Source organism: Thamnophis elegans, chromosome 8 (genome assembly GCF_009769535.1).
Source record: "Thamnophis elegans isolate rThaEle1 chromosome 8, rThaEle1.pri, whole genome shotgun sequence".
NCBI lineage: Eukaryota > Metazoa > Chordata > Lepidosauria > Squamata > Colubridae > Thamnophis > Thamnophis elegans.
Window position 1 is genome coordinate 27,448,255 of NC_045548.1, and position 144,179 is coordinate 27,592,433.

The 144,179-nt window shown below is 37.9% G+C and overlaps 3 protein-coding genes across 4 annotated transcripts in view; 2 read left to right on the forward strand and 1 right to left on the reverse strand.

Annotated features, from left to right (window-relative positions):
• The window catches only part of MYL12B (myosin light chain 12B), a 10,285-nt gene extending 6,384 nt beyond the window's left edge, over nucleotides 1-3,901 (reverse strand). The window contains exon 1 of one of the 2 annotated variants that reach the window (XM_032223082.1): nucleotides 3,794-3,901. The gene's annotated coding sequence lies outside the window, so the exon portion shown is untranslated. Of the gene's footprint in view, nucleotides 1-3,591; nucleotides 3,711-3,793 lie in introns of those variants that run through there. The other variant, XM_032223083.1, reaches the window with a different exon arrangement.
• Nucleotides 3,902-17,228: 13,327 nt separating this feature from the next.
• Nucleotides 17,229-100,850, forward strand: MYOM1 (myomesin 1). The gene is made up of 38 exons (XM_032222248.1): nucleotides 17,229-17,380; nucleotides 19,132-19,561; nucleotides 28,402-28,524; nucleotides 35,824-36,037; nucleotides 37,885-38,042; nucleotides 44,247-44,339; nucleotides 50,564-50,652; nucleotides 50,774-50,839; nucleotides 52,247-52,417; nucleotides 54,001-54,162; nucleotides 57,087-57,228; nucleotides 58,566-58,765; nucleotides 60,406-60,462; nucleotides 63,231-63,355; nucleotides 65,172-65,355; nucleotides 65,919-66,093; nucleotides 67,102-67,223; nucleotides 68,036-68,353; nucleotides 70,695-70,891; nucleotides 71,499-71,625; nucleotides 72,015-72,199; nucleotides 72,967-73,081; nucleotides 78,983-79,139; nucleotides 80,071-80,177; nucleotides 80,668-80,712; nucleotides 84,138-84,274; nucleotides 86,474-86,618; nucleotides 88,591-88,650; nucleotides 88,756-88,823; nucleotides 89,246-89,359; nucleotides 91,974-92,061; nucleotides 93,341-93,379; nucleotides 93,466-93,571; nucleotides 94,474-94,637; nucleotides 96,149-96,185; nucleotides 97,229-97,251; nucleotides 97,846-97,901; nucleotides 100,456-100,850. The coding sequence occupies exons 2-38, from the start codon at nucleotides 19,170-19,172 to the stop codon at nucleotides 100,750-100,752; spliced, it is 5,058 nt and encodes a 1,685-aa protein (XP_032078139.1). The 5' UTR covers nucleotides 17,229-17,380; nucleotides 19,132-19,169; the 3' UTR covers nucleotides 100,753-100,850.
• Nucleotides 100,851-108,996: 8,146 nt separating this feature from the next.
• Nucleotides 108,997-144,179, forward strand: part of LPIN2 (lipin 2) — a 44,493-nt gene continuing 9,310 nt past the window's right edge. The window contains exons 1-17 of the mRNA XM_032223299.1: nucleotides 108,997-109,111; nucleotides 119,576-119,773; nucleotides 121,572-121,667; nucleotides 123,344-123,645; nucleotides 124,516-124,623; nucleotides 125,810-125,936; nucleotides 127,734-128,070; nucleotides 134,733-134,832; nucleotides 136,001-136,188; nucleotides 137,500-137,593; nucleotides 137,857-137,926; nucleotides 138,949-139,038; nucleotides 140,030-140,109; nucleotides 140,743-140,890; nucleotides 141,970-142,118; nucleotides 142,374-142,460; nucleotides 143,134-143,286. Coding sequence (XP_032079190.1) covers nucleotides 119,585-119,773; nucleotides 121,572-121,667; nucleotides 123,344-123,645; nucleotides 124,516-124,623; nucleotides 125,810-125,936; nucleotides 127,734-128,070; nucleotides 134,733-134,832; nucleotides 136,001-136,188; nucleotides 137,500-137,593; nucleotides 137,857-137,926; nucleotides 138,949-139,038; nucleotides 140,030-140,109; nucleotides 140,743-140,890; nucleotides 141,970-142,118; nucleotides 142,374-142,460; nucleotides 143,134-143,286 — 2,318 coding nt within the window. The 5' untranslated portion in view covers nucleotides 108,997-109,111; nucleotides 119,576-119,584. The remainder of the gene's footprint in view (nucleotides 109,112-119,575; nucleotides 119,774-121,571; nucleotides 121,668-123,343; nucleotides 123,646-124,515; nucleotides 124,624-125,809; nucleotides 125,937-127,733; nucleotides 128,071-134,732; nucleotides 134,833-136,000; nucleotides 136,189-137,499; nucleotides 137,594-137,856; nucleotides 137,927-138,948; nucleotides 139,039-140,029; nucleotides 140,110-140,742; nucleotides 140,891-141,969; nucleotides 142,119-142,373; nucleotides 142,461-143,133; nucleotides 143,287-144,179) is intronic.

Consider the following 144,179-nt stretch of genomic DNA (forward strand, 5'->3'; position numbering starts at 1 on the left):
AATTATTTTTGTGTTTCTGAAAACCCCAAGATCCCAACGACAGTACTGATACCTCCGTCTTATGAGTGAATAACATCTTTTCAGCAGCTGAGTGTCAAAAGCACTGAAATATGATTTCTAAATATGAGGCTTTATAATCAAATGATACTATTTCTACCACATGGTTTTCTGATTTCTCCTCCTTGAAAACAACCAGCATTTTAAGCCTAGTGGGTGCATTTAAATCTTAAGTGAGTTCTTATATTAAAAAAAAAGCTTTGGATGCTGGGACTGTGCTAATACTGCCATATAGTGTATAGATTATGCATTTCAGTAACATTGGTTTTGCAATTAAACAGAAAGAATAGATTATTACTCTTATCAAAATGTAATGAAATGTGAACTGCATCTGACTGTCAAAGTATAAACCACTTTTAACCTCATTGCCTTTTATTCCAAATTATAACTGACTTGGATTACAATTTGTTCTGTTTGGAGTTCTATAAAAAGCATTTTGTAAGTGATCATCAGAAAAGCTTTCTTTTTCAAAGTGGTGGTACAGGAGAGAAGCATTAATGATTTTGGACAGATATTCACAACATTTTATTTCATACAAGTCCTGTTCTACTTTGCATACTTAAAACATAAGAACTTCTGAGTGTAGGTAAATCTACGGACATTAAGTGTCTTGCCATTAGATTTCAAATGTGCTGCACGATAGCACAAAACAATACCCAATCAATCTGTACAGATAATCCTTGATTTACGATCACACTTGAGCCCCAGATTTCTGTTGCTAAGTGAAACATTTGTTAAGTGAATTTTGCTCATTTTATGACCTTGCTTGCAACAGTTGTTAAGTGAATCATTGCAGTTATTAAGTTAATAATACGGTTGTTAAGTGAATCTGGTTTCCCCATTGAATTTGCCTGTAAGGACACAAAAGGGGATTACATGACCCTTGGACACTGCAACTGTCATAAATATGAGTCAGTTGCCAAGCATCTGAATTTTGATCATGTGACCATAGGGATGCTGCAATGGTTACAAGTGTGAAAAACAGTCGTAAGTAATTCTTTTCAGTGCTGTTGTAATTTTGAATGGTCATGAACTGTTGCTAAGTTGAGGACTGCCTGCATTTATTTAAAACTTTATTTTCCAGAATGCAAGAGGCATGAAACTACCTACTATCTCTCCAGATTGTGTTCACTATACAGAATTTGAGATTAGGGCTCGGAAGATAGAATAAGCCTATTTTGTTAGAAACTATTTTAAAAAAAATTGTTTTTAGAATTGGGCTTGCCATAGCAATCAATGCTGTAACTGGAAACCAGCAGAGTGCAAATTGTCTTTAACATGGCTTCCTTTGGAATGTGCTAAGAAGAATGAGCTAAAAGAGCTGGGAAAATATTTCAAATTCCTCACTACCATCAGCACATTTTTAGAGCCTTAAGGTTTTCCAGACTTATTTTTTTCCCAGTTATTTTCACACAGAAACAACAAACATCTTGTGTTAAATTCTATGAATTCTAATACAGATCAGTTTTATAATTATTCTGAGCTTGTTTTCATGAAAATACTATGCATGTACGTTCACAATGAGTGACAAAGATGTATCTATGCCCAATTTGAATACAAAAATTATATTTTAGGTCATTTTAGAACAAATCAGATTCTCAAGTGTTATTGATTATTCATTCCTTAAAAGAATAGAACAGAGAAACGTCTTCCATAAAATAGGTGTGCAGGTAGTCCTCAATTCATAAGTTTGTTTAGTGACCATTTGAAGTTACGACAACCTTGAAAAAAGTGGTTTATGACCATTCTTCACACTTATTACTGTTGTAGTTCATGTGATCAAAATTCAGACACTTGGCAACTGACTCACACTTATGACAGTTGCAGTGCCCCAAGGTCACTTTTTGCAACCTTCTGATAAGCAAAATCAATAGGGAAGTCAGATTCGCTTTACAACCATGTTGCTAGCTTAACAACTGCAATGATTAAGAAAGATAATAAAATGGGGAAAAACTCACTCAACAACTGTTTCACTTAGCAACAGAAATTTTGGGCTCAATTGTGGACGTTAGTCAAGGACTACCTATGCAGGGTGGTATGTTCTGCACACACAGACTAATTTATATAGCAATTTATAGAGTACTTTTTCTTCCACCTAATGCCTGCTAGATGTATTGGGATGGCAAATTCCACAGTTCCCAGCCAGCATAAATAGTAGCCAAACTGGAAGGAGAATCTGGGACTTGTAGTGTTATTCTCAACCCCAACCCCTGAGGTTGTAAGAGCACTATTAGGGTTTCTTTAAAATAAAAAAAAACCCACATCCAATTAACAAAATAAAGGCAATATGCAAACTTCTATTTTCTACTTTCATTTTTCTTTCAAGATCTGTGAAAGGATGCAACCAAAAACATCCAGAACACTTTTATTGCTCAAAGAATACAGATAGTTCTCATTTAACGACCACAATACACTGAATGCAGTAATTAAGTAAAACATTACAATACCTAGGCCCAACATGTCAGTCTTGCTGGGCTCATTAAGCACAAAGTTATATGGCCACAACTTGCAACTTCCTGTAGTTTCCCCACTCACTGCTTGTCAGAAGCCAGTTCCCCAGATTGCAAAGAGGATGCTATGAGCGCTAAATAAATTCAGACAGTTGGTTCTTAAGCATCCCAAACTGTGATAACATGGATGTTCTGACCATCTTAAATCATAAACTTACTGTTTAGTAAGTTTGAATGGTTAATAGGCAGAACAATCATTAACCAAAGATTAAGTATAACTGAAAGTGGATCTCCTCTGATATTGTAACTTCTGCACTGCATTGATGACTTTTTGAAGTTTTCTGAAATGCAGTGCTTTGGTTGGATCCACCTACTACTACACTACACTGTGGATTTCTGCAACTATACCTTGAGTAAATGAAACTAAAACATGCATCCGAAAGGCCTCCTTTCAGATGCATTTGACAGATTTACCCAAAGCAGAAATGTGGCTTTTCGCTAGGAAAAGAAAAACCTGCACCATCTCATAGCAAGAGGTCTGAGGAAACCACCAACTTTTACACAATACCGTTTGTTAGGAAATACGGTCAAGCAGAAAGAAGCAACAGCAGCACCGAGTCTGCTTTTGGGGGGGGGGGGGGGGGAGTCAAAACGCTCCGAAAAGTATTTGGTTCAGGAAATTATCCCATAAACTTCCTGGTCAACTCCAACCGTTTCCTTACAACACCAGATCTGCCTTCGTGGGTATTTTAAGGTGGTTAGCTTGTTTCCAGGCTTCTAGTTTTACCCGATCCAGATACCATCGCCCCCATCACACTCAACAAGCTCTGCTCTGCTGCGGATGATGGGGGCGGAGTCCCCATCCATCCAGCGAAGACCAAGCAGGCTCTTCAAAGCATTCAGAAACAGCTTCAACTTGCCTCCCCCCACTTCGGTCAAGGCCAGATAACCCCGCCAAGACCGGAGATCGGCCGAGGTTTGCAGGATCAGGAGATCGGCCGTCCAACCCCCCCTTTCCTGTTCGACTCAATGCCCTAATCCAGCCGCCACCCCGTCCCAGGACTCGCTGCCGAGAGAAACCAACCTCCGAACTCCCGGCTGCCGAGATCTGCCCAGCCGTTCAAAAGTAACCGAAGCCGAACTTTACAACCGCAGCGGAGAAACGGGAGGGGCGGGGAGAGACCCACAGGAGGAACCTGCCGCCTTCCCCTCTCCGCATCCGTCATTCCAGCTCCCTCTCGCAAACGAGTCTGCCCACCAAACCAACCGTCTCCGGTTTCTCTCACCTCGACTCTAACGGAAGAAATTCGGTGCCGATGGATCGCGGTAAAGGACGAGCGGCCGTTCGAACCAAGGAAACCAACAGCTTCGGCACTTCCGGAGAGCGCGACGGAGGGAGAAACCACTGCCGTAGCTAGAGGAGGAGAAAGGGGAGCCAAATAGAATTAGACGGTGCAGTCCGTGAAAAAAAGCATAGACTGCCTAGTGATAAGGCACACAGCAACTACAGATTTGTTTTCTTCTAAATTTAGATACGTGCTGGAGCTCAAAAATCCAATAGGAAAGGAGTGGCTGGTCCAAACACTTCCCTCCGGTTTTTTTTACTATTGATTTGGTACAGTCCTATCTGCTCGCCGCATTCCAGGAGACGGGGTGTGGCTAAAATGGGAAGGAGAACTTGGGGGCGCATGCGCGAGTGCGCCTGATGACCTTGTAAGGGAATTGAAACTCTTTTCCTGTTCAGCCGTAGTGGGTAGGGCGCTGGTGACGTCAAGAGTTTCGCGCGGGCCAAGCTGACGTGTTGAAGTCGCATTCCCTGAGAGGGGGAGGGGGAGAGGGGAGCGCAGCTTTATCTGAATGGAGCGGGAAGCTCCCCTTGCAGGATTTTAAGCTTTCCCGCTCTTTAGCGATCTTCCTTCGGTACTAAGAGGTTCCCTCTGCTCTTCCCAGTTATTTTTTGAGTACCGGAAGGTTGATCCAAGGGACGCCCCATAAAATGACTATAAACAAGATTTGGTTAGTGACTAGTCTAAAGAAAAGAAGAATTAGGGGCGACATGATATCAATAACACTTATATACCACTTCACAGTGCTTCACAGCCCTCTCTAAGCGGTTTACAGAGTCAGCATATTGCCTCCAACAATTTGGGTCCTCATTTTACCCACCTAGGAAGGCTGAGTCAACCTTGAGCCTGGTGAGATTTGGACTGTCAAATTGCAGGCAGCTGGCAGTCAGCAGAAGTAGCCTGCAGTACTGCACTCTAACCACTGTGCCACCGCTCCTTGTGATAGCAGTGTTCCAGTACTTGAGGGGCTGCCACGAAAAAGGGGGGATCAAATTATTCTCCAAAGCACTGGAGGGCAGGACAAAAAACAATGGTTGGAAACTAATCAAAGAGAGAGAAGCAACCTGGAATTAAGTAGAAACTTCCTAACAATGAAGACAATTAACCAATGGAACAGCTTGCCTCCCGAAATTGTGGGCGCTTCATCACTGGATGTTTTTAAGAAGAGTCTAGAGCAGTGATGGCTAACCTTGGTGCCGAGTGGCCAAAGTGTGTGTGTGTGTGTGCGCGCAGCCCCAAAAGGCCATGTGAGCACCCCCATGCATGCGCCCCTTTGCTAAATTGTGCATGGTCATGGCCCCTGTGTGATGCATTCGGCCTGCAGGCCATGAGTTTGACAGCCCTGCCCTACAGTTAATTTCTGACTTGGTGCCTTAGATTATCTTCATCCATATAATTTCATTTGTATCTTCATATTTTCTCCTTAGGATTTCCCCTTAGGATTTCATTCTTACACTAGGCTCTGAATTTCTTCCTTCCATTTCTTTTTTTTTATTATTTCTCATGTATACATTCACAATTATATAATCTCATAACTGTTATTAATAATATGTATTTGTAACAATTTTTCTCCCCTACAATTGACAATATAATTGAGATTGCTTTCTTACCATCCCATACACCCATCTTATTTTACAACAATCCTACTTCTTCTTCCTTCCCTCCCTCCTTCCTTCCCTCCTTTCTTCTCTCCTTCCTTCCCCCCTTCCTTCCCTCCCTCCTTCCCCCTTCCCTCCCTCCTTTCTTCTCTCCTTCTCTCCTTCCTTCCTTCCCTCCTTCCTTCCCTCCTTTCTTCTCTCCTCTCCTTCCTTTCCTCCTTCCTTCCCTCCTTCCTTCCCCCTTTCTTCTCTCCTTCCTTCCCTCCTTCCTTCCCTCCTTTCTTCTCTCCTTCTCTCCTTCCTTCCCTCCCTCCTTCCCTCATTTCTTCTCTCCTCTCCTTCCTTCCCTCCTTCCTTCCTTCCTTCAGTTCCTCCTTCCTTTCCCTCCTTTCTTCTCTCCTTCCCTCCTTCCTCCCCCTTCCTTCTCTCCTTCCTTCCTTCCTCCTCTCCTTTCCCTTCCCTCCTTCCCCTTCCTCTCCTCTGCTCTTCCCCTCTTCTTCCCTTTCTCCTACTCTTGCATTCCCTCCAATTCTTCCTCTGCTTTTCCCTGTCTCCTTTTCCTCTCCTCCCCTCCTTCCTATATTTCCTTCTACTCCTCCCTCCATCCCCTCTATCCCTTGTTGTGTTTACATATTTTCCTCTTCAGGGGGTGACCTGATTCTTCCCCCCCCCCAATTGAAGGTTATAAAAAAAGGCAAGATTTACAAAATACAAGATACAAAAAAGAGATAAAACTCTTTACATATTTACAGCACAAACGGCGCTGTTCATCTCGCATAGTTCATCTCACCTTGCCTAGTATAAGACTAGGTTACTAATCCCATGCAGGTATTTATAACGGATTTTCCCTGTCAGATCTTCAAGTTTTTCCAACACTGTGGTGTAATAATATTACTTGTAGGTGAATTCTCACCTCTGATACATTTCTACTCTCATTTGTCACTTAGTCTTTGTGTATTGTATATTTAAGTTGTTGCTTAAGTCATTTTAAGTTAGCCAACTATCTCCTTTTATATCTTAATTCTCATTGTCTTTGTTATCAAACCATTTGTATAATTTCTCCCAGACTTTGTAGAAGTCTGTGTCTTCTTTTTCGTTAATCCGCATTGTCAATCTATTCATTTCTGCTATTTCTAAGATTTTATTCATAACCATTGTACTAGTGGGGGCATTTTCTTTCTTCCAGCACTGCGCGTATGCGATCCTTGCTGCCGTCAAGATATGGACGAGTAGATATTGATTAGTTTTAATTATTTTTGGCTCTATTATCCCTAATAGAAACATTTCCGGATTGAGGTTTAATTTAGTTGACATAATTTCATTCAGCCACCTTAGCATTCGCTTCCAATATGTCTTAGCCACCGGACACGTCCACCACATGTGGTAGTAAGTGCCCAGTGTTATTTTGCATTTCCAGCATTTGGCCGATAATTTTGTGGAAATTTTTGCCAGTCTTGTCGGAGAGAGAACATTTTGTATACATTTTCTTTGTAGGCCGTCGACTTCGTTAATTTCAGGTTCCACTCCCATACCCTTTCCCAGTCATCTAACTCAATTGTGTGGCCGATATTCTGGGCCCAGGTTACCATAACTTCTTTCACTCTTTCTGTTTCCATTTTTCGAATCAGCAAACAGTTATACATTTTCGAGATTAATTTCTCGTCTGGTCCTATTAAAATTTTATCCAATTCCTGGTCCTTGTCCTGAAAGCCAAATTGTGCTAGATCTGATTTGTACTTATTTTGTATTTGAAAGTATGGCCACCAATCAATATTTATTCCATTTCCGCCAAATTTTCCCTGGAATTTAGTCTATTTTGATTATCTAACAGTTGTTTGTAAATAACATTTTTGTCGAAATTTATCAGATTTGGGTATATCAGGGCTTCCGTCGGGGATATCCATTTGGGTAGTTGGATATAGAATTTCCTTCTAATTTTGGTAAAGTTTATTTATAGGCCGCCCTTTTCCCTGAGGGGACTCAGGGCGGCTTACAACTTACAGGGAGGGGAATACACACAGTAATATATAAACACAGTACATAATTAAAATATAGAAACAACATTCATCATTCGGGTGGGGACGGATTACATTCTTTACCCCCAGGCCTGACGGGATAGCCAGTTCTTGAGGGCTGTGCGGAAGGTCTGGAGGGTGGTGAGGGTACGAATCTCCACGGGGAGATCGTTCCAAAGGGTCGGAGCTACTACTGAAAAGGCTCTCCTCCGCGTAGTTGCCAGTCGACATTGACTGGCAGATGGAATTCGGAGGAGGCCTAATCTATGCGATCTAATAGGTCGCGAGGAGGTAATTGGCAGGAGGCGGTCTCTCAAGTACCCAGATCCACTACCATGAAGGGCTTTATGGGTGGTAAGTAGCACCTTGAAGCGCACCCGGAGATCAACAGGTAGCCAGCACAGCTCGCGGAGGATAGGTGTTATGTGGGTGAACCGAGGTGCACCCACAATCGCTTGCGCGGCCGCATTCTGGACTAGCTGAAGTCGCCGGATGCTCTTCAAGGGCAGCCCCATGTAGAGCACATTGCAGTATTCCAGCCTAGAGGTCACAAGGGCCCGAGTGACTGTTGTGAGAGCCTCCCGGTTCAGGTAGGGTCGCAACTGGTGCACCAGGCGAACCTGGGCAAATGCCCCCCTGGTCACAGCCGACAGATGATGGTCAAAAGTCAGCTGTGGGTCCAGGAGGACTCCCAAGTTGCGAACCCTGTCTGAGGGGTATAATATTTGGCCCCCCAGCCTGAGTGATGGAACACTAGCCAAATTATTGGGAGGGAAACACAACAGCCACTCGGTCTTATCCGGGTTGAGTACAAGCTTGTTAGCCCTCATCCAGTCCCTAACGGCTTCAAGACCCCGGTTCATCACGTCTACCGCTTCATTGAGTTGGCACGGGGCGGACAGATACAACTGAGTATTGTCCGCGTATTGGTGGTATCTTATCCCGTGCCTCCGAATGATCTCGCCCAGCGGTTTCATGTAGATGTTGAATAGCAGGGGGGATAAGACCGAACCCTGTGGCACCCCATATGTTAGGGGCCTAGGGGTCGATCTCTGCCCCCCGACTAACACCGACTGCGACCTGTCCGAGAGGTAGGAGGAGAACCACTGCAAAACAGTGCCTCCCACCCCCACCTCCCGCAGTCGTCGCAGAAGGATACCATGGTCGATGGTATCGAAAGCCGCCGAGAGGTCAAGGAGAACCAGAATGGAGGCATGGCGTCCATCTCTGGCTCTCCAGAGATCATCGGTCAATGCGACCAAAGCGGTTTCTGTGCTATAACCAGGCCTGAAGCCGGACTGGAATGGGTCGAGGTAACTGGCTTCCTCCAAGGACCGCTGAAGCTGGGAGGCCACCACCTTCTCAACAACCTTCCCCACGAAGGGGAGGTTGGAGACTGGACAATAATTGTTAAGGACGGCTGGATCCAAAGATGGTTTCTTCAGGAGGGGTCTCACCACCGCCGCTTTAAGTGCGGAGGGGAAGAGTCCCTCTTGAAGGGAGGCGGTAACAACCGCCTGGATCCAGCCCCGTGTCACCTCTCTGCTGTTGGCAACCAGCCAGGAGGGACACGGGTCCAGTACACAGGTGGAGGCACTCACAGCTCTCATGGGCTTGTCCACGTCCCCAGGAGCAACATCCTGAAACTCAACCCAGCGATGGTCAACCAGATTATCCTCCTGTGCCTCGGCTGGATCTGCAAAGTTGGAGTCCAAATCCAACCGAAACCGAGCAACTTTGTCCGCTAAGAACTGGACATAATCCTCAGCCCTACCCTGCAGGGGGTCCCCCGTATCCCTCCTATTTAGGAGGGAGTGGGTTATCCTAAACAGGGCGGCTGGGCGGGACTCAGCGGACGCAACCAAGGTGGCAATATACGTTCTTTTTGCTGTCCTAAGTGCCCTGATGTACTCCTTGGTGCAAGTTGTTAAAAGTGCTCAGTTCGATTCGGATTTATTGGACCTCCATAGGTGCTCTAGGCGTCTCCTCCGGCGCTTCCTCTCCCGGAGCTCCTCGGTGAACCAAGGAGGCCTCTGGGATCCGCCGCCTCGGAGGGGCCGTAGTGGCGCAATCCGGTCAAGGGTCTCCGATGCTGCCGAATGCCAGGCAGCAACCAGAGTCTCCACCGGACTGTGGGCGAGAGTATCAGGAATAACCCCAAGCTCCGTCTGGAACCTCAAGGGGTCCATAAGTCGCCTGGGGCGGAACCACCTGGTCGGTTCCTCCTCCCTACAGTGGGGGTTTGGCCTCCGAAAGTCAAGCCTCAGTAGGCAGTGGTCTGACCACGACAGGGGTATGATCTCATTACCCCTCAGACCAAGATCACAAGTCCACTGCTCCGAGAGAAATATGAGGTCGAGCATGTGACCCGCTGAGTGGGTTGGGCCCCCAATTACCTGGGTCAAGCCCATGGCTGTCATGGAAGCCATGAACTCCTGCGCCCCATCAGAGTGTTCACCGAGCAAAGGCAGATTGAAATCCCCCAGGACCATAAGCCTGGGGAACTCAATTGCTAGCTCGGCTACCGACTCGAGGAGCAAGGGGAGGGCTGCTGCAACGCTGTTGGGAGGCAGGTACGTTAACAGCAACCCCACTTGACCCTTAAGGTCCAACTTCACCAGCAGGGACTCACACCCGACAAGCTCCGGAGCAGGGATCCTACGAGGTACTAAAGACTCCCGGATCACAATAGCCACACCCCCACCCCTTCTCTGGGCTCTCGGCTGATGAAGCACCTGAAATCCTTCTGGGCACATCTCTACGAGGGGGACTCCTCCCTCCGGGCCCAGCCAGGTCTCAGTAATACATGCCAGGTCTGCCCTCTCGTCTAAAATTAAGTCCCGGACGAGGGGAGCCTTGTGAACTACAGACCTGGCATTTAGCGACAACAGCCTGAGACCAGGGTCCTGATTACTCGCGCCATCTGGCCTCGGAGTGGGACTCATAGGGCCGGAAGGAGGGATCCCTATGACGTAGCGAGCTCTCCTTCCCCGGTAATGGCCAGCCCTAAAGTCCCCGCCATATCTGCCCCTCCCCGTTACGACCGTAATTCTCCGGCCCACTCCCGTGTCTGTGGTCCCCCCAACCACCCCAATGACCCCCACATTCCCCGGCAGGTCCTCCGAATCAAGCATACTCATTCACTCACCCAAGCAATCCCCACACGATAATTAAAAAACACAGATTACAGCGGTAATACAATAAAAAGTGGGACCATTCATTCAACTACATACATATCACATGCATATCCCATACTAAAGACAGAAGGAAAAGGAAGGGGAAAAAAAGAAAGGAAAGTAAGAAGAATAAAATTGCGCAGAATTGTTAAAGTGCGAGTTCAGGGAGAGCTAAATAGTTCTCAGCAGATGGCTCTGCAACAGACAGATTCTGGGAAAATCCAGAAAGTCCAGAGTAGTTGAAGGAAGCAGGGGGCTTTCTTACATACTGCGAGCACCCCCACTCATCTAGTGATGGCGCTCTCTGAGGCCGGAAGTCCAGGGTGGTATCAGGTAGCAGTGGCTGTGCCAGATGGGAATGCAGTCCAAAAGCCGCGCTCAAAAAAGAGTCAGATGTCGAGCAGCAGAAGGCCCTGCAGAAGGCCCTGCAGTGGCGGCAGCCAGGTGGTGGGGGGGGGGAGAATTCACCGAAAGGAGGGGCCAAGCCGAGGGGAGGGGGAGGAGGGGGTGCCCAGCCGAGCTGGAATGGCAGCAGATGAAAACAGCCTCCCATTCTCTCCCAGTACTGTTCCTGGCTGACCACCTTCTCCATGGGGCGATGGCTAGCCCGGCATGAATCTCAAATTCCTCACAAGGTGCAGCTGAGATGCCAAAAGCCGAAAAAACGTCGCCCAGCAGTAGAGGGGGGAGGGCGAGGCTCTCTTAGCCAGCAGTTAGAGAGGGCCAAAGCTCCATCAGGCCAAGATTGTAGGTTGGCCTCGTTAAGAAGGCGCCGTTACTGTCTGTTGTTCATATGGCGAGGGGGGGGTGCAGCGGGGGGGGGTGCCTAGCAGCCGCTCACCACCAGAAATTATCAGGCCACTGGAGCAGGCTCCTTCAGCCTCCCTCCGGATGAAAACGCCGCTCTCCCTGATAGAAAACGCTGCCTGTCGGCTGAGAAACCACCATCCGCGGGGGGGGGGGAACGCCGCCTGAAGGCCGTCCCACGCTGTCCAACTCCGCGGAGGCTCGTCCAAGAATGTCAAGCCAATCATTAATCAGTACCCCTCTTAGATGGTGTCTTTTAAAGTAGTTATGGACTTTGATTCCCTCACAACATAAGTAATTGTGCCACCCCCATTGCAAGTCGTGACCCTCTATCGTTAGGATTCTTTTGTTGGTTAACATTACCCACTCCTTTATCCACATTGTTGTTGCTGCTTGGTGGTATGTTTTCCATTCCGGTAGACCCATTCCACCTTGCGTTCTTTTATCTTGAAGATGTTTATATTTAATCCTAGGCTTTTTGCCTTTCCACACAAAGTTTCGTACCGTTTTATCCAAATCATTATAAAAATTTTCTCCTAATTTGACCGGTGCCGTTTGAAATAAATAAAGTATTTTTGGCAAGACATTCATCTTGATTACTGCGATTCTTCCCATCAACTATCCATTTCTTATTATACTGTTTTAAAACTTTAAAAACTTTTTAAACTGAGGCATTCACATGAAGGAAAAAAGTAATGAGAAAAGAGTGTTAATAAAATAATAGACATGGTCTTAAAAGAATCTCATAAAAGCTATGAGGCCGTAAACATGGGACAGATCCAAGCTTTGTCTATCCTCATCAAAACACAATATATTGAATTTCCACAGTGACGGTTAACTTTAGATACAATAGTTATTATAAACAAAGATTTTAACCAGCACACATTTTTGCTGGCCACATGACTAAGAAAGTGTTTTCAGACAGTGCTGACTCCTTGTCTAAGAAACAGAGATGAGTATCACCCCTTAGAGGCGAACATGACTGGGCAAGGGAAAACCTTTACCTTTATAACTGTTAAATGCTTTTCCCCTCAGCTATTTTACTAGCTTAAACACATTGTATTTCCCGGGAAGATCTGCCTTCCATTTCACATGATAAAGGGTGGGGTTGGAGGAATCTTTTCCTAAGCATTTCCACCATGCCTCAGTCAAGTTCCTCCACATTCATTTGAGGAATCACCCCTACCCAGTTAGATCTCCCATTAGATCTGGCAGGAGAGGCATGCTTCAGGTCCGTCTACAAGGGAATGGCATTTGTCATGGACTAGGAAGAGAGCCCTTTTTGTCTTGCCCTTTGGAACATCATCCTGGGGAGAACAGAGTGGCCTTGACCCTACTAGCCTTTTATAAGGCTTTAAATATGTGACTTTATTCAATTAGTCAATGTTGATGCAACAAAGCCCTCCTCTTACATAGTAGTTATTTTGTAAGAATAGTCATAGTCTGCTCTCAAAATTCCAGCACACCAAACTAATCATCAAATCATCAGTAACTTTAAATCCAGAGATAGTGTGAATATCTCAATTGTTTTTTTTTCACTATAAAATCATTACCTAATATTATATGAGCATTTTTCTGAAGTGTATAATGATTAATATAATTTTACTGTGTAGATAAATTACATGTTGGCAAGCGTATTGACTTCATGATTCTTTTGGATAGTCTGTCATCAAAACACTATGATTTTAAAAAACAACAAAGAGGCAGGCAACAAGAAGCAGTTGACATTTTAAATAATTTTGGGGAGCAAAAAACCATTTTAAAAAGTATATTTGAAATTGTTTTGTTTACTATTTGAAAGAAAATTAGGGGATTCTTAAAAATCTATTTTAAAAATCAGATCAGTTCCCAATTATTTTACATACATCAATCTAGAAGGTGTTCGTCATGTCTTTACATGGAATTATTTTCAAGTTAAATGTAGATAGGATTCTGCCCTGTGAAAATAAAAAATATATACTGAAACATGTAAAACTCTTGTAGTTAATGGCAGCATTAACAACTACCAGTAATATTCCCCAAATACAATTCTTAGTCAAGAGAGAAGGTTGATTGAAAACCACAAATGTAGATATTTAACTAATGATGCATCATATGAAACAGTAATTCCCTGAGGGGTATAGAAACGTTGGAATGAATTTCATGTGATGAGCTATACTTGTGTACAGGGAACTATGACCTTTTAAAAAGAAAATAGGTTCACAGAATATTCAAATAAAGCAATTGATGGAATCTTTATAAATCTCATCTGTAATTATAATCATATATGGAATATGCTAAGAGTGGGCCCTAAATGAAATGGATTTTTTTTGTTAATGAACTTGAACAGTCTCCTTCCTGGATCAAAATGTTTGTCTTTACTAAATATAAAAAATACGTTTCAATAGCTTGAAATGCTATATTTTAGAAATGTTCCTGCTGCATGTTAGTACAAATTTTAAGGCCTTCCCAAATATTTCATACTGAGATTATTAATATGTATTCTACCATTACAGAGGAAGTACCAAATATGTAGTTATTTAATTAAATTTCAAGGATGCTTGACTCCAGTTTTAAATATTCATTTGTAGATTACAATAGACATTACAGTATTTGTCGAAGAGAAACTTCATTAAACTGAAGTCAGCTATATAAATAGAAACACAAAGAGATGGAAAGTATACTGTATGGAAATAAAGATGACATGAGAGGTTAATACCCTTGTTTATGTCATGCCACTGTTGTTTTTAATTTAATAAGTTTTTTTTAAATGTAAACCGTTAGCTAGGTCAGGATTCCCAAGGTTTTATCAGTGTTTAGTTTTTTAAAAGTGCAATAATGACACTCAGCTACAAGTAATCCTTGGATTACAATGACATTTGGGACTGGAATTTCCATTGTTGCTAAATGATGTCATATAAATGTAATATCATGTGATTGCATCACTTAGTGATAGCAAACTCAGCATTCCTGGTTGCCATCATAATCCCAGGACAATGTGGGTCATTAAGTGAAAACCTCATGTGACTGCAATGTGGATGGAGGTGAAATCCTAGGCAACCAGACCTGTATGTCACACATGTGTACATGTGCACAGGTACTAAGGGGAGGTAAGCAGGAGCTTAGGGGAGGTGCTCTGGAGTATGGGTGCTGCAGCTGGGAGCTACTGAGTGCGGTTGGATGTTTTGGGCAGTGAGTGCTATGGGACATGTGTGCTGTGGACCATGGGTGGATGCGGTATGGGAAGAATCTTGTCCTTTCCATCTTTTCTATCCATGCAGGAAAGGCAAGCAATGATCTTCCAGTGGCTCCTTTTTAGGGATGTTTATTTCTTCATTGGTCCCTGTGTTTTCCTTTGCTTTCTCACCTCTTTCCCATATTAATATTAAAGCAAACTCTTTCTCTTTTTCCCTTAATGTAGCATTGTTGGTTTTATGCTGTAATAATCAAAGCAACAGCAGAGCAAACTTTTCTTTGTTTTCTCAAATTCCTCTGTAGATCCATGGAAACTTAGTACAAAGAAGAACTGATACTTCAGCTTCGCATAAATAAAATAGCAATGCTCCTATTTTACAGTATAAAGGAAGAGAAGCTGAGTCCCTGGTTTAATCCTAAAACAAAATAAAAAAGAAGAGAAGCTTTGCAATTATGGGGGCAGGAGGTAGTAAAGGAAGAAGATTATGCTTTGCCAAGTGAGCAGAAACTGAAAGAACGCCTACTTGAAGATGTAAGGGTTGAATGAAACACAATCTTCTAGGCTTAGGATAGTTCATTGATTTAATGAGACAGTGTTGGATCAACTGCAAAATCATGGGGGGAAAATCATGGAGAAAAAGCAGGATAAACTAGCTGGACCAGTCACTGGAATACAGGCAGTCCTCAACTTACAACAGTGTATTTGTGACCATCCAAAGTTGCAATGGCATTGAAAAAATCAACTTATGACATTTTTTCACACTTATGTCTGTTGCAGCATCCCCAGTCTTGATCAAAATTTATGCTTAATAACTGACTCATATTTATGACAGTCATAGTGACCCGGTGTCATGTGATCCCCTTTTACGACCTTCTGATGAGCAAATTTAATGGGAAAGCCAGATTCGTTTAACAACCATGTTTCTAACTTGACAACTGCAATGGTTCACTTAACAAATGACACTGAGAGAAAGGTCATAGAATGGGGGCAAAACTCACTTAATAAATTTCTCACTTAGCAACCTAAGTTTTGGACTCAGTTGTGGTCATAAGTTGAGGACTACCTGTAGTTATCACTGCAGCATAGTGCCCTGACATATTTAATCAGATAGTTAAAAAAAACAGGAAATAGCTGAAATTTGCTTAATTACAAATAAACAGGCCAACCTTTGATTTAAGGCTCCTAATTTGTTTTTATTCCTAAATAAATTGTTATACTTGACACTATGTTCTTAATTTGGAACCTTATCTTAATAGATACTGTGAACCTCAGCTTTCAAACTGAGGCAACAGTAAAAAATATTGGGTTTCTGTCTGGATGGTCTCTTGTGACGAGCCGAAGGACAGAGAATGGAAGTGTGACCTTCCTCCCATATTTGGGCATACCAGGAGTTGTGACTTTAAATATATACCTTTCACCCTGGCCTGGCTGATAAGGAGTCGAGCCCTGTAGCTCAATGGTTAACACATCTGCCTAAGAGGCAATAGAGCACAGGTTCGATTCCCAGCAAGAGTATGGCTAGCTGCTGAGAGCTAAATAGCTTGAAATAGATCTATACTAGTCTCCCTTTATTTATTTATCAGCATAAATATAACAAATGTAACAAAAAGGCAACAGTAAAAAATATTGGGTTTCTGTCTGGATGGTCTCTTGTGACGAGCCGAAGGACAGAGAATGGAAGTGTGACCTTCCTCCCATATTTGGGCATACCAGGGGTTGTGACTTTAAATATATAAATAAATGCTAGGAAGGGCTTTGCCCCATCACTGAAGTTATCATTTCTGCCATACTGCATAGTACCAAGCAATGGTCCTTTTGTTCTCCTTCTTGTGCTGACCAACTTTTCCTCCAACCAACTAATAGTAGAATGCCCAAACCAGGAGGCAGCTAACTCTCCACTTCCATCCCTGCTCTTTTCTGTGCAGGCTTAGCTGTATACAGTAAGGGATGGACAAAGAAAAAGTAATGGGAAAAGAAAAAGAATCCAAGGTCACTGTTAGAGCTGCTCATGTGTTTGGCTGGCAGGAATTGGGAAAACCAAATCATTAAGACATCTTGCTTTTGGCAAGAAAGGGAGGGGGAAATCTTAAAAAAGAAGCAGCATGAGGAGGGAATCCACTCTGTCAACTTGAGGAAGCACTGCAAAAAACAATGATCACAGCAGCTTCCCTCCTGCACATGTCAAATCGATTTAACTTCAGTGTTAATTGGTTCTGCTCTCTGAGACAACTAGGAACCCCGCAACTTTGTGAAAACACAATTTCCCAACATTGCACGGGGAAGGCGATGTAGATATTTGTCATCACAAATTGATTTAGCCTAAATCCAATCGTATTCTAGAGGGATGGTATTAGTACGACCACATTGCTAAATTAGATTTATTTTTTATTTTTAAAAAGTAACACAACCACATTTACATTGTTTTCAAGCTGTCAGAAAGGATTTAGTTTGATTTCGAGACAGAAAAGTTGTAGCTTAAAGCTGCTGTCATCATATATTTTCAGAAAGATTGTGAGCATTCTAGCTCCCTCTTTGCTATTGCTATTTTTAACAGCCTCTGCAGCCTTAAAAGGTTGCGAGTGTTGCTTTCACATTCCAGTGACTGCTGGCATTATTTTTGTTCTGGACTTGGGAGTCCATCCTCAACACAGGTCCTGTCTTCCACTTTGCTAGACTGATATTTAATTGGATTTCTCTCTTCCTCTCATTCATCCACACACAAGATTGAAATACTGTAATACTGAACCTGGCTTCTGGTAAGTTTATATAAATATTGCTCAAAGGTATTTTGCTTTGTATGTTAAATTGCGGATAAAATGCCACTTTTTCTTTCATTTCTCATTCTTGCACCGATCATTGTTACCTTTGCGCAATTATTATGCATTCAGCAGTAGCCTGGGAAATATCTGGTAATTGTGGGAATCTTAAAGCTAAATAATAGAAAATCTTAGTAGTTTACTAATTTAGGCATTAAAAATCTTTCAAATATTTTTCATATTTGATGTAATGGCTAAAATAAAAAGATTAGCTGAACAACAAGTATACTTTATGCTTGGATTTGTGTTATGAGAACTTATTTCATTTTTTTTTCAGATTATCAAAGTTCTAATATTCTCTTGCACAGAGATTTCAGTATACTTTTTAAATGCATTTTACTTTCAACCATTCAAATATAAGAAGTTTTATAATATCTGGTTAGCATGATATTTTCTATCTATGTTCTGGTGAATGTAACTATGTCAACCAGGAGTTGTTTATTGAAAAAAAACTCTTTTTAAAAATAAAAATAATAATTTTACTAAACTAAAATTAACAGCGTAGATAATAAATTCATCTAATACGTAAAAGTCTGGTGAAAGAGATATAGAATAGGCTAAAGAAATTCCCCAGAATGTGTGTTTCACAAACCAAGATTAATGTAAGAAAAGGACCCAGATTGCCACCCCAGAAAAGACAGCAGAGCATCTTCATAAGGCCTTCCTCCAACTTGATAGGTTTATAATCAGAGAAGCTATTCCTTGGATAGTTTCTATTGTTTAAAGAATTAGATTAATAGTATTTGGGATTTGGTTTTTTTTCATATATGCAAAATTAATGTCCATTAAATTGCACAAAGATGTTTTGAAATCCTTTCTCACAAGCCTGTTATATATCGTAAAGCTGATGGCAATGTGTAGAGTGAATAGTGTTTTTAAGCAATGGCCCACAAGCAGGAAAGACTGAGAAAATGAAGGTCAAGAGGTTTTAAAATGTGTGGGATAACATTTTATACATGGCTCTTGAACAAAATTATAATTATATAAATCTTCAGCTCCAGAGGCCAATGAATAAGAAGAGACTATTAGTTTCCATTCTGGATTAATACTCATAAAAGAGAACCAATAGGTACAAAAATAATAAATAAATCACACTTAGAATGGTGAATATTTTAAAATGTAAACTCTCCCTATATTAGGAATTAGAACAATGACAGATTCCCATCCTCTGCTTCTTTGTTTTTGCAAGAGCTAATAATTGAAAAACTTATTTTTATGGGAGCTGCTTTGATTTAATAGGATTTTACATTAGATTAAATGGATATTTCGTTTTATTTTTAACTAGTATCCATTAGCAGTGTTTTTCACAGAAACACATTCAGATTTCAGAATTTGCATTTTTTTTAATATGCCACTAGTCATAAACATGACATAAAAAGTATTTTTCTTGTAACTGGAATTCTTGACATTATTTGTGCACATTCTAAGTTTGATTTATATCCCTAAAATTTGATATTGTATAATATTGCTAGTGTTTTTCATGTTATATCTTGGTGGCAGATATATATATATATATATATATATATATATATATATATATATATATATATATATATATATATATATATATATATATATATATATATATATTTATTTCATTTGGTGGTTTTTCTATTTTCACAAAAACATAACACATATTGTATGAGTTGAGTATAATGACTAAATAGTTATCTTTTTTTTTCTTTTGACAGTTTATCCAAAGTGTGAATTGGGTTAGGAGAAATCCAAAATGTCTTTACCATTCTATCAGAGGCACCATCAGCATTTCGACCGAGCTTATCGTCAGAAAGAGCTAGAATCTACACTAAGTCAATATCAGAAAGAAGAGAAGCGCAAATCTGCCATTTATACACATGGCTCTACTGCCTACAGTCACAGAGGTGCATCAGCCTACCGTCAGGAATCAGCTTTTTCTGACCAAAAGTCCACAGAAGCCAGCCAAGAATTAATAGAAGCTCATGCCCACAAATCTGCAGCTCACAGTAAACGTTCTGCAGCTTACACTCTAGGATCTGAGTTGGTCAATAAGAAAGCTGAAGCATATCATCATGGATCTGAACTGATCAATAAGAAAGCTGAAGCATATCGTCTTGGTCTTGGATATGACGCATACAGTCTCGGGTAGAGTAAAATGCAATTTTATTTAGTATGGTAGCTTCCCATCCATTTTCATTTCCTGGGTATCAAATTTTGTGACCATAAATATTTTTTGGGGAGACAACTAGCTTTCTCAGATTACCTTTTTACAAAATGTTTCTTTCTGTTTTTGTATATTTGGCTTGTGAAGCCATTTATGTGCCATGTTGTACACTACAATGGATGATACATTATCAGAAACCAATATGTTGATAGCACCTTAACCAGTTATGTAGCTTGTGGGTTTGACTGAGGAAATGGAGAAACATTACTCAAACTCTTCTTAGCCATTTCCCTTCCTTCAGAGCATTCAGCACAGCTGTTTTTCTATCTATGGAAAGAAAGGTTATACATCCTCTTCTGGATGGAAAAGTAATTTAATCAAATATTTGATTACAAATAAAATACCTGGAGGGGAAATTTTCTACTTAGTTTTTCTGCTGTGTTCTAGATACTAATCCCAATGCTGTTTTTCTGGAGGAGAAAAGTATTACAGGAATGTTGCATATAGTTGTGTTATGCTTATTTTGGCTTTGAGTTCATAAGGTTTAACACGATGTTTATACTATAGTCAAAGAAATTAAAGATATTTCAACTATTGGTGTTACCAAATAAACATAAATAGAAAGAACCTATTTAACTTAGCTACTGTTTGAATTATATTGTTTGAATTATATTGTTTGAATTATATTAGCTGTCAGTGACTACATTCGTCTTATTCAAAGATAAAGAGATAGAAAAGATAAAGAGATAGAAAAGATAATTTCGTGCTGGCAGTTGAAATCCAATACAGTAAGTAAATACAGTGTAATTTATCAGCAAATTTAAAAGAAAAAGATTAGAGGTGGTATTGAACAGGTTCTGACCAGTTCTGGAGAATTTTGAGTAGTTCGGAGAATCAGTAAATACTACCTCTAACTGGCCCCTCCCCCATCTATTTTCTACCTCCCATCCCAGCTGATCAAGAGGAAATAGGGCTTTTGCAGTAACCTTCCCCTGGAGGGGGGTGGGCATGGAGATTTTACAGTATCCTTCCCTTGCCACGCCCACCATGCCATGCCCACCAAACCATGCCCACAGAAACGGTAGTAAAAACCTTTGAATCCCACCACTGAAAAGGTTGGGTTTTTCTGAAGTGATTAATTTATCAGGTGGATTTAGGCATGTGGCTGAAAAGGATAAGAAGATAAATTCCTTACTTGAAGTCCAATGATTACAATTTGGTCTTACTGTCTTTTTTTTTTTTAATACCATCTTGTCAAACTGTTTCTTTCCTTCTGTTAATTCATTTAAAAAGTGTTAGTTTTTGGTTGTTAGAATAATTTCTTGATCATATGGCCAAATATTACAATATTTCTGTACTTTGGCCAGAGGGGAAAGCCCAGTTTAGCAGGCTTAATGTAACCTGAAGAAGTTCCTTTTGGAACATCATGAATTATGTCTTTAGTCATCAGCTGAGATGTAGAGAAAGAGGTTTGGAGGGAATTTAGACATTTGATTCCTAATTAGCTTGTCCTGCAAGCTTAGAAGCAGTTTACATTTTTTAGCTGCCTCATGGTGAATGTTTTAAATGGCTTAACTTGATAGATTTTATAATGTGGTGAGTAGCTGATGAGTAAAGCAATTGTTTCTAACATTTAGGGGCCTTTGGCCCCATTTAAAGGCTTATCTTGCAGGTGTAAGTCATCTGCTGTCATTGCTTTCTGACTTGTCCAAAAGTAGCTGTCATGGAAAAGGGCCTAGTCCCAAAAGATCTCCAAGAAGTTCAGTGCAAGGCAGAGGTTGGTGTTGAGGCTGTTGTTTCCCCTCCAAAATGTTATATCCTATTGTTGGAAGAAATGTCCTTCTGGGTTTGGCTCCAAGTGGAGAAAAAGACACTGGAGACATGGAGGCTGCTTGGAAAGATGGAAGCTATTCTGTCTTTTAAAACATGTTTCTTCCTTTTCACATCCAGAGAAATATTCTGCCTTTTCAATATTTCCTAGGATATTTCATTTTTTCTGGGAGAGGGCTGGCTTCCTACACTACAATAACAAATTTTGCCAAATACTGTAGGTATTTAATACTAAGAGAGCTAAGCACAAATAGGAAAATAACCTTTAGGATAAGCTATGTAAGGAAGACTAAGTGTGCTTAGAATTCAAAAGCCTTATTTGCCTTGCTAAAGTGCAATCAAATAATAATACATTCATACTTAACAAAATGCCGAATGACAACATGCTCCAAGTGCCTTTCCAGACACCTGAGCTTAATTTTTAGGAGTAACAGGATCCCCTCTTTAAAAAAAAAAAATTTAAATATTTGGCTTGCCCAGGTATAGTATACTATTCCTTTCCTTAGTATGTTTACAGCCCCAGAGATTTCCCAACGCTAGAAAGATGATGGTTAGCTTAAGGTGACCAGATTTTCAGATTGGTAAAGAGGGACACCTTTGACCGCAGGGGGGGGGGCTTGATTAAAAAATTTATACGGAGCAAAAATAGTATTGTAGTATTTTTTTTATTTCAACATAACTACAATTTACAAATATAAATTGTAACTGTTGCCAAACATCAAAATTTTGATCACGTGACCATGAGGATGCTGCAACGGTCGCTACGTGTGAAAATGGTCGCTAAGTGTGAAAAATGGTCATCAGTTACTTTTTTCAATGCCATTGTAACTTTGGTCACTGTATCACCTTTCTTGCCACAGTTCTTAAGTGAATAACTGCAGCTGATAAGTTAGTAACATAAGTGAATCTGGTTTCCCCATTTGACTTTGTCAAAAGGTCACAAAAGGCAATTACGTGACCCCAGGACACTGAAACCATCATAAATACGAATCTGTTGCCAAACATCAAAATTTTGATCGCGTGACCATGAGGATGCTGCAACGGTCGCTAAGTGTGAAAATGGTCACTAAGTGTGAAAAATGGTCATCAGTCACTTTTTTCAATGCTATTGTAACTTTGGTCACTATACCACCTTTCTTGTCACAGTTCTTAAGTGAATAACTGCAACTGGTATTTTGTATTTTGGATAGAATCTTTTTTAAAATAGTCTAAGACAATTTAAAAAAAGAATCCACACAGAATAAATTGAAGTAAAACATTTCAAACTATTCCACACAGAATAAATTGAAGTAAAACTATTTTTAAAAATTCTATGCACAATATATTTCAAAGTATTGTGCATAGAATTTTTAAAAATGGTTTCACTTCAATTTATTTTGGATAGAATCTTTTTTTAAATAGTCTAAGACAATTTAAAAAAAGAATCCACACAGAATAAAACTATTATAAAAAATCCTATGCACAATAAATAAAATATTATTTTAAAATACATTAAAAAAATAAAAGAAAAAAATCCAGCTCACTTACCAGCAGGCAGGCACTCCAAGTCAATTCAGAATAATGTAGATGTTAATACAAAGAACTGAGCAAATTAAAATGGTGAAATTAGTCAGGGAAATATTTTTCAAAGAAACTTTGCCACCATTTTTTCCACATGAGCCGACCTCCAACTTCTGTGCCCCTCCCCTCCGGGAAATCCAGGAAGGAACACTCGCTACTTCTCTAGCCAAGTATTTCCTGGAGCTCTATGGTACTGGGTCATCTTTTCTTATAAAAGTAAGTAAAATGGACGGGGGGGTCCATTTTCTTGCTTTAACGTTTTATCTTCAATGAAAGTACTGAGACATAGAGAGGGTTTAGACAGAGTGTCTTTTGTCTTGCCCCGGTTAGGATTTCTTAAGCAAATCCACTGGCCTTTCAACATGAAGCCAGAAAATCGGGACTTTTTAAAAACGCCTCAGGACACGGGACAAATTGTTATAAATTGTGACCGTCCTGCCAAAATCGGGACGTCTGGTCACCTTAGGTTAGCTGGAAGACAATTCTTTGCTCACTATTAAAATAAATGGGACTTTCTATTTCTTAGTAAGATTAACTATAAGTTAGGAATCTAAATTAAAAAAAATAACACACAACATAATTTAAAAATTCCAAAAATTTCAAAGAAAATCACCGGGGATCCATAATTTACTTATTTTTTAAAATTATGTTATAAACTAATGAAAAACATAAGCATTTGTTATAGCGTGATAAATGGAAAGGGCCTACAAATTTGTCTCTTGTTTTACTGCAGAAGATTGATAGGGCTACTCACCAGGAAATTTATGAAAATATTAATAATACCTTATATCTTGATTATTACAGGTGAAAAAAATGATTGTTTCTTAATTTTCAAAAACAGATTTCAAACTCTTACTCATCAACTAAGGATGTGCAACTAAGGTTCTTTAAAATAGTATTTTCCCAGGGAAATACATGTTTCAATGTTACCTCATTTCAAAGAGAGCTGTTTTATAATCTTTGGATAGCTTTCATTTATGCATTTTTCCAGCCCAAACCTAGTTCTTTCAAGTAGATACCTGATTTTCAAGGATTGACAGGAGTGGTACCATTTTATCTTTGTCTGGAAAAACATGTTTTTTTTTTAAACCAGCTTTAAAATAGTTGCACTTTTATGCTTCTCCTCTGGAGAAATGATGGCTAGACTGTGTACAATGAAAAAGATGTAAAATTACATTTAACTAGGGCATCCTTGGAAAAAGTAGGACTTCTTGGTAAACATATTTCAGTAATTTTCCCAGTTTATCTGTTAAAAGTATCAATTCTTTTAATATTAGAACTATAACAATTATTACAATGATTGTAATTACCAAACAGAAGCTAGGGTAACAATAGATTGGAAACTAAAATATAAATATGAACAATGGCATGGTTTTCATTACAAGCAAATGCAAGTTTGTGTCAGTGGTATACTTTAATATATATATTTTTTGGCTTCAGAAATACTGGAAATTAAAAAAGATTATAAATAACTTGTTTACATCCAATTTGTCAATATACTTCTGTAGTGCAAAAGAATTAATTCATTAAAAACTTGGCTTTGTATTTTTAAGACTCTATACTTGTTTTAGCACTAGCAGTTGCACTTAGACATATACCATTTCATGGTGCTTTACAGCCCTCTCTAAGCAGTTAAAGAGTCTGCATATTGCCCCCAACAATCTACGTCCTCATTTTACCGATCTCAGAAGGATGGATCGCTGAGTCAATCTTGAGCGTTTCCAAATCGAACTCCTGGAGTGAGTAGTGAGTTAGCCTGCAGTACTGCATTCTAACCACTGTGCCACCACAGCTCTGTTTTGAGTATTTCCACATCAGTATTGCAAATTAAACTATGTAATTTATGTGTAGAGTGGGCATTCCATCTGTGATGCTTAACTGAAGGCCTAGAAAAGGAAGTATTGCAATATAAGCATCTTAATATAAAGATTTGGAATTATGTCCCTAGATACTTTAATATGAATATATAATAAGCATTGCTTATTACAGTGTATACCAAATATCTATCAAACCATTAATAAACTTTTTAAAAGAGGGCAGGAGATCTATGCTTAGCCATCGTTTCTCAACCTGTAAATTTTACTCTCTGCCCAAACTCTGCTTTGTGGTACAGAAATGGTGCCTACTCATGTAAGTTATTCGTGTTTTATATATTTTTACATATTTTTTCTTGTACCTTTATTTTGAGTGTCTCTTAATAAATGATTCAAAGCACATCTAAGCTCAGAGCTGGCTTTATGCTGAAAAAACACTGGTGCAGGCCATCAAAACTAGGAGGTACAATGCTATGCCTCCTTCTGAATCATTATAAAAATAAACACCTTTGTATTGGCAGACTATGTCCTGGGGCCCATATACCTTTAAGCTGATACTGTAAGGTGACCAGATGTCCCGCATTTGGCAGGACAGGCATGCTTCTTCATAATTTTTCCCGCGTCCCGGGCCGTTCTCAAAAGATCTCGCTTTAATTTTGGTGCCTTCTTTGATCGCTCGCTCCCCCACCCATCCGCTGCTGCTCGCATGGGCAGGGTAGTGTAGCGAGTGAGGAAGCAGATGGGCGGGGGATCGGCTCGCCTTTCCAGCCCCACTTCCACCTGGACAAGCCATGGGAAAGCCTCCGCCTCTCCGAAAAAAGCCTCCTGTGTGTGTGGCCCTCGGCGGGGTCTGGAAGCGGAGCCTTTCCCCAAAGCATCCCTCGCGCACTTCGGGGGCCGGCGGGCGAGGCAAGCGCAGCACTGTTCCCTCTAAGCAAGAAAACACCGCGCAGCACTTTTCAACTCCCGCGCAGCCACAGTGATTTCTTTTGATGAGCACGGGGCGACTGGACTGATGGTAGTTGTGAAGCCCCAAAGCCCCCGCCACCACCGGACTAACTGCTGCTGCCTCCTCCTCCTCTAACAGCACTGCCGGATTTGCTGCCCGGCGCTGCGGCTGAGGTGAAGCCGGCAAAGCTCCCGCCGTGCTTTTGAGGAGCCTTGAGGCCACGGGAGCTAGTAGGAAGGCGGAGGAGGAGGGGGCAGGGAAGGGGTAATGCGGTGCCCAGCTCAGGTGCTCTGAGCAGAGGGGGAACCGCCCCCTCTGCCAGCGCTGGGCAGCAAAGCTTAACATCTCAGCGTTTTTCGCATGGGGCGGACTGCAAGAGGGAGGGAGTGAGTCTGGATTGCTGCAAAGCAAGTCTTGGGAAGTCCTTTGCATCGGCTAGAAAAGGTCTTCACTCACTCCCTCTTCTTGCAGCATGCCCCGATGCGAAAAACGCCGAGATCGGCGCACTTGGGGCTGCTGCTGCTGCGACATCCAGGGAGACTCATGTTACTCGTCTTCCCAGATGGGCTCTTTTGTTCAGTCTGTAATTAAGGTTCTTTGTTATGTCTTAGAAGATCACCTGGTTAAAAAGAAGGAAGAGGCTCCGCTAGTCCGGAGCCCATCTGCATGTTGGGAAGGAGGGAGAGACACACAGAAAGACAGACAGAGACACAGAGAGAGACACACACACAGAGTGAGTGAGTGAGTGAGTGAGTGAGTGACAGAAGACAGACAGACACACACACACACATATACACACAGAGTGACAGAGAGAGAGAGAGGAAGGGAGGGGAGAGAGATTGAGAGATAGAGAGGGAGGGAGGGAGAGAAACAGAGAGAGACACACACAGAGTGAGTGATTAAGTGAGTGAGTGAATGAGAGACAGACAGACAGACACACACACACACATACACACAGAGTGACAGAGAGAGAGGAAGGGAGGGGAGAGAGATTGAGAGATAGATAGAGAGATAGAGAGGGGGAGGGAGAGAGACAGAGAGAGACACACACACAAAGTGAGTGATTAAGTGAGTGAGTGAGTGAGTGAGTGAGTGAGTGAGAGACAGACACACACATATACACACAGAGTGACAGAGAGAGAGGAAGGGAGGGGAGAGAGAAAGAGAGAGGAAGGGAGGGGAGAGAGATAGAAAGAGAGGGAGGGAGAGAGCTTTCAATTTGTAGGGATGTAACCTGGCTGTTTTTGCCTGCTCTCAAAAAGATGAGCAGGGTTGAACCTGGCTAATAATTGGAGGGGAATCCACCTGGGAATCTCAGTACTGTATATTTAATAGGAAAATATTAAAAATTGTCCAAAAGCAACAATGACAATTTCCATATTACTGCTAAGAAAATTACGACACATCAATAAAATTATAGGAGCTGAGTTTAACTCAAGAGAAACTTTTCTAAAGGTAGACAGTTATATAACAATTCCACAATTCTGAAAGAACAAGCTTGTTCTATATGAAATTTAATGCTACAGCAGAATGAAGTAACACTGAAGATAAGTGCAGGTAGTTCTCAATGCACGACCACAATTGAGCCCAAAATTTATGTTGTTAAGTGAGAAATTTATTGAGTTTTGCCCCATTTTACAATTTTTCTTGCCACATTTGTTAAGTGAAAAAAAATTTTTTAACCCCCCCTCCCCCTGCCCTCAAAGGTGTCCCTCTTTACCAATCTGAAAATCTGGTCACCTTATGATACTGTGACTGTTTTTATTCCAAAAACCTTAAAGAACAGTGTAATCTATGATAGTCTTCATTTCTATTAATCTTAAAATGCTGAAGATGTACTGGGGCCCATATACCTTGAAGCTGATATCACTATTTTTATTCCAAAAACCTTCAAGAACAGTATAATCTATGATAGTCTTCACTTCTATTAATCTTAAAATGCTGAGCATAGGTTGCAAGAAGTATAATTTAACCATTACCTTCCTCCAAGTCTTCACCTAAGTCCTGCACTAGGAACAACACCTCCCTGCCCAACTCCATGTAAAACAGAAATAGAATAAACTGCTTGCACACTCCCTTTTCTCTTTCACAATATGCCTCCCAAATTAGGCTTTTATATAGTTTGCTTCTCATTTATTAGTATCAGCATTTATTGTTACAAGAATGTCTTAAGTAGCAGCATGCTTTTGAACAAATCAATAAATTATGTGTCAGAGAAAGGCACAAGAAATAGGTGGCAGATAGAAATGTGGGTAAAAAATGAGTAACAGTGAATTTAGTAAGTAAGAAGGACAGTAATTAAGGCTGAAAATTCCATACAGTGTTAACATAGTAATTGCATAAAATCTGAGCTACGAAAGTCCAGACTTGTAAGTGACAGCAAAAGAAATACTGTAGTTATCAGAAATTTTGAAGCTCATATACTATAAAAATTATTTTTAAATAAAGACCACTGAATTCCATGAGATATTTCTGAGTTCAAGATTATTTTCATGTTTTATAGCTACCTGGAAAAAGCAACCTGGGCATAGGACTGAAATATAAATTGCTAAATTGAAGACTATCAATGCCTTCTGATAGCCTACTTCCATTATGTTCAACTTGCATTATAGTAGATAATATTAAGGAAGATGTCTTTAAAAATCTAATAATATGACATTTCTTTCAGAAGCCTGGCAGAAGATCATACTCTAAAGTTGAGTCCTAAAGCAAAGAGAGCCAAACAAAGTGTATTGTCAGATGAAAAAGAAAACACCATTATTGAGTATGTTGTCCCTGTGTTCAGTGGAAGGTAGGTGTCTTTACTGTTGTTTTGTGAATGGGACAAACAAAAATGATTGAGATAAAGAGTAAACATTTTTTTACAGTTTTATAATGGCTTCAGTGCTAAATTTAACCACATCAATACATTCCTAATGAGTCTTTCTATTGCACATAAAAGTGCACAAATGGTGAGGTTGATTAAAATATATATTCTGCTTGATATTAGCCATCAATAGTGCACTCCTATCTATGTTTCCTCTGAAGTTTTGAATTTTTATCCTTAAAAATCTGCTTACTCATTTGTGGTATTTCAATTAAGAATGAGTAATTGAAAAGCAAGAGAATCAATAACGGAGAGAAAACAGAAAGATAAATTGAACTAAATACTTAATGCTGTCTTTTAAGTATCTTACTGTTTTGCATTTTCTGTGACATTTTTAATAGAAAAATTGAGTCTTTTGTTAATATAAACATATTAGAATAGTGGTGTCAAATTCAACTTCACTGAGGGCTGCATCAGGGTTGTGTTTGACCTTGGGGGGGGGCATGGCAGGGATGGGCATGACCAGAAGTGAGCATGGCCATGGTAGGCATGATACAGGACTCATGTCGGGGGCACCTGTGGTGGCCAAGTGCTAAGGCAGAACTTTTCTGAGACCCTCCCTCTCATTATAACCTCCCTCCGTCCCTTCTTCCTTCCCTCCCTTCCTTCTCTTTTTTTCCTTTTTCTCCTTTTTCCTTCTCTCTTCCTTCCTGCTTTCTTCTTCCCTTCTTTCCTTAATTTTCCTTTCTTGCTCTCTTCTCATCTTTCCTTCTTTTTCTTTGTCTTTCCTCTTTCCCTTTCTCCTTTCCTGTTCCTTCTTTCATGCTCAAATGCAAAAGGGGAAACATTTCTCCTTTTGTTTTGTTTTTAGTTTGTTTTGATAGGCCTCCTGCAGCCCTCTACCAGTGAAAATGGAGCTTGATGGGGTTACATGTGGCCCACTGCACCCCGTTTCTTACCGCAATGGTCTCCTGCAGCCCTCTGCCAGTGAAAATGGAGCTCAGGAAACCGTCATGGCCAAAAACGGGATGCAGGGGGGGGCGACCTCCATTTTCATTGGCAGAAGCCAGTCCTTTGCTGTTTCCAGGCCAGCCCCACGGGCAATATCTAAACATCCCATGGGCCAAATCTGGCCTCTAGGTCTTGAGTTTCACACTTCTGTATTAGAAGATATATTTGAGTTGTAGTGTATTTGAATTTGAATTTAAGACTTTTTACACAGAATATTGATGGGTCTGAAATTGCTATGGAAATCTTGAATTCTTTGATAAGCAATATGATCAGATTTCCATTGTTTTATAATGACATTTTCAAGAAAAATGTTATTCTTAAAATAACTTAAAAGTTATCTTAGTCAAGGTGACCAGACATCCCGCTTTTGGCAGGACAGTCTCGATTTTTAACAATTTGTCCCGCGTCCCGCAGCGTTTTAAAAAAGTCCCAATTTTTGGAAATAATGCACAACAAGCTAGGGAACGGTGGGAAAACGGGAAGGCAGAGGCTTCATTGCTCAGGGGAACTGAACCAGCAATTCATAGACAATCAAACCAGCGGGCTTATCTGTTTCCCAGGTGTGCTGCTTCGGGAGGAGGGGGTTACTGGTTGGAAGTCTGCGAGGTGGGATCACCGCGCAAGCGGCCGGAGGAGGAAAGAACGGAACCTTGCGCCAGTAGGGGAGGGGCTTCTGCTGCTCCTCTCGCCTAAGGCGGCCCAGCACCCAAGATCAGAGAGAGGGGGGGGAATGTAGGAGCTGGAACGGAGGCAAGGAGGGGGGAAAGAGAGGCTCCCTGCTGACCCAATCGTGCAATCTGCTCTCCACCCCGAGAAGGCACAAGCCTCTTGCCTGCTTTTGCCATTCCGTGTCCTTTGCAGGCAACTCAGTGTCGGGAAAAGCTCCAGCCCTTTTTTTGCGCTCATCTCTTGCGCATGTGCAAGCAAAATACCCTCCTGGGCCAGGATCAAGGTGGAGGAGGCAATGACTCTCCTCCCACTGTCGCCACTATGCAATGAGGGGAGTAATTGGGGATGCAGCACAGGGGAGCCACACTGCGCAGGAGACTCCTCAGTGCCAGACTCAAGTCAGCGCGAGCCGCGGTCCCCTTTGGGTTGGCTCAGGAAGAAGGGGAATGGGGAGCAGGAGAAGCAGCAGCTGGTTGGGTGCAGGTAGGGAAGAGCTCCGGTTCTTCTGCACTGCACAGGGCTCTCCTTGCGCAGGGCTCTGGAGCTCTTCCTTCTCTGCATCCAGAGATGGCTGCTCCGGCTCTTTCCTGAGCCAACACAAAGGGGACCGACCAGAGTCTGGAGCTGATGAGTCTCCTGCACAGCGCAGCCAGCTACTCCCTTATACCTCCCTAAGACCAATAAGATCGCACAGGATGGGCCTTCTCCGGGTGCCTTCAGCAGGACAATGCCTGCTGGCGACACCTCGGAGTAGGGCCTTCTCTGTTGCCACTCCGGCCCTATGGAATGAGCTACCCCCAGAGATCCGGGCCAGACCCACTCTCATGGCCTTCCGTAAAGCTATTAAAACCTGGCTTTTCCGGCAGGCCTGGGGCTGTTGACCTCTTGATTGAGGTCCAGCCCCCCTTTGATTGGGTGCATGTTGTGCTTCTTCTTAATTTTGTTGTGTCTTATCTTATTGTTTTAACTCTTTTTTAATATTTTTCATTTCTGTAAGCCACCCGGAGTCCTTCGTGATTTGATGGCCTAGAAATTCAATAAATGAAATGAAATGAAATGAAATACTCACTTCTCAGTGGAGGCAGCGGAAGGAGTCGCTGTCCCCGCCGCCGTGATCCCGGCCCAGAAGGGTATTTTGCTTGCAGGCGCAAGAAAGAGATGAAAGAAAAAAGGGGAGAATAAGGGAGAGATAGAGAGAGAAATGAAAGAGAGCTGGAAGCAGAGAATGGGAGAGAGGAAAAATAGAGGGAAACAAATTAGAGGGAGAAGGGGGGGAGAGGAGAAGAAAGAAATGAAAGAGAGCTGAAGGGAGAGAATGAGAGAGAGGGAAAAGAGAGGGAAACAAATCAGGGGGAAAGAAAGGAAGAGGAAAGAAAGAAAGAAAGAAAGAAAGAAAGAAAGAAAGAAAGAAAGAAAGAAAGAAAGAAACTTTCTCAGACCTATGATGAAAGCAATGGCAAGCTAGATCTCTTGCCAAGAAAACTGCAGTTTGCCAGAAGGCACAAATTGGAAGCACGTCTGATTTTTTAAAAGAAAATAACAGATGGCCAAAAAATGCATCTGAAAGTAAGATTATTTATAATTTTGGATAACGTATTATATTGTCAAACTCAAAAGAAATCAAAATATATATCCTATTGCTGTTAGTACAATCTTGCCAGCTTCTATCAAGTTAGAGTTCACTATGAAAAGATTACAGAGAAGCAATTTCCTACAATTAATAACTTTATTTTGGATTTGCTATCATCTTCCATGATAAAGAAAGAAAAAGAAAGAGGGAAATGGAAGGAAAGAAAGATAGAAAGGAAGAAGAGAAAGGCAGAGGAAAAATAGAGAAAAACAGAAATGAGAGGGAGGGGGAGAGAAGAGAGAGACCCTATTCCCACAGAAAACACTGAGCCATGAAATCTCAGTGAACTGAACCAGCAATTCGTAGATAATCAAACCAGGGGGCTTAGCTGTTTCTCAGGTGTGGGGAACATATCAAAGACATGACTGAGGGGCTTAAAGAAATAACGAAGCCCACAGATTATCATTCTTTTTTCCTCTTTCATGCGGGGAGGAAAGAAAAAGACCCTTAAAACAATCTCGCTGTGTTGCCTCACCTCTAAAGTCACAGAATCAATTATAAACCAGCCCTTCACCCTCCACTTAGAAACAAACAACCTGCTTTCTAACAAGCAGTTTGGATTCAGGAAAAAATTGTCCTGTAATCTGCAACTCCTACAATTCCCCCCCCCCAGGAGGACAGAGAGGGACCCCACCGCTTTCCCTGATGGTAGCCGAGGTGGGGAGCCGCAGCCAGACCCCCCCTCTCTCCTCCTGCCCCCAGTGTCTGGGTGGGAGTGGGCTGCCTGGAAAGAGGAAGGGAAGGAAAAGCGAAAGCGAAAGAGGGAAAGTGAGGCATTTTCAGCTCTGAATCCCCAGAAGGAAAAAGGCATTTGAGCAAAAGGATTTTTGCTTCTTCAGAAACTTCACCTTTTCTTCTGAATCTCAAATTCGAGGCTTTGAAGATCAGGCAAGAGCGGAGCTTCTGTTCCTTCTGGGGCAGCTTCTGAATTTGGGGAGGAGACCCCCCCATAATCCCCCATTGCTCAATCGGGGCCTGGAGGGGGAGGGGAACTGAGGGAGGATATTAGGAGCTCTGAGTTGCTTCTCCAGAACTGGCTCCCCTTTGTGAAAGGGGCTGGAAACCCTCCCTTTGAAGGGATCCATGGACCATATAGACCAAATTTTTAATCAAGAACCCCTCCCCCCGGTCAATAGTGTCCCGCTTTACCAATGTTAAAATCTGGTCACCTTAATCTTAGTAGATAGCTAAGAATTCTAATTTAGGTCAGAAAAGAGTAGTCTTCTGTCTATTCAATTATATTAAAAATCGGTATATTTATTATAATACAAGAAAAGCTATCTTTCACTTTTTCATACATGCCACACATATATACTGTTTTCCTGTCTCATTTGTTCTAATTTTTTATTGTATAATTGAGTAAGAATCTATTGCAATAGTATCCATGACTATTGGAACATAAAACAATTATTTTAACAGTTAGAGCTACCAGAACAACTAACATGTTTTTCAAAATTATTTAAATTTGTTCAGTACATATTGTTAGAAATAGGGAAATAGTTTTTAAAACTTTTAATCTTTGATTTCTGTACAATGTCAGTATAATGTTTTTCAACAATTATCTGACAATGTGATTTCAGTCTGGATATACCTATTTGTAATTTGTTGCTGTTTCCAAAGTATTTTCAAATTTAGAAAATTTATTTTAAACCTTTGCTTATAAAACAAATATGATAACTTTGTTGTTTGTCAATTTAGCCTCTGCCAGTCTTTCTTAAAGGAATAAAAAGTTAATTTGATTCATAATAAGTCTAACCATTCTTTGTGCCAGAAAGTACTGGACTATGTGATACCACTGCCACCTATTTATTATCTGAAAGCTACAACTCAGATTCATGTTATAGTTGTAAACCATATCTAAATTATTAATTAGGTCAATTTGCCCCTTGTCATGGTGAGATAATTGTTTGAGACAGCCAATGTAATTTTAAAAAATCAAATTACTTTTAGGAAGCTGATAGCTTGTATTGATTGCTGGCCAACTGATAAAGATAGATTTGAACCTAAAATAATTGGATTCCAAAGCTAATTTAGGAATATTCTAATAAGAATGATCTGATGCAAGACAACCACTTTTAGATTGCTGACTTGTACAGACTTTGTTTGCATTGGTGCCACAAAACACATTTTTAAAAGTTTTTCATTTTGGACATGATATAAAAATAGTCCTTGGCATCAGTTAGTCAAATTTATGAATTCTGATTTCTACTTATTTCCACTGCAATTTCCCCCCACTCTTATGGGTAGATTATTAACATTCCAAATTTAATAATATTTGACGTGTACTTTGATTTGATGGTATTATGAAGGAAACCTTTTCCAAACTAATGACCTTCAGAAATATTTTGGATTTAAGAGTACATAATCCCTAGCTAAGCCAACAGTTACTTGAATGTCATCATCTAAAATATAACTATTACTATGCTAATATTCCAAATGTATCATTCAGTCATCTGATTTTATATGTAAATCTGCCATTCTACACTCTGGCTAAAGTTTAAAATGTTTAAGAATTTCATTCAGAATCAGTCTAAACATTTGGCACTTCATCTCAAGAATGCTTTCGGTACCTCTTCTAACTGCTCAATGTTTGAATTAATGTTCAGAATGGTATGGATAGCCTTTTAATATCTTTTATATTCAAATTTATATTCAGAGTGAGTATATGTGTCAACTATATAGTGATAAATTACATATATGGATTTGACCATAATACTCGCATGCACATTTCAATGAACTGGCATTTATGTTAAAAATATTGGTAAAGTATGAAAAGAATACAACATTGGATATACATGTGAAGATTTGCTTAAAGTCAATAACTGCAGCTGCTAACTGAAAAGCTAAATAAATAGCCCATTACTGTTGCCTTTTCCAATCCCAGGTGCTAGCTTTCTAAATAACTGTTTGCTGCATTCAAAATTTCGTCTTCATTATGATTTACCGGTATATTGTGGAAGTATACTACTTTGATACTGAAATATATGTATACCAGATGTAAAGACGAATAGCTATAATGTTTTTTAAAAGAATTAAGCTAGTTTGATATATAGTAGATTTCCATAACATCGACATCTTGTACAAGTACTGGTATATTTTCATATTTACCTTTATTTCCTGAAGATAAAGAGACAATAAGATGATAACTAATATTTTTCAAGAAAATCAGGAAAAACAGCTTGTCCACCACACAGCATATTATGCAGAAAATTGGGCTAAAATTTGTGTAATCCACAACTTTCATTCCTAAATCTTTATCTACAGCACAAATTAGGAGAAACTGATATAGAAAGTCCATTGTTAGAATATAGAATTAAAGAGTTGGAAGGGACCTTGGAGGTCTTCTAGTCCACCCCCTGCTTAGGCTGGAAGTCCTACACCACTTCAGACAAATGGTTATCCAACATCTTAAAAACTTCCAGTGTTGGAACATTCACAACTTTTGGACAACTTCATCGTCTTGATATAGTCAGTGGACTATGTTTAACTTATTATAAATCAATCTATCTATCTATCTATCTATCTATCTATCTATCTATCTATCTATCTATCTATCTATCTATCTATCTATCAGAGAGTGTGTGTGTGTGTGTGTGTGTGTGTGTGTGTGTGTGTGTTCCAGCATAACTCTGGAACGCCTCGAGCAATTTCATCCAAACTTGGTACACAAATGGGGGGGGGTAAGACACACCTAACACCCCTCTCTGTGTGTGTTCTGTTAAGATACAGCCTGTTGTGCCATACTGGCTTCTACTGTACAGCAGAGTTGAGTTGCCAAGGTAACGGCTTCACAATACTCCACAAGGAGGGACTCCCTTTGGTAAGGGGGAAAATCCAACATTAGAAATTATGTTTAGTCTGGACATTTTCCCCCCCTATAAATAAGTATCCGGGCAATGCCAGGTTATCAGCTAGTGCTAAGATAAAATGTCTTGTTTTCCAATATGCAATGGATTTTTTTTTAATTACTGCAGAGAAAACTATATTAGTGGAATTACAGATAAAGAAGAAGAAAGAATTAAGGAAAGTGCTGCTTATATTGCCAGAAGGAATCTTTTTGCTACTGGGGAAGGGATCACTACAACCAAAAAGAAAATTTCCTCTTCTGTAGAAGAAGAACACCATGAGAAAAAATCAAGAAAAGTAGCAATACGGGAGACAGCTGAAAGATTGGCTTTAAAGAAAACGGTATTAAATTACTCATTCATTAATGATGTGAGGCTTTGTTGTTGTTTACTGTTGTTAAAAATATCAAAATAGAGGACATGGTTACAAAAATAAGTAAGCCATTATTAGTTATTATGTTTCTGTTTGATTTCAAGTGGGGAAAAAACATAATTTCTGAACCATTAGGACTTAAATATTTGGTAGGATTCAGTATCTAAATATGAAATGCTGTAGAATAGATTTTTCAGGTGATGTTCCTGTATCTCTACAGATAAAAATGATAGAATTATGGGTCTATACGGATTGGGCAGAGTATGAATCTGTTCCCTCTGAGAAAAACTCCAACATCTTTCTTGGCGCCTGTTGAAGGGCAAGAATGTAGAAGGATCAGTTTCCCATCCCCAGTACTCTCTTTGTTTGGATAAAGGAATTCCCTCCTGTTGAAGCCAATAAATAAATCAATGCCAGCTCCAGAACTGCTGTAGACTGTTTTTTTTGGCTTGGACTATGAGTGAGCATACCAAAGGATTTTGCAACCAGCAGATCTATTGTCCCAACTGGCACGTGCTGTGGCCAATTTCTGACCCTTCTACATTTCTCTTCATGTAAGGAAAGATTATGTTGGGAGAAACAAAATTCCAAATTAGATACTAATATTTCCATAATTTCACATGGGAAAAGTCACATTCCCCTTTTACTTGGCCTCACTGCTTCCTTTAACAGCAGGTTTTCCATGCTGTTCTCTTTCTTAAGCCAACTTCAAAAATACCTGACCCAAATGCAGAGAGTTGGCAATGGAGTCATGTGTTCAGTCCAGATCATGACTGAATGGTCATTTCTCTGCTTCTTTCCCCTCCAACCTATGCAAAGAAAGGACCTCGTTGACTGATTTGGTGCCACTTCTTCCTTTCAGAGATTGTTCCTTTTTAACTAGTTGCAATTCCATGTGCCTTTTCTTACGTCTCCCTGTTGTTTGTGGACCTGGATACCTTCTCTTCTCACGTTATCTCCTTTTGCCCTAATCCCCTTATCCTAACTTTGTCACCACAAAATGAAAGCAGCAGGTAACAGGTTTCTTTTTCATTCCTACGTCTTCCTGAAGATGCAGGGAAGCTTTGTAATGAGGAAGAAATGCTAGCTTAGCTTCAAAAAGCAAAGCAGCAACTACAGAAGCGGCTTTAATATTCTTTGAAAAATGGAAAGGGAAGCTTTGCTTTCCCTAGACTGTGGAAAGGAAAGGGTGCTCACTGGAAAATGGATCATGAGCTTCCAGAGTTAAGAATGGCTAATTGTAAACTGTAAACATTGCTTTTTAAACAGTAAGAATTTTTTTTAAGGGAGATACCAATCAGGAGAGAACATAGTAACCCAATGGCTGCACAGGATAATAATTAGCCACTGGAGGTTGCCAGGTAGCACAGCCATTGGGAGAAAAGTCTTCATCTAGATGCCAAAGACCATCAACTCCGAAGGTCTTAAAACAATAGAAAATATCCATTCGAATCAAAGCTGGAAAACATGCATATGGGAAACATTTGCAATTTCGTGAGACTGGGAGTGGGATGGGGAAGTGGGAGGAAGAGGACAGGGAGGAGGGTCTCATCTGTTTCTGCACCGAGGAAGTGATGGACAGTCGATTCTAAGTCTGTCTAGAATTTAGAGAAAATAATAATGTTTTCATTTTATCCTGTGGTCATCTTCTTTAAGAAAATAATTAGGTACTTAAATGGCATGTTGAAAATTATGATAATATTTTATTATATTTATGAGCTGTACAGCAAATATATTTTATGTAGTAGTCTACCACAAAGCTAAGGCTAGTGCATGTCTACAGGATGATTTTTAAGGTGAAATGTTTGTCCTTACAGATAACAGAGACACAGGAGTTCCACAGAAAGTTAAATGAAGATAGCCTGCTACATGCTCCTGAATTTGTTATCAAACCTCGTTCACACACTGTCTGGGAAAAACAGAATGCCAGGTTGCACTGCACTGTGAGAGGCTGGCCAGAACCTCGTGTTACATGGTATGCTTGTCTCTTTATCAGCATTGTAAGTTGAAGTAATGCACTTAGAATAGGTTAACATAAACATAACATTTACTATAAATGCTGTATTGAGAAGATATCAAATCCAACTTTTAACATTGTCTAGCGAATTTTTGCATGCTTAAAGTAATTCACACATTATTATATAAATTAAAATATGTTTCATGTTTTTACTTTAATTCAGTACTTTATTTCATTGTGGGCTATCTTACGCCTGCTATATCCTAGAGAGCTTATACCGTATATCTTATTCCTGCAGAGGGCTTGAGAATAATGGCTATCATTAAGTGTGCTACAACACAACAAGTAACTTTTGCTTCAACACAACAATTAATTCTAAGTGAGAATTTTCCAAATCACACTAGGAATAATATTAATAATATAATATAATATACACTTCTTGAATCAATATGCATACTGAACACATTAACAGTTTGATGTTGGCACTATTGAATTTTGTGGCACAATTTGTCAATTGAAAAGCATTTATTTTGGAAAAAGATGTGTTCCAAATACGTTTATATGAAGAAAAGTTTGCAAATCTCACAGAAAAAGGCATTACATTTATATATTTAAAAAGGAACATGTACAAAAAGATTATATATTTTTAAACTGAATGCAAACTGATTAAGAAATAAGAAAAAAAAAACCTTTCAAAGTCAGAAATATGATAACATGATTACTTTGGCATAACGATGTTATATTGGTCCCATTACTCTTCTGAGTTGTTTTCAACTTGATAGCTTGCCTGAAATATAATTTGACAATGTGAGTAATTTAAAACTGCATCACTCCAATATTGTTATAGAAGCTACATCCAAGAATTGAATTTACTTTAAATTAAATTAGCTGTTGTATGGAATGTGATGCAATACTTCCCTTTAAATTGTGCTAACACTGAACATTTAAGTTTTGGTCCTATATATCTAGGAATTCAGTGTGATTTGCTATTGACTGAAACATGCAGAGAATTGCATTTTAAGTACTTAGCTATCAGTGGAAAGAATGAGCATCCGACAGGTGTTTGCTTTGGGATATGAAATGAAATCTAATAACTCTTGCTTATCATTTGTTAAGTAGATGTCATTCACATGCTTGAAACAAGCAGCACTTATACAACATGGAAATGTGATAAAAGTTGTGAACCCTTAGTGTTTTCAGCTGAATAAATGCTTATACATAGTGAATTATGTTACATTCAGTCATGTTCTCTTATTAGCTTTACTAGGAAAAATATGGAAAACTCATATCTTTGGGGAATTCAACTGTATGTTTGAACTGCTAACCCATAAAAAGAGTAAATGTGCTGCGTTTCCAAATTAGGAAATGACTTCCCTCTTCTGGAATGTTGCTCACCAGATGCTAAAATTGTGTGACTTTTATTTCATGCCATAAATAAAATTGTATTCCTTAAAATAAGCTAAAGATGAAGAAGAAATGTGTTACATCCAGAATTGTTCATGATGTAAAATGATGCAGGAAGAAAGAAATCCAAAATTTAAGTCAGCTATTGTGTTGTGTTGACTTTAATTTAATATGTAAGTTCTTAATTGCAGGTTGCTTCTAGAATTGATACTTTGCAGACCATTTCCGTTCCCCACTCTTGAAATAATTTTAATGAAATAGAATAATTTACATTAGAAAAAGAGACGGGAGGAAAAACTTAAATGCCATCTTCCTAATAATTTCCCAGTTTCCAGAGATTATCCTGCTGTTGCTGATTTTCAAAACAAGAAAAGATGTGAACTAGTAATCACTGATTTCTGAACCATATTCTGCTTGACTAATATTGTGGGAATGTGGTAAAACAGCCTTATTTAAAGAGATAAACTGGACAGAATTGAGGGAAATTAGGAGAATATGTATACTATTCTCAATTTATAGAATAATGCCAAAGATCTCAAATTACTACAATGAGATTTCATGACACAGATGATTTGAAACTTCTACAATCTTAAAAGAATTAACTTGCATACAGTATGAATTGATATCTTTGCCAGTGTCTCTGAAGTGATCATCTGCCTCCTCATGTTTCTAGATAGCTGATTCCCAATATAGGTGCCCGCTTGCTTTAATTGGGCAGCTGGAATGACCTTCATACTTTGGGCGACCCTGCTGGAATGTATAATCTTGGCCTACACTCCTGACATTCTTCACCCATGCCGCCCAGGAACACCCTCCCACTTCATGATAAGGCCACACAGCAAAACTTGGGGAGATTTTAATTTAGTAGTTTTGAATAAAAATATTGATTCTTCTGAAAATTAGTACTCTGTCTTTAAGAACAGCTCAAGTAAAACATTCTCAAAGTTTCTTATATATGTGAAAGTTGCCAGATCTTGTCTACCTAAACAAACAATACCAGGTCATTTTGTTTATGATGTATCCCAACTATTCTGGGACATTTCCTTGCTTGTAGAGCTCTCAAACTCCCACCCCCTTTGGAGAAGAAGATATATTATATTCACATATTTAAAGATGAAAAAACAAGACAAATAGCTACATTATATTTATAGTTCAGCAAAGTATCGGGGGAGTTTTTAATTAGGACTTAAGTATGTACAGTAGTGGGATTCAAATAATTTAACAACCGGTTTTCTGCCCTAGTGACCAGCTGGATAGGTGTGGCTCAGTGGTCATGTGACTGGGTGGATGTGGCCAACTCAATGTCACTCACATCAATGGGCACTTGGCCTTAGCTATTACAATGGAATAAGGGTTAACCGGAGAGACAGTTTCTATAAACTAGGCTAGAAACAACACCAGAATGTTTCCTTCCTGCCTTCCTTACAGGATTATCCCTGTAAAGTGGAATAAAATGAAATTAGAGTTTTTTCCAAGAACCGGTTCTCCGAACTGCTTAGAAAGTTAACAACCAGTTCTCCCGAATAGGTGCAAACTGGCTGAATCCCATCACTGAGTAGGTATTGTATAATCATGCTTTCATAAAAGCATTCTGAAAAGATATAGGTAGCTAAATATTATACAAATCAGCTTATTAAAAAGATTGTTTTTGCATTTCAAACATTTAAAATATACACATATTAATACACACACCAGGGGTGGGTTCCTGCCAGGTGTAACCTCTTCTATAGCAGAGGTTCCACAAATCTACAGTGCTGTTTAGAACCAGTTCCAGCTCCCTTCCCCTGCCCATCCGCACATCATCAAGATAAAGAGCAAGAGGAGGAATTCTGGGAGTTGAAGTCCACAAATCTTAAAGCTGTCAAGTTTGAACACCCCTAGGGTTTTTTTTTCTAAAGGGTTATGGGTGCAAGGGTCTTGTAACTTGACAGCTTTAAGACTTGCATGCTTCAAATGCCAGAGTTTCTGAGGCAACATTTTGTTGCTAAGCAAGAGCGTTGTTAAGTGAGTTTCACCACATTTTATAAGTTGGCCACCCAGTCTCATGGCCGGCAAGCCATTCCCACCCGGTCACATGACCAGCAAGCCACTCCTACCTGGTCACATGGCCGGCAAGCCACTCCCACAAAGTAGGCCACAGCTACTGAAGAGGTTCTAAAAATTTTTGAAACCCACCACACACACACACACACACACACACACACACACACACAAATGCATATGTAGAGATAGAAAGAGAGGGAGGGAGGGACAAAGGGAAGTCATTTTAAAGTCTCTTGTTTGTTGAGCGTATTATCTGATCTCACAGCTTCTGAATCTAGTCCAGCCAGTTACTCTGTTCTCTGTCAGTCACATATGTTTGTTTAAATTATTAAGGTAATTGTAATTAAGAATGTAACTAAGAACAGAATAAGAACATCTGTTCTGGTATTTGTGTGCACCAGGTAAATTTCTGTTAATGTAAAAAAATAACAACAAGGTTCATTCAGTTTAGTATTTTGCTATTTAGAATTTTCAGAATATTAGACTATTTAGAGTATTCAGAATAGATGTTTATATTTAATAACCTCATACCTTTAGTCCAAGTAATGTAGTTCGAAGTCATCTTCAGCGTAATTTCCTTTCTATGATATAATATAAGCAATAATATAGATATACAAGATTAACAAAGTATTATTATACAGCAAATTAACATGCAGTTGAAAAGTGAGGAAACAAAGTTTTTTGCTGGAAAGTGATGAAAAATATAGCAGTTTTTAAAATAAAAAATCTATTAAGAATGGTCATTCTTGATTCCTGTACATGTGCACTAATTGTTAATATGCTAAGCAAAATAATCCTTAAGTTAACCCACTGCTTTAGTTCGGCTGTTAATTGTGGTAAAATTTGGTTCCATTTAAATTTAATATAACAAGTTGTGCATTTTCCATGACACAAGCTATTGAAAGGCAACACCTTTGAATGTGAAGAGGGATAAAAGAAATATTTTTGTTGTTGTGCCTTTCATTAGAAGAGCTAAATATAATAATTTGGAGTCTGATCCAACTAGATGTCACAGCTGTTTATCAAAAGGAACCATGCTGATCATAGACCAGTACTACAAATTACATTTTTTTGTCATAAACTAAAATCATGGATTAGGCTAGTATAATCACATAATAATACTGTACAAGTAAATTGTAAGTTAACGTTTAAGAATTTGGGGCATAAAAATTAATATAATCAGGTATACAATCTATACAAGGTAATTGTTTAGAATAATAAAATAGTAAAATTATTGATCTAAAATATATTGGTCCATTTTAATGGTAAACTCCATGGAAAAAAATGTTGTTGTAATTGCTGTTGTTATACCTATACTAGAAAAAATGTAGTGCTGTAATGAATAAGGGAGAATAATACATAAAGAGGGATTTTGGTTTCAAAATTAAGAGTCCATTCCAGCCTTGATCCCTCCTAACTCCGAGCCTCAGTTCTTCTAAGGTGTAAGGGATTGCCTCCCCTTCAACTCTCTCCAACTGCCTATTCATCTCGTCTGTTTTGGCCACCTTGCATTCTCCCTTGGCTCGAGAGCCGTGTAGTCTTGGGGCTGCTTGCCATGCTGAGGCTTAGGGACTTCTTGGTGCAATATAGCTCTGCAGCTCCAAGAAACCCCTGATTTGCAACATAGCCAAAAATTACTGCCACCTCTGAAAGTCTCAGCTGCCACAACTTGGTCTAGCAACACAGTGCAAACTCTAGTCTGTCCAGCAGTGTAACACAAAGCTACAATTGCTCAAGGAAGCTCCGGCTACCCCAGCAGTATGGCCCAAGCCACAATCATCCTAGTCAGTCTCAGTGGCCCCAGCTGAGTAGCAGCCACAGTAGTCTTCTCCACCCTATATCTTGAGACCCCTGCCACCCTGGGCTCCACCATCTCAGCTGACTTCTTGCTCCTAGTGCTGATGAGGTGTGTATGCCCTGGCTGTTCATTAGGCAGCTTCTAGCTAGCTGTAATCATATTTCCCTGGTCTCACAAAGAAACTGCTGGGCACGACCTTGGCAATAACATGTCATGTAGCCCACAGCCGCCTTACCAAGAGCCAGACTGGGCATGCTTGGTCAGCAGCAGGAGCAATAAGAAAGCAAAGATCAGCTAGGCAGCAGGGGCCATGGAGTGCAAGATAGGGGTGGAGATAGGCAGGTGGAGGAGCTGAAGCACCCCTTGTGTCATAAGGATGAGTTACCAAGCACTCAAATAGTGATCACATGACTGCAAGAACACAGCAATGGTCATAACTTGAAGGAGCAGTAATAAGTAACTTCAAATGGTCCCTAAACAAATAATACTGAAACACAAACCAAAATCAGATTTTTAAAAACAGTTTTACAAAAGAGAATGCAGTAGGGTACATAATTGAATACTTGTTAATTAAGACTTCAAGTTCAATAATACTATTGACAAATGCTTCGTATTCCATGCTGATGGAAATATTTGCTGCCATCTTCTGGATATTTTTTTTTCCTTAAATGCTTTTCAAAGCTAAATAAAAACTCAGCAGTCTTACTGAAGTTTGCCATGTTTATTTTATTATTACTACATATACCCTTCCATAAATGTATACAAATGATGTAATATGAAATCAGATGCGTAAAAGTGTTGCACTTTATGAGTCATATTTTTCTACACTGCAATATTCCAGTTAGATATTTTCAATCAGTTTATATGTGAACAAGTAGTTCAATTTAGTCTCATTCTTTATTTTTTGCTAAATCTATTTTTTATGAAATTTCTTCTTCGTTTGATGTGTTTATCATAAAACCATTTTTATTTCATAGGTATAAAAACAATGTTCCCATCAATATCCATACTCATCCTGGTAAATATGAAATCCAAAGTCGATATGGGATGCACTCTTTGGAGATTAACAAGTAAGGGAATAGTATATAGTTTTTGTAATCTTTTTCCTTTTTCTTTAGAATTACAGTATGTGATAATTCCCTATAGTATATGAGTATGTCTTTTGAAGATGGTGCTAGTAATATACTGCAAGAATGTTGAAATAGGAACTACTGGTTTTTAATTTATTGGGGACAGAACCATTTTATGAAAAGTTATACATATTCTCAAACTCCTTGTAACAATATAAGACATCCTGAAGCTGATTTGATGTTTTGTACGTCCTTCTTGATAAATTTCCACTAGTACTGTATTAAGATTACTTATCTAGCATAATTAATTAATTAATTAATACATTAATGTTTATATTTGATATATACTTAGATAATTTACTGAATTCTAGGCATATAAGAAATTCTAGGTAATTTCTAATGTTTGAAAGTAATGCCAGATAATGCTCTTAATCTTTAAGGGAATTTGCCCTTTAAAGAGAGTCATAATATGTCTGTGATATTGGGCTTTTTTTTTATTCAAATCTTACTCTTACAAGGATCCTTTAAATCTCTCAATATAATCTGGGTCTTGAACAACACCAAAATATTTTTATATCTTTTCTACATAAGACCCTCTGTTATAAATGGCTCCAACTTGATTTAAGTAGAATTTTGCAATTTCTTATTGAACCAAGTACAAAAACTCATGATTAACGAGCAAGAGATCCTGTTGAGCTTTCACAAATTTTAATTTCCCATGACTGCAGGGCACACAAGGAAATCTGCTGGCCCTGCTCAAGCTTCATATTTTGGGATGCTGTTGCTAGAAGAACAAAACGTGTATATGTTTATGGGATGTGTAACCCTGGAAAATATGGGAGGAAGAACTGGATGATTGGAAGCTGTCTTGGCCTACGGGGACAATAACAATTTATGAAAGCTACCAATATATCTGTGCTTTGAATTCCCTAAAAAAGAATTTGTGATTATTTTATTATATTGCATGTAATTGGTTTTTTTTTAAAAAAAGAAAACATGTTAGCATAAGGAAAATGGTGTAGTAATGAGAAGCTTGACACCTGGATATGTTATAGGAAACCATGACAGACAATCTTAAAACAAATTCAATGTACCTTTATTTAGAAATTAAATCTCGATTAAATTATTATAGGAAAGAATGTATAATAATCATTTTCTGATTTGACCCTATATAGAATAAAAAGTACTAATTAAATTAGAAATTATTTAATCTTTTTTATTGACTAAGTATGCCAACAAAGCAGAAAGTTCATAAAATTAACTTTCAAATCTAATAGTTTGTGGAAAATGCAAACTGTATCCAAACAGGGTTTGTTGTACTAGTTACGTTCCTTATAACATTTTATGCCTAGTATATGTTTTCGTAGTAATAAATTATATAATATAGCATCATTATTATACTATATTCTTAAATACTCTTTAGGGTAGGAAATGCCTATTGATATTAATACAGATTTTACATTTTTGTCCAGCTCAAATGCTGGTATAAACTTATATTATTGTAAAAATAAGTAGTGAAAGCATTTTATGAAATATTGGGTTGTTTTGGGGGATGAGATTTTCAGAGATGTTGTTGTCTTTTCCCTATATTTATCTTTCCCGGTGCTCCCAAAAATTAAGAATATACGGAACATCAATTATTTTAATATAGAAAAGATTTAAACTAAAAATTCTGCATTTAAGTAATACAATAAATGAAAATGTGTACAATGTAGAAAGATAAGTTATATAGCCTATGAATCTAAATATATTTCCTAAAAGGGGATACAATACATGACATCTCATTTTAAGAAATAAATTATGCTTATAAGGCATTTTAAACAACCCTTTTCATAATTTTGGGCAGTATGAATTAAATGCAAAGGAAACCAGGTTAATATAATGCCTTCTTTTCCTTACTCCCTTTTATTCTACACCTTGTATATTAAGCATAATTAGCTATTTTCAGCAAACAGTTAACATATTGGGCTTTGATTTGATGCCCCTAGGCTGTTGCTTACTCAGGCTTTAGCCTAGATCTGGCTCTGCTTGTCAATGCAGATATTATCTCCCAGAGAACAGAGGATGATAGGATTTAGCATGGGAATCAACTAACATGTCTTCATTCTCTGTTAGTTTCAAGGGTAGATCGAATGCCTGAACAAGTTATTGTCTGTCAATAGAAAAAAATGGGAATATGAAAGCATTTCTTGAGGGATGTGAAATGTCAGAATTAAAGATTGAAAAATGGCTATCAGTGGAAGAAACTAGAGAGAAAACGATAGTGTTGTTGTAATAGAAATTTATCTAGATTCTAGATATGTATTGGTTGCTTGCCCATCCAGCAAGCAGAATTTGTGTAATTTAAATCACTATCCAAAGCTTGAAAGATTTGTTACTAAATGCCAGGTAGTCAATAAGAGAAACACGTAATCCAGGATCTGATTATCTTATCAATGTAACACTGTCTGATCAATGCAAGTAACATAGGATGATGAATCTAGTTGAATTTGTCCTATTCAGTAACAGGTCTGACTTTGGTGATATGAAGGTGGGCTGGTATAGGATCACTGGTTAATGCTCCTTGCCAGTTGCTTCATCTAGTCTACACCAGGTTCTGAGTTATGTTTCTAAAGTTTGTGTTTTCAGAAGAGTACAACAGTAAATTTGCTTCCTGGTGCTCAACTGTCTTTTCACCTTGTCAAGGTGTTCTTAAATGTGATGTTAGAGTATATCAGCCTTGTTTCTAGAAATGTTGATGTCTACACCGAAATCTTGTCAGAAGTAATCATGGCCTTCATGATTACCCTATGTAAGTTATTTTATAACTGCAGTTAAACTCAAAAGTCATTAGCATAGTATTTTTGCTGCCCAAAGTAATGTCAGGATATATCACAATATAGATTTTTAACAGGTACAAATTTATGAATGAACATCATTTTGATTGATATGTTCCATTAGCTCCTGTACAATGTTATTATAGTATAAGGAATGTGATCAAAGATCATTAAGAAGTAATAAATATAAGTATAATCTTTATTGTCATTGTACAACAAAATTGGTTAATACAATGAAATTGGTTAAAAATCTTTAATAACTCCCTGCAGGTATAGACTAGTTTTTGCCTAACTCTACTGTGGCACCAGGAGCTCAAAGCCACAGCGTCTAAATGCGCCGCCATCTTGGGGGGGGGATGTTTTCTTGCTGAGATATTGTTTTAACTGAAACTATTATTTACAGATTAGCTGTTTTCCAGATAATTGTGATATCGTATGATACCTAGAGTCCAATTCTGTATCTAAAATTTCAACTAAATATATTCACACATAATGTAGACTGTATTCAAGCAATAAAATAAAATAATATTTTGAAAACACATCACCATTATCTACAGCAATTTCTATAACAACATTATTGGCAAAGGAGTCTGTTAAATTACATTTCTTTTTGCTGTTATCTTCATGATAGATTCTAATCCTACTCTGAAAGCCATTAGAAAATAATAATTTTCTAATAGTTTTAATAATAATAAATTAATAACAATTTTCTAATTCTATTCAAATTATATTCTATTCTATTAACTAGAATATAGTTTTAAGCACTTAATAAGTACTAACAGTAAGGCTAAAGATGACTTCCAGACAAAACATGCCTCTGTTTACATTCTTAAAGCAAATAGTTCTTTATCAGACCCTGGCCTTTATCGGAATCATATTTTTTTCAGTCAAAAACTCTTCCATTAATTTAATTCTAGGTACAACTAGAATTCATTGCCCATAACTTTTTTTTCTTTTGGTGGAAAGATGAAGATTTTACTTTTTAGAAAAACTCTGCAATGCAAACTGCCTATTTTTTAAAAAAAGCGGCCCTAGTGTGATCATCTGTAATAAGCTAATGAATATAAAATGAAATTTAACATTGTGGTATCTTCTGTATTATTTCTACAAGTATTAACTTGAACCTAAAGTACTGCAGCTTCTCTGAATTACAGAAATGCAGGAGACCCACACAGAATGATGTGCTACTTAGTAAAAGGGCTAAAAGTCATGGAAGATGGAAAGTAATAAAACCATTATGACCCACACCCATCATTCAATGTGTGGATGGAAGCATCTTCCACTTGTGTGTGTCAATCTGACTTGAGATATTTTTCTGCATGTGGTGCCAGATAATATCTTGGATAATATCAGCATTCAGACAAGTTATTTTGGCACATGAAACAAAATGTATCACAATTCCTTCACCTAATAACTAGCAATAAAATATATATTAGAAACAAATTAAATGACTAACTGTTTGCTTTCTTTTCATGATGCTTAGAACTTGCTGCTGGGATATCACTTTATTCTGCAAATGGTTCAGCTGATGTTATCCTGACTAGCATTCAAGCCACTCTGATGATTGATACTTTGGCTTATTTCTTGCCCATAAAGTGTGAGAAAACCACACAGCCTGTCATAAAGATTCACTTCCTACACATCATCTCAAGTGATGTACAAAATATCAGTTGAAGTGAATTAACATTCATCTTCCATGAACTCTAGCTTAGTCCTATGACCATGCTTAGGCTGACATCCTAAATAGAGCTAATCAGATTTAGGGTCTTAATACAATCAAAATGTTATTAAGAATTAAGAATACAGTTTAACTGCATAGGATATAAGATCCTGGTTCTATGTAGCACATTATCCTATTTCTTCATTGGCAAAAAACAATCCTTTTCTATAAAATTGAGTCAAATTGTTCCATGAATTAAAAGGAGTCCACAAGAAACTACTTTTGTGGAGAGATTTGTTCCCAAGAGGAAATATTGAGAACCTGAGGTAAGGTTGAAAGAACAAAACAAAAAACAAACCAAACTCCCAAACCTTTTAACAGTCGCTTCTTTCATTTTTCCTTTTTGTTGAACCCTTCAATAATGTGTAATATTTCCCTTTTTCCCATCTAACTACATTGCATATTCCTATCCCCATCCTGCTCCTCATTCATACAAACAATTCTATCTGAGATCTATTCTTTACTAAACAGAATTTTGGAAATACTGTGCAAGAACTGAATTCAATGGAGAAATTAAATTATTGTCTAGTGGTAAAACATCATACTGACAAAATATGGGTGAATTTCGTAGAATAAAAGCTATTTGTTTTCATATTTAAGAATCAGAATGCTCTTGAGATGTAGGAAATGTTCATATATAGTGTAACTTCTTATGACAGTTTGCCTTGGAAAGTCATGTGTTTAAGAAGGGTGGCTATAGAGATTGCATCAATAAATAAACATTAAGTAAATATGAACAGTCAAATTAGCTACTGGAATTAATATATTAAATAAATCTTTAAAAATGGTGCACTGAAGGTGAAATAATATTGGAAAATAATAGCTCTGGTGGGAAACTGGAGATATTGGACATTGGGGTAAAACAATAACAAGCTCCTTTAATTATTATTTTTAATGCCCGTATTATATCACATCTGCTTTTAAAATCATCATGACTTACTCATACTCACCCTGAATCCTACCATGCAATGTAACCTTTTTTTTCTTATGCTAACATTTTCTAGTTGAATGAGCAATTTTGGAGGGAAGGGAACATGATAAATAAATCTGAACAAAATTTGCCTAAGCAAGATAGAAGAAAGGCCCCTTCCACACAGTGACTGGCTTGGCTCTTACCATTCCATGAAGACTCTAACTTTCCTTTGGACATCTGGTAGCCCTGGGTGACCAGAGAGGATGCCTAAAATGGTAGCTGGCTGGTGCCTTGCCTTATTCCTTTGTTTTTCTTCCTTCCCTATTTGCTTTTCATGGCAAGGAAAACAAGTAAGCACACACAAAAAGGTGGTGACTTTTTATGGTCATAGCAAAATACCCCTCTATGATCATAAACTAATGCAGGATAAGCCATGCAACCATAGCAGCTTCATTTCAGGAGACAAGAAACCAAAAGGAAGAACAAGGCAGTAATTTCCACTAATGGGAAACTGCCCATTCAGCTTTTATGAAGGAAGACTATCTTCTGTAGTCACAGCATTGAAGACAGGAACAGGAGTTGACCAATTCATTTCTGAAACTGCAAAGCCCATTGGAAGACTCATGTACATGGGGACCATGCCAAAATGATAACATTCTAAAATCAGCACAGCCATCATGTGTGGAAGGGACCAGAGGATCATTATTGCAAAATATAGGAGCATAATGCTTTTTTATGACATTAACATTATTCCTAAATCCTTCATTCCTCACAGATGTGATTTTGATGATACTGCTCAGTATCGTGCTTCTGCCATGAATGTCAAAGGAGAACTTTCAGCTTATGCTTCTGTAGTAGTAAAAAGTAGGTTTGTTCAAATATTCATTCCTTAGCATTTTTTTAGCAAAATTTTGTTAAAATTTTGTCTTGCGGCCTATAGATAAATGACAGTAGAAATATTGTTTTGCTTTTTTTTTCACTATAGGATATAAGAAAGGAGAGTTCGATGAAAGTTTTTTCCATGCTGGAACTATCACACTGCCCTTAAGCTGTAAGTTGTTGATAAACTTCATTATGAGGAAAATTATAGCAGGTCATTCAGAAATGTATTAGTATAATTTTTAATGTTCCGTATAATGTTTTGAGAAGATTATTTAAAGAAATATACTCTTTTTGGAAGTATTAATATTTTATAATAATTTATCTTATACTGCAATATCAGATGCAGTTGGAGGCAGAGAATATTGCCTAGTTCTTCCTATTGCCTTTGATAATATATGTGATAGAATTTTATTTTAAGATTCTAAGCACTTTATCTTATTAAGATAAGTATCATATATATTAACATATAATAAAGTATCTGGTGAAAAGCCACATCATGTTGATACTATGCAATTCCAATGTTACATTTTTGTCTGTCATCCCTGATCTATTATTAGATCATTATTTTATGGGCTCACAGCATCACCAAGTTTGATATATCCCCCTCTCCATTTGCAAGCTCCAACTTTTAGACTTCTAAAAGTTGGAGCCTGCAAATTCCACTTGATCACTAGATGTTAGTAAACATGTACAAAATCCTTCAATACCCATGCAGTATTCTGTGCTGCCCAGATCTGGCACTCCTGCTGAATTCACTGCTTTATCTAGTTTTCATTAGTCCATGACTTTAAATGCCCTTTATAAGAATTACGTTGTTATATGGTGAACAAAATATAGGTTGACTCAGGGAACATTAATTTCCTATCATTAGGATTCTAAAGTATATTATTGTGGAAATCAGAGTTTTCCATTTACCATAATAGAAAGAAAAATGCCCAATGCAGCAAGTAACATATGCAGCCTTTTGAAGTCATTTTTTTGCCAGTATTGCTTTCAGAAAAATTATCTGGTTCTCTAAAGTTATTGTTCAGCTGATTTCAGAATAAAGACAACAACAGAAACAACAGTATAATCTCTCACTGGTTAATGTTCTAACCAAAGGGCCACTGTTTGAATTTGTCAGGACTATTCTTAAACTAATAACATGCAGCTTGAATGAACTGAGTGCCAAACCCATTTTTAGCATAGTTATATAACTCAGACTTGTAATATCCAGCCTACAGAAAACAACATCCACTTTTATGTTAAATCATGATAAAAGGATAAAAATAAATCAACTTAATTTATGAAACAATGAAATATCACATAAGCATCACTTAAATAATATAATTAAGAGAATGGTGAAGAGAATTTGAGGCATATCTTTTCAACTGGGAACTTTGATCTTATACTAAAGAAAACTGACCAATTTTGACTTATATGATATACTTCCCAGATTGGTATGTCTCTCTTTAAAATTGCTTCCACTGTTGGTGATCTGAAAAATTATCTTTTCAGAAGAAGAAAAGAGGCTTAGCACCTGACTTTAAATAATCCAGCTTTAACAAAGGAATAAGCTTAGTTTTTCTTCTTACAGTTGGCCTTGGTGTTAGTCCATACGGCTATGCTTCCAGGTTTGAAATACATTTTGTGGATGCATTTGATGTTTCTTTTGGAAGAGAAGGTGAGACAATGAGTCTGGGCTGCACAGTTGTCATTCATCCTGATATTAAGCGTTTTCACCCAGAAATCCAGTGGTACAGGAATGGTAAGCATGCACTAAAAGATAAAGTTCTTCTTTGTTTCAGTTAGATTATGTCTGTCTAGGATATTTCTATACATTTGAAGTTGTAGGGGGAAAAGTGGATCACCCAATAGAAAGCAAGTTGTGGCAAGAGGTAGTCCTGTTACGATGCCAATTGGGATTGGGATTGCTGTCACTAAGCGATGCATTTGTGACTACACCCCTTAGCAATACAAATCCTGGCAGCTCCTTTTGCCCTCCATAGCACCAGAACTTATGGGTTGTTAAGTGATGAAGCAGGAGTCTCACATAAGGAGCATACGGTACCATGGAGGGAAGGCCTAGAGAAGCATTGGGATGGCTGGACAGGCCACATGTGAGTCAAAGGAGGCCGTGAGAGGGCTGGTGCACGTTGCATGCAGCAAGGTAGATGTGTTGCAGGTAGGAGAAAAAAACTGGAGCAAAACCTCTGACATTCCCTGGTGGCTTCCTCACTAACCCTCACTTCCTCACAGTTTGTGGGAAACTAGCAGAGAAGGTTACAAATGGCAATCATGTGACCATAGCTTCCTGCAACATCATAATCACGAGCCAAGCATCTGAGCACCCAGATTGTAATCATATGACTACAGGGTACTGTGATGGCCAGAGTTTCAAGGACCAACTATACATTTATTTTATTTCAGCACCTCTGTAATTTTGAATGGTCACTGAAGAAATGGACATAAACTGAAAGCTACCTATTCTAATGTTACTTTTATTCTCAGATTGTGGCTGAATTGCATACTACAATAAGCCAGGATATTTAACTATGATTTCCTTTTAAGCTATTGTAGCACAATAAACTGTAAAACTATTGATTATTCAGTTTAAGAAATATTTTTCTTCATTAAAGACTGTAATAAATTATTTTCACTGTATAACAGAAAAAACTACCTATATCAATGTTAACTAGTTAGTGAAAGCCTCTTCTGTCTTCTTGCTGAAACTGAGGATTGGCCATGAATGGGAGAGTAGCCTCTCAATAGACAGATACTTAAAATATAGAATGGTTAGTGTTATATACACCTTAAAATCTCTCCTGACTCTTTAAGATACACTGTGTTCATAGGTTCACTTGAAGATAATTTTCTGACTTGAAATAAGATTTAACAGCCAATCCATTTTAATAAGTTGAGTGAAACTGGAAATAGCTTTTCTTTGCCTTGAGGATGAAAACATTTTTGGAAAGCCCTGAAATCAATGTGAAGACTTGGGAGTGAGACTAATTCCATAAGGCCAAGCCACAATTATTGAACCAGTTGACACTCATGAATGAAGAAAATGTGCATTTTTAATATCACACAAGGAAATGTTTTCATTCTCTTAAGCAAACACATTATTGATTGAACTTTTCCATATACAGTATCTAAAGTTGGAAAGAAACCTAAAACCACTTACACAATTTTGTGCAATGTTTTGAAAAGGGTGGCTTCAGTGCATTAAACTCAGTCAAATGTATCATTGTGAAAGGACTATTAGGTATTTCCTTGGGAAAGGATGTTTATTTAAACATAATTCCATTTGTGAGTGGTATCTGTTCATGACATTTTTTTTTTAATTTTTAGGAGTTTTGATTTCTCCATCAAAATGGGTTCAGATGCATTGGAGTGGAGAAAGAGCCTCACTGACCTTGACTCATGCTAATAAAGAAGATGAAGGCCTTTATACTCTTCGTGTGATAATGGGAGACTATTATGAGGAGTACAGTGCTTATGTGTTTGTTGGAGGTAAGATATATTATAGTAATTATAAAGTAAAGACAGTGATGCAGGTGGCGCCAATGACAGCGACATTTCAGTGTTATATTCTCTTCTCTAATATAGACACATTTCATATGATTATGATTTATAGCTCTGATTACCATTAATTATAATAATACTGTCAATTATCAAAAAATGTCATTTAATATAGGAATTTTCTTCCTTACAATAGATAATTGTGCCAATCAAAATGTTGCCAGGAGATCTTATTAAAGATATATTATGTCAAAGGAGGGCAATGTGATTCTCGCGTCCCTTGTAAATGTAGTCTTTGATCCCAAATTTCTAAAGGGAACCAAATTGTATACTTTTGTCTTGTGTCGCATCCAGTTTGATTCTTTTAGGCTTTATTAAAGCCGAAATTCAGCCAATGTGATATAGTGTTTAAGGTGTTAAATTATGATTGTAAAGACCCATATTCATGTTCCTCCTTGGTTGCAGAAGCCCACTCACTAATTTATGTGACTCATTGAACCCTCCCTATCTCATTGACGCGTGTGCTGCGCGTGTGCTGTGCGTGTGCTGCGTGCATGCATGTGGTGGATACCCGGCTCTGTTGCACTGTACTGGTTGCAACGGGATCCGGAACTCACCACTGGTATATATATGTGTGTGTCTGTGTGTGTGTGTGTGTGTACGTACATGTACACACATACATGTAGTATATATACACATACGCATATGGTTAAAAGAAGAAAGGGAATGAGTAGTATTATTAGGACTAAAACAGAATAGGGAAAGCATGCAAAACATGTGTTTAGAATTATTTACAGCCTCTTAATAATAGTTCCAGTCTGGCTCATGAGGAGGAATCAGAGAAGAGGTTAAGAACCGAGGAGGTGGTACATTCCTAACCACTGCACAACTGTCAGTCAATTGGTCTGACTTGGGGATTATTATTATTTTTGCCAACATTCATCTTGATCCAGCTCATTTTCAAGTTCAGTCTTTATTAGAAAATGGTCACTTTTTAAAGTTGTTTTCCAATTTTCTATTGGGTAGGAAAGCCACCCATAATCATCTTGTAAGGGAGAAGGGTGGCATAAAAATTTAATCAGTTAAATAAATCAAGGATCAAAAATAGTTTAGGATGGAGCAGATGCCATGCCTGTTTGATCTCTGAACTAAAGCACAGATTGTGTATGAGAGTGAAAGTCTATTGCATATGCTGAAAAGAGGAAATGTAACTGATTTATTTCCCCAAATTCAGCCCCTGCTCAAAACATATAAGTACTTTGGGAGCATCCTGCCACCATCCCAAAATGCAAAAATTAGAAATACCAAAACATTTAATAACAAATCTTTACATCTGATGTAAAAAGACCAAAAAGGAAAATCTCTTTTCCTTTCAATCTTTCACATACACAAATTCAAATTAAAAAATGTCTTTGTGATTTAGAAAGGCTGTTTTTGTTTGATTGAACCTGGTAAAAGAATAGCTATGTGTGTAGTCACTACCTGGTCTGCATAAGCTCTTTGCCCAACAATAATTCTTTCAAACAAATAAGCCCTATCACCTTTTTTTGTGTCATCACATAAACATATGCTTGAGATCTATGGTTTCTAAATGAATAACCACACTATGCTCAGAATTATCAGAATCTTTATGGAATGTGTTCTTATGAAGGCCAATCACAGATTTTGTTTTAAACGAACACTTGTAATTCTATAAGCATCACTTTATCTAGTTATAAATTTTATACATACATACATACTTACAGTAGTTTTGTACTTTGTTAACTATAGATATTCATGTTGTTCTTTTCCATCAGGTTGTTCTTAGATTTTTGTACAGATGATGCATTTCACTAGGGAGCTCATACTTTGAACAAGTTCTGGAATTTCTGTTGCACAAGTGTTGGATGATCACATTTCACTAGTCCATGCAGTGCCTCAATATCACAGTGTCAGCTGTTGAAAGCAGCTGAAGAGAGTAATGCCAACTTTTCAATGATACCCTTCAAATTCTTGACTCTTTGATCAAGTCCAGAATGGCACCAGGTCAGCAGGTCCTGGGAAATAGCACTCCTCTTATTGAACATGATCAAAAATATATATCATCATAAATATAGAATATTACCAAGAGATAGCTATTTGTAATTTCACAAATAACGTGAGCCAGTGAAAGAGTTAAAATTCCAACAATATCTGATTGGAAACAGACATGGAGAAATGTAATTCTATTCCATGCAGTAATGGAAAAATGTGTGTGTGTGTGACAAAAGACTAACCAAATTTAAGGAAGAATGATTCCCACACATACAATACACCATATATTGTACAGCCTGCAAATACAACCACAGCCTGGCTTCTAAGGAGGCTTTAAAGTTTTATAGTACAGCAAATTAGCAGATATAGGTACATAAAAGTGGAACTTAAAAAATCAATAGATTTTTTTTCTTCCCCCTCTTTTTCCAATACTTTAACTTTTGTAAAATATAATCTACTTATCTGTTTTTCTTTATTTTATTAGCATGCTTGTGTGTGTTGTGTATGACTTCAATATTAAGCAATCAGCTTAAGACCAAAACCTACATTGTATAACAAACATTTTGATCTAAATGGAAAAAGTTTCTTCTTTCTAATTTTATAATAAAGGTTGTATGAAAGCCAAATAATGTCATGCTTGCAATATTGATATTCTAAATTTTAATAATGGATGTTATCAGTCAGCAATGTAATGTATTTGCATGGATATTGGGTGATTGATTGGATGAACTGAGGGAGAGAAAGTGTAATCAAAAATAGTTTCTTATTATTCTTAATAACTGTGTTTTTATTATGACATCACTTATAGATAAATTAGTGAAAAATTAAAACTGTACTAATAAGGTAATAGAACCTATTCTGTTAACAGTCATATTCTTAAAAGCATGTCTCCTTCCATGTAGATGCTGATGCTGATATAGCAGGAGTCCCTGGTTCTCCCTTAGATGTGAAGTGTTTGGATGCTAACAAAGATTATGTCATCATCTCTTGGAAACAACCAGCTGTTGATGGTGGACATCCTATTTTAGGATATTTCATTGATAAGTTAGTATTTATGATAGACCGGGATATGTAATCTCTTTGACAATATGACTGTAAGAAAAATTTGGATTAAGAAGTTTCAGTGTATCTGATTACAATATTGGATTTGTTAAAGAGGTGGTATTTAGCCAGCTTTGACAGGTTTTGGAGAGCCAGCAACAGAAATTTTGAGAGTGGGAAGGGAATGGGGATTTTGCAGTATCCTTCTCTTGCCTCGCCCACAAAGCCACACCCACAGAAAACCGGTAGTAAACATTTTTGAATTCCCCCACTCATTTTTTTTATTTTGTTACTAAGTTAACACATATTCTAGAATATTACTTACTACACTGGTAATACATGTAATCATAATGCTACATATATACATTTAAGTATTTTAATATCTTTTTATCTCTGTTTCACTGATTACAATGTGGAATTTCACTATTTCACCTAATACCACATCAGTTGATAACCCAGTAACTCTAACCTTCAAACAAACATAAAATGATAAATGAACTTACATGATACCTCTTCACCTATGAACAAAACTAATAATTTAATTGAGATTAAAGCAAGAAAAAATAAATTCATCATATAGTTTTAATACAGTAATTAAATTTTAATCTATTTATCATGGGAATTTTCAAACTTTGTAATGTCACAGCTGCCCTTTGTAGGTTTGTGTACACAAAATAGAAACAAAATCTGGAGTTAGTTTTGATAATGCTTTCACTTGGTCTCATCAAATTTTAAAAAACCCTACTTTAAACTGTAAATTTTTACACATAGAACATAATGTCTGAAACAAAACATTACTTTTATGTACATAAAATTAAGCATGCTATAGTGATATACAGGGATCAGGTCAATACATTGATACAGTCCTTCATGTTTACATTAGCCTGAAAAGAAGCTCAAGTAAAATAATTAGACTAAGCTCATCTAAATAACTCTGATTAAAAGTGGATGACAATTGAGTACAATACTGTAACTATTTTCATTATGGTTAATAAGTCCTAGTATATTAACATAAGAAAGACTTTGCTAGTTCAGATCTTTACAATCCAACATCCTACATGGCATAGATGTTTATAGGCCTGTAGAATGCCTCGAAGGATTTTTAAGGACTGCATCTTTTCCAATGTATTCAATTTACAAAGATCTGTGAAATGTATTTATTTCATTTTACTTTATGAAGGGACAATAGTCATATTGAATTCCTATGCCTTTAGGCAGTTTTTGAGGAAGAGGAAGCAGACAGGTGCTTTAAAGCAAAGATAAGCAAATATTGGAAAGACCTGAGATGTATTTATTATTTCCATGTCATTTTGCCTTTCTTGCTTTTTTTCCATCTCCAGATGTGAAGTTGGTACCACTCATTGGTCCCAATGCAATGAAACACCAGTGAAGTTTGCTCGCTTCCCTGTAACAGGATTAATTGAAGGGCGCTCATATATATTCCGTGTCCGTGCTGTGAATAATGTTGGTATCAGCATTCCATCACGCATCTCAGAATCTGTGGCAGCATTAGATCCTGCTGATAGAGCCAGACTTAAAAGTAAGGTACTTCCTAATGTATGTCAACAAGATGTTTTAAATCTACATTTTTAGAAGATATGAATGAAGACAAAGAACATTTCCACTAGAGCAGTGGTTCACAGGGGTCGCCTAAGACCATTGGAAAACACATATTTTTGATGGTGTTAGGAACCGAGACACCAATTTTATGGTTGGGGGGTCACCACAACATGAGGAACTGTATTAAAGGGTCACGGCATTGGAAAGGTTGAGAGCCACTGCACTAGAGGAAACAATAATAAACAAAACTTTTACTATTCAAAATAAGATTTGCTGAACAAAACCCCTTTGTGTTTTTATAACATTTCTTTGCAACCACTGCTTATATATCATTATCTGAAATACTCAGTACAAGAACCAGAACCATAATCCTATCCATAAAGAAATGCTGTGATACAGTTTTCCCTTAAGAATTATCCTCCCTTTAGTCCTTTGTCCCTCTTTTCTTACCTTTTTCATCCAATTTGGAAAGGAGCTCACCAAAGTAAAGGTTTTCTGTGAGGCTGATGTTCCCCTGATGAAATAGAAACAAACATAACAAGAAAATAGTCACCAGTCAAAGATTTGTACTCTCCAGCAGTGAAAACTGAGGTACACAGTCCCACAGTTGGATGGGAGGACTAGATCCCACAACAGGCCATTTGGAGTCCAGAGGTGGGCAGCCGCCAAAGACTCCCTGCCTTGTGATATAAAATGTCCACAAAGCAGTTATGGTTCTATTTACTGATGCATGACACTTCTTTCTGCTGGATCACCTTGGACCAGCTTCAGTCTGTCTTAGCATGCTGGCATTAAGATGGAGGCTCTTTTGTGAGGAAACAGTAGTCTGTTCAGAACCAGTGCAAAGCTGATGTGTGAATGAGCACTTTGAGAATAGCAATAGCCCTTAGACTTACATACCGCTTCATAGTGCTTTATAGTCCTCTCTAAGTGGTTTACAGAGTCAGCATATTGCCCCCAATGATCTGGGTCTTCAACCTATTTCCCAACTTGATGCTTATCAGATGCATTGATCTGTAGATCCCCAGCACTTATGACCAGAGGTGGTTATGGTATTTCTAGTACAGGATATGTGGACACCACAAGGTTAGAAAAGTCTGTGAGTACTCATTTTTATGTAATTATTATGATAATTTTTGTTGCTTATATGTATAATCTGTTATTGTTATTATGGTTTTAAAATTTGGATCAAAATGTGTGGCTATAGAAATTGAATAAGATAAATGAATAAAATAAAATAAATTTGCACTGAAACATTGTATTAAGACCTGAGGCATCTGAATTCTTTCTATGAGATGGAAGATGGCCCAAATAAGTGAAGTCAATGGGAACTGTAGTCCAATACATTTGGAAAAGTCCAGTTTTGGAAAACATAATGTAACTAATATAAAGAGATAACTCATGTCTCTACTCCAACTACTATATGCAACTATTGTATGTATAGTAGTTATGAACTGAGTCAGGGAAGACAGTAGAGATCTGCCTTTACTACCTTAATGGTTTCTGTTTTCCAGATTGAAATATTAATACTAAGATTATTTGGTTACAATAAGGAAAGTTAAATAATTGGGCAAGTAAGGGGTAATGCTTAACTCAGCTAATTACTGTCAATATGTTTAGGTCATCCTTCTGCCCCTTGGACCGGACAGATTATTGTTACTGAAGAGGAACCTTCAGGTAACACATTTTTTTGTACAGAAATTAATATTTTATTTTTAGATCATATCTGCATTGAAGCTTACTCACCCTTTTGTCTTGGCTTCTCACATGAGACGTTATATATGGACTGTAGTTTAATCAGGAAATATGATTATGCTGTTTAAAATAATCAGAAGAAAAGAGGTGCAAAACCTTACTCAGAACAGTCTAAAATGTTTAAATCATTCTTCAAAATATTCTGTTTCTTTTGTTGGTCAATCTGATTGTTCCAAAGATGGTTTGTGATATTGTGGACATGTTCTGAGAGCTGGACTACTATCTGGACTATAGCAATAGCAATAGCAATAGCAGTTAGACTTATATACCGCTTCATAGGGCTTTCAGTCCTCTCTAAGCGGTTTACAGAGTCAGCATATTGCCCCCACAGTCTGGGTCATCATTTTACCCACCTCGGAAGGATGGAAGGCTGAGTCAACCTTAAGCCGGTGAGATTTGAACCACTGAACTGCAGCTTACAGTCAGCTGAAGTGGCCTGCAGTACTGCACTCTAACCACTGCGCCACCTCGGCTCGACTGCCACAAATCATTTCTGGTTCAAAGGATTATCATTCAGAAAGTCATCAGACCATTCCTAGAATGATCACATTGGCTTTGTTTGAAAGATAAAAGCAATGTTCCAAACTTGTCAGAAATATTTTGTTTCTGGAATAGCAAGTTTTGCACGTACCAAGTTATTAATTTTTAAGTTTTAAAATATACTCTTCACAGCCTCATAAGTAGATTTGCTGTATTGGACAGAAAATGCTTATTTACTTTTCTTTTGTTCAAGAAAATACATTTCTGAAATTGAAATTTTCTAGTCTCAAGTTGATTGGATACATAAAGGCATTCAATTGTTCTTCAGGCTCATTTACTTTCTATTGTTCAGTGGTTACGTAAGCCACTCAAAGCATTTTGAAGTTGGCATAACTGCAGAAAACAGGCAGAAATCATCATGAGCCAATCTGTGTTTTTCTCCATCTCACCAATAGAAGAGTGTAAATATTGTAAGTCAGGCAGACATTGATAGAAGCTTCTAGAGGGAAAAATTGTCTGTAGAATTGGTGTAGAAAATAGAAAAATAATTACTAGTTTTCAGTTATAACCAGGTATCTTCATGCTATGTTCATTTATTTCGTAATAATAACCACAATTTGAGCTGTTGTTCTGAAGGAAATCTCATTTGAGCATCAAAACATGGATTTAATTTCTCAAATTCTCATTGAAATCTATAATGCTATATTATGATGCTACAGAATTGCAGCCAGGAGCTTTCCCCCTAGGTGTGGTTACAGTTGTGAATCATAGTATAGAACATATCTTTACCTATAAGATGAGAAAATGTAATTACAGATGATAGACAATAGGATGAGGCTTTATGTTGCTTACATAAACAGAGAAATCAGTAGTGTTTTGCAAGAATTACAAAACTGCTTCAAGTACTAGGACAGTGATGGCGAACCTATGACACGCGTGTCAGTGCTGACACGCGTAGCCATTTGGGGTGACACACACAGGATTTCATGCGATTCATCCTCAGCTCCTGCACGGCCGCCGAGGATGAAAGAATCTGTGCTGGAGGAATGGGGGGGGCGGGACGTGTGATCTCCCCCGCCCACACTCACTTACTGTATCGCCGCCGCCCCTTTCTGAGCGCAGGGGCTGCTGGTAAGGCGTGCGTGCCATGCGCACACACGTCATCAGCGCGGCGAGGGAGGACCCGCAGGAGAGGAGCGCGGGAACAGTGCGCGCCTCTCTCCAGTCAGGCCGGCACAGAGAGTCTACTCCTGGGACTGTCGGTTACGACCGCACCACAGCAGGGAACAGCGGAGTGCCAACGGGAACTGTGAGCGCCATTAGCAGCAACTATTGGGGTGCCATGGACTTGTAATTGCCCACAATAACTGAGATAAGTGAGGGGGAGGTTGTGTTAGCTTGTTAGGCTAGTTAACCCCTAATTGGCTATCTATAATTCTATCTGCTGTCACTAGCCCACTGATGGAGCACCCAAAAAATAAAAAACAAAGGTTAAGTAAAGGGAGTGGTAGTGGCAGTGGCCGACCCTTTCAAGAGACATGGAGCGAGATGTATGGCATTATAGAAAAAAATGGCACATCATTTTGCGTTCTATGTACTGAAACGGTAGTAAGCAGAACGTGGAATATAAATAGACATTTTGAAACTAATCATTCCCAGCTCTTGGAAAAAAGTGAGGATGAAAGAAGTTACTAAGCAGGTATGTTAAATAATTTGTTTTTGGTTTATTAAATACAATTATATATTGCAATTATACATTTTTGTAGTTTAAACTATAAATTGCGCAAAATTATGTTTTTGTCGAAGTGACACACAACGCGAGTTATGCTCGATTTTTTGCCGATTTTTGACACACCACGCCAAAAAGGTTGCCCATCACTGTACTAGGATCAAGATCAAGTTTGATTGTGTGTGAAATCTGCTAAAGATCTCTGAGCTCAACTGCAGAGTGCAAGTGTGAGGCAAAATCCCTGAAAGTGGGCAATTGTTTACCTCAAGCTCCAAGAAATACCAGTATAGCAAAGTGGGATTGTTGCAATTTGAGCTGCATCACAGCAGAGCCAGTTCTTAGATGCTCAAGAATATAATACCAATGCTAGATCAATGAAGATGCAGCATGCAGAGGGGCTCTTATTGGAGAAAAAGGTGAACAAACATTTTAAAATAAACTTCTGTGGATTCTTCTTCTTTTCTTTGGCTTCTTCAAGCAGAAGGTATTGTTCCTGGACCTCCATTAGACCTCCGTGTTACAGAGGCAACTAAGAACTATATAGTACTTAGCTGGAAACCTCCACATGAACGAGGCCATGAAGGTGTCATGTACTTCGTTGAAAAGGTAAAACCAAGATGAGCATGCACTATTTTCTCATTGATTTTTTTGCCAAGCTACTAAATTGATGCATTTTCATTTCAAACTATTTAATTTAACATCAAACACACACAGAGAGTGTCTCAACAGTATTAGTGCTTTAAAAACTTGAAATGGTTTTAAGACTTTGGAGCTATCCTGGGTATGTCTGTCTTTCTCTGTGTGTTTAATGTAGTATTTACAATAAATGTAGAAAAAAGCTATGAATATATATGAAATAATTGAATAAGTAGCAATGACAAAGGAATAAGGAAAGAAAGAAAAGTTGTCCCCTTTTCTTTCTTCAGTTTCATTTAACGGAAATTGGATGGATGGATGGATGGATGGATGGATGGATGGATGGATGGATGGATGGATGGATGGATGGACAAGATGAAGTGATACTTGGGGAACTAACTAGTTCTCTAATGTTGAAGTACTGATTGGAGTGAATATTGAGATTGTTGAAAGAAAGAAAACTACATTTTATACATTTTATACTTGCTTTTAATTGTGGTTCTTGGTAACTTTAAAGTCATTCCTAAGATTTCAATAATCTTTCTTGCTCTGATTATCAGTAATTTGTCTTGATTTTACATTCTGAATAGCAGCTCTTTCCCAATCCCCTAAGATCTTTCCCAATCCCCTTTCCCAATCCCATTGTGAAATAACCTCTTAGGTCACAGGAATATTGATATAGCAGGCAAAACAGAAGCTTGATGTAAGGAACAAACCAGGATAATGTGATCCAATGTGACCAATTCTAGTACAAGAACAAAAAGGGCATTTTGAGGGTTGGAGGGTGGTTTATTCATCAAAGAGCGTAATTTGAAATATAAAAGAAATTTCAAAGAGAGCAGAATAAAAGTAAGTTTGAGTCACGGTATAAAGTCTCAAAATAATTTAATTATTTAATTTAATACTGTGGGTATCATTTTACCTCTACCTAAAATGCTCAGACAAATCCTGATTTAATCAAATCAAGGAAGAATGTTAAAAATTGAAGTGTCATAGGAATGAGTAGATGGCTAGATCTGGGCATAATGAACTTTTTTTAGGTCCTTCCTTCAGATTACAGCATCCTAGAACATTTGGTCGATTAATCAAACTAAACAAGAAAGAAACATAGATTGTCTATATTCTGAGTGGTACCCAAGACCTTGTTTGCGATATGAGCATTGTTGAATACTTTTAAAAAAATGATCTCATCCTATTAGATCTGTGGAAAATATTAAAGTCCTGTACATTCATATTTTACTTTAGATTGTGACAGAAATGCTGGAAAACAGATGGAGTTACTTAAAGAAAAGATTAAAACTGTTCAGAATGCTTGAGAGAAACACATTGTTCTTTGCCTAATTTAAAAGTGATGAAAAGATGGAAGCCTCACATCCCCATCATTTTCTTATATATTCTATTCTATTAGATAGATAGATAGATAGATAGATAGATAGATAGATAGATATAGATATAGATATAGATATAGATATAGATATAGATATAGATATAGATATAGATATAGATATAGATATAGATATAGATTAGATATAGATATAGATATAGATATAGATATAGATATAGATATAGATATAGATATAGATATAGATATATCCTGGGTAGGTACAGTGCATCTAAAATGCATAGTAGAATTAGGCTATTATTAGTCATGCTCCAGATTAATAATGAAACTTTAAATAATTAAGCATTATTTAAAGGTGGAGGCTTGTTTGCTCATATTAGAAAAAAGTCTATGATTTTTGGCTAAAGACACTGGTCTTTCCCAATCCTGAAATTTTTATTTTAGTGTGTTGCAGGAACAGAAAATTGGCAACGAGTGAATACTGAGATCCCAGTAAAGTCTCCTCGCTTCGCGCTTTTTGACTTAGCTGAAGGGAAATCCTATCAATTCCGTGTTCGCTGTTGTAATTCAGCTGGAATTGGTGAGCCCTCTGAGGCCACTGAAGCCACTGTGGTTGGTGACAAACTTGGTAAGTATACAATGAAGGACACTCCAATATAATATTGATTATTGGCTTACATATTACTATTCCGGTGCTATTTGAGGGACTGTTCAGTTCTCAGGGTTTCTGCCTATCTTATAAAAGCTAGAACTCTGGGTCCCCTTGATTAAACATTGTAATCTTTCAAGATCTGGAAGCATGCTTTCTCTGTCATGGTGTCTTTCCTCATGGAATAAGCTCATATGGCTCCTACCCTAATGCTGTTGTAGAAGAACTTGAAAAACTGGTTGTTCCTCTGGCCTTCAGGTAGGGTAGATATGGTCCATCTGTTAGAAGTGTAATCTTTTAAATAATACAGACTGTCCATATGGATGTCGTTTATGTATATTTTATATCATACACTATATTTTGTATGTTGTTTGCTTTAAATGGTATGCCATTGGAATTCTAAATTCAAATAAATAAATTCAAATAAATAAATAAATAAACAAACAAACAAACAAATAGTACTGCAGTACTAGTAGCGTACTAGTACTAGTGCACTAGTAACATAGGAATCCTACGCTCTAATAGTTTATCTTTCCCTGTAGATATTCCTTGCCCACCAAGCAACATTATACCCACCCGAAATACGGATACGTCAGTAGTTGTCGCTTGGACAGAATCTGAAGATGCAAAGGAACTGGTGGGATACTACATAGAAGCAAGTAAAGTAGGGTCTGGTGATTGGGTGCCATGCAACAATAATCCTGTGAAAGGTGCAAGGTAATAAATTGGATAATTAAGTATCATTTGTGAAATAATATTTGAAAAGGGCCAAAAAAGGAAAAATATCGCATGAATGTTCAGTAACTGGATCCCTCCTGAAAAATGGCATGAATGAAATATTTGGTTGAGTTGTAATTCTGTAAAATTATGTGACTTTTGGTTGCCAAATTCTTTTTCTTGGCACCGATGTATTGGACATCCTAATTTCTTATTCCCTGCATTCTATTAGTTTTGTATATCTTAGCACAAATGATTTAAATAATCTAAACAATCCCATATAAATTCTGATTATATATTCAAGAACTGCTATCAAATCTTGTATATACCCTAAAATTCTGCAATTCACATGAAGCATGAAATATGCTAATTCCAAGACCTCAAGAGAGCACTTTTTCTCAATATCACATCAATGGTTTGTACCATTACGTCAACCGTAACAAATCATGAATGATAAAACAACATACATTATCGCAACCAAACAACATATATATTGTTTGTGAAGTACTGTATCATAAGTAGAGCCCATTTCAGAGTATATTATTTTAAGAGCATTGTGCTTAAGTTCACGTAAACAATTAAAAATTATTCAACTTATTGACCAGTTTGGAATTTTGTGGTAAGATATAGGCATTGTGAACTTTTAAAGGGTTACTGTTCAAGAGTTTCTATATATGTATATCCTGTTATATAAGAGGCATGATCAAGGATTTGTTCATTGTCCCTACATAAATGTAAGCCTTCATGCAGAATCAAGATCCTTCATTGCAGTACCACTATCTCCTGTCCTCTTGATGAAAAAGGAGACAAGGAAGATAAGAAAATAATTATTAAGTAATTTTGCAATGGACCTTGCCATTTTTACATTCTTTGTAATCCTACTGTATTACTTAAGAAACGGGTGCTGTATTTCATATAACAGAAATCATTTGTGTAAAGAAGGAAATATTGTATAGTTTCACAGTGTTTTAATTAGTTTAATTTAATTTAAACATTGATTTACTTCAGATTCACTTGTCATGGACTTACCACTGGAGATCGCTACATTTTCCGTGTCAGAGCTGTTAATGCAGCTGGATTAAGTGGATATTCACAGGACTCAGAAGCCATTGAAGTCAAGGCAGCTATTGGTAAGCGATGCACTGTTCCTATGGGAAAAACATAAATCTATGTTATAATTATATCTAGATTAACTTCAATATTCCACACCAAATATGCATTGGTAATGTTTAATATTTCACTTCCATCGTTTCATAGTCATCCAAGCAATAAGCACTTGTAGATTGCTCATCTTCACCATCTCCGACATCTTTTTCCTTGTAACTCTGTATAAACAGTACGTTCACCCTCTTATTACTTGGAAATCATCTGGCAAACTGATCTCATAATGAAGTACTTGTCTAATTTCTAACATGCTATATCTTGGGAGATTAAGTTGAATAATTCATTTGTCTAATTTACTTCCTTATTAACTACTCTTCTCATATAGTCATGATCTGATTTTTAAAAAATCCTGCATGCTGCTTAACAAAATAAAATAATTAATTTACTTATTATAATTAATTAATTTAAAATAATTAAAATGCCAATAATCATATATTGTTTGACTCCATTTTAAACATCAACTGAATGATTCATAATTCTGAGGTTGCTTTAATAGATCGTATAACTATGGTATGCCCTCATTCCAAAAATTATAGAAATTAATTTTGAAGATAATGGAAGATCTTTTGGTGGACCATTCATAGAAATATTAACTGCATGAATACATGTTATAGATTAAAATTCATATAATCCCACCATATCACATGTTGTCTGTAACTAATGCTTTGATGTTCCTTCGTTGTCCTGCTTTGTCTCCATTTCTTCATTTTGTTCAATAACGGAGAATTGGGAATGAACTCTAATTTCAAATGTCTTTGTTATTTTCTGGCAATTATAGGGGGAGGATTGCTTCATGGTGTATGTCCTGGACTAAGTGATAAAGCTGGTGGACTAACAGGCCGCACTCTCAACTGGGAAGGCATGCATGAGTCCTCCCAGCCTATCTTTGACACAGATGCTTTGTTAAATTGCAATGCTAAACCCAATAGGCAAACAATGCCCAGTAGCTCTGGTAAGCAGAGGAGTCCATCAGTCAGTAAAGGGAGTGACCCAGTTCCTACTCCTTCATCACAAAAGGCAACTACCAAGCACCCACGTAAATCTGTTCCCGGAGATCGTTCAACACTGGAGAAAATTCAAAAGAAAAATGATATAGGTGAGCTTTGGTCATATGTAGTGATTTCACCTTGTAAGCTCATTTATTTCAAATAGTTATAGTCCTGTTATCATCCAAGTTGAAAATAGACATCTTTGCCAATGCGACATTTTGATCATCTCCATCTAATAAATGCTCAGCTTCCATCAAAGCTCATTACACTTAGAGTGTAGAGGTCACCAAGTCTATGGCACATTTATATGTTGCATCTAACATCAAGCTTGCATGTTGCATTTATTTGCTAATTTGGTTAGATTACTGTTTACTACATTATTATTATTATTAAGAGATAACAATATATATTGCATCTAAAATATTGTGGTAACATTTGATGCTGTTTAAACATTCAGTTTGTATGGCCTTATTTTGTCGTAGTATCAAATTTCCAAGATTTTTAAAAAATTTCTTCCAATTCTTCACAACAGAAAATAAAATAAAATTGTACACTTAATTATTAATTAATTTAATATCAGTCATTTTCTGAGTTGGAAACATATGGTGCACTGTTAACTTATTATCTGAAAAGCAGGGTAAACATTATTTGATGAACTATTGAATACATTGCATATTTGCATATTTCAAATCATCAGGACATTGCCCAAAACATTTGTAAAAGAATATCTAAGGAGAAGAAGAACTCCAATTATAACTATCTTTCATATTCAGAAAACAATAAATCCAAAGTGTTTAAACTTGGATATATTAAAGATAGTCACCATCTAGCACTGGTCATGAACCTTCCATAATCAGGAATATATTATTAAAGATATTGACAAAATATTTTGTATACCACATGTTTGAAGGTTGCTGCTATTTAGACGTCTAACTACCATAATATTTTATCAATGGCCATGGTGACTAGAACCATCCTGGTATAATTATATACATGGAACATACCACAAGTACATCTAATCTAAATTTATTTATCAGTTCACTATTTATAAAAGAGAATGCAAGCCACAGGATAATACACAACAATATATAAATAAAAAAAACAAGGGAAAGTTGCCCAACAGCGTAACTATTTAGCAAATGAGTCAGTGTATGAGTGAGTAGAAATAAAGTATATTCACTTAAGTAATTCTATGGAAGTGATTTATGAACATTTAGTATTTTTTTTCTCTAGCTGGTTTAGTTTCTAATTACCAAACAATTGAAAATAGTCATATACTTTACATGAGATGACTATTTATTTAATGTTACCTTTTTTATGGAAAAACAATCTCAAAACCAGTGTTCTTGATTAGATTTGTATTTATTAAAAAAAACATTCCTGTTCTTATTTTTACAGATTATGTACAGCTTCCAGTACTATAGCTAGAAACCATACTTAAAACCTAAATAAATGATGTATATTAAAAGTATTTAGAAAGTTAATAGAAACTAATGGATTTTGCCTTGTGTTGCAAATGTCACAGACAAGCAGAAAGGCATGACTAAAGAAGAAACAATCCATGTGTTAATCTGGCATGTGCTGAAAAATCTTTGCGCTAGGTGGCACTGTATTTTTTTTTAACTCTTTCCTAATGTTATTCTAAGCAAGTCTCTTTCATAGATCTTACTGTGAAATCATCTGAGTCTTTGGGTAATTCTTTTTTCTAGTTAAAAAATAAGAACGTATTTTTGCAAAAAGATGTAACAACTGAAAAACAGGTTTCCGAGTAAACTATGTCCAAGTTATGATGGCCTATGGCATTTTCATGCATTTTCAAGATCAAGGCATTGCAGGAAAGAGATGGAACATTAGATGTCAACGGAGGTGGATTTACTTTTTCTCTCCTTGCTTGTCCTCAAAAAGATAGCTCCAAATATTTTCATTTGTATGTGAGTTGGATTGCGGTGACGTATGATGGGCGCTTACTGTGTACAAGGTAGGCAGTAATGCAGATGTGATATTAGAGCATTATGAATACTAAAAATTAAGAGTGGGAAAAAGAGGAAAAGAGACAAAACATCTGTGAAACAATATGCTTGGATTCAGCAAAAGTGTATTTGTATACACACGCACAAACATATATACATACACACATATACCTGCATACCACTGGTATGTCTATTTTTTTTTTAATGTCATTGTTTGAAGTAGAGCTAAAGTCATTTTGTGCTATAACATTCACTCCATAATATATTACTTTTTAAACACCTGTCTTAATATTTTTACTTTCAGAATATGGAGTTTAGAGAAGCCCATATTTCTTATCCAGAAGTGTTTCAATTAGCTACATGATTTTTGTTTGAAGAAAGGAAACTCCAGGATTAAGCTATGAATAATGCTGTACAAAAGTTTGATTGAATAACAGAATATTTCTATCCTAATAATAAATTATTCATCATAAAACAGCACCTCCATCACCACCATATGACATCACAGTGCTTGAAAGTGTTCGTGATTCAATGGTTCTTGGATGGAAACAGCCAAAAGCTATTGGTGGAGCTGAGGTCACTGGCTATTATGTGAATTACCGGGAAGTGATTGGTGGAGTACCTGGAGAATGGAAGGAAGCGAACATTAAAGCCATTAGTGAAAGGGCATATAGGGTAAGAGAGTTTGATGTTTCTAGGCTTATGACTGCTACCTAATTTGGGGTATTCCACAGTGCCACCAGCAACAGATTAAATTTTTCCTTTTATTAATATCAAGTTGATTTATGTTAGAATCCAAACTTATAACTGGATTGTTATTCATGATTTTCAAATAGGATGCTAATGTAATCTACTAATTCTTCTTTTCAAGACGTTGCTCTTACAATTGTCATGTTCCAAGATCTGTAATTTTCAAATGCACTGCTATTTTTGACTCTGGATGGATGGACGGACAGACAGACAGACAGACACATTGAGTAATCAAGTAAAACAAAATTGAGACTTCCAGTAATTTTCATGGGTAATATAATATTCGCTATCTACAAACATAATTTCATTCATACATACATACATACATACATACATACATACATACATACATACAAACATTAATCAAAAAATGAACATAGGATCTTAAGCATTATTTTTTTTCTATGTCAATTATTCAAAGTATTTAATGTCAGCAATATTTAGTTTTAAAACAATAAAAACTTGGAATATTTTGTTCACTCCATTAAAGGACAATGTATTAACATGTTGTATTGTTCCAATTATGTGGCAGATAAATGATTTGAAGGAGAACATGATATACCAGTTTCAAGTGGCTGCAGCTAACATAGCTGGGGTTGGCGTACCTTCTCCTGCTACCCAATCCTTTAAATGTGAAGAATGGACCATTGCTGTTCCAGGTTAGAACCAGGAGTGGAGCTTCATAGGAAGGAAATAAGGGAGGGAGGGAAGGACTGTTGCTGATATTAGTAAATTCTTTGCTAACCTCTTTCTGAATTGATTAGAAAAATTTGACCCTGGAAGTTGGGGGGGGGGGGTAACCCCTGGTTCTAATCACTTTTGCATAAACTCCAAATCCTCAAACCTTGTTATTAAAATTAATACTTCTTTTTTCCTTCCCTTTCTGATAGGCTTCATGTGTCTATTTTCTATTACCCCTTTTTTCAGAAATCTTCCAAAGACACAGCTAAAATCAATTTAGTTACATTTTTTCTAGATGATAACTATTTTAACTATACACTGATAATTATTGTAGTTTTCTCTGTATTGTTGTTTTTCCTAACTTTAGGACCACCCCATGATTTGTCATGTAACGAAGTTAGGAAAGACTCCATAGTTTTATTATGGAAACCACCAATTTATGTTGGCCGAAGTCCTGTAATTGGTTTTTATGTTGATGTGAAACCAACAAAAGCATCAGATGATTGTTGGAAGAGTGTGAATACAAAACCTATTACAAACAAATTCTTAAAGGTATACTGATGTAGATTTTAAAAAATCTATACTTCTCTACATACTTATACTAATATTTTATTTTGTATTACTTTTGGGTTTAAATTTATTTGGCCTTTCCATAAAAGTTAAATTATTACACTTGGACTTGAAAAAATTTGATCTACTACATTAAAACCAGAAATATTATTTAAGAAATGGGCAAATTAGATATCATGGCAATGGTTATTGAACGAATAAATAGTCAGGATAATAAGTTTTCTACTTATCTTGTTTTTCTCTTCATTTTTGTTTTGTTTTATATATATAGTATATAAGTATAGTATGTGTATAGTATATATATATATATATATATACATACACACACACATACTATACTTATTCATGGCATATTCATGGCATATTCATGGCAATATTACAGTGATTGCCACTGTGGTCTTTTCTTGGATCAATCATGTATATATTTTATTACTGGTTACATTAATGTTTGATTTTAAAATAAATATATATTTACTGCTTGTGGCATTTGTAGTTCTTTATTTCATGAACAGTTTTTCCCAGTGATGTCTGGTTTAATTGTAAATTCCTATTCCAGTCCAGTGGAGAATATACCTATAAGTAGGAAAAGCATGAAGTTTGATTAGGTTTGTAGAAATTATCTGGTATCCTAAGTAAACCTTATTACTATATTTACTTATTGACTCAAGTGACTTTAATTAATTCTGTATCATTTTCATATGCGTAAGAAACATTTTCATAGGTGATTTCTCTATATTGATGTCTTCTAGATAAGTGGCCTCAAAGAAGGCACCAGTTATGTGTTCCGTGTACGAGCAGCAAATAAAGCTGGAGTTGGGAAACCATCAGATCTTACTGATCCTGTAACAGCAGAAACCCGACCAGGTTTGTTGATTTTGCTTGATAAAAATAAGAATTTAAATATATATTAGAGTGATTGCCAACATAAAGATAAAGGTTTCCCTCATACATATGTGCTAGCCATTCCTGACTCTAGCACACAGAACACTATTACCTTCCCACCAAAGGTGGTTCCTATTTTACTACTTGCATTTTTACATGATTTCAAACTGCTAGGTTAGCAGAAACTGGGACAAATAATGGGAGCTCACTCCATTATGCGGCGCTAGGGATTCGAACCGCCGAACTGCCGACCTTTCTGATCGACAAGTCTTAGCTACTGAGCCACCACATTTCCCGATTGACAGTGGCACAAATTTAATTTAATTTATTATAGTTATTAAAAGAAAACTAACATGTTTCATATAAGTAGATTGTAACTACTATTTCCTTTCCTCTTCTAGATGAAGGCCTCATATTTGTCAATTCCTGGAATATATGCTGTATAAGCAAGCAAGCTTTAGAGGAATTGTAGAGTAATATAAAGGCCATTGACCTCCTATAGAAAGACCATATAAATAAGTTTCTTTTTGTATGGTTCTTTCAAGCAAAACAAAAGGAAAGATGATAGGAAGGAAACATAGATTACTTACCAGCTTTTCATAACATTGTCAATATTATGGAAACATAACCGAGGAATCTCTCTTTTGGAAACTGCTCCTTGAAGCATGACCTTTTGTAACTGACAGAAATTTTGTCAATGTGCAGATTTTCTAAGTGCCATCCAACATTTTTGTTATAACATCTAGTGTGCTAAAAACCACTAGGTTCCTCCTTGGTTTATGCCATAAACCAGTGGTTCCCAAAGTGGGCGGTACCACCCCCTGGGGAGCGGTGGGATGACTTGGGGGGCTAAGAGGCAAGTGGTGGCGGCAGGGGGGCGCTAAGAGGCAAGGGATGTGGCAGAGGAGTGCTGGAGGTGTTCTGCTGTACTGTACTCCCGACTCGCCTAGCTTAGCACGCAGGCATGGAAGGGAATGTGATAGGACTGAAAGCGAGAGTCCTTCCCCACACGGCTTTTATGGAGGTGGCGGCTCAGTCTCACCTCATCAGGAACCGGCGACACCGCGCCTTTGGTAAGGCTTGGGTCTCGCGCACGCCTTCAATGGGTGGAAGGGCTGGGTTCTTCGTCGTGAGAGACTGGCAGTTAAAACTGCTCCTCCAGCTGCAGGGGGGCCTGAACCCCTAAACATAGCAATGGAGTTGTCTTTCCTGTTTCTCCCTGGCTTTGCCACCTTCCTTCTCCACGGCCCGCTGTTATTTAACAAATGGGCGTGTGGGTGAACAGCTTCACAAGAGCCGAAATTCCTATCCCACCCAACATGAGCGCACAGAGATCCTTGGCTGGTCTGTCATGCTGTGTAGAAACTGAACTGCTGCCTCCGTAAAAAATTGCAGAAATTTTGGAATGTGATTCTTAAGGGGAAGAGCGACTTTCTTATGTAAATAAGGATTGAACAGTGTACAAAAGAGGTTGTGGATTGTAACCCTTTCATGCTGGGACAGGGCGTGATTTTACAACTACTTCATAGATGCACGTTTTTTTCTATAGCATTGGTATTGTTTCTTTTTAAAATCATCTGGATTAATAAACAATCTTAATCTTGCCCACTGCTGGAAATACTCCAGAAAATGTGTTTTAAATTAGTAATAATTTTTATAGCATTAGCTGGCTGGCTGATCTGCTGAAAGAGGGAGGCACATTTTGTTCAGAATAGTTTGTGGAATTGAGACAAGTGGTTCTCAAGTATTGACACACCTAATAAAAGTAGCTTACAGTGCACTTTAACATCATGTCCTGACTACATCCTTGTGTTTCCCCCCAAAATGAATTGTCATTGCCCTGATCTCATTCCCAGTAATGAGTGAGATATCTTTAATCATTAGTTGTACTAGCTATAAAGTGGCATTTTTCCTCCTTTCCTATTGGCTTTGCTTGTCATAAGGTCACAAAAGTGATCAACATGACCCCGGGACACTGCAACCATTATAAATATGAGTAAGTTGCCAAGTCTGAATTTTCATCACATGGGTATGGGAATGGTGCAATGGTTATAAGTGTGAAAAACAGTCATAACTAAATTCTTTCAGTGCCATTGTAACTTCATACTGTCACTAAACTAATAGTTGTAAGATAAGGACCACCTGTATTTCACAAATTGCTAGGGAAGATACAAACTTGCTCTCTACATTCCAAATTCTGCTATCTCTTTGCTCTCTAAAAAGCCTTTTTCCTCCTGCTGCAAACTACAGGTAGTCCTCAGATTATGACTATAATTGAGTCCAAAATTTCTTTTGTTAAGTGAATTTTGCCCTATTTTATTATCTTTCTTGCCACTTGTTAAATGAATCACTGCACTTGTTACTAATGTTGTTAAGTGAATCTGGCTTCTCCATTGACTTTGCCTTGTCAGAAGGTTGCAAAAGATGATCATATGACCTCGGGACACTGCAACCATCATAAATACAGTATGAGTCAGTTGCAAAGCATCCAAATTTTGATCTTACGACCATGGAGATGCTACAATGGTCATAACTGTCAAAAATGGTCATAAGTCACTTTTTCAATACCTTTTCAATGATGAAGATTTTGATCGTTTGCTGCTTCATACAGAAGTTCATTGGCTATCAAAAGGCAACTGTGTGACATGCTTTTACAATCTTTTTGACGCTTGTGAAGTTTTTTTGAAGACAAGAATGCCTTGCTCAGTGGTGAACTCAAAGAGATCAGGCATGACATTGCTTATTTGTCAGAACTATTTGCAAAGTTCAATGAAGTGAATTTGCAGTTGCAAGGAAATTAGGTCAATTGTTATTAAGGCCAAATCTGTCATCTCTACGTTTATTTCAAAGTTAACTCCATTCAAGTGCAATATAGGCCATCGCAAGCTATACCAATTTCCGAGCTTCTTTGAGCTAGAAGAGAAAGGTAAGATACAAGATGATGATTTGGACATGCTGCATAAAGATATGTCTGAGCGATATCAGGATCTTCTTTTGATGGAAATTCCAGATTGGGTGATAAATCCATTTTCAGATACTGAGGAAGATGGGGTAGTGGAGGAACAACTCATAAAGCTGCACAATGACATTGAGCTGAAGCCAAAGTTTAAGAAATCGTACCGAGAGTTTTGGTTACAGAAAGAAATTTCTGATTGCTATCCTGCACTATGGACAGTGATTAAGAAGTTCCTTGTTGCATTTCCAACATCATATTTGGTGGAACGTGGCTTCAGTGTGGTCATCCAACTTCTCTCCAAGCAAAGAAATTGACTCCAGATTACTGAACGTGGTGATTTAAGACTCCTGCTAAGTGACTTAAAACCAGACATTGGGAAACTGGTATCACTTCATCAAGCCATCCATCACATTAAGAATTTAGTGAACAGTGAAGTAGTTACTAAATTTTACTGAGTTTACTAAGTTACTAGTCACTAAGGTTCTTGATAAATGACTATCAGACTTTAAAAACCTGGTATCACTGGATCATGTTCAACAATTTTGTTGAATTAACATTAGCTAAAAAGTTTTTAAATTGGATTTTGAATAAATGTGCAATTAATTGTTACAGTTTTGAATTTTACTGTTACTATCTTCCTTCCTTCATGCAAACAGACCCACCCAGGCACGCCCACCAAGCCACGGCCACAGTAGTAGTAGAAAAAAAATTGAATTCCACCACTGGGTGAGGGGCACTAAGGATCCGTTTGTAGCACCAAGGGAGCGGTGGACTGAAAAAGTTTGAGAACCACTGCCATAAACTTTCCCTTTTGATTTTCAGATCTTGACACTTTGTGATCTCCAATTCTATGTCTTCTAGTATTGCTAGATCAGTTATCTACAACTTCCTCCTTTCAATCAGTTTAACTCTGGTGGGTTGTGAGCCAAAACTTTATCAGTTTGTATTCGGAAATCCCATAATATTTTAACATGTTTATTATTTACTACTTTATATATATATTCCCACTGATTTTTCATTACTGGCACACAATAATTTTGACAGATACTCCAGTGAATCATTTTGGGGACTGTGTTATATCATAATTTATAATCAGTTAATGTAATCTTCATGCATGAATTGAGTGTATGATTTTTCATCTTCTTTGCACAATCTGCACTTTGAATCATTTGATGATCTTTCCATTTTGATCTTGATTATATTAGTTTGAATGGCTTGCTCTTGAGTGGCAAAAATCAAGCCTTCTATTTCCCTTTTTAAATGTTTCAGTTGTAAGCCATTATCAGATTTTATCTTTATCGACCTTTCTCCTGATCTTTTGTAGAAATTGGTCATGTGGTACTTTTCCTTGCCAGCATTCTGTTCATGATTTTATTATATTATTTCGATGTCCATGTCTCACTGTGCTTTTAAACTTGATCAATGCTTGTTCTTGGCTGTCTTTTACATAATCAACCAATATGTGCTTTTCTTCCTTAAAACAGTTTGTTAGACTTGATCCATTTCTGCGAGTCAGAAATAATTAATCAATATCAATATGGGGATGTAGATACAGATTTTCTTCTTCTTTTTTGGTCTAAACTGTCCAATTCTGCTTGTGTCCAATTGATAATTCCAGCAGTTTATCATATTATATCACAGATACGATACATATATTGATGGCTTTAGTGATGTTTCCTCCATTCATTTTTGTCCTTAGTTTTCTCATTCACTGGGTATATTCTTAATAATTGCAGTTTTTAATTTTTCAATGTTTGATGTTAGTAAACTGTCAGTTATTGAAATGCCAGTTTTTTAGTTTATTTTTATTTATTTATATCCTGCCATTATTGTTGTTGTTGTTGTTAACAACTCAGGGTGGTGAACAAACACAATACTCCTTCCTCCTGCTATTTTCCCCACAACAATAAACTTGTGAGGTGAGTTGGGCTGAGACAGAATGAGTGGCCAAAGGTTACCCAGCCAGCTTTCATGCCTAAGGTGGGACTAGAACTCACACTCTCCTGGTTTCTAACCTGATGCCTTAACCACCAGCAAACTGGCTGTCAAATATACTTGCATATACTAATATATACAAAATACATATAGGCTTCATTCTGGTGGTTCACAATGGTTTGGCCATTTGCCATTTCAATGTCATTACTATTTTGCTTTACTGCTATAGTAGCATATTTCTTTAGACCAAATTCCATTACTATATCTGTGCTAAAATTGTTTTGGTAGTTATTCACGATTAGATTTCAATTTCTGATTTTCCATAAAGCTTTGGAACATTTATATAAAGCATATGTGGAGATTTTATTAGCATATTTTGCTATTTGATAGCAAGATTTGTTTTCTTTAAAATTACTGAAAGTGGGATCACAGCAATGGCAAATAATAAGGGTGATAATGAATTGCCATGAAACATGCCACTCCTAATGTTAACAAGTCCATATTTTTCATACCAACCACCAATTCTGCCTTCATTATTTTTTCTATACACTTGTTTGTATTGTTTTTATTGACACCAGTTGCTTCCAAACATTAGATGATCCAACTATGTTGTAATGAATCAAATGCCTTTTTGTGATCAGTCCATATTACACACGAATTGGTTTTTTAGCTTTTGCAATTTTGCAAAACCATTTTATTAAAGTTGATTTTTTTGCCTTTTATTTTGTCCTTTTATTTTTATTTGATTGAAGGATACTACGATCTTCTAAATAACATTGGTTGTTGTCTGTTATTATATTAGTGAATAATTTACAGTATTAAATTATGCATGGATAGTCTACAGATTCACAGTCTGATTGAAACTTAATCATTTGATATCTTTCCTTCCTTCCTTCCTTCCTTCCTTCCTTCCTTCCTTCCTTCCTTCCTTCCTTCTTTCCCTCCCTCCCTTTCTTCCTCCCTGCCTTTATGTTTTTTTTTCCACATTTCAGGTACAAAAGAAATTGTGGCTGACGTTGATGATGATGGAGTAATTTCATTGAATTTTGACTGTGATGAGGGGACTCCAGACTCTAAATTTATTTGGTCCAAAAATTATGAACCAATTGATGATGACTCTCGATTAGCCATTGACACCAAAGGTGGAAAGTAAGAATTACTATAAATATTTATACTTGTATGTTATGTGTTATTTTATTTGCAATTTTGATTCATGTAAGGGAACTTTACCTGTTGTACCAAGAAAGTTTTCTCTCACCTCCTTTTCCCTGCATTATAAGCCCCCAACCTTCAGGAGAATTGAGATGTGTGCTGAGAAAAAAAAGAAATAAATCTGCCAGCTTTGCACATTCTGATTCAATATATGAGGTATAATTCAGTAGAATGATTGCTCTAAATCTGTATTTCATTCAAAGGAAACAGAAGTAACAGATTAACAGAGTTGGAAGGGATCTTGCAGGTCATCTAGTCCAACCCCCTCCCCAAGCAGAAGACCCTACATCTGCCTCTACCTAGAATCGAACTCACAACCTCCTGATTGTGAGGCAAGAGCTCCACCTCTAGGCCACCACAGCTGTTACAGATTCCTCTCAGATGAAAATCTAATGGATTCCATCCATATTATGGCTATTTATTTTTCTCTTTGTGGCTTATACTAGGTTTGGCTGGATCAGTGAGAAAAAACATTCCACAGATCTTCCATATAGCCTCTTCTTATGCTTGCTATCTCTGGTTATCAATCTGTGGTGTGTTTTTTTAAACATTACTTACATGAGGTTACCTTTCAATTATTTGCTCTGTCCATTTGAAAAATAGATTGTAAAGCCTGTGTTAGCAGTTCCTCGGCACATGCCTATTAAACGCAGCAATATTCACCAGCCTAGTGCTTTCCGAGTATATTGGGTTTAACTCTTCAAATTGTCAGGATGGGCCATGCTGGTGGAGAATTTGTGTTCTGAAACCCAACATAACAACAGAGCATTGAGTTAGGAAACGTAAACTATAGTAAATGTAACTGGAGTTTCTTTTATATTTTTTGAAACCCCTGTCTCTTCTTTCAACAATTTTTTTTGTCTTAAAGATCAAAAGCAATATTTAAAGATCTCAATGAAGAAGATTTAGGTATATATTCCTGTGCTGTAACTGAGACAGACGGTGTGTCATCAAGCTATACAATAGATGAGGAAGGTAAGAACAAAATGCTTTTTCTACATGTCAGTCTTGATCTTTGTCTCTGATAATAAATACAAATCAAGATACATTTCAAAATAAACATGAGACTATGAACAATCATAAAAATAAAATGTGGGACTATTTATATATTTATATTCTGCCTTTGTTATTTTTATAAATAATTCAATGTAGACAGCGTACTTAATACTCCTTCATCCTCTTATTTCCCATACAACAACAAGCCTGTGAGGTAGGTTGGGCTGTGAGAGTGTGACGGGCCCAATGGCCTAGTCAACTTTCATACTTAAGGTGGGTCTCCTGATTTGTAGCCTGGTGTCATAACCACTAGATCAAACTCTCTCTCCCTCACTCTCTCAATCTACCATCCATCCATCCATCCATCCATCCATCCATCCATCCATCCATCTATCATCTATCTATCATCTATCTCTGTATATATGCACCAAAATATGGCTTTTCTTACCCCGACTATATTGCTTTGCAGAAATGAAGCGTCTGCTTGCGCTCAGTCATGACCACAAGTTTCCTGGTAAGTAAAGAAAAATGAAGATAAACTCTATACAGCATTTGTATTTCTGACATATTTTAGCAAAATAATGTCAGTCTCCCTTGCACTGGTTACAATAGGAAAGTGAAGTTCTTTGTGCTCTCTGAGTTTGATTGGATTTCTTGACACTGATACTGCAGGTAATTTGCTATTGTCTTTTTTGAGGAAGTATTTTCAACTTCCTAATCTAGTCTACAGACCCAGTATTCCCAGAAGGTCTCCCAGGTACTTCCAAGTATTCAACAAAAAAAATCTAACTCTGCTTAGTTTTCCAAGATCAATCAAGGTCAGCTAGGTGCTGCTGTTTGCTATGAGTATCTTAGAACTGGCATTTGTAGTTGGCAGTTTATAAAATAGTGAAATGAAAACCACCCCTGAGAGAAAAAGTGGAGGTCCTGTTGCTGACAGATTCTTATGTTCTGAATGTCTGATCCCACAGATAGCAATGCCTTTTCTGAACCTTGGAGACTGGTACTTTGATTACTCAGAATGCCTTCAGATGTTTTTAGCAAATATATTTAGATGTCCCAAAGAGTATTAAGAATCAACCTTCTTTGTCTTACCATTTTAAAATAATGTTTAATATATTTTGTATCTTGTTTATTTTATGCTTTATGGTAGAACAGGTTGCCACTTTCAGTAGTTTTAAGTGTTTTCCATTCTAATTCTGGATTTTAGGCTTCCTTTCTGTTCTATTTTAGCCTAAAATATTCAGAGCTAATTATATATAAGAGCTTAAAATTGCCACAGTTCTGACAGTAAACGACAAGTAAAATAACAGTCTTTTTTTATAGTATGGACTGATGTAAGTACTAGCACACGTGGCTTTACAGTTGATTGGATTTAGAAGTTACATGAGATGATAGGATTGAATCTTCTTTCACAAGTAGATTTCAGATCAGATGCAAAGTACCTTGTTTTCTTGCAATGAATTTTTCAGGCTCTCCCATTCTTCTCATGGTTCTTATGCAAAGGAAAGAACACGTTAGGTTACCATTTGCCATTGTAGTTTGTATTCCTGCTCTAAAGGATCACAAGGAACAGAAAACCAAAATTAAGTGATTATCTGTCCTATTTCCTGAGTACCTTGGATCCTTTTGCAACAGAGCTATTGCAGCAGATTCCTTGGGCTGTGCTGCAGTTTCCAAGGAGATGTGATGCCAGACAGAATCTAAATTTGGGGACCGTTTATGCTGTTCTACTTCTGCAAAATACCCCTCTTCTTATATCCTGCTGGGGATGTGAAATAATGTTACAGATTAAACAAGTTTATACAATTTACATTGCTGTGCCATAATGTTATTGACTATAAAGTAAATAGGTTTCATTATGTTTCAGACTAAATGTATTTCAACATTAATTTAAACTTATCTGGGATGAAATGTTTTTTTTTTCTATTGAGACCAGTCTGTCAGGGAAACCTGGTCTATCCAAATATGGGATGGAGCATACTGCTTCCGCTTTCGCCTTTCAGCCCCAATCCAGGAGCCTTCGCAGGCAGTCCAGTGGTGGGTTCCAGGTCCTGTTCCAACCGGTACGGTTGGAATGGGCCCAGCGTCATCCACATGGACGCACGCAGCACATGTGCACATGCGCACAGTGCGCACATGCGTCACACCTGCCAGCGATGCTTATGCAAGCCTTTGCAATGCTCCAGCTGCTCGGCGCAGAAGTGCCAAAGGCTTTAAAAGACAGGTAAGGAGCTCGGGCTGGCAGGTGGGCCCACCGAAGCACCATACTGGAACTGTACCCGATGCTTCGGGCAGGCTCCGGTACGCCCTTACTGGGGTGTACCGCCTGCAACCCACCACTGAGGCAGTCACTTTCACTTTGCAAACCACCACTGAGGCAGTTGCTTTTTGTGTTGAATTGATATTTTACCAACAAAGAAATAAAGGGAGACTAGTATAGATCTATTTTAAGCTATCATCTGGGATGTTTGATAAAGTGAGCATGGAGGATTTATTTTTGAGAATAAGTTATCAACAACTACAAGACTTTCTTCAGCAAGACCAGAATAACAGAGTTATTCAAATGGTGAATTGGGAAGAACCACAGATCATTGCTCCTGCACCAATTCCATCATTTCTGCATGTAAACCTTATATTACATTTCCTACCAGAGAAGAGTAGTCATGATGCTTCCATGTAGTTTTTCAGGATTATTTTTTCCCATCAGTGTTGCTTTAGAAAAAAGGTCCCTCCTCAAAATAACACATTACAAGTGTCATAGTCCTTTAGTACCTGCATTACTCCTAGTTTATGAAGAACATGGCAGATGTCATTTTTAAACCTGCTTAAAAGGAGGAGCTACAGAGGAATAATGGTCAGTAGAGTGTAAGAGAAGGAAGTAGCAGCAGCTGTGAATTCAGAAAGTGCAGTATGTAATCCTGAAGACATTATCACTGGTATAGATCAATAATAGTTACTGATATTGACATCTATAGCATGGGATTCCAGAGAGAGGTGAACAACAGGAGAGAATTGGTAAAATGTGCCCAATCCTGTTGTGATTTAAGCAGAACTTTTGTTGTGACATTCCCATGCATGTTTCATCATCTCTGTTAGCCTCTGCATATTTTACCAGGGAGATAATTTGCACAGGAAAGTTCTGCAATAGCAAATTCAGCAACATTACTATCATTGTGAATAGAAAAAGGGGAAATGTGTCTGAAAGAGCTGTTTGATTTGGCTCTGCTTGCAACAAATAAGAGTAGAAGCAACAAAATCATGATTGAAGGGCAGTGTCACATCCTTCTATGTATAAACTGTGGGTTTGCCGGTCTAACTGGGAATCTTACAAACAATAACTTCACATATATCTCATATTTGTGAAATATACAGTATACTGTTTGCATGATGTATCTAGGTATAGGGGAAACATGCAAAGGCATACACATATTTATTAGAGACTTATTACCATACAATCTTGTTAATTTACTAAACCTATAATTTTTACAGGATTGCAAAAATAATTCTGACACTAATAGCAAAAGCAAATCTCACATATCTAATAAAATTAGAGTATACAAAATTCAGGAAAGAAACATCTGTTAGTTCTGCAAGATATGTAATTGCCATCTTTTACTTATAAAACAAGTATATGGATTCCAAATAGTATATATACTTGTTTACCCACTTATTTGAATTACGTTATATTGTATGTTAGAATCAAGCATCATCTATTTCAAGAATTATCTGCAGATAAATCATAGCAGATGAAAAAATTCTATCTCTCAAACAGAACTATTTAGTGCAATTAAATCATTGCATCAAAGAAGATATACAGGAAAAAAGCATACATTTTCAGATAGCCATTCAATAGGAAATTGTCCAAGCATGTTGTATAAACAGCATGTTTATAAACAAAATGAAAATTCTTTTTGACATTATTTTTCTTTATTGCAGTTGTTCCTCTTAAGTCTGAATTGGCAGTTGAAATTTTGGAGAAGGGTCAGGTGCGATTCTGGCTGCAAGCTGAGAAATTGTCTAATAATGCCAAAGTCAACTTTGTATTTAATGATAAAGAAATTTTCAATGGAGAGGTAAGCTAATGATTGCTCCTATCAGAAAATGATTGCTTGCTATTACTGAATATTAAAATTAAAAATTCAAACATACAGGTAGTCCTTAACTTACAACACTTCATTTAGTGACCTTTCAAAATTACAGCGGTACTGAAAAATGTAACTTATGACCATTTTTCACAGTTACCACTTTTGCAACATTCCCATGATCATGTGATCAAAATCCAGACCCTTGGAAACTGTTTCATATTTTGACCATTGCTGTGTCCCAAGGTCATATGATCCCTTTTTGCAACCTTCTCACAAGCAAAGTTAATGTGAAAGTCAGATTCACTTAACAACCGGGTTACTAAGTTATCTGTGGCAAAAAAAGGCTGTAAAACGTGACAAAACTCACTTTACAAATGTTTAACTTAACAACAGAAATTTTGGACTTAATTGCGGTCATATGTTCAGGACTACCTATATTGTTGAATATTGTATATTTTATTGTAGTGTATATTTTATTTTACCCTATATTTTTATACTTGTGATTCATGATAGGCTAGGTACAATATTAGAAGAATAGGCTATAATTAAACTATTATGGCCTTTAATCATATATATATATATATATATATATATATATATATATATATATATATATATATATATGGCTGTTCGTATGTGTGTGTGTATGTTCCAGCATAACTCTGGAATGCCTCAAGCAATTTCAAGCAAACTTGGTACACAGATGACTTACTCTCTGGGAAAAAAACTGTGGGGGTAAGACACCCTTAACACCCCTCAGAGTAAGTGTTCTGTTAAGATACAGTCTGTTGTGCCTTAAAATGGCTTCTACCGTACTGCCATAAAATGGCTTCTATTGTACAGTGCAGTGGAGTTGCCATGGTAATGGCTTTACATTACTCTACAAGGGGGCTCCCTCCGGTAAGGAGGATAATCCAACATTAGGAATTACGTTTGATCTGGACATTTCCCTCCTATAAATAAATACCCGGGCAACTCCTGGTTATCAGCTATTATCATAAATAAAATCAAAAACACAAATATATGAAAATATATCAATTTGGATTTTACTGTGACATTGTGAGGTTTGTCTTTCATACTTTTTCCACCACACACAATATCAGCATTGGACCCGCTGTTGATACATCTATAAATCTAATTTGGGTGATACCATTTAGTCTGATACTGTGTTTGAACTAGAGACACCTGATTTCCTATTCTGTCCTCCATATCCAGAGCCAAGTACAAAGTGGAATTGTTCCCAAAACAACTGGAAACTGCTATGCTCATTTCTTTTTCATCCCCTGCAATCACAGAGGACAAAGGTCATGGGGTAGGTTTAGGGGAAGACAGCCTTAGGGCTGTCAAATTCGATTTCACTGAGGGCCACATCAGGGTTGTGTTTGACCTTGGAGGCCCGGGGTGGGTGTGGCCCTGGTGGGTGTTTGACACAGGCTCAAGATGCATTTTTTTCTTTTCTTTCTTTCCACAGTTCTTTACTATAACCATTTCCTATCTCTTCTATCAGATATTACTGGCAAACAGTTATTACTTATTCTTCATACACCACTAAACTTTTTATTTCTAAATTTATATCCCATTGTTTGACAGTAAATTGCTTTTCTAGTCAGAAAAGCTTTTTATATTATTGTTTTTTATTGTTAAACTGGTTTTTTTTTAATTTTTGTGGTGATGGATAGCACTGCAAGAGTAGTTAAGAGAAATGGTTAGGAGAGAGGGACTTTGAAATTGAGGGTAACCAGGATCATCACTGTGGTTCATATACCCAAGAATATCTGAAGGAGTAACACAAATGCTGCCTTGCCACTGGATCAAATTCAGAATCTCTTCCTGCTCCTCCTTCTGCATTTTAGATAGATTGTTTTCCTCTGTTTCAATGTCCTTTATGTTTATTTACTCAACCTTTTATTTTAAGTTTTATAAGGAGAGTTACTTTCAGGTTGGCATGATAGCTGGTCACTTAGTGCTATGCATACTTGTGTTTATTTACCAATTTGTTTTTCCTGAGTTTCATTCAGGAGAAATGTGCACATGTGCCCAAAGCCAAGTCAATGTGGTTATGAAATGGAGCAATTACATTACGTTTTAACATCTTTGGAAATTGCTATCAAACTGTTTGAAGGCTCAGAAAAAAATATATTTCCAGATTGGAAAATGAAATTTCTCTTTTAAACTTTGTTATTAAAGAAATACAAGATGAAGATTGATCATAATTCTGGTATGATTGAAATGTTTATGGATAAACTTGATGATGCGGATGAAGGTACGTATACCTTTCAACTTCAAGATGGAAAAGCAACCAATCAATCCAGTTTGGTGCTAATTGGTGATGGTAAGACCCTCTAATTTATTTTTCTTTTTAAAAAGACTATAGTCTAAAGTTTATTAGTTGAAAACACTGAAATACTTGATAAACTTGGAATAATGTTGATGTCCTATCTTTTCGGATCCTTATTTAGTTAATTCATTCTGTGTTTAATTAGAGGAATAAATAAGAAAAATAATTGTCTCAAAAGTATTTTTTTAAGAGGCGACTGGACTTTCTGATTTTTCTTTGAAAACATTTCGCTTTTCTTTGAAAACATTTCGTTTCTCATCCTCAGCTGAGAAGTTTCTTGGATGAGAAGCGAAACGTCTTCAAAGAAAAACCAGAAAGTCCAGTTGCCTCTTTAAAAAGCACCTTTGGGACAACCATGACCCGGATCACTGAGACGCTCCATAAAAAATAATTATTATTGAAGGAATGTATGCAGTCTACAAGATTTAGTTTGTATTCAGAGTGATTCAGAAAACAGTCTGCTTTAACTCAAAGAGATTTAGAGCCACTTTCATCCAACCTTTTTTATTCTTTATTTTATTCAAGATCTGAATCTTGGTTCAAAAATATAACTCTCCCACTAAATAGCATTTAAGATCAAGAAGCAGCAACATCTTTATATTTGTTTTTTTATATATATAATTACATTCAATTTACAGGAATATGAACTCCTTTTTAGCCAATTCAACTTCCAGAAATTGATCAATAAAAACAACTTGTTTCTTTTGTTTTCTGCTCATTTAGAAATAACACATGTATGCAATTGTGCTATTGCATAAATGTGCTATTTCTAAATGAGCAGAAAGCAATTGATGTATTGCAAAAGTGGAAAGAATCCACCAGCAAATATTTCTCAACCAATCGTATAACTTCTCAAATCTCAGAAATCTTTTTCTTCTTTTGTTCCTGAAAATTAAAAAAATTATGGGAACTTTAAATGTTAGAACACACTCATTTGATATTATTTAATATTCTTCCTAAAAAGAACTGTGTTTGATAGGCCTGCTAAAATTCATTCATTGTAATAGTTATCACAAATTTCTGCTCTCATCATTTCAATGTCCCATCAAATGTGTCAATAGTAGTAAAGTTTTATAAGGATTATATATCTGGATTCAGTCTATTTTAGAAGAGTTAAATTTCTTTTCATAAATCTATGAAATCCATCCAAATTAGATTGACTTTAGCTGAATTCAAAAAACAAACACATATATGTTAATAATGATTCTAATCTATATAATGATGATCATTTACTAATAAGTACTTATAGAAAGTAATCCATAAATGCTGAAAATGTATTTATAGGTTAGGATCAAAAGATATTTACATCTAGTTCCTCATTTTCAGTTGGATCTGTTCAAACAGTAGCTTCCTATATTACAAAACAAGTTATGAACAGGAAATTTAAGAGACAAAACATAACTGTCTAGTGTTTGCAGGAGGAGGAAGCATTTCAGTTGTACATTAAAAGTTTTAAAATCATTTCCATCAGAATCTGGATTAGGTGCTGTGTTAAAAACAATATTTTGATGATAAGCTTTAAAAAAGAAAGATTCAAGGTGTACAGATACTCTTCATTTAGCAATCACAATTCTGGGCCAGCAACTCAGTTATTAAGTCACTAAATGAAACTGCAATTGTGCTTATGATACTTCAATTTTCCTTTGCTTTACACGCCTTTGAAGTAATAAATGTCAGAATTGACCTTAAAATTACTTTTTTATCCCTCTTATTAAATGAGGGACTTGCTAAAAGATGGCTACCTCTATTTTAATTTCTTCTGATGAATATGAAGAAGTCTGGTTAGCTATACAGTGTAACTTAATGGAACATTATCTTTTCATTTCATATATATGCAGTAGTCTTTCATAAGCTATATTGTTCTCTGTACTTATCTATACATTTGTGAAAGTATTTGTTTTGACTTTATATGATTAAATCGTTCAATTGTTTTGATTTGGGTGTATTTATTCTTTTTAATTGCTAGTGTTCCAGAAATTACAGAAAGAAGCAGATTTTCAAAGGCAAGAATGGTTCAGGAAGCAAGGTAACATATTACATAATACAAAATGGAGAAAAATATTTTAAACTTAATTCAGTTGACTGAATTTTTATTTTTGAAGGTATTTATTTTGCATATTATTTCAAACAGGTCCACATTTTGTTGAATATCTTGGATGGGAAGTTACCCCTGAATGTAATGTATTATTGAAATGCAAGGTAAAGAACAGCAAAGATTTTGGCTTTGTTAGTGTTGTGAGGGGAAAGCCTTCTTAATGATAAAATACATTTCAAGTATTCTACTGTCTTGAATTGCTTATTTTGAGATCTAATGGTAAATAATAACCACAGAATCAATCTTCACAAACATTATTTATACATTGTGTTGTTCCAGACCTGAAATGGCCTCAAAGTTTGAGTACTGTAGCTCTTTACTTCATTATAAAAAAGTTACTATTTGAGCCGTGATCTTTCCTTTTACAAAAAGAATAGAAGATGCTTCCTTGAGGGGAAAAATGCAAAAAACTGATTAAGCAAACTTGAATGTTTCTTCTTTACCCAACGCATAGTTTACTAAGATGATTCTTTCCTACCCAGATTATTGGAGTTCGTTATTAATACAAATAATACTTTCTTTCTAGGTTGCTAACATTAAAAAAGAAACACATGTTATTTGGTACAAAGATGACAGAGAGATAATGGTTGATGAAAAGCATGATTTTCAGGATGGTGTATGTACTCTGCTGATAACAGAGGTGAGTGAGCTCCCTTGAGAGCTGCTTTACAGGTGACAACATTTCTAAACTTGCAGACATTTTAGATAACCGATGATCTCTAGTTCTTTCTTTACTTTAGCCGTCTCCTTTTTGCATAAAGGCCTTGTTTTTCAGATGCTGCGGCTAATACAAGCTTAGTTACAAAAGACAATTCCATGTCTGAAACATAGAACAAATAAGATGGTAGAAAGAAAGTATAACAAAATGTGTTTGTTACGACCATATGAATAGTTGTGTGTTTTAACACACTCTCATTTTCCTCTAGAAAAATATGGAAAGCTCTTTTGAGAAAGTGATTTATCTGTTTTCTTAACAGATTGATATGTCATTTACTCAGGGGAGAAATATTACTGGTTCATCTGGTTCGCCCGAACCAGTAGTAAAAAATGCTACCAGTTTGCCCAAACTGATAGTAAAAAAAATGCTACCAATTCATCCGAACTTGTTAGATATTCACCCTATCTACAGTGGTTTCCACCAGGGTCCTCTGTTCCGGTGGGAACATAGGTTTAATCCTATTGGTCGAAGGGGCTGACAGGTCCCTATAAAAGGGCTGCTGTCAGACTCAACCTTCGCTGTATTGTTCTCACTTGTTGTATGCAATAAAGAGCTGTTGTTACTGTTAGCCTGTGTGTGCCTATCCATTACCCAACCTAACACTGGCGACGAAGGTGGGATTGGAAGGCAGCTAGGCAAACCAAAAAGAGTGTAGAACTCCAGCAAGTACATTCAGCCTGGAGCCTCGGCGCGGCATCAAGCAGCCATTTTTGAATGGCAAACTTGCATCACCCTCTGTACGCAAAATGGCTATGCACGCCCCACCAGCTCCGTATGATCCAGTCACCGAGCACTGGGAATTGTACATGCTACGATTTCACTGCTTCCTCGAGGCAAATGACCTCATGGGCGTTCCTGAAGGCTGTAAGAAAAACATGTTCCTCAGATATTGTGGCCGGGAAGTGTTCGAGACAACGAAAAACCTTTCTGAGCCAACACCGCTTCAAGCAGTTCCCTGGTCCACGCTACAGCAAACACTTAAGACCCACTATGCGCCCAAATCATCCAAGCACGTTCGCTGGCATGAGTTCAACATATGGAACCAGAAGGAGGGCGAGTCAATTAACGAATACGTGGTGGCACTTCGCAAGGCAGTCGTGTACTGTGAACTCCGAGACATGGACAAGCTGATTCTGGACCGCATAATTTGCGGCGTACGGGACATTACCCTGCAGAGAAGGTTACTCGCTAAATCTAACCTCACTCTGCAGATCGCATTAGATGAGCCAGGGCGTCTGAATCAGCCGCCAAATTGACTGAGGCACTGCAGCGCCAAAGCACACCACGGAAAAATACACACGTACATCACGAGGCGGCAGAACCCAAGAGCTCAGAAGGTGAGGAAGATGACAGCTGCCACATGCACAGTAGCTGCGCCCAGCTGGTGCACAGATTCAAACCATGTCTCCCGCTCTGTGCTAGCTATGGAGGAGACCATGCAAGATTGGCTTGCTGTTTCCACGACGCAACCTGCCAGCGTTGCAGGTGAATGGGGCACAGCGCCAAGGTGTGCTGGAGCAAATTCCCTGCCACCACCTGGCAGCCTAAAAATACACCTAGCCGCCAACAGAGGCCCAACCTAGCCGCCAACAGGGGCCTGGCAGAAGCCATCACAGCGCTCAGAGGGGGACAATAGAGTCACCTACCATACGTCAATAGGACAAGTCTGCTCTAGGCGGCCAAAAAAGCTGAAGATCACTGTCCTCATCAAGGACATGTGAGATGGAGATCAACACTGGGTCATTAACTATCATACCATAGTGGGCCCTTAAGCAGGGTATCCCGAGCCTATAGAAGCAGCACTTACGCACCCCCGACATCTGCCTGCGTGATTACCAGGGGAACCGGGTCCCCATCATGGGCCAAGGCACCTTCCAGGTGAACTTCAAGCAATTCAGCAGAAAACTCCCCGTGACAGTGCTCAGCGGCAACCTGCAAGCCTGCTAGGGCTTGATTGGTTCCAAGCCCTGGGCCTAGAAGTGACTGGGATCAACTCCTTGAAGGGCGACGGCGCTGAGGCCATCTTTAAGGACATCTTTGGCACCGGTCCAACGGGAACAGAGGTTTAAAAGGATTGCTGTCAGACTCAACCTTAGCTGGATTGTTCTCACTTGTTGTATGCAATAAAGAGCTGTTGTTACTGTTAGCCTGTGTGTGCCTATCCGTTACCCAACCTAACAGAACTGGTAGCATTTTTTTACGTTCTGACAATCAACTGTGCACATGCACACGTGAAACAAATCAGTAACAGACTTCACCCCTGCATTAACTCCTGTAGCTACAATAAAATATAATACAGATAAAAGCTAGAAGATTAATTTCTATTTTCTATGTTCAGGCCCTTATACATAATGTCTCTTCTACAGAGAACATAACTTTTTTTAAATTTAAGCTTCGGTGTTCCTTTTAAAATTTGCAGCTTTTCCCCTTTTGCCCTTACCTCTCAGTCTCAAGATTCCACACCTTCATGCTATAGAAATTACTTGTAGGAAATACAAAATGTTTCAAATATTTTGATGAATTTTATTTTGTTCAGTTTTCTAAGAAGGATGCTGGTATATATGAAGTGATACTGAAAGATGAAAGAGGAAAGGACAAAAGTATATTGAAGCTTGTGGAAGGAGGTAAGAGTGCTCTGAAAAATAATATGTAGGCTAATCCTGCAAATGCACATATGAATATAATCCTCAATGACTTATTCCTTGCTTAGTGGGAAATTTTCTGAATAGACATCACTACTGTATTCTAGTTCAATCTAGATCAGCACTTCTGAGTGATAGAATAAGAAAGATAGATTATCTCTGTTCCAAAGACCTGGTGCCTCATGATAGCTATAATTAAGACTGAGATTAGCGTAGATGTACCTATTAAAAGAGAGTTTGTTTTTCTTATCTAAAGTCACTGAATAGACTGCGAACACTAAAATTGCTTTGTGTATGGATTAATGATCACTTACTATAAAACTGTTAATGTCTAAGCAAAATATTTTTTGTTTTGAATTCTGTTACAATAGTAGGAAAATAATGCTGATGCCACCAGTGGCTTCAAGAAACAGTCTAGATAACCTGTGTTTTGATGAGGATATTCAGATTTAAATCTATTATTGCACTGGATACTGCTAGCACTATTAATCCAGTTTACAACAGTACAGAAGATCTTCAGTCCTAAAACTTCATAATCATGTCACAGTGCTATTCTCCCAAGCAGCTATTTGCAAAATTGAATGATATTTCAAGTTAACTTAACATTCAGTATTAGTTCACTTAGTATAGAATAGTGTTTTTCAAGCTTGGCAACTTTAAGATATGTGGACTTCAACTCCCAGATTTCTGGGATATGGGCTTTATTTGAAAAGTGTCCTGAAATTCCAATTGGGTGTAAAATGAAATAGCTAAACTGCTGGAAGCTTCAAGATATAAAGATTATGTAATGCCTAAACTGCATATTCTGTATTGGCTACCAATCTTCTGGGCACAATTCAAAGTGTTCACCTTGACCTTTAAAACCATTAGCAGACAGAGGCCTTGATCCCTATATGTACATCATGGCCTTTCTCAGTATAAATCCATCCAGCTATTTATAGTAGCAGCAACAACAATTTTAACTCTGATATTGATTTATTTTATATCCTGCTTTCAAAGTCATCCTTGATTATTGAAGAAACAGAAAGGGGAAGAGAGAGAAAAAAATAAAATGTTTTTAAAAGATTTGAGGTCAAATAAAAAATAGAGGGATTTAAATGCCATTAAAGCAAGCCTGTAGTCAATCAAACACATGCTAACATATTTCAAAAACAAATTTAAATTTCCTACCTCAATCAATGGACCTCAGGGCAATATTCAATGGTAACCAGGAATATATGTTCTCAGAGCACTGAGTATTTCTCTGGATTTGTTTCCACAGCTTTTACAGATTTGATGACAGAAGTTTGCAGAAAGATTGGTGAGTATTAATTCCTCCTAATGAATGATTCATTTGTATACTATATGAATGACTGTAAGTCTTTAAAAACTTATGTTGTTTTTCAGCTTTATCTGCAACTGATCTGAAAATTCAAAGCACAGCAGAGGGCATCAGACTATACTCCTTTGTTAACTACTACTTGGAAGATCTGAGAGTGGGTTGGTCACACAAGTAAGTGAAGAAACCTTGCCAGTGTTGCTTACCTCATTCAACAGGAATAATTCTATACATGTTGAAATGTAGGGCATGTTTATACTGATTCATTTTCAGGTTCAAAAAATGAGGGACAGAAAACTTCCCTTAAAGTTTGGGAAAGGTATAAAAATGGTGTGGACCTTCTTCTCCCAAAGACAACCAATTGTTGATAAGGGCTACACTCTTAAAATACCCCAGTTCTTGGGGAAGTTGAGCAAACTTATTTCATATATGCACATGCACTTAACATATTTTTAAGCTTTAACAATATCCTTCATTCTTCAAATTTGGAACTGGAACCATGGAGGACTAACTCTTATTCTATGCATTGCAGTTCTAATGACTATTTTGCCTACACAATAACTGTTCTGGAAATAGAGTTGCAAATTCTCTGTGTGATATCAATGAGAGAAGGTTTAAGAGAAACTTTCATGGAAACCCTAACAATAGCACTACAATGATCTAAAAAGACACTTTCCATAATCATTTTTATTTTAATGTTCATGTGCAGTATAGTAGAAGCTGAAGTTCAAGTACACTTGGAAAAACTCTTCTGGAACATAATTAAGTGAAAGAAAATATATGTAGAATAGAAATCTCCAATTCTCACATAATTATAAAACATCTATTCGGATCCCAACGCATACAAAATTATTATTTATATTATCTCTGTAATAAAACTTGTAATAATTATATACATTCATTTTAGCGGTCTTTGATGTTCTCTGAGCTTGGTTGTTTTCATGCAGACTCCTCATTTTGACCCTGAGCTACAAATTTTATTCTTTATTCATACATTTGTTTCAATTATATAAATGCATATGAGTTATTATTTGTGTTATTTATATATAAAGTCTATATTGCATTTTTATTTTTAGTGAAGTCAAAATTAAGTACACAGAAAGAGTTAAGACTGGTGTTACAGGAAACCAAATCTGGTTGCAAATTAATGAACCAACAACAAATGATAAGGGCAAATATATATTGGAGCTGTTTGATGGTAAAACTACACATACAAAAATGGTGGATCTTTCTGGACAAGGTAAATAATTAAATTTTAATTAGTGATATGAAATAACTAAGTTTTAATTTGGGATATACAGTGTATAGAGTTCCAGGAATACAGTGTTCAATAAGACTCCAGCTTCTTCCTTTTTATTTCAAACCACAGTGTTCTGGGTCTTTGTGGGAATGGTCTGAAAACATTCTGGACAAAATCACATGCAACAGGAAATTATTCTGGTATTCTAGATGTATATTATGTTCAAAACACCAAAATGTGTTCCCTACTGCAGGAGATTCCCTCTCAGAGGCTTTTACTACTACATCAACATAATTCAGGGGGGAAAAATCACCAGAATGTTAATAGAAAACTATAAGTGATAGCATCTCTTGCTCTTCTAGTTTTATGATTTTACAATAACTTTCAGCTACTTAGAAAGCTCTGAGAGGCTGGCCAGGGTTGTTATAATTTAAATTTTGAACTGTAAGATGACCTCAGTAACTGTTGCTCCTCAGGTGAGGTTTATGAAGAACTGCTGAGTTTGTGGTTGGCAGTTTGTGTCTTACATTTAAACTTGATGCCTTAGTTTACTGTTTTTAATGTTATGTTTGTTAAACATCAGTATGCAAACATATTAAAACAACTGATTAAAATATGTACAAATTTACTGTTTTAGATTCACCCTATTTAACATAACTAGAACATAGTTATTGATAGCAGTCTTAGCTTAGAATACCAATAATAATAGTATTATTATTAATAATAATAGAAGACTAATGTTATTAGTCTGTACTTAACAAATAGATTAAGGATACTTCCTTAGATGTTTGCCACAAGGATTTATCTCACAAATTCCTTTAAGACTAATTGTGCACATTCATTGTACTGAATACAGTATATGAATAAAAGAGAGAAAAGATTATGCCTCACGTATTGATTTGTTTTCATGTTTTGATCATCTCTGTGTGAAAGATCTGAACATATCTTGCAGATCAAACTTCTACATATGGTATTTGTGAAGCAATAACTCTGAGTGATTTATGAGCATTGGAATTCAGTTTGTAAAGCATAAAGTTAATGTCACCTTGAATTGAAACAGTATGTGGTGTAGCATATATTTCTTCTTGTTAAAGAAAAAATACATTCTGATAGTTGATTCATGTACTTGCACACTGCTTGATTTTTAGCAGTCCCTAGGCCAGACATCTATTATTACCTAAAAAAAACTCTTATCAACGTTAGAGGGTACCACTGTCCTAAAATTCTTTAGAATTTAGAATATACATATAGTATAGGATATACTGCATATATATATATATATATATATATATATATATATATACCATTTATAATTAATAATTATAAATATAATAATAAATATAATTATATACTAAATATAATTAATAAGACACTTAATATAGGAATATAATTTGTATCACTTGTATAGCATGACTTTATGTTCCAATACATTACAGAAAAAGCTGAATAATAGCATAAATTGACTTTATAAAGAATACTATCAATATAACCTTTTTTCTTATTTTATTAAGCATTTGATGATGCTTTTGCTGAATTCCAAAGATTAAAGTAAGTATATAGTTTAAGTAAAATATATTTTTCTGTTTTAATTAGGCTACCATATCTGGATTGCAAACCTTTGACAATATATAGAGTTTTCCACATCTGTTTTCATCCAGGAATAATCCAAATGACAGCAATCCAGACCTGGTAACCTTAAACCAGGGGTGTCAAACTGGATATCTTCGAGGGCTAGATCAGCATCTCTTCCACTGGGCAGTGGGGGGAAGGGAGAGGGGAGAAGAGTCTGGATGGATGCCTCCTGCAGCACCCTGCCGGCCATTATCAGGTGTTGGGGGAACGGATGATGTCCCCTCATGGCCCATTTTTGGTTGGCAGAGTGCTGCAGGAGGCAATGAAGACTGAAAATGGACTGTATGGGAGCCTCATGTCCCCCCCCCCCGTGGGGACCCCATGGCCCATTTTGGCCAGGAGAGGTACCGCAAGCCGGTCATTTGATATTTCCAGGCTGGCCCCATGGGCCAGATCTAAGCACTCCATGGGCCAGATCTGGCCCATGGGCCTTGAGTTTGACACATCTGCCTTAAACCTTCTTATTATCTAGCTTAACTATCAATTTGTGAAACTTTGTTCTAATGGTAGGTTACTTTCAATATTTTTGTAATTTAAACACTACCTGTTTTAATTGAAATACAATAGATAAGTTCAAAACATAGTGGGAATTTATCTCTTCTCCTTTTTCCAAATAGTAGTTCAGTACTATTTCTTACTGAATAGTTAGTTGAATGGAAATCTACATCCAGAACAAATGGAAGATGACTTTTCCTCCAGCAACCCACCATATGACACAAAATATCTAGCTATTATCATTATATATTCAAAAGATGAAAAACTAGTGCTTTGTTTATTGAAAATAGTTTCATTATTATTTTGAGGGCTGATGCTGAAATATTGTAGAAAAAAAATAATTAACAAAGTGAGATATTATACATAATGACTTTCTTCAGCTATTTAAAGTTGCACATAGTATAGCTTTTCCATCACTGTGCCTTAATAAAACTGAGATTTCTTTCTGTCTTTCTCCATTACAGAACAGCTGCTATTGCAGAAAAAAGTAAGTGAATTGTCTTTTTATTTGGTCCCTGTTTTGTCAATAGGATGTAACGCTTCCTATTTATTTCTGGTGCTAGGGTTTTTCATAACAGTTGCCTCATAGAGATCTTGCTTTGGTAAAATTTATTATTTAAATCAGTTCACTCAAATATTTACAAATATATAAATTGACTCATAAAGAGGCAGGGAGTAGAAGGGTGATGCAAACAAGCTTAAAATAATCTAATGGCTATAGTGCAATATTGTTTAATTAACTTCAACAACCCCAAATCCCCACCACCACCAATTAACAATTTGGAATATGATTTGTTGTTAACCTTGAGTGTCTATTACAGTCCATTATTCCTGACCACTTAATGAGATGAACAACATGTCTCATAACAGCAATTTTATAACAGTTATTATGTTTAGGCCGAATAGGGCAGAAATACTAGGAGCCACTATCTGATTGTATGAAGAATTGGCAGCTTGCAAAAAAATAAGACACTATTTATCTATCTGCCAGATAGAACACTTATTACAGGGAAAATAAAACCATAGACGCAGATTAACTTCTAAGAAATGTTACATTTTATTTATTTATTTATTTTTGCAGATCGTGCTCGTGTACTTGGAGGTCTGCCAGATGTTGTCACTATTCAGGAAGGCAAGGTATAAAAAAAGTAGCTGAAATATTTAAAAGAAGTAATTCTGCAGTTTTCTTAATTCTCAGAGAAGAAGGTTTCCAATTTTCCAAAAGCCCTGACTTTGATAAAGAAATAGATTTCCTAGTCATCTTTTATATGAAGAACATAATTTCAATTTGTTAGGCAGCCAGCTTCATGAAAGAGTGAAGAGGGAGGGACACAAAATTCAGATCATAATCCACCAGAGAGGATTATGGCATAGCATTTGCTGCTAATCTCATTGATTTTCAGAAATCTTGAATTTTAGTTCAATATAAATGAATTTTCCATCGATGGTTCATAAAAAAGTATGTGCTGGTACAAGCTACCCCACAAAATCTCAGGTATTATAGTGTAGTCCTTATTTAGTGATTGAAATTGGTTCCAATGAAATGTTATTAAACGAACTACATGTAAGAGAGAGAGAGACTGAAAACCACAATGGTTGCTGCCCTTTTATTCAGATAAAATTCCATTCTATGTGTCCTGTGTCTGACCTTTTTCCTCCCTCTATTTTGGTTCCCTTGCAGGGCAGAAAGATTGCCTAAAACTTCTTTTCTCTGCAGCACGGAGCTTCTCTAAAAAGTGCTAAGCACAAGTTAATAAGCTTAGTTCTATGAGCTTAATTAGCTGCTTAGAACACTACCAAGGTCTAGCATTTGCTGCCTGAAATTGACCAGATTTTCATTAGTTTCACACTAAAGGCTTTTGTTGTCATAAATGCCTTCATTGGTTACAAAGTTATTTTTTCATCACCACTATAATTGCAAATTGTCACTGTCTGAGGCAGTCAATAAAGGACTACTTATAATTTGAACTTTTTTTTCTCCTCAGTCAGCCAGTAATATATAACATTGCTGGAAGAAATGTCCATCTGAGTACAATTCCAAGTGGGGAAAAAGACACTGAAAACATGGAGGCTGTTTGGAAATATGGTTTTAATGATGGATAGGACCACATGGTTTGAGGTTGTGGGCAATCGAGCACATGGAAGAGAGAGGGGGGATTTATACCCTGTCTTGGCCTTTGAATTTGAGCTTATCCTATTGGTTGCAGTCAGACTCCCATGGGGCTATGCAGTCCTAGCTGAGTTTGCCTGTGTCCCAGGCTTGGTTGAACCTTGCTGAGTGATGCAATGAAGGGACTTTGGACAATTCCTATTATGGCTTAATGGCTTTGTCCTGGTTTGGATCTTGAATGAGGGTATTTGCTTATGAATAGACCTAGCCATCTCTTTATCTCTTAAGTGCTGACTTCTGCTGTGGGCTATTGAGGAGGGTGGGGGTATTAAGTGTACTTTCTGCCTTTAAAAAAACCCATGTTTCTCCATTTTTCATCCAGGGAAATATAATATTCTGCCTTTTTAATATTTCCTAGAATATTCCATTCTTCTAGGAGAGGGGTGGGTGCTAACTTCTTACAACTTCATAAATAATTTTAAAATATTGTTCATTATCTGCATTTTTACTAATGAACGGGGTTCAAGATACAGGTCTTTAATTTTTTTTAAAAAATTAAAAACAGTCATAGATTATTCAATTGAGATTAAGAATCATGGCATGTAATCCTAGCTTTTCACCTTTTTTCTTTTTTGTATTAATAATGTCTTACATGAAGGACTGGGTGTAAATAAAACTTCTCAATTTAAATGCCTTTAAATTGAACTCCTATGGAGTTTAAAATCATTATGCCCATGTCTGTTGAGATTTTCCTCTTCCCATCAATAGAGGTGTCAATCTAGTGTATACTATTAAACCTATAAATAACTAACAAAAAAATCAGAAACTGGAACAGAATGGGGAGGCAATTTATATTTTGTTGTTCAGTTTAGTGATCATGCTATTCGTATTATAGAAAAGTTTAGAATGCTTCTAATATTATTTAGATTTTAAACATTGTATATGTGAGAATCTAGATAATACTATATTAACTAATAACAGTCTTTAAAGTTTGGTTTATGACCTGGCTCAAAATTATTTTCAGTAATTGAAAATTAGTTGCCTAAGCCACAATATATTTGTCACACATTTTTTTCATAAAACCTCCTAGGATCAATGTGACTTGAATATATATATATATATATATATGTATGTATGTATATATATATATATATATATATATATATATATATAATTTCAAATTAACAGTAAACCAATAAAGCATACATTATTATCACAATCTACAAAAAGTTGTTTTATGTAGTTTAAACATATTATTTAAATTAAAAACCTGTTTTGCGATCATTTTGTTACCGACACTGTATCTTTCTTTGAGCATAAACAAGGCTGGTTGCCTATTAAGAGACTAATTATTCAAGCATTTCCAGTGTTTACATTTATAATAAAACAAGTATATAGTTTCTGATTATCTCAAGGAAGAGAAAATAGTCACAAACACAAAATGTTTCTAGTACAGCAGCAATAGTGGAAAGGAAGAGGAGGAGGAGGGAGGAAGAGATAGTAATAGAAGTATGGTAATGACAGCATTTGTTGAGTTCTTAATATTTATTTATATTTGCATCCTTTGTATGTTTTCTGCAGGCACTTAATCTTACATGCAGTGTCTGGGGAAATCCTGTCCCGGAGATTTCATGGCTCAAGAATGAAAGACTCCTGAAAGCAGATGACAATATCATCTTGAAATATGAATCAGGAAAACAAGCCTGCTTCACTATTACAGCTGTCAGTACGATTGATTCAGGCAAATATAGCCTTGTAGTAAAAAACCAGTATGGTACAGAGACAAGTGATTTCACTGTCAGCGTGTTCATACCTGAGGAAGGGGTTGAAATCCCACACCCGGAACTTGGTAAAGGAGATAAGAAAAAGAAAGCATGAAGCATAACTTAAGGGCACATGTTTATCCCTACCTTAATAATGTGTGTAAACTACAGGTAGTTCTTGACTTACAATCACAATTGGGACCAGAATTTCGGTTGTTAAGCGATATGGTCATTAAGTGAGTCATCACATGACCAGACCCAATTTTACAACCATTTTACCATGGTCGTTAAATGAATCACAAGCCATGTGTTTTTTTAAGCCAATCTGGTTTTTCCAATTGAGACTGCTTGTTGAAAGCTGCCTGGTTGCAAATTGCAATCATGTGACTGCGAGACACTGCAAGGCCAACTGTTGATTGTGTGGGTGATGTGACAGTCGCAACTTTGAGGACAATTGTAAGTCACTTTTTCTGAGGCCATCGTAACTTCAAGCCGTAGCTAAATGAATAGTTGTAGTTTGAGAACTACCTGTGTTTTACCTGTATATAAGTTGCATCTGGATTCTTCCATTAATTTCATTTGAGATATTAAAACTTGAACTATGTTAGACAAAAGCAGTTGCATATCTCTTCCACCATCTTCCCATTCTGACCATTCAAAGGTTTCTTAATTTTTTTTCTCCTCTCACCAGTCCATAATGAGGCAAAATCATCAGTTAGTGCATGTGACAAATAGTTGGCTATTCTCCAATGTCCAGGTGTTTATGAGTAAAAAGTATACTGCATATAAATCTACAAGGAAATGAAAGACTCAGAATGGTTTACTGTAGTGAAATACTAGTAATTCAGAATCTAGAAATTGTTATACTGATAATCTTTGAATTTACTATAGCACAGTAGTAGAAAATGAATATTAACTATATTAATATTGTTGTCAGCGGAAATTTCAGTTCTGGATATTCCTTGTTATTCACAAATAAATATAGGAAACTTATTTCTTTCACCCTATGGGTGTCAGCTTGTCTTTATTTTTTATTCACCTCCTGATACTTTACTATTCTTTTCATTTAAGATCAGTGGTCTTCTAAGTTTATTTTGCTTGTGATAACCTTTTTTTCCAGTCTTCACTACAGCAATTATAAAGGAAATTCTGATATTTTATTTTTCTACTAACTTCTGGCACTTTGGTCTCCACTATAAATCTACTTAAACATTCCAGTGACTTTACGTTTGTTAATATTTTTAAGTGGAATAGAAAGCTTTTGGGTATTATTTTCTAGGGACAAATAAGCAACAATTTCTCATTCTTTACTGAGGGGGAAAGGGGTAAATTTAACTGATTATCCACTCCTCTGAGCAGAATGGATGTATTTTCATTGCCAGTGGTTGCAAAGATGCAATGATTTTCTCTTCTCTGGAAGAAAAAATAACACCATCAGTTTCTGTTGCAAAAACTTGGATCATCATTAGAATATAGCAAAGAAAACCATTTGGCCAGAAATATATTTCTTTATATGGGTATAGATAATCCTCACTTACCAATCATAACTGGGACTGGGAACTCTGTCACTAAGTTATACAACACCATGTGCTGACTTAAGCAGTTCTGGCAGTTCCACTTACTATTGTTAAGCAAATGCTGTCTGATTTGAATCCAACTTCTTCTGGGCTTTCCCACTGATTTTGTCAGAAGCCAGCAGTAAAAATTACAAATTGTCCACAGACACTGGAATGTTGTAATTGTGAGCCAGCTGCCAAATGTCTGACTTGCAATCATGTGACTGCAGTACCCTGTGATGGCCACAACTATGAGGACCCATTGTAAGTTGTCCTCAGTACTGTCATAATTTCAAAGGGTTAATTAATGAGTGAGTGTTACACATATATATGAGTGTGGATGTTGAGTAGGGCTTTATTATGTACATATCTGTATGTGTGAATTGTGGAGAATGTTCTCTCTCTAATTCTGAATGCAAACACGAAAATATCTCTCTGAACTGAAGGAATAGAATCCCTGAATTATTATATATCCCTCCCAGTGAGATAGGTGGCAAACAAATTTAACAAATAAATAAATAAATAAATTGGACCTTATGATCTGAATTCCATTATTATGTACTTAACAAAAGTGCAAGGACTAACAATGATTACTAAGCAAATATCTATCTTGTTGAATCCAAACTACTAGAGTTTTTATTATTTGTTTATTTATTTTGGTACTCTGTTCCAACTGGAGCATTTATCAGCATAATAATTGTTAGCAAAACCATTTAAGTGATTTTTTTTGTTAGCACAAAATTTAAAGAATGTAATATTTTCAGTTCACCACCTGAATGAAACACATATTTAAAAAACCAAACATTTTGATTGCTATTTATTTACATCCCTACCCTGGCCTTTCCCCTCCAGAGGATGTAGACTGCTACAGTCAACAACACAATCCTTGATTGGAGTTGGAAAGAATATTTAGTCTATAGTCTAGTCTGGGAATTGAACAAACATCCCCCCCCCCCCAAAAAAAGTAAAAAAATAAAAATAAAGTAAAAAAGTAAAAACACCACTGCCACCCCAACTCTGATATTGTTTCCAAAACAACCCTATATAGATGTATTCATGAATATACCGCACCTCAAATTCAACTCAATAGATAAGTTAATTCAGAAGTATTTATAGAGAGCTATTGTGAAAGATACTTTTAAGTAGGTTTGACAAATTTGTGAAAATTGGTTGTTTCAAGTTAGTTTGACAAAATTCTCTCCAATTAGCACTTGGCATCCAGGAAATATTATTATCACATGAATATTACATTTAATTTATTTGTTTTTAATCCCACCTTTATTATTTTTATAAATAACTCAAGGCAGCGAACATACCTAATGCTTCCTCCTCCTATTTTCCCCACAACCACAGCCCCGTGAAGTGGATTGACTGAGAGAGAGTTACTGGCCCAAAGTCATCACTGACTTTCATATCTAAGGCAGCACTCAAACGCGTGGTCTCTCATTTCTAACCTGGTGTCTTAACCACTAGACCAACTACAGATAAAAACTCTAATTCAACAATAAACCTCTAAAACTAAGGTTGCATGACAGAGTCTTTAACTTTTTACTGCAAAAGGGCAGTAATAGCATCACTTGGGTCACCAGGCATGGAAATATAGCATTTGATCTTGTCAGCGTACTGCAGATACCTCAATCGATGGTGATGGATGATCTTATTCAGCGACTTCATGTAGATATTAAAAGGGAGTGGAGAGCCCTGTTGAATTCCACAAAATAGTGGCTGATGGCTAGACTTTTCCCTCCCTATTAGCATTGTTTGGAATTGGCCATGGAGAAAGGAGCCAAACCAGCAAAAACGTGTGATGCCCATTTCCATAGCTGGTTTAAAGGATACTATAATTGATGGTAATGAAGACTGACGAGAGGTCAAGGAAAGTGAGAATGGTTGCACTATCTCCATGATGCTCTTGTCAGAGATTACCAACAAGAGCAACCTATGCCTCTATGACCTCTTTCAGATGAACTTATGAAAGGATAGCTTTATGAATGGCAGTCTGCAGGGGGAGGGAAAGCCCAGAACTGGCAGTCAAAGCACACAGGAAATAATATATCCTTAATTTCTGCAGAACTCCTAGTTTCAACAGCAGCACATTCCTTGCCAACCACGCCACAGTTGAACTTGAGCTGGAAATAAAGAGGCTCATTGATGGTATTAGAGCTAACCACCAAAACCATGTGTGCAAGTGTCTACAATACAATGAAAATTCTTATATACTGCCTATGCTTGTTTTTTAAAAAGGATGCCGTACATAAAATAGCAAACAGCAAGAAATTAGAGGTTTTGAGGAAATATAAATGCATCTGCATGTACAACATCTTTGCACAAACAGTACTAACAAGTTAGCAGATTTCACCAGTGCAGAATACTGTTTCAAGCATTATGGCTGTTGTTTTTATTGAATGTCAAGGATGTAATAATACTAAAAAAAATACTAATGCAGGTCTTGTGTACCACAGTGTATTTTCATTTTTTAAAGAAGTGTCTTGAGATAAATTGCACATCTAATCCCCATTCTTTTCATTTTCCTAAAGCAGAAAGTACATGTATTAAAATTTCACGAGTGAAAGCTAAAATCCTGGGAAACAGCATAAATCATAGCTTTAAATATCCAGCTTTGGCATATACGTGGTTCAGCCATTGAAGAAGGACTCTTTCAAAATAGTTTTCTAAATGTATGAGAGCTACAAACTTATGCAATAATATGTGAAGTGCTTTACTGGCATCAGACCCAGATCCATAAAAAAGGCATTAAGGCAGCAGTTCAGTCAGTCTCAGAACTGGTATCTTTTCGTGTCTGCCCTATGTCAATAAACAATGACTGCATCTAAGAGACTAAATGCTGTATTCATAATGCATACTTATATTTACCGCAGTATTTGCAATTGGAGTATCTGGATTGACAGGAATCAGAGACCAAAATATTCCCTACCATTCTTTCTCATTTTCAAAAAGCACACAAGCAAGAGATCGCATACTTTGGGAACTCTCTGTGGTTTTAAACTATTGTACTATTTTTTTTTTTGCCACAAACATGAATATTATCTGATGAATAGTGCTTTGGAAACTTTCTCAGAATGTCTCAAGCAAGCCATTTTCCTTAAATCACCCCATTATTTTTTTTCAAAATATCAGTAATATGAACAGCCTGCTAGAGGAAAAGCATTTCATGATTTAAAATGTTTTGAATCCATTTGAAATGAATGCAATATATGAGTGATAATTTACAACTTACGTTACTGTTCACAAGGAATCTACAAAGAGTTGGTCACTGCTACTATACCTACACAACAATCACTGAACTTTCTCCTTTCACTTTCCTAATCGTGAGTCATTTTGCTCTTCAGAGTTTCAATTCTTATTTTGTCTCCTTGAAATCTGTTTGGCCATCTGTAAACACAGCTAATATATTGAAAATATCTCTGAAACATGTATTGCACTTGTCCATCAGGATATTGAAATTTTTCTCACATCAGATGAAGTCACTATAACTTGTAATATATGTAGTCTATAGAAGAAGATGGTATCTCATCATTCTACAAGATCATTAAACAATGTATATATGGAATATACATTCTGCTAGAATATCTCACTTCACCTAAAGAAGAAAGCCCATGTGATGATATCTCCAGCTCAACCTCTTACCAGCTTCTAGGTTTTCTATAAGAGGGTGTGAGGGTTCAATGGTTAAAGACACTGAGCTTGTCAGCTGGGAATCTTGACAGCCCGGGTTTGAGACCTAAGCACCAGAGGTGGTGTTCTGCCAGTTCACATTGGTTCAAACAAACTAGTAGTGGCAGTGATGCGAGGCTCCACCCACTGACCCAGATGTCATCACAGACCTTCTGCGCATGTGCAAAAGGTTCTGTGCATGCCCAGATGTGCATGCGCCCACTGCGCAGGCTCTCTCGGCTAAGAAACAAAGATGAGCGCCCCCTAGAGTCGGACACAACTGGACAGGAGAAACCTTTACCTTTAGGTTTTCTATGGAAATAAATGTATTTCACTAGAAATTTTAAAAAATCAGCATATTGTTTTGATTTGCACTTTTCTCAAGATGAATGAATCAAAGGCATATGTGGTCCTAGGGATGTTTAGCTTCTTTCAGCCCAGTTCAGTTTCTGATTACTTTATGAATGTACAAGCAGAATAGAAACTAAATTCCATTTAACTACCCCTCTCTCCTGATGTTAGTGTGGGTGTAACAATGCAAACATTATTAATATGCATTGATCTAGTGTTATGAAGCCAGCTTGTACATCAAGATGTTGCAAGCTGTGTATGTGAAAGTATGTTTTTATCTTTTTATATGCACAGATGGATATTGTTTTATGGCAAGATATATAATGCATCTCTAGTTAAGATTCATAATAAGTATTTAGTCTTAATTCCTGTACCTACTTGACAATATCACTACTAAAATGGTGTAGGAAGTCCCCTCTCCTAGAGAATGAAAAAATATTTTGGGGGATATTAAAAGAGGTAGAATATTAAATTTTCTCAGATAAATGGAAAACATGTTCTTAGAGGCAGAAAGCAGCCCCCAGTCTTTCTTAATAGCCTACAGCAGATGCCCGTTAAGAAATCTTGGCCCAAGCCTATTCACAAACAATACACCTTCACTTCCAATGGTAAGATTAAAATTTATATCCCCCTTCCATTCTAAGAACAGGATCTGACTTTTTAGGACATAATGGAATTGACCCACCACCATTAGAATAGCAAAAAAAAAAACCCCACCAGGCTCACTATATTGCAAATCCCTGCAGCATTTCAGAAACTGTATAAAAATCCTTGTAGTCATCAAGTCAATTGGTCAGCTATCCCAGAACTGCACGCTGTGGTTCTGTTCATCAATAAACTTTCTTTCCAATCAGCCTCTATTTTATTTTCAGCGCCTTTCTCCTAGCTTGGAACTGAAAGAGATAGATTTTTCTTCCTCCAATTGTTAGGCAGAACAATTTAGTTGCACTACACCATGGTGATAAATAACACAAGAGAGAATCTTCCTTTAGCTTATTTGTAAAGCAAGGTTCTTCTCCCTACTGTTTAAACAGACTGAATACACAGCAATTAAACACAGTTTTATATCACTGTGTGACATTTAGGACACTGAATAGCATGAAAATGTTGTTTATTATCAACTCAATGCTTTATTGCATGTTTCCTTTTACAGTTTCCTTATTCAAGAATTTTAAAGTTGGAGGGAAATCAGAATACAGAAAGAGTAGAGTACCCATCAGAGAGTATAAACAGCATTATTCACATTGGGTCCTTAGGAATTTGGAATTTGGTCCCAATACCTTTGAAAGTTGGCATGAAACTGCTATCAATAGTGACCATAGAAAAATAATTGGAATGTCTTATGATCAGGGGATTCTCAGGCTGCAATAAAACAATGAATGAAATATATTGGGAGGGTTTATTCCTACAGAAAGTCTGTTTTTAAAAATTTCATGTTTTTGTTGTGGTTCAATTACTTTTAATATTATGTTGACAGGATTATCTGCCATCAATACAGTAACTGCTTTCTGAGTTCTTGTAAATTTATTTTTACAGTAGCAATACAGTATCTAGTTGTTTCATCTTCTACTGTCTGTTAGAAGATATTACAGTATCTAGTTGTTTCATCTTCTACTGTCTACTAAAATTATTATTTTTTAAATCTCATCTTCATATTGTTTTCAAAGTTTTCAAAAGCATTAGCTTTTATAGTAGTATTTCCTATGTCCCAGTAAGCAGTTTGGGTTTGTTTCATCTGAAGTATTTGTTCTTCTCATGGTCTAAGGTATTCTCAACAATTTTCTCCCACAACAAAAATCATTTTAGCCAACTTTCACAGTCATATCCCTATTTGGAAAACCCAATTTCTATCCATGTTATGTTCCTTAATGTAATCAGTTATCTGGGGAAATGCTTAATTCCTCCCCTCTCTTTTGACCTCAGCCCATACCGCTCCACTTGTGTGCAAACTGGTAATGGAGCAAAACACCCAGAGCTGATTGTAAGGAAATAATTGTATGATACTGACAATTCTTCCCTGCTTAGCATGTGCCAAATTTAATCAGAAGTACCATGGTGGAATGTACAGACTTGACTCTCTGTCAAGGTAGAATAGATCTCTGTGATGAGGAAGCATCTCCTTGAGGCAGATCGCACCATAATCTAATACAATAACCACATTTCAGTATCAGAGCCGAAGGACCTTATCCACAGGGAATTTTTTGATATGTATGACAGAGAACCAGTTTTGGAAAAAGAAAATCCAGTTGCTTTTTGAAAAAGCACCTTTGGGATAATGATGACCTGGATGACTGAAAATCTCCATAGGCAGAGGCCCATTAGTAAGATAGCAGGAATGTTCATTTACATGTAATGTTTGTAACGATATATTCGAGCGGAAAGCATCCTTGAACTCATGCCAAGCTCGGTGCCACCTACCAAACCCTCTATAATCAAGAGATCATGACTCAAAGGAAGCTTTTTTTTCTCGAGAAAGAAAAAAAGGAAGCGCCTCCTCCTGGCCGTTGCCACACCCACTCATTAAAACGTATCGCCAGACGTCGCCTCAAAGTGCCATGGTGGGTAGGGCGAGTAACGTGGCCTTTCCCTCCCCCCCACCGTCACGTGTGATTCACCTCCCCCCCCCCGCCACTCCGCGCTGCCCTGTTGCCGTTTTAACTTAGCCCAACAGAAGAGGGAGGAGCGAGAATTTCCGCAGCGATCTCGTGCGTCACTGCTGCTTCTCCCTCTTGCCCGCCCTCCCTCCGCCTCCTTCTCCCCCCCCCCCCTCCGTGAGTCCCGCGCTGGCTGCCTAGCCAGCCCATTCAGTTCATTTAACCGCCGCCGCCAACGGTCGCTGGCAGCTGCTGCTTGCATCTTTCCCGGTTTCATCCGGTTGAGAGGGGGGAAAAGGTAAGGAATGAGGAGATCCCGCTGCCCTTCGACGGGAACGCAGCCTTGTGTCAGATGGCTGGTTTAGCTGAGAGGGCTGGAGTGGCCGCATCCTTTCTTTTCCGTCCCTCCCCGCCGCTCTAGGTCCTGTCCTCTCCCATCCTTCATCCTTCCTTCCTTTTCCTTATCGGCTGCCTCTTGGTCCCTTTCTTGTGCCGGCATTTCTGTGAGCTTGGATTGCTCACCCAGGCGACCGTGAAGCCCTAATTTAGATGTGTTTGTGTTGCTTCGATCCTTTGCGTGTCTTCTTGCCCGGGAGAAGTCATCCCGGCAAGTCTCCCGAGCCACCTCCGCCACTCGCCACCCCCAGGCCAAGCGTTGATTTTTCAAAGCCCGAGCAGAAGGAGAAAGACTTGGGTGAGATTTTTTTCCTATAGGGAGGGGGATTCTTCCCTCATCAGCACGGATGATGTTACCTAGTTTGGGTAATGAAACGTCTGCAAGAAAACAAGCGAGCTCGAGAGCATCTAGGACCCTCTTGTCAACCCTAAGCTACAAATATTCTCCCTTATTGATTCTCCCTTATTGATTCTCCTCTCTCCATAAGCCAACTGGGAAAACTGGTACTTACTAAGTGCCTGATTCTGAGAGCATCATCATCATAACCATAATAACTATAATAACCGTAACAACAACAACCATAATGGAGAAAGAGGAGGTAGAGGAACAGTTGATAGAACTAAAAGGTTTAAAATAGTTGAACTGCAGTTTTAAAACAAACAGAAAGATGCTTTGGGCACATGGAGACGTCTCACCTGTTTTATAGCAGTACTGTATACAATGCAGTTGCCATAATTAGTTCCTTATTGTCACCAGAACAATGGCTATCTTGTTATTGTTAAAATTGTTATTAAAGTTAAAAAGAACTATGGCTTTTTTTATTTGTAGCAACCTTTGGTGTAATCTTGGTTTCAAACAGGATTATTGAAGTCCCTCAGTACAATGATTACATTTTGAGGGTTTATTACTTTTGCTTTCCTTATTGTCACTCTGGCTTTGCCAACCTAGCTTCTTGATAGCCCAGTCTTTCATTAAAACAATGACAATAGAGCTTGTGCTTGAGAACAGTTATATTTCATTGTGATAGTTGGAATTAAAATTCTCAGGTAAATTTGGAAATGTAGAAATGGGCAAATATCTAACTAGAAAGTTTTATAAGACCAACCTGCTAAGGAATTTATTGAGATTGGACCAGTTTTTGTAAGATATTTCTAGAACATTTAAGTAGTTTGCATCGGATTAATATAAAGTCTGAAAGTGGTAGACTAATATTTGAAATAGATCATAATGTTTTACCTTCTAATAGGACCATCATTCAGCAAATGTATGCTATTGCTGGGCCATACCTTTGGAAACATTTTCAAGCTTCATTCCAATTACCAAAAATGTAAATGTTTCTCAGTATTTTTTCAGACTTCACTAATAGACTGTTAAGTAAAACCTGTTCCAGTACAGATTTTGAAAAATGAATTTCAGAGGGTTATACCAGACTTTATCAGGGAGCAGCACGGTGACCTAGAGGTGGAGCTCTTGCCTCAGGAGGCTGTGAATTCAACTCTAGAGGAGCAGATAATTCTGTCTCTGGGCGCAAAGAAAAAGTATCTGCTGCAAACTCAGCGTAAGCGTCAGGAAGGGCATCCGGCCAGTAAACTCCATTCAGTCACCTTGATTCCATCCTGATGCAAGGGGATTACAGGGTCATTTTTTTAAAAAAAGACTAGACTTTCTCAACCTTGTTACCCTGGAGGAATCTCTGAAACAGGTCTCAGGGTACTCCTGCATAAAAAAAATAACTACAGTTCACACTGTTAATGTGATTCATAAACTGGCATGTAAAAATTTCCACCATTGCAGTTGCTAGCATTGAGCAAAATTAAAACACAATGTTTTTCCATCACAATCTTGTGAATTGTGACCACTCATGAAATCCTCATCAGTGATGATCACTCATGAAACCCCAGTTGAGAAAGGCTGCTCTATTGTCAAAAAAGGAATGTAACATATGATTTACTACACTGTCAGTCAGCTGTTTTTGATAAATTATATTCCTTTCATAAATTTCAAACATTTTATAAATACTATATTTGTGCCCATTAACTGATTAATAGTGATGCCTTTTCAGTGTATGATTTTAAAAAAAATCAAAGCTTTTCCTGCTATTTTAAAATAAGAATTATTTATATTCATTTGGCATGAGATATAAAATCTTTTCCTTTCCAGTAAGGCTCAAATATTTTGTACTGCCTTTAGTGCTAGAAATACAGTAAGAATCCTATTACAGGTAATGCTTGCTTACTAACCATTTGTTCACTGACTGACTGACTGAACGATATAGCAGCACTAAACAAATGATATATATGCCTTCAGCAGTCTCAGTCAGCTGCTGCCACCCTTTGGTCTGTACTTTAGCTTCAGTGCCTCCACAATCCAGTACATAGCACCAGCCACCTCCATTGATCTTGCTGTGCCCAAATGACCTTTGCCTGTATGAGGCAGCTGCTGGCCATGCCAGACCTACTCCCCAAGCTGTGCAGGTTTTTAAAATTGTGTGCATCGTTGCGATGCTTTGGGAGGATTCGTGTGATTTGGAGAATGGTGGGCATGGCATTCTTGTGAGTTTTCAGAAGGTCCAAGAATTCTTCCAAAGCATCATGAAAAGGGCACACTTGATTTGAAGAATGGTTTACACGGTCTTGGGAAGAAAGCCTGAAATGGCCAGCAGCTGCTTCATATGAAGCCAGGACTGGTGCTGCTCACCAGCAGTGGGAAGAAGACAGTGAAGGTCATTTGGGATGGCAGGGACAGTGGAGTGCAGGACAATTGAGGATAGTTGGGGCTTTGCACTGAGGTAGCTGGTTGCAGGACAGGACAGTCTTGAGGTGGTATTCCTCAATGGACCAGTGGCTCAGGGGATGAAAAAGAAACTTGGGGTACCAGTAGCTGCCTAAGACTTCTAATGTCTCTAGACCTCTGCTTCAATCCCAGGGCTTCTAATGCTGTCAATGAGTGCTGCTGTGCAGGATGGCCAAAATGGCAGATATGGAGGACAGATTGGTTAGTGGGCCAATTTCAAGAAAATACATTCTCTTTATCAAGGTTTGGGCCTTGGAAGAGACCAAGCCAAGAATGTCTTGCATCAGAGTGGATCCTTAGGTAATACCTGGTGGGATTTGTTTAATAATAGCAAAGGGACTGCTGAGATTTCTGTCACTAAGCAATGCAGACATGTGATGTGCTTTACAACCATATTGCTTAGCAATAGAACTTCAGGTCCCAGTTACTGTCATAATCCAAGTACTACCTTATTCCATATGGCCTAGACTAATTTATGGATAAAAAACAACTATATTATTATTATTTTAAAACTGTAAGAAAAGTAGTTTTTTATTCTCTTTTATTTCTTTCCCTTTTCTCTTCATTTCTGTTTCTTGGTTTTTACTGTTTTGTTAATCTAGTTTTTGTGATAAATGAAATGGTTGGCAACTGTTATTATTCGTATTGCTTTAATTATTTTTGGTATCAGTCACTAGATCAAGGTTGACTCAGCCTTCCATCCTTCCAAGATCAGTAAAATGAGGAACCAGATTGTTGGGGGCAATATGCTGACTCGTAAATTGCTTAGAAAGGGCTGTAAAGCACTGTAAAGCAGTATGTAAGTGATGTTGCTATTGCTAATGAAAGTCAGTTTAGTATAGTGGTTAACACATCAGGTTAGAAGTCAGGAGATTATGAGTTTCAGTTTCACTTTATGTACAAATCCAGTTGTGTGACCTTGGGCCAATCACTTTTTTCAGCCATAGGAAGGTGGCAATGGCAAACCACTTCAGGAAATTGAGATTATTTGGGAGAAAAAGTACCTATGGTCCAATTTAGTTGTAGATCGTTGTAGATAGCTGCAATTTATTGGATTGGATATAGCAACACATCATGTGCTTAGTTAGATAAAAAAAAATTAAGGTAATACTGTAATATAATAGGGGCAGTACTACCAAGACAATGGTATTTTTGAGAGAATAGATAGGCAGTTCATGGACATAGATCTCTTTAGGAAATATTTTTGTGAGTTTATCTTATAATAACCTTGCTTTCCTGAGTTTATGTTTGTTCCCAGTATCTTCCTTCCGGCTTTATGTACATTCCTTGACCTTGTTTTATGGCTGAGCTGATAGAGTTCAAGCTTTGTAAATCCCTGAGTAGGTTATAAGGAACGGGGGATGTTTTACTTTGTTTTTGTTGTCCTACCTTTCACACATTTTTCTCCTTTATAATATAGCATAACTAGTGGCAACAGAAGCATTTATTAGATCTACATAATATAGTAAAGATATGCTTTTTTAAACAAAATCTTGAATAATAGATATGTTGTGAAAACATAGAACAATTTATCATGTATTTCAATATTGTATGCTTTTAAATATTAACTAAAAGGAGGGGAAATTTTGGCCATGCTGAGACTACCATTTGTTTTTAGCTATCACTGAAATAAAACTTTAAGAAAATCTTGGTGAGAGCAGAGTCTGGGATGTGGGGGTGGGATGCTGAGAGTCTAGATTCTGTGTTTGGTGGGAGTGGAGTTTGAAGAGGGGGGGTATTTGAGTGGTGGGGTTTGCATTTAGGACGGCATGGTGGCTGCAAAATCATCCAAATTGGAAAGAACAGCCAGTAAATGGTTGGAGGTGACTGAAAATAAGAGAGGATGGTGATGGAGAAGAGAAGAGAGAAGAGAAGTAAGAGAGCACTTTCCTCTAAGCCAGTGGTTCTCAACCTTTTCTTCACTATGATTGCGCATGTGCGAGATCAGAGATGGCTGCTAGGCGTTCTTCTCCGTTCTGACTCAGATGGAAAAACGCTGGAAACCTCAAAAAATCGATTCGAATTTCCCATGGAGAGGTCCTTAGGGATGTTCGGAGTCTGGGGGATCCGAGGAAGCCAGACCTCTGCGGGGGCCGCCGTTCTCGGGCAGCCCCGGCTCGTTCAAACATCGGAGGTCTGTGTGCTGCCCGGCGGTGGGGGAGGCGAGGCCACGCTGAGAACGGCGGTAGCGTACTTCGGCGTCTTTCTCTGGCGGCGACGTCCCTCGGCGTTTTTTAAAGGTTTCGGTGTCCTCGTGTTGCTAGCTGCACCTCCTGGGGACTTTCTCTGTTTACCATTGCCCCGGAGTGTAAGCGGACGGACGGAGGAATTATTGGAACTGTTGGCAGCGCTTTCTGGGGGCTTTGCTCGGCCGCCATTATCTCGGAGAGAGAGCGGACTAATAAGAACATTGCTGAGGGTGAGCGTGTTGGCTGTGTCTCTTGGGGGGTTTGCCGGACTATTGCTGCTTCGGAGGGAGAGTGGACGGTCAGAACTACTGTTGGGACTGAGGAAGCTGGGCGGCTGGCTTTGCCTGGTGCCGCAGCAGTCCCTCCGGATGGCTCTCCCCCCCGTTCGGCTTCGTCTTCGCCCCGTCTCTGCCCCTCCCCTCCTCCGCTCTTGCCTGGTCAGGTGGCCCCACAGAAGCGATTCCATCTTTGCCTGCCCCCACTGTTGTGAGGCTTCCCCCTGTGTTCTCTGTTTGGCACTGGACTATCTCTTGTTGTGGCATTCCAACATCCGGCCCTTTTCTGCCACGGCCTCTGGATTCCTAGGCTTGTTGGCACATTTCCATCTGGCCTGGATTATTGTCACTATTATTACTTTCTGTGGCTACCCTTGTGGAATCGCCCTGGACAGTGCCTGCACAAGAAAATCCTTTACCATCTTGGACTGCTCCGGCCGGTTGAACCTTTATAAATTTACAGAAGAAGAGGGGGGATATAAGACACTCCCCCATATATTTTATCTGAACTGTAACTGGTCTCCAGCCACTTCTACCACCTTGACCACTGAGATCCAGTTATGTTATCTGATCTCGCATTTTTAATCAACTGCGCAATTTATTTTCTTTTCCTCCTTTTCTTTCATCTTTTTTCTTCTCTTTGTATGGGATATGCATGGGATACGTATGAGATGAATGAATGTCCCACTTTTTACTATTATATTGTTGTAATTTTTGTGTTTTAACTCTTACGTGGGGATTGCTTGGGGGAGTGCATGGGTATGTATGATTCGGAGGACCTGCCGGGGGATGCGGGGGCCATGGGGGTGGTTGAGGGGACCAGAGACACGGGAGAGGGTCGGAGTATCACGGTCGTAACAGGGAGGGGCAGATATGGCGGGGACTTTAGGGCAGGCCATTACCGGGGAAGGAGGGTTCGCTACATTACAGAGATCCCTCCTTCCGACCCTATGAGTCCCACTCCGAGACCAGATGGCGCAAGTAATCAGGACCCTGGACTCAGGCTGCTGTCGCTAAATGCCAGGTCTGTAGTACATAAAGCTCCTCTCGTCTGGGACTTAATTTTAGACGAGAGGGCAGACCTGGCATGTATTACTGAAACCTGGCTGGGCCCAGAGGGAGGAGTCCCCCTCGTAGAGATGTGCCCAGAAGGATTTCAGGTGCTGCACCAGCCGAGAGCCCAGGGAAGGGGTGGGGGTGTGGCTATTGTTATCCGGGAGCCATTAGTTCCTTGTAGGGTCCCTGCTCCGGAACTTGTCGGGTGTGAGTCTCTGCTGGTAAAGTTGGACCTCAAGGATCAAGTGGGTCTGCTGTTAACGTACCTGCCTCCCAACAGCGTTGCAGCAGCCCTCCCCTTGCTCCTCGAGTCGGTAGCCGAGCTGGCAATTGAGTTCCCTAGGCTGATGGTCCTGGGGGACTTCAATTTGCCGTCGCTCGGTGAACACTCTGATGGGGCGCAGGAGTTCATGGCTTCCATGACGGCCATGGGCTTGACCCAAGTAATCCGGGGCCCAACCCATTCAGCGGGTCACATGCTCGACCTCGTATTTCTCTCGGAGCAGTGGATTTGTGATCTTGGTCTGAGGGGTAACGACATCATACCCCTGTCGTGGTCAGACCACTGCCTACTGAGGCTTGACTTCCGGAGACCAAACCCCCACTGTAGGGAGGAGGAACCGACCAGGTGGTTCCGCCCCAGGCGACTTATGGAGCCGTTAAGGTTCCAGACAGAGCTTGGGGTCATTCCTGATACTTTCGCCCACAGTCCGGTAGAGACTCTGGTTGCTGCCTGGCACTCGGCGGCATCGGAGACTCTTGACCGGATTGCGCCACTACGGCCCCTCCGAGGCGGCGGATCCTGGAGACCTCCTTGGTTCACCGAGGAACTCCGGGAGATGAAGCGCCGGAGGAGACGCCTAGAGCATCTATGGAGGTCCGATAAGTCCGAATCGAACCGAGCAATGGTAACCATCAGCACCAAGGAATACACCAGGGCACTTAGGGCAGCGAAAAGATCTCATATAGCCACCTTGGTTGCGTCCGCTGAGTCCCGCCCAGCCGCCCTGTTTAGGATAACCTGCTCCCTACTAAATAGGAGGGAAGCGGGGGAACCCTTACAGGGCAGAGCTGAGGATTATGCCCAATTCTTAGCAGACAAAATTGCTCGGTTTCGGTCGGACTTGGACTCCATCTCTGCAGTTCCAGCCGAGGCACAAGAGGATGAAGTAGACCACCTCTGGGTTGAGTTTCAGGATGTTGCCCCTGGGGATGTGGACAAGGCCATGAGGGCTGTAAGTGCCTCCACCTGTGTACTGGACCCGTGTCCCTCATGGCTGGTTGTTAACAGCAGTGAGGTGACACGAGGCTGGATCCAGGCGGTTGTTACCGCCTCTCTTCGGGAGGGGAACTTCCCCGCCGCGCTAAAAGCGGCGGTAGTGAGACCCCTCCTGAAAAAGCCATCCTTGGATCCAGCTGTTCTTAACAACTACTGTCCAGTCTCCAACCTTCCCTTTCTTGGGAAGGTTGTTGAGAAGGTGGTGGCCTTCCAGCTTCAGCGGTCCTTGGAGGAAGCAAGTTATCTCGACCCCTTCCAGTCAGGCTTCAGACCCGGTTACAGCACAGAAACCGCTTTGGTCGCATTGACCGATGATCTTTGGAGAGCCAGAGATGGAGGTCATCCCTCCATCCTGGTTCTCCTTGACCTCTCAGCGGCTTTCGATACCATCGACCATGGTATCCTTCTGCGACGACTGCGGGAGGTGGGAGTGGGAGGCACTGTGCTGCGGTGGTTCTCCTCCTACCTCTCGGACAGGTCGCAGTCGGTGTTAGTGGGGGGGCAGAGATTGACCCCTAGGCCCCTAACATATGGGGTGCCGCAGGGTTCGGTCTTATCCCCCCTACTATTCAACATCTACATGAAACCGCTGGGTGAGATCATTCGCAGGCACGGGATAAGATACCATCAATATGCGGACGATACCCAGTTGTATCTGTCCGCCCCATGCCAACTCAATGAAGCGGTGGACGTGATGAACCGAGGCCTTGAGGCCGTTATGGACTGGATGAGGGCTAACAAGCTTGTACTCAACCCGGAAAAGACCGAGTGGCTGTTGTGCTTCCCTCCCAACAATTCGACCAGTACTCCATCGCTCAGGCTGGGGGGTCAAATTCTACACCCCTCAGAGAGGGTTCGCAACTTGGGAGCCCTCCTGGATCCACAGCTGTCCTTTGACCACCATCTGACGGCTGTGACCAGGGGGGCATTTGCCCAGGTTCGCCTGGTGCGCCAGTTGCGACCCTACCTGAATCGGGAGGCCCTCACAACAGTCACTCGGGCCCTTGTGACCTCTAGGCTGGAATACTGCAATGTGCTCTACATGGGGCTGCCCTTGAAGAGCATCCGGCGACTTCAGCTAGTCCAGAACGCGGCCGCGCGAGTGATCGTGGGTGCACCTTGGTTCACCCACATAACACCTATCCTCCGCGAGCTGCGCTGGCTACCTGTTGATCTCCGGGTGCGCTTCAAGGTGCTACTAGTCACCCACAAAGCCCTCCATGGTAGTGGGTCTGCGTACTTGAGAGACCGCCTTCTGCCAATTACCTGCGACCAATTAGATCTCATAGATTGGGCCTCCTCCGAGTTCCATCTGCCAGCCAGTGCCGGCTGGCAATTACAAGGAGGAGAGCCTTCTCAGTAGTAGCTCCGACCCTTTGGAACGATCTCCCCGTGGAGATTCGTACTCTCACCACCGTCCAGGCCTTCCGCATAGCCCTTAAGACCTGGCTAGCCCGTCAGGCCTGGGGACAAAGATAATTGCCCCTCCCGAATGATGAATGAATGTTGCTCATTATTTTATTCTATGTTTGTCTACGTTATTGTTTGTATATCCCTCCCTTGATTTTATGTAAGCCGCCCTGAGTCCCCTCAGGGAAAAGGGCGGCCTATAAATGTTAATAAACCTCTAAACCCTCTAAACCACTATGGGTCCTCTTTAAATACCTTTTGTGAACCACCAAGACTTAACTCAAGATTTAAATCATAACATTTCCTTAAGCCCTCATAGACCCTCTGTGATGACATTGGGGCCCCGCAGGGGTCCATGGACCACAGGTTGTGAACCACTGTTCTTAGTAGACCACAAGAATGACAGCATGAGTGGAGTTGAGGACTTAGAAAAGGTTTCATTAAATCAGGGTTGTGCTGGGTCTGTACTGGAGGCTACATGTTAGATTTGATATAACTTAAAATAGAACCAGTTTGGTCTAGTGATTAAGGCACCAGGCTAGAAACCAGGAGATTGTGAGTTCTAATCCCACTGTAAACAAGAAAGCCAACTGACTGGCTTTGGGCCACTCACTTTCTTAGCCACAGAGTCAGAGTCAGGCTCAGATGAAAAGCCCGTCAGTCAATTCCATGAACGACCAAATGAATATTTAATATTAAGTCCTTTGGTCGATCCTTGCCTAAAAAGATGTACATAGTGATTATACACCTGTGAATACTAAGGGAAAATGTAACCAGTGCATGAGCAGAATACAATGATCATCTGTAGTTTCTTAAGTTTATAAACTGAGTGTTAATTCTGAGTTTCCATTTAAGTAAGATACATATAACATATGTTTTGTGTAACTATAACCTTTGATTTGTTTAGACCAGGGCTGTCAAACTCGCGACCCGCGGGCTGGATGCGTCATTCACTGGCCACTCCCATGCCCAGTTTAGCAAAGAGGAAAAAGTCCTGATATGTCACATGACAACACCATGACAATGCGAGCTTGACACCCTGGTTTAGACCCCATACATGTATTACTAAGATTATTTTGCAATTCATTATAATAAATGGGCTTGAACTTTAGTCTCATAAGATTTTTCAAAGTTCTTAAATAATTGAAAGTGTACTTTTGACATTTTTGACAATACAAATTACCTCTTTTATTCTGAAGTTATGATTAACCTTTTACTTCAGTATCTTACACATATAATCCCAGACCACAATTATCAGATGGATTATAAATTAAAATTTATGATAACATGATTGTCTCTGTGCTTTTTAAATTTAAAGTTCTTTGTATTTGGACTAATATTTTCAAATAACATTTCTTTTTAGCTTTAAAATATGAATTACGTTGGACAGCTTGCTGGACTTCTGGGTACTATGAAGGAGTTGTATAAAGGGATTAATCAAGCTACACTTTCAGGATGTATTGATGTAATTGTAGTTCGGCAGCAAGATGGTACATACCTATGTTCACCATTCCATGTCCGATTTGGAAAACTCGGTGTCTTACGTTCAAAAGAGAAAGTGGTGAGTACCATGAATGTTAGAGACTAGGAAAACAAAATACCTTTCTTTTTTGCCAGTTGTATGTACAATGTAAATTATGCTGTTATTGGGCCACATCATTTTTCCAGATTCAATAAATACTTGTAAAGTAGGATAGGCCTTGTTATAAAATAGCAAAGTTCTGTTCAGTTACCCAGTATGGCTATATAGAGGTCTTTAAAAGTCTGGCCATAGAAAGCATAACAATAAAGGGCATAAACATCAGCTGTATAACGGTGTAACTGATGCATTCCACAATCATAACTATTAACAATTTCATCATAAGAATAAATAATGAGATATGATATTAAATGCAAGTAAGCATAGGTACAAGTGGGGAATGCAATAGCACAGTGATGGCGAACCTATGGCATGCACGCTGGCCAGCTCAGTTAACCCTTTTTAAAAGCCATTTTTCGCCCTCCCCAGGTTCCAGAGGCTTTATAGGAGCCTGGGGAAGGCGAAAAGAGCCTCCCCCGCCCACCAGAGGCCCTCCAGAGGCTTCATGAGCTTCCCTGAAGCCTCCGGAGTGCAAAAAAACCCGGCCCTATGGGCAAACTGGAAGTTCAGGAATGGACTTCCGGTTTCCTCAGAGGGTCGTTTTGACTGCTCCCGAGGCTTCTGAAGGTTCCAGAAGCCTCCAGAGGCCTTCTGTGGGGGAGGGGGAGGCTGTTTTTGCCCTCCCCAGGCTCTTATAAAGCCTATAGAGCCTGGGGAGGGTGAAAAAAGCATGCCAAAATAGGGGGGGTGTCACGTTTTTAGTGCGCGCATGCACACCGGGAGAATCGCGCATTGCATTTTGGGTGCGGCAAGCCTGCACACGACCCTCCTTGCACTCTACCCACTTATGGCACGCGAGCAAAAAAAGGTTTGCCATTGCTGCAATAACATACTAATATAAATATATAACAAAGCCACCATTCTGAGATGTATACAGTTCTGATTCTTTCATTTCATCAAAAAACTCTAGAAAGAATCAAGAATAGAATAAAGTGATTTAGGAACTGAAACACTTTCTTAACAAAGAAAGTCAGAGATTCATGTGAGCGATAGCAATTATAAAGAAATATAGAAATTTGTAGAATCATGTGGAAAGTAGAAACAATGCATGTACAATTTTTAGCATTTTCCCAATATTAGAATTTATATATTGTGTTGGAATCACTGTTTTCTTAATTAAATGGACACTGATTTAAGAGGAATCATTTTAAGAGCAAAAATAATCTGTTAAATTGTTAGGAATCCTTGACAACTTTTATTTATTTGTTTGATCTTTATGCATGCATCACAGGTTATTTATGAACAACTTGCAAAAATCAGATCTTAGTGTGGTTCCTAGAGTATATGACATCACATTTTGCCATTAAGATAAAAACATTAATTAACTAGTCGCCAAATACAAAATATTTTCTTTATTCTTTCATTTGGCCTGCCTTATTGCAACTTCTTCCCTTCTTCCAAGAGGGGGCTATTAATGCTCCTCCTTTTCTTTGTGTTCATTTACAAATAGTTTTTTTTTATTTTAATATTTTAAAATCACTATTGTGGTTATTTTTGGTTATTTTTGTTGTATTATTTGTGTTTTAACTTTGTGCACCACACAGAGTGAATTGAGCAGTTCTATAAAATTACCAAATAAACAAACAAACAAACATAGTATATTGGTAATTCTTTTGTTTCAATGGTTTGGGTTAAAAGAATAATATATTGATTAAATATAAACATACATTTTCAGCTATATTTTTATTGCAGCAAGTGTTCTGTTGTATTTTTTTTACAGATTGATATTGAAATCAATGGAGAAGCAGTTGATCTTCACATGAAACTGGGTGATAATGGAGAGGCCTTCTTTGTACAGGAAACAGAAGAAAAATTTGTAAGTCATCTAACAAATGTAACTTTATTCCAATTTTAATATTTGGGCAGATGTTTGCTTTTTATTTAGAAAAAATAGTTTTTTTGCAAATAGTTTTTATATTTTATCATTTTCTTTCCTTTTAATTCCATCTCTCACAACTTTTATTTTATTTTCCCTTTCTCTTATTTATTTTTGTTCCTGGATACTTTTGTTCTCCTATACATTCCCTCTCTTTCACACATAACAGGAAATACCAATCAAAGACTATTCAGGAATACTAAAGAATGTAACTCAAAACAGTAATTAAAATATTAACATGAGACAGCAACTTAAAATATTCATGAATACAAGTAAACAATATAATGAAGAAAGACATTATGTCGCTTTTGCTATTTAGGGAACCTTATGAGATAATAGTAGATATATCCCTTCAAAGCTAGTAAACATTCCCAATTAGGTCTGCATTGAAGTTCCATCCTATGGAGGTTTTTTACTAGCTTACATAAATTTTGAACCCTGGTTAAGTACATCTGCTTTTCAATGGTGTCATCTCACTGGAGATTTACAAAAAAAGAAAAACTAGTCTGTCTTATTTTGGAATGCTTTAGCTTTTTGCCAAAAATGAGACCATCGAAGCTAAGGAGTCCTTGTTTTTATCACATAGGGATAAGTCTGTCTCAGTATCTGTTTCTCAACATTAATTGGATTGCAGATGAAAAATATCATCTCACTCTACACAGGTGACAATCTTAGTAAAACCACCAGCCCTCAGTTCTGAGCTCCTTAACTTCCATATGACCCTCATTAAGAGATTTATAAACTTGTTTACAATTATTTCAGTCTTTCCACTTTTTCAAATCTTTTTATCAGCATTTATCTATTAAACACTACAGCTTTTTTCAAGTATTTCTGATTTACTTATAATTACAAATTACAATTTACAAATAATTTTGGACTGACAAAAAAATTTTTAAAGTGCATTTTTTTAAAAAATGCACTTCCAAATAAAACAAAAAGGATCTCTTTGGATCATCAAAGCTAATTATAGTTGTGGGGATGCAAAATTGCTGACTTTGTAATTTTTGGCTTAAGTAAATAAGGGTGATAGAGTTTGAAATGTGACAGTGTATATAGATGTGGTATATGCATTATCAACCATTTTCCTGTTGTGGAATTGAGGTAAGAATTTTGAAAATATTTCTTCTGTTTTCATTAACTTTTTATTGTGAATTCCATATTCTAATTTTTATCCTTTGTTTTTAACAAACCTATTTCAGTCCAAATGTTATAAAACTGGCTTGTTTTACCAGACCATAATAATTACCAATTATTGAGGATTTGTATATAAAACTAAACAGTGGTTAGAAAAACATGTCCCATAGGTCTATTAGGCAAGTATGCCTTTCATGATGAGAAAAAAGGCAGTTGGTGTCCAAATCTTAGTGAATGTCAATACAAACATCTTCATTTGAATGTGGGCATGAAAAGTTAACTTTTCCATCTATTTATATATGTGAATAATAATTTTAAATGAATATCACAGCTCAAACATACATTTTTTTTCTGGACATCATAATGTATTCTTCTATTTCTGTTTCTATTGTCATTAGTGTTAATTTCTGGGTTAAATAATGTAATAATTTCATAAAATATATGTAACATGTAAAATTCATGATCACCTAAATGATTTTTAGGAAAAAGTTCCAGCCTATTTGGCAACATCCCCGATACCAACAGACGATCAGTTCTTCAAAGGAAATGATGACAATTTGATGGAGTCAGGTGAAAATGAAACAATAGATTTAAGCTCAGAAATTCCACAAATAGTAGAAACAGAGCCTTTTTTCCCCACTGGGTCAGTGAAGAAAAAAAAACGAAGAAAAAGAAAATGTAAACAAGATGTGAAAAAAGAAGAACAATTCTCTTCTCTTGGAGCTGAGGAAATCTTTGAAATGGAAATAAGTTCAGATGATGACAGGTGTATTCAGCCTTTGAGGTAATATTTTTTAAAGTTCTGTTTGGTTAGACTGTCACATTGTAAAAAGTTTAGTAAGAATATTTCATTTATATTACATAAAGTCCTAAATTAAAAGTATAGTTTTTATTTTATTAATTCAACTCATTAGAAAAATAAGTTTAATTTATCTTTCAAAATTAATATTCAAAGTTATGTAATAATAACTTTAAAAGTAGCTAATGGAATAAGTAATGAGCAAGATTAGATACAATAGGTATGTTTGCTACAAAAACAGATCTTGTAAGTGCTATAACAAGTAAAAATTTATGACTTTTACTAGCAAATTAGAAAAATGAAAAAGTAATCTTTCCATAGGGATAAATATCTAGTTAATATTAAGTAACCATTTGTGGAACTTTGTAAGAATTGCAATTGAAATCAAAAATTTCTATAAAGATCTTTATATTTACAAGATATTTATATTTTATATTTTAATAAATATTTTATATTTATATTTACAAGAATTAAGGTAGATCTTTTCTGAAGAAATGTTAGGGTATATTAATACATACTTAAAAGTAGGTGTATATATAGGCTATTTTTCAAGATCTACTAACAAAACACATGGTTAAACACAAGTATTATAAAGCCCCAAATATGCATCATTCTATAGAGATCTTTGCTGTATAGGCTTGAAAGTGTATCAAGGAACAAAGATAATTACTGATCTTTCAAACTTTGATCTATTAAAAAATGTAGCTAAAACATAGAATTGTTAACTGAATTGCTGATATTGGGATGAAAGTGCCTACCAGCTTACCCTTTTTCCCATGTGAATTCTTTGTTACTTCAATGCTGTCATTTAATATTAAATTAAAGTTCATTTAATATATCAATTCTATGTTACAGAAGCCCTGCGGATTCTCCACCAAAGGTTGAAGAATATAAAGATATGTTGATTTACCCTTCAAAGGATGATTACCCTTTATCAGATGGAGACTGGTCTGTTTCAGAGAAGTAAGTCATCTTCATGTATCATTATCAGTATTTTTCACATAAAGTCTGCAGAAGGAAAATCATTAGGTTAGCAACTGTGGGCTGCCTCTACTTTTTGGTATTGTTAGGGATCATGCATTTTGAAACAAACTTCTCTGACAGAGCAGCTCTTTTAAGCGTAGGATTGTTTTTTAAAAAATGTGGGTGGGCACTTTTCATATATCCTTAAATTCTCTTTCAATTCAACTTCCCCTTTCTTGTTAACTCAGAAAGCAGCATAGGTGTCTGGGGATGTGGAGAAATAGGAGAAAACATATATGGTAACATTGTGATGCAAATTCTGCTCCGTATGTGTTATATTGCAATGCAAATATGAAAGGACAGAGCATGTGTTGTGATATCAAGATCATTATTTTTGAATATGATTATATTCAAAATTGGTAGTGTAGGGCACATCTCAAGACCCATTGATCTCTTTTTACTGCCTTTTCCAAGTATATTCCAAGTATTTGCTTTTACAGTAGTAAAAGCAAAAAAATATTAGTGTTGAGACTGAAAGAGAAAGTGATCAGAAGAATAAAGGAATTTAGCCAATCTCATCTCTTTTTCCCAAAATAAATTATATTTCAGTGTAAATTATGTGTAATCTTCAGTCACAGCAATCAAATCAGTGGGGGGGTTTTTTCATAGCTTTTGAATCTGTTTTATGTATGAAAAGAGAGTTCTACATGCATCAGAAGTAACTACCTGTAAACTGAAATGAGGCTTATCTGGCCAGACATATTAGTTGTGCTGATAAAAAGATGCATACTGGTTTTTAACATTTCATTTAACATTGATTTCCCTTAATTGAATTAATAGTACAGTAGCGCTTGGTTTGAGAGAATTTTGGCTTCTGCAGATTTTGCTAAATTTCTTTTGAATATACTGCTTTGTTTCTATTTAAATCTGTTACACAACGATATTGGCAAGAGATTGTAGGTAAACCTGTTTTGGAATTGTAGCATACTTTTATAGCATTTAATCTGAAAAGCAGGAAAACATAACAAAAATTGGAGAAGATAAATGTTCACACTGCTATGGTTTTATTTTAATTTCTAGATCAGTCTGAACACCAGCTTGGCTTTCTGCTTTACCACTGAATGTTAATTAGAGAACATTCTTTGTGTAACCTTGTACAAGAAATGACTTTCCTTTGTTTTAACAGTCCTTTTAGCCAGCCCACTTGCCCTAAAAGTGATTCAGAACTGGAAGTTAAGCCTACAGAGAACTTACTTATTAGAGGAGAATCTCACATAGAATGGACCTGGGGAGGCTTTCCTGCATCTACCAAGGTAAACCTCTTTGCAAATCATTCTGTTTTCAGAAAACTTTTGATAATACAGTAGGCATGTGTTTATCAGTATGTTATGAATCATTTTCTAAAGAAATAAATGAAAGGAGCTGCCTCTTGTGGTTCAGTATAGGTCATTTTATACAATAGTCAAAACATTTAAAGGAAGCATCTAAAAAATATTAGTTAAGGTCAATGCAACAAAACCTCCCCCTCCCCAACTTTTGCCTTTGTGAGCAATTTGGGAAATTCTACTGGCTATTGTAATGACTCTCGTTGATTTGAACCTTGACATTTGATATCACTGATCTATGTTTGTAAGTAAACTTTGCAAATGTTTAAAATAAATTGGCATAAGCTCAGCAAGTAAAATAGTGCTAAAAGTTGGGCTGATTTGTTTAGCTCCCACTTTTGTACAGACATAATATATGCAGGTTTCAAATTTGAGAATTTTATTTATGCTTGCAGGAATTATTTTGCTTAGTGAAGCTCTAAACAGTGGTTTAAAAGTTATTGAAGTACTGTCAACATTAAAGCCTATGCAGCAAGCATTAGGAAAGGCTTGAGTTTATCTTGAATTAGAATGCTACAGTACACAAGTGTGAGCCACCTAGATAATTCTACCTTATTTATCTGTATTTTACATCTTACTTAAAATATATTGCATGCAGCTGCTTCTCTGTTTTATTACTTACTTGTTGATAATGTACCATGGCCTTCTTACAGGAAGGATAGGATAAAAGGTAACCAACTATAGTGTAACAAGATGGTCTTGGGCCACACATTTTCTCTCACTATGTTTTCATAATTAAAGTTTTGTGAAAATAGAAAGAAATTTGGGATCATGAAAATTTGTTGCATGTGGTATAAACAATAAACATATTTGAGCATCTTATAGAAATAGTGAATTTTAAGGTACAGAATAGTTTATAAATCAGTAAAGGACCAAGATTCAATATTTTACTTCATATTTTTGATGTGAATATTAATGACTAAATCATTTTTTGTTTTGTGAAATTGATTTTTTTCTCATGTAAATTGATGATATATAGATATTATATAAAAACAATAAAACATTCATGTAAACATTAAAATATTTATATGGGATTAGTAAGGATAAATTTAACCATTTAAGTTTGGGCTAACTGCATAGACCCATAATTGTTGAACTTTTCTTGCATTTGGCTTTTTCTAATTCAAATTATAGAAAGGGTTTTTAAAATTCAAACTGACTTATGTAACCAATATTAAATATTTTAATTCATTATTAAATTAATATTGAAATAAAATTAATATTTTAATTAATATTGATTAAAACAATCTTTAAGCTTGATTAGGAACAATCTTTTTAAAATATGAATATAGATTATAGATGAAAGAAATAATGGCTTGTAAGATTCATGAGGCTGAGTTAAATGACAAGGAACTTGTGTATTAAGTTTTCCACTGACTAAATTGACAGTATGGGAAAAACAGCTATATTTTTATCAGTGATTTGATTCTTAATATGAGTTTTTTTCTGATTGAGCCAATACATCTATTTCTATAGGACCTATTTCAGAATCATGAAGAGGGAGAAAACTTTACTGAAAAATACATTGAAGGAGTGTGGGAATAAAAATCATATCCAAACTGGGACAAACAAAGTATATTTTCTATAATTTAATTTATGATAGATCATCATTGTCAAACATCTTTCAGTGTTTGCTAATATATAGGCTTGATCAGTTCACACAGATCTGAACTGAACAACACAGATGATGAATGACTTTTAGAAAAAGGATGCTTTCCTTTTTAGATAAGCAAGAAGGAAAAACTGGAACATCTTAGAACAGCTACCATCACTCCATCAGAGAAGACTCATTTTAGGGTTATATCTAGCTGTGATACAATTGAAGATGATGTTCTGATGAATGATTCAGTCTGTACAGTTTTAAAACCGGAACCAAGAACACACCCGCTACTTAAAGAGCTAGATATCAAAGACAGACTTGCTTCTGCAGTAACAGAGCCTATTCTGGACATTCTTGAACATTCTCCTGTCTTGGATTCGGATATACTCCCCAGCCCCCTAGTGGAGTCATCATCAGAAATTAAGCCACCAACAAAACTTGATTCTCCATCGAAGAAAAAAGGTATACACTTCTAACCTAATTTCTTAGTTACATTTTGAAATACTTTTCTGTTTTTACTAGCTTTCAGATATTTAACCAGTTTTGAGAGGTAAGCAACAAATGTATACAGTAGTTTTGCTCGCAACCATTCTTTTAATCTAGGATAAAGAATAATTTGTATCTCAGACATGAGCGTTTTGATTTTACATAGTGTAATTGTTTTTCTATAAAAATTACAGAAGAAAATATTCATCTCCTTAATCCTGGTAGCCAGCTTAGTGCTAGTTGCACTATTGTCCTCACAAATATTCATTAGTGGCCCTGTACATATGTTTTAACATATTTGTAATTATAAAAATCCAAATAGGAAGCAAACCTACTACAAAGCTCCACCTAGTAGATAATATTATCTTTAGAGTAATGCCTATGAGCTTCAAAGTTCTGATTGGGATGGTAGAGAAAATCATAACAAGCTGTTTTGCTTTTCAGTAAATGAACCTTTTGTGACTGGTAATGGCAGCCATTTTTTAGTTACCACTATACCGATTTTAGTAGTATAGGTAATCCTCAACTTACGATCAAAATTGGAACTGGAACTTCCATTGCTAACAATGCAATTGTCAAGTTAATCATGCCAGATTTTACAACTTTTTGCCAGAGTCATTAAGTAAATCTGGTTTTCCCCATTTACTTTGTCGGAAACTCCCTGGGAATGTTGTAAATGGTGATCATATGACCCCAGGATGCTGCAAGCATCATAAATACATTCCAGTTGCTAAGTGCCTGAATTTTAAATGTCACTGCAGAGATACTGCAACAGTGTGAAGATTGTTCATAAATAACTCATAAGATGGTTGTTAAATGAAGGGTCATAAATCAAGGACTACTTATATAATATGTGCGCTTAAAACTACAAATTTTAGAATTTTCTTTATTTGCCTTATCTCCTCTTTTCCCCCTTCTTAAGAAGCCTAAATAGAAGGAAGTCATGTTCTTTTTGAACAGTATGGGATAGAATGTAACCAAGGGTGGGATTCTACCGGTTTGGGTGAACCAGTAGCTCTGACAATCAGATTGGCCCACCTGCCCACCTGTGCCATTTTCCTACCTTTATTTTCTCAACTGATTAGCGTGGCAAAGTGGATAGCCATGCAAATCAGCTGTGTTACTCCTCCGAAGAATCCTGGAAGTGAAGATTTCTTCATACTGCGTGTGCAAATTGCACGATCAACAAACCGGTTGTTAAACTGGGAGGATCCCACCACTTAATATAACAGTTTTGCCAGTAGAATAAAATATATACAGTTCATGTTTGAACTGCAGTTGATGCTATTGTTTGAATTTGGTTGTTCTCCTAGGCGCTGCTTGGAGTGTCCAAGCACGGATTAACTTCAGCTTGCTGCCCAAGGAACTGAGTTTTAAAATTGATTGTAGCTCTACCTCTTGGTTGCCTCAGAGGCTCAGTTTCAAAAAACTCAGTCGCCCTATAGGACGTATTTCTGAGTCTCCAGTCCTTGTACAGCAAGCTGGACCCCTGATCCTAGAGTTAGTGTAGCTCCTTTTATTTTATTTCTTCATTTTTAGCTTAGTATTTAGCTGTATTTACTTTGCAGTTCTTCTGTTGCTTATCAAGCCTCCGATCGATCTGATTGCCTCCGCAGAACCAGGACAGGCTATTTGCAGCACTGACAGCCCAGGCGCTGTTCTGGGTGAATGTAAGGTCGGGGTGCTCGGGGCGGCAGCCCCTTGAGCCTGAGGGGCGAGCTAGGCAGCCAGGGATCCCCTCATGAGGAGCACTAGGCTACCCAAAGCCCCGTCGCCGCTCAATTCGCGCGTGCGAGAACAGCTGCCATTTTGGATTGCCGAATTTGGCGCGTTCTGTTCCTTTTGGCTCCTGCCTTGCTGCGCAGCCTGTCTCACCTTGCAGATTGCCACAGAGGGCCGCCCTAAGCCTAGGGTCTTGCACTGGGTGGCCAGACAGACTCTTGCCCTCCTCTATCTTGGACCAGCGGCCGCTGGGAACTTGGGCCTAGCCAGCCTTACTACTTGCCTCAAGGTATCTGCAGGCGCTTGGCTGATTCAGCAGCCAGCTCCACTAAGGCCTCATCTGTCATTCAAGGCCTAATACCTCAGGCCCCACTGGAGGAGCTCCTAAAGCTTCCCCAGGTGGACGACCCTATCATGACCCTAACCTCCCCCTCTTCCCGTGGAATTACTGGAAGGGCTTAAGGCGGAGGACAAGAGGGCAGAATCAGCGGCTCTTAAGACCCACCAGGCTACCGCCTGGGCCATGCGCACTTCCGCCAGCTCCTCTTATTTTGGCAGGGCAGCCCTGTTCTGGCTTCACAAGTTGTGGGAGGGGCTTCTGGCCGGAACTCCAGAACTAGGCAGGACATCACTAAGATTATTGCTGCCGTGAAATACTCTGCCGATGCCTCCTTTGCGGCCACAAAATTTTCCTCCAGGGCCCTGGCCTCGAATGTCACCTCGAGGCGCCTGCTGTGGCTTCGCCACTGGCAGGCTGACATGAAGGCGAAATGGAAGATGGCTTCCGCTCCCTTCAAAGGGGATAAGCTCTTTGGGGAGGCCTTGGACCCATTCCTAACTGAGTCCAAGGACAAACACAAAGTGCTCCCTCCAGTCACCAACAAGCAGGAACGGAAGGGCCAGCCCTTTCGTAAGAATTTCTTTCGGAACAGCAAGCCCTCCACCTCCTCCGGCGGACCCAGTCGCGCCTACGTCCCCCTTCAGGATCTCTCCCAGGATAGGTCCTCGTTTAGGGACAGAGGCAGGCAGCAAGGGTTCTGCAAGCCTTTCCGAGGGGGCTATTCAAACAAACCCTTTTGGAAATCCAAGTGACCGTCACAGGTCTCCCCCCATAGGCGGCCAGCTCCGGCTCTATGCCGCCCTGTGGGAGGAAACGACGATGGACAGTTGGGTCAGGAACACGGACCGCCACGGGCTGACTCTGGAGTTCCTGAACCTTCCTCCGTTCCTGAACCTTCCTCCGTTGCCCCATCCCCAGGTCCGCCCACAAGCTCCAACTGATGAGGGCGGAGATAGACCACCTCCTGGAGATAGCAGCCATAGAGGAGGTCCCCAGGGGTCAAGAAGGCAGGGTTTTTTATTCCATCCTCTTCCTGGTCCCCAAGTCATCAGGGGGGTGAGGGCGATCCTGGACCTCAAGAAGCTGAACAAACATCTAGTGTACAAGCGCTTCAAGATGCAGTCCCTCCAGACCATCCTGGGCTGCGTCAGATGGGGCGATCGGCTGACTTCGATCGACCTGAAATAAGCATACCTGCATGTTCTAATCCACCTGGCGCATGGCAAGTTCTTGAGGTTCCAGTTCGCCGATCGCCATTACCAGTACAAGGCCCTCCCCTTCGGACTCTCGTCGGCCCCGCGGACGTTCACCAAACTGTGGCCGCTGTGGCTGCACGGCTCTGGTCTCTTCCTGTGTGATTGGAATGCTACCTGGACGACATCCTTATCCACTCGACGTCCAGGGGACAGGCCCACGCAGACCTGACCACCACCATCAAGGTCCTGCAGCTCCACGGGTTCTCAGTCAACCTCGCCAAGAGCCACCTGAACCCAACCTGCAGAATCCAGCACCTCAGAACGATCATCGATTCCGAGACCTGCCAGGTCTTCCTCACTCAGGAGAGAGTAGACAGCATCTGGACCCTGGTGAGGAGCAATAGCAATAGCAGTAGACTTATATACCGCTTCATAGGGCTTTCAGCCCTCTCTAAGCGGTTTACAGAGAGTCAGCATATTGCCCCCAACAATCTGGGTCCTCATTTTACCCACCTCGGAAGGATGGAAGGCTGAGTCAACCCTGAGCCGGTGAGATTTGAACTGCTGAACTGCTGATCTAGCAGTAGCCTGCAGTGCTGCATTTAACCACTGCGCCACCTTGGCTCTAGCATCCGCTCGACTGGGTCTGCATCAGTCGTCTCCCTCTCGCAGCTGATGGGGAAGATGGTATCGTGCATCTCGGTGATCCCGTGGGCGCGGTTGCACATGCGAGAACTGCAGTGGTTCCTGCTCCCTCTCCAAAGGAGGAAGGCCAGCAACTCCAGATGCATGATACGGGTCCCCTCGAAGGTCCTCCAATCCCTCCGGTGGTGGCTGTCGGATGCCCTCCTCATGGGCAGTCATTTCAGGGAACCGGAGCGCCTGATAATAACCACAGACACCAGTCTCTTCGGCTGGGGCGCTCATCTAGGGACCTCAGTGGTCCAGGGCAGATGGTCGCAGGCGGAGCTTGCCCACAACATCAACTGGCTGGAGCTCCGGGTGGCAAAACTCACCCTGCGCCACTTCCTCGGTCAGGTCAGGGGCCGCGATGTACTGATTCTGATGGACAACATAGCCGCCAAAGCCTACATCAACCACCAGGGCGACATGCAGTCCCTGGCCCTGATGTCGGAAGCAGAGACCCTGGGTCGCTGGGTGGAGAGACATCTGGCCTCAATTTGAGCAAACCACATCTCCGGCGTGGACAACGTGACGGTGGACTGACTCAGCAGGACCACCATCCAGAACTTGGAATGGTGGCTGCACCCGAGACTGTTCTACCAGCTGTCCCAGAGGTTCGGCCACCCAGTGGTCGACCTGTTCACCTCGCCAGCCAACATGCACCTCCCCCGGTTTTTCACCTGGTTCCACTGCCCCAGGGCAGAAGGCACAGACGCTTTAAGATCCCGCTGGCCTCCGGGTCGGCTGTACGCCTTCCCTCCTCTTCCTCTGATTCCGCAAGTCATCTGGAAAATACTGGAGGAGGGGGCGGAGGTGCTTCTGGTAGCTTCTCACTGGCCGAGGAGGACTTGGTTCGCCGACCTGGTCAGCCTGTTGGTATCCTGGCCATGGCGCATACCTCAGGAGCAAATCTCCCTCAGTCAGGGGGCTGTCCAACATCCGAACCCCCAGTGGCTGCAGTTGGCCGTCTCACTTGAGAGGGACTCCTGAGGCTTCACTGTTTTTCTGACAGAGTCATCCAGACGATTCAAGCTTCTAGACGAACGTCCACCGTCAGAATTTATGAGGCAACCTGGTCAGCCTTCTCCTGTTGGTGCCTCAACTGTCACCTAGTGGCCTCATCAGCGACCATCCCGCAGGTCCTCGACTTTCTGCAGGACGGTTTGGACAAAGGCCTTGCGCCCAACACACTTCGTAGACAAGTGGCTGCCCTGAGCACCATTCTGTCTTCTGACTCTCAGCTACGGCTTTTCAGACATCCCCAGGTCAAGGGTTTCCTAAAAGGGGCGTCCAACATCTGTCCGCCCCCCCCCATCCATAGGTACCCTACCTGGGACTTGGCTGTTGTACTGCAGGCGCTTGCCGCGCCACCCTTTGAACCATTGCGGACGGTGGGCCTATGCCACCTGATCCTTAAGACTGCCTTTCTGGTCGCCATCACCTCGGCCTGCTGGATATAGGAGTTGGCCACCTTGTCAGTTAGAGGCAACCTCTGCATCTTCCACTCCGATAGAGTCATCTTACGGTTGGATCCCGCCTTTGTCCCGAAGATTAACACCGTCTTCCACAGGGCGCATGAGGTGATACTTCTGGACTTTTGTCCTCGTCCCAGGCACCAGAGAGAAGTAACATGGCACAAGTTGGACGTGCGGTGGGCAGTGCGCATTTACATAAAGCAGACTGCTCCTTTCCGTAAGTCGGAAGCCTTATTTGTTTCTTTCCAACCTGCTTCTATGGGAAAGAAGGTCACGTCCTCCACCATCGGACGCTGGCTTAGGGCAAGCATCAATATGGCCTACGAGACTCAGGCCAGACCGGTTCCTCCTCGTATTACCTCACACTCTACGAGGAGTGCAGCGACTTCGGCCGCTTGGGCTACTCAAGCGCCAATTGAAGAAATTTGCCGTGCTGCAACGTGGTCTGGGCCGTCTCCATTCATCCGTAACTACAGACTTGACACGTTCGCCTCCGCTGAGGGGTCATTTGGGAGAAGGGTCTTGCAGAGAGTCATGGCAAGCACCGTGCCCCCGGACAATTCTTCCCTCCCGACTTCGACATAGTTTTGGCATGTCCCGTGCTTCAACACTCCAAGCAGCGCCTAGGAGAAAGACCATTGGCTTACCTGAATGGTCGTTCTCTAGGCGCTGCGGAGTGTCCAAACCCACCCTTAAGGTGGGGCCGCAAGGTGTGTTTTTAGCACCTCCATGTCTTGAACTTGGGCTTTGACTGGTTTGACTTATGGACTATTGATCTTCTTTGTTTTTTCGAAACTGAGCCTCTGAGGCAACCAAGAGGCGGAGCTAGAATCAATTTTAAAATTCAGTTCCTTGGGCAGCAAGCTGAAGTTAACCCTTGCTTGGACACTCCTCAGCGCCTAGAGAACGACCATTCAGGTAAGCTTACCATTCAGGTAAGCCAACGGTCTTTTGCTTGCAGTTGTTTCATTACGGGACATCTTTAAATATCTGCAAGCAAATAATCAAACTCAAAGAATTCCATATAAGAGGATTTTCAGAGAGAAAATACCCCAGATCACATAGAACTATGTTGTTTAGCTTACTGGTTTACATTTTATTGGCAAAATGTAATGGTAAAGGGCTTTTCCCCCCCATACAGAAGCATTTCCCTTGACGTTACTTTTCCTACTGTATTTTTTAGATTCCTCACTTGATCAATATAACACTTTTTCTTTTTAGGGATACATAAAAGAAGTCAGCATCAAGGACCTGATGACATATATTTGGATGATCTGAAAGCTCTAGAACCTGAGGTTGCTGCTCTTTATTTTCCCAAAAGGTATTTAACAAAAATTTAAATATTGCAGCAAACATTTCGGAAATGTTGTATATTTAATATCTGTTTTAAGAATATGTATGGAATCAAAGAGAAGCTGCCAAAAGCATTCTTGAACTCTGATGTCTTATCTTAAACTGCTTAACTGCTCTCTTTAAGTAACAGCTGTATATTTTACCATGTTATTTTCTTTTCAATGATATACATCCTTTTTATAATTACCCTGATACAGATGAATAAACCTTAGGCTACTTTGAAAAATAAGTTTTTAATTCATCAAAGTTCCTCAGATATGAAGGATAGAAATATCCTCCCTGACTTTTTAATAATTGCATAGCTGACTATGAGACTCTCCTGTTCAGATATAAGTGATCTTACACATCCACTTGTTCAGTGACTGTCCATAGTTAGGTTGGTGATAAATGAGGAAGACTTATGATGGATCCTTATAGCTGTATTCATTGCAGCTTCCCTGTGGTCAGATGATTATGATTTGGCCACTAGGCAACAAGCCTGCAATTACAACATTCCAGTGTCGTGTGTTGGTCACAAGACCACCATTTATGACCTTCATTGCTGGATTTCAACAAGAAAAGTCAATGGGGAAGCTGGAAGAGGTTGCTAATGGTAATCACATAGCTGAGAGGCTGAAACCATGCAGGATTCTGTTAACAGTGGCAACTGGGATGCTGGGATTGTCATGATGACAAGTTGACACATGTCATGCCTTAGAATCACATCAGTTAGCAACACTGCTAATGCTTCAATCCCAATTAAGATTATTTATAATATACAACTCAAGTAACAGAAAATAAAATGCAATGGCAGTCTTTGTACCATACTTGATAAGTGAATGTTACTCATTGCAAGAAGAGTTTGAACAGATCAGCCTTTGATTTAATTGTATAAAATAATTTCTACAAACTTACAATGCAATGAACATCTAAATGATCTAAAATGGCTGTATAAATAATATTTAAATTTTTCATTTTAGAGCCTGTATTTTTATGACTGTTTTGTACATTTATATATAAATAATTTTAATTTTAATTTTATCTTTCATTGATTTTATTTTAATTACTTTCATTGTTGAGAGTCAGGCAGTATGAAAGTTTAATGAATTATTATTACCATTGTTATTGTTGTAAAAGGCTTCTTTTATGCTCTTTAGTGATTCTGATCCGGGTACTAGACAGTGGTTGGAGTCTGACACTTTCTCTGGGTCCCAGTCTCCACAATCGGTTGGAAGTGCTGCTGCAGACAGTGGTACTGACTGTATGTCTGATTCTGCCATGGACTTGCCTGATGTTACATTATCTCTTTGTGGAGGTCTTAGTGAAAATGGCGAGATATCGAAAGGTATATTTTTATCCTATTACTACTTATATAACTTGGCAGGGTGAAATGAATACAAGAATCTGCAGTATGAAGCTACAAAAGTGTGCTACGTGTAAGATAGAAACTTTCTTTCTGAAGATAAGTTCTATGTAGATGCACAATGTGTAAAATGTCTAATTGTATCTACCATTGGAAGTTTTTTGTATAGTTCATTTTCTGTGATAGAAACATACAGTATATAGAAATAGGCATCACATTTACTTTTATTCAGTTTAATAATATGTTTATCACTAGTGTTCAGGAGAATCCTCCTAACACATTATCCTTGTTCTTTTAACTTGAATGTTTTAATCTTTATAATAGAAATTAATGTCTTATGGATTTATTTTCCTATAGTTGGTGCAATGAATTGGTGGATTAATATAAACAGGCTTTGCCATACATGGACAAAAGTTGTGTCTGTTTGCTGCCTAATTTTGAAACATAGTAAGGCCATGTAAATCAGCAGTCCCCAGCCTTTCCAACTCTGTGGACCAGTGGGGGGAGGAGATGTTTTCATGTGCACGCATGATATTTGTGCAAATGGAGCTTTGCATGCTCGCCTGCCACTTGCATGGCCTGGTTCCCAACGGGCTGTGGACCAGTACCAGTCCACGGACCGGTGTTTGGGAACACCTAATGTAAATAGTTGCATACAGTTGCAACAGATACAGTATATTACAGAACTGAGTACACCCCCTCACATTTTGTAAATATTTAAGTATATCTTTTCATGTGATAACATGGAAGAAATGACACTTGGCTACAATGTAAAGTAGTGAGGTATTCAACTTGTATAAGAGTGTAAATGTACTGTTTTCTCAAAATAACGCAACACACATATGAAAAAATATACTTAAATATTTACAAAATGTGTACTCACTTCTGTAATATACCGCCTATCAGCCTTTCTTTTTCTTATAACTGTCTTCATATTTTTATTTATTAATGTTTTAAAAGGGTGGCATAGATTTTAAAAATATTATTAAATTATTTTAGGCACTTTTTAGATTTATATGCACGTATTCCCTACTACCTCCTTTGAGTAGTTGAAATATATAATGCTATAATGTATGCTATAATATATGAACATGCATGCTTCTCCCTGTCTTAGAAAGTGCATGCAGCAGGTATAGACAGAGCATAATAAATGATTGGAAATATATTCAACAGCAAAATGAGCATAATTATGGCAAGCAGAGCATAATTATATAAAAGGAGTCAAATGAATATATTGCTTGTAAAGGTGATGAAACATGTTCAGTCAACTGATGAAATATCTTTGCATTGCAGAAAAATTCATGGAACATATAATTACTTATCATGAATTTGCTGAAAATCCAAGTCTTATAGATAATCCTAACTTGGTAATAAAGATATACAACAGGTAATGGTATCTAAGTCTTCTGTTCCTAATTATTTTATTCTACTTTTTCTGTATTGACAAATAATGTGTCTGTCATTTTATTTGATACTTAAAATTACTCAAAATTAAAGTTTAACTTTATTCTGAAAAGATAATGAGGAATTGCAGCAGTCTTTATTATACATGCCGGGAATCTGAGAACAGTCTAAAAGAAATAAAACATTTTGTTTACAACAAAGAATGTGTACTATATTCATAATGATAAACTGTTATGTTTACAATAGGTATTATAATTGGGCATTGGCTGCTCCCATGATTCTCAGCTTGCAGGTGTTCCAGAAAAGCTTACCACAGGTAATTAAACAACAGTAAATATTCTATGACTATTCACATTAAGCCATAGGTGCGGAGACATATCAAAGTTCTGTGACAAGAAAGTGTTCAGGAGGGACAATCTCTGACAGAAAACACACTCAAATAGATATTCTGTGAATGTAAAAATGCCAACTGAGTAGTTACTGGTGTGCATGATGTGATTAGAGATAGACAAGGTGGGGATGAAATGTTGAGATACAAAGGCAAAGGCAAGGGTTTGCATCATGACATTGTCCTGCACATTTTGTCATTGTTCAACAATGCAGTTTGCATTGACTGCCCATGCAAACAATATATGAAAGATTACCAAGAGACCCATGTTCAGATCCATATTTATCTGTGAAACCCACAATATGAGTTGTTCTCAGTCTGGACCACTTGAGACAGTGTTGTGAGTATAAAAATATAAGGTGGCCTCATCTAACTTGCTTTGAGCTGCTGTTGCCACTGAAATATTATTATCCTCAAAATTGCCAATTTCTTCTCTGATATAATAGTTAATTTAGAAAACAGCTTTACTTGTAATTTGGAATTGCGTTTGTATATGCGCACACATTAAGGGATAAGTTGTGGACGGTGTATGATATATTTAAATGAGAACCAGTTTTGGTATTGCTATGTTCATTGATATATCTTTGCCCATTATTTTTATGTGGTTGAATCATTTTTTCCAAAAAACTTATTATTTGTGGAAGAATTTTTTATTTTCATTTTTTCCAGTGAGCTGCAAGAATAACTTGCAAGTCAGAAAACATGAGAAATTAGGGTGGATTGATTTGGCAGAATCCTGCAATATGTAATACTGAAATGTTAGTCAGGCAGAGGGAGCTGTTTCTCTTTTTTTAGGGAGGTTATGCAGTTGTCTCCAAATTTAAACATGGGAAGTAGGAAGTTTAATATAATCAAATAATGACATTAAAATATATATCTGCATGGTACCATGTTATTTATGTTGCAAAAAAGATGACATTGCAAATATGCATTCAAAATTAACTCTTTAGACAACAATTGAATCCTGGATTAAAGATAAGATGCCAAAGAAATCTGGAAGGTGGTGGTTCTGGCGAAAAAAGGACAGCTTGATTAAACAGGTAAGAAAAACAACACATCAGCTGTAAATCTGGACTAGTTTAGAGGTCATATCCTAAGCTTTATAGTTCATAGTTCAGAAATGTGGGTTAAACACATTCAGGTATGAAATGAATTTTTATTTATATAATTCATTTTGTGTCACTTGCATCACATACTCTAATATTTAATGCAGTTTATATTTAATGTTAAACTATTTGTCATTAACTATATTGGCTGCAAAGATCTGTGCTGGGTTTGGGGAGGAGTTAGAAGATAGTGATTTTATTAGTCACTTCAAACTGCTGACAATGTGTCTGACAATGTTAAAATCTATGTCAGGTTTAACTAAAGCTGACAATTGCAAATTAACTCAACATCAGAAATGCTACAATGCATCTTTATCATATTCTCCCATTTGTTATCAACACTGTTTACTCCACATCTTCACTCCACATTTCACATCTTGAATTTTTTCCTTTGATGTTATAAACAGTCTAAAACTGTGAAGAAGGAAACTTTCAACACAATACCACAAAAAGTAATATATTTTGAAAATGCATAAGCAATTGCAGGCATTATTTTCTAAAGTTTCTAGCTTGGTCTTATTCATCAATCACATGGCTTTGATTTTGATTAGAACATTTTATTTAAATGTAATTATTAGCCCTACAACCAATACTGTAAGAATGATGTTGGTAATAATTCGGTTTTAGTAATGAAATTTAGTCTCCCATATTGCTCTGTTTTTCGTATCAAAAACTTTTTTGTATGTGTAAGTGTAATTAGAAATTTGCTGTATTCACATGTATGTTATTTATAACTTTGGAGTCTGCTGAATAAAGTTGCATCCTGTTCTTGGTTTAGTAGTGATGTTAAAAAATGATTAAATATAATATTGATGCTATTACAAATTTTTGCAGCTAGATTGATATGTAATTCTGGAATGCAATAGTTATCTTTTTATTGAGGAATGCAAAATTAGGTGGTCTTAACATATTGTTCTGATGGTAGCTTCCAGAAACAAAGGATGGGAAATTTGAGGCTCCAAAAAATGACCAATCAACAACTATAAAAGAACAAGTTGAAAGCCGGTATGTTACTTTAAAAATCAATGTATGCCTTTCTAGAAAATTGAATTTTTTAAAATATATAATGTTTTGAAGTTTTTGGAAGTATTGTACACCATTGATCGAACCTTTCATAAAAAAGATTTTACCCTCCCTCTGTGGAATCTCCTGGTAACACTTTTAAAATCCCTGGCCTGAACTCTGAAATGCAGTATTCAATTCTGAGCTGCATAAAGTAAGAAAAAAATCATCATAATATTCCATTTTAATTTTTTCATTTCAAAAAAAGTGCTAGAATGCTATGACCACTGTGGCATTTTTTATTTTTCTAAAATTCAGAATGTAAAAAAAACTGGTTGAGAAACAGTTACCAAAGGTTAACTTCCATGACTAAAGATAACTTGAATTTGGATCTCTTGGGTCCTAGTCAAGCAGCTTAAATAGCTGCACTAGTTCTAGAATACTTGTGACTATACAATATCTTAACTAGGCTTAATTCAATCAATGTTATAAAACCAGCTTTGAATTAGTAAAAAATAGTCTTCCTTTTGCAATATTTGATCCAAATATGCTGTTACATATTACAAGCTACCAGATGCTATATTTAAATAAATCTCTGAAAGTCCGATACATCTTGGTATGTCTATGTCATTTCAGGCCTCCAGATGATGAATCTTCTAGTGATGATGAAACTTCACAGGAACTGAAACAATCCTTAATGACAGATCCTGCTCCACGTGAACATTCAAGCTCTGGGAACACAACTTCTTATAGAAAGTCACTTAGATTGTCTTCAGATCAAATTGTAAGTGTTATTTTATTCCAACATTAAATACTTACGAATCTAGTATAAACTTAGCTAATGTATTTTTGATTAAACAATCAGATCAGTGAAGAGGTTATTGTTTTTCTCAGAATGCAATTGAGAGTATTAAGATCTATTTGGGTTTTTGTCCTTAGAAAGATTTTATAGGAAGTATATTTCAAGCATCTCCCAATTTGTTTTTAATTGGAAAATTAATAATAATAACATTGATAAGAATTTAAATGTATTTGGGATATTAATACATAATGTATGGATTATTTTAAGGGGTGCAATGGCTTAATGGCTAAAGACACTGAGCTTGTCATCTGAAAAGCTGACAGCTAGGTTTGAGATCCAAGCACCAGATGATGGGGTAAGCTCCCATTACTTGCCCCATCTACTGCCCACCTAGCAATTTGAACACATGCAAATATGAGTAAATAAATAGGAACCACTTCAGTGGGAAGTTAACAACGTTCCATACTTTTCGGTATATAGTCATGCTGGCCATGGGAATTCTTCGAATAATACTGACTTTCTTGGCTAAGGAATGCAGATGAACATCGCCCCCTAGAGTCAGAAACAACTAGATAGGGGAAACCTTTATTATGGATTATTTTACAATATTTTAATACTATTAATAATTACTTAATTAGTACTGTAAGTTGTACTAGTATCTCAATTTTATCTCAATGTTATGATGAGTGAAACAAGTACAAAACTAGAAACAGACTTTAAAAAACATTCCTTGCACATCAGTCCACTTTTAATGTTTTTTTTAGAGTTAAGACTGCCTTACATTTAATTGTTGTTCTATTATTAAGGCCTGCACTGTTTGAAAAATAATGTTAACATAACTCTAAGATCTTTAAATGTTGGGTACATGTAGTCCTTAACTATGGCAAAAAAAGTCATAAAATGGGGCAAAGCTCGCTTAACAAACTTCCTTGTTTAGCAAAAGATTTTGAGCTCAGTTGTGGTCATAAGTTGAGGACTACCTGAAATGTAAAATAATTTAGAAAGAAACTATTATTTTTAGTTATTATTACTTATTATTTTTACATCTTTTCATGTTAAAGGAGAAACTGAAGCTTAGAGATGGACCAAATGATGTTGTGTTCAGCATTACAACTCAGTATCAAGGAACTTGCCGTTGTGCTGGGACAATATATTTATGGAACTGGAATGACAAAATAATCATTTCTGATATTGATGGGACAATAACTAAGTATGCTAAAATACACTTTTTAAAATGAAATTCTACAATGATGTTAAAATTCAATTGTTTCCAATAGATATGCTTTGAATAATTGTTACTGAAAAGAACTTTCCCTAAAACCTATTTTGCATGCCCTCATTTTTTTAGTTCTATTCAAGCATTTGAAGTTACTTGACCTGTTGATTTAATCAAAAATAAATTCTGTTAAGAATTGGTAATATATGAGTTAAGACCATTAATTGTTTGTATTTGTTTCTGGTTTAGGTCTGATGCTTTAGGGCAGATTTTACCACAGCTTGGCAAAGATTGGACTCATCAGGGTATTGCAAAACTCTATCATTCTATTAATGAGTAAGTTATCATTCTTTGCAAAATAATTTGTGTGTTTGGGTTGTGTTTATAACCATTTCTATTCCATTTCTGTGTGCTAACATGGAATCTGAAGATTACATATGATACATTTATAATATATGAACAAGTAAATGCTGCTATGAATATCATATATCACAACAGTATCGCTAGATGCTGAGGTTATCAGACTTTTCTGATCCAGACTTCAGCATGCAGTCTCATTCAATTTATTCTTTCCTCACCCCAAAATTCTAAGTTGGGATTATCAGTATGTTTTGAATGCATGTTGTAGAGTTTCAGGAACTGCGTTATGTAGCCTTGCTATGAATTCTGTATGCAAGAATTTATAGCAAAAATGAAAAAGAGAAGACTTTTAAATTCCTTTTTCTTTTTGAGTTAACTGAGAAGGAACATGATGTTTGATGAGAAAGTGCCTTCTGTAGAAATTTGAAAGAAAAGGCAACCTGAACAATAACGGGCTCAGTGTCTTGCAGCATTTCAGAATAAACATGTTATTTTAGAGTAAAATAAAGCATACAAGTTATTCAAAGGTATTTAAAGGATTAAAAAAAGTTTGCTTTAGTGTTGCAACTGCACAATCATTACTCATCATTGTTTTCTGGTCTACTTAATCAGGCAGATGGCCATATTATTAACCACCCCTTTTTTCTAGGAATGGCTACAAGTTTCTGTATTGTTCTGCTCGTGCAATTGGAATGGCAGATATGACAAGAGGATACTTACATTGGGTTAACGATAAAGGAACAATTTTACCCAAAGGTCCTTTGATGTTGTCACCCAGCAGCCTGTTTTCTGCCTTCCATAGGTACATCTTATTTTTGATCATTTAGTGTGTTGTGCAATACAACTTCAGGAACTGCAAGAATTGCTTTTCTCATTTATCATGGCATGATCATAGGGGCATTATTTTAATCTGTGGTTTCAGTTACATATACTGTATATTAAAAACCATTTAGTCAATCATGCTTTTAAGGTTTACAGGTAGTCCTTGACTTATTCATTCAATGACTGTTTGAAATTATAACAGCACTGTATGAAGAGACTTACAATCTGTGCTTGAAGTTACAGCTATTGCATCACCCCTGCTATCAAAAGTAAGCTGCATGGCAGCTCCTGCATTTATGGCCATAGGGCTTTCCCATTTCTATGCCATTTTCCCATCCTGCAGTGTAGCACATCACTAATTGGCAGCTGGAGATCTGGGCTCTTCAGCAGCCTCAACCAGCTGCCACTGCCCCTCAGGCCTGGACTTCAGCCCCAGCACCACCACTGTTCCCTCTAAGGTGCGCGCCTGCGCGGCCGCTCACATGGCTGCAATACCACGCGCAGTAGTTTCTAATTGCCGCGCAGAGGCATGTGGGGCAGGTATCTGGACACGAACTACAGAGCGATCGCAATCAAAACCTCCTCCAGCTAAACCTTTTCTACTGCAGTACTTTGCCGCCCGACTTCAGGATTCTCTAATCAGTGTAGGTTGAAAAGAAAAAAGGGAAAGGGAAGCTTAAAGATTTTAAACACTGGAGCAAATGCTTCAGAGGCAACAGTTTTCACAGGGAATTAGAACAGTCAGAGAGCCCTGCCTGGAGTTTTGCTCCCCCCCCCCCCACTTCAGACCTTCTGCGAGATCGGCTAATTTGCTATTGCCTGAGCTGGCTGGCTCTCCCCGGTTACATTTAGCAACAATGTAGCTCTTTTGAG

What these genes read in the sequence shown, in the direction of transcription:
- MYOM1 (XM_032222248.1), top strand. Translation starts at nt 19,170, where the DNA reads ATGTCTTTACCATTCTATCAGAGGCACCATCAGCATTTCGACCGAGCT. An exon ending in AATCCTGTGAAAGGTGCAAG is followed by an intron (nt 66,094 to 67,101) that starts GTAATAAATTGG and finishes GATTTACTTCAG; the next exon opens with ATTCACTTGTCATGGACTTA. An exon ending in ATTGACACCAAAGGTGGAAA is followed by an intron (nt 79,140 to 80,070) that starts GTAAGAATTACT and finishes TTTGTCTTAAAG; the next exon opens with ATCAAAAGCAATATTTAAAG.